The 144,179-nt window shown below is 34.9% G+C and overlaps 1 protein-coding gene and 1 pseudogene across 1 annotated transcript; both read left to right on the top strand.

The window, feature by feature from the left end:
- Window positions 1–48,514: 48,514 nt before the first annotated feature.
- LOC149578241 (RAP release 2, galactose-binding-like domain protein, putative (DUF1997)) lies at window positions 48,515–127,076 on the top strand. The gene is made up of 6 exons (XM_089827923.1): window positions 48,515–48,954; window positions 51,445–51,635; window positions 51,838–51,883; window positions 125,752–125,834; window positions 126,029–126,145; window positions 126,634–127,076. Exons 1-6 carry the CDS (start codon window positions 48,555–48,557, stop codon window positions 126,703–126,705), a joined length of 909 nt encoding a protein of 302 aa, XP_089684049.1. The 5' UTR covers window positions 48,515–48,554; the 3' UTR covers window positions 126,706–127,076.
- Window positions 110,127–125,462, top strand: LOC149578242 (ACT domain-containing protein ACR4-like; annotated as a pseudogene).
- Window positions 127,077–144,179: the final 17,103 nt, after the last annotated feature.

The raw sequence follows: 144,179 nt of genomic DNA, 5'->3' as shown, positions 1-144,179 counted from the left end.
CAAATTAAATCAGTTAACTCCCTTTAATTTGGGAATCTTCCTTTATGACTGAACTTCACATTTAATCTTGACTGTTGATTGAAATCGATCTCAACCGTTGATGGATTCCAGGAAAGTCTATTTAAGAGACCCTCATCTCTTCATTTTGGGGGAGGTTGAATGAGAATTTGTATCGAATTGCTACTGGATTGTGCATTCATTTAAGCTCCCTACTTTCATATTCATTTTCTAGTTTAATTCTCATATAGATTTAATATGCATACATTTAGCATAATTTCTTTTACATGTTCTTAGATTAAACGTGCATACTCCATTCTAGATTAATATGCATTCTCATATAGATTAGTCACATTTTCTTTCAAATCCTTCATTCTTACAGGGTTTGGTTGCTTAAACACCTTGAATTTGAGAATATCTAACAAGCAATTCCCTTCAGATAGAAGGCAACAAGTCACTTTGTCGGCTGATTTTTGGATGAACAATCCAATGTTCATTCCAGGATGAATCCGCATACAATGACTGTGTTGAAGTGTGTGTGTAGTAGAGGCCACATATTCACGCATACATTTCTGGCACCCACCGTGGGGCTCAAAAATCAATTTTTCTGGCCTCTTTCTGTATTTTTTTAATCATTTTTTTGTTCTCTATCCGTACTGTTACGTACATATTCAGGAATCTTCACGCGAGACTGTTCATTTTCGCATGCGGATCTAGAATCTTCATGAGAAGATTCTTTTCATATCACGCAAGAAAGTTCTTGGGTGCGCAAAACTTCATGCAAAACCTGTTTCTTCGCGCGAGCAGAATATAATTTCACGCGAGTCATAAAAATTCTTCGCGCGGACTGTCAGGAATTTCGTACGAGACTCTACTGACAGAGGCAATTTTTTGCATTGATTTTCGTGTTTTCTAATTTTTCTGATAACTGTTTATGGTTTCTAGTTTTTCTATGTTTTCTAATTTTTTGGAACAGCATAACATCGATTTGCAGGACAATTGGAAAAGCGTGATAAAGTTGCTAAAAATAGGTAAAATATCTACTAAGCATATTGCAAGGATCACCAGGTAATCTTCCTCAGCTGATAACAATTCATTTGGTGCTAAAACAAACATCTCTTGTGTCAAGCTTGTGTGTATTTCCTTCCATGTTCTCATTTTACAACACATGCATAATTTGATACTAGGTTGTGATCTCTATTAGTTTCATCTAGCAGGCTTAGTTACTAGTGATAGATTTAGATAGCTATTTTGGGTTATTGGACTCGCTAAATCTGTTGGCCCCTCATTTCACCCTATGGTTGCAAGATCAGCACCACATTAAAGGGGAGGGGTCTACAGGAAAGAAGCGTTAAATGCTCCACAAGGCAACCCTTTTGTGCTTTCTAGAACTCACTAGTTTCTGAGTTGTCGACTCGTTTTGGCTTATGTGAGAGGTTAAATGTTTCACATCTTTGGACTCACCTCGCATTAGTTAAAGTGTTAAGTGTACCACCTTGTGCTCTTTGACTACTTTTGGATAGATTTTCTTTCGGGAATTAACATCTGTACACACATAGTAATTAAGCCTCCATGAACACTATTCATGGATCTTGAGGGAGTGGGTTCCTAGTGAAACTCCTCTCTAAGACAGATTCTTTGTAGGTGGGGAGGATACTTTGAGCATCTCACAAATAGATGAATCTTCAACTTGTTGATTAAGGCATCCTTTCTCCAGAGAGGTTGATAGATCACTGGGAGTTGATATCATAGATCTTTAAGAGATACTCTTAGTTTAGCATGTCGGATTAATCTGTTTGTTTTGATTGGGCTAAAAGTGAAAAGGTGTCAAAACCTTGAATCTGGAAGCTAAGTCCCCTTGTGGTACACTATTGTGAGTCGGTCACCTTTAGAGAGGGTTAACCATAGTAGACAATCCCTCTTCAGGGAAAACTGTGTTGACGGAACCTCGAGCGATAATAGCAATTTTTGATGTGGTAGTGACAACTGGTATATAAATGTCCTTGTGGAAGAAATCTCCACAGGTTTGGTTCATTGAAGGTTGTCAGATCTCCCTAGCAGCTCTTGAAGATTATGTTCTCGGACTATGTCAAAACCTTGGTGCACCAAGATTGGAGGTCACCCCTGTGAGTCATAAAAGTTGCAAAGTCAAACCATTACTAAAAACCTTAGAGAGGCCAACTTTTATTTTCTATAAATATATGTGTGAATATGTGGCCTCTACTAACACACACACTTCAACACGGTCATTGTATGTGGATTCATCCTGGAATGAACATTGGATTGTTCATCCAAAAATCAGCCAGCAAAGTGACCTGTTGCCTTCTATCTAAAGGGAATTGCTTGTCAGATATTCTCAGATTCAAGGTGTTTAAGCAACCAGACCCTATAAGAATGAAGGATTTGAAATAAAATGCGACTAATCTATATGAGAATGCAAATTAATCTAGAATGAAGTATGCACATTTAATCTAAGAACATGTAAAAGAAATTATGCTAAATGTATGCATATTAAATCTATATGAGGATTAAACTAGAAAATGAATATGAAAGTAGGGAGCTTAAATGAATGCACAATCCAACAGCAATTTGATGCAAATTCTCATTCAACCTCCCCCAAAATGAAGAGATGAGGGTCTCTTAAATAGACTTTTCTAGAATTCATCAATGGTTGAGATCGATTTCAATCAACGGTCAAGATTAAAGGTGAAGTTCAGTCATAAAGGAAGATTCCCAAATTAAAGGGAGTTAACTGATTTAATTTGAGTAGAAAAAGGAGTTAACTGATTTAATTTGAGTAGAAAAAGGAGTTAACTAATTTAATTCTTTTTTTATCAATAGTGAACTGGAAATTTCCCTTTTTGAACTGAAGAAGGATTTTGGAGAGATATTCAATTTAATAAAATGAGATATGCTCTCATAATCACCTTTTCTAATTAATCAAATAATCCTTTAATTAATTAAAGACACTTTTCTTATTTAATTAAATAACTTCATTTAATTAATTAGGAATGGCTTCTCATTTAATTAAATAATTTTGTTTAATTAATTAGAAGTAAGTTCTCTATTTAATTAAATAATTTTGTTTAATTAATTAAAATAGGCACATTTATTAAATTAAATAAATTTAATTCTGTAGTACATTAGCCTTAAGATATAATTTAATTTAATTAAAGTATAAATACTTAGTAATTAAATTAAATATTTGTCAATAGGTTTAATGTGACTAATATGAGTAAATACTATAGGAATTGAATAATAAGCATGATGAATGCAGATTAGGGTTTTCTGCATCTAACAATTAAGTCAAGTAGCAGAATGAGAATTGCCTATTACAATAGGTCTTAGGATTGATCAAGAATAGACCAGAATTGGTATAATGGCAATGAGCTAATTTTGGGGTATTACATTTTTCCCCTCTTTGAATGAATGTGCGAGTAGTACGTTCAATTCAATGAAACATCAGAAAGCATGATGCGAAGATGAGATTGGTTCCGAAGTTGATGATACGAAGACCAATTGATAAGCTTTTAAGGACCATCTCTAGAACAGAGCTTAATCCTAAGGGATTCAAGTAGAGCACTTAGATACCTAAGATTGATAGCATTTAGAAGATTATCTCCAAAATGGAGCTTAACTTTCAAGGATCTAGATAGAACACCTAGATACCTGAGATTGATAGCATTTAGAAGATTATCTCCAGAATGAAGCTTAACCTTCAAGGATCCAGATAGAACACCTAGATACCTGAGATTGATAGCATTTAGAAGATTATCTTCAGAATGAAGCATAATCTTCAAGGATCTAGATAGAACACCTAGATACTTGAAACTAAAAGCATTTAGAAGATTATCTCCAGAACGAAGCTTAACCTTCAAGGATCCAGATAGAACACCTAGATACCTAAGATTGATAAAAGATAACAAGGTCCAATCATGAGTCATAGAATCATCCCCAGAATGAGGCTTGATCCTCAAGAGTCAGGGTTTAGACTGTCCCAATACCTATCCATCGAACTCTAAGAAGAGTTGTTATAAGGTTGATCAATTGATGAAAAGATAAGATAGATGGCAAAGATTCCAGATAGAAGGGAACAAGATGCCCTGAGTGATGAGATGCCCCAAGTGATAAGGACATAAGATGGGAACTAGATTCCCTGAGCAATAAGTATTTAATGATGTAATCATCCTACCCCCTCGGGAGCAAAATCGAAAGATGACACACCTAAGAGCCTCAAAAATGCATTTTAAATTTTTGGAGGAAAGTCTATTTAAGAGACCCTCATCTCTTTATTTTGGAGGAGGTTGAATGAGAATTTGCATCGAATTGCTACTGGATTTTGCATTCATTTAAGCTCCCTACTTTCATATTCATTTTCTAGTTTAATTCTCATATAGATTTAATATGCATACATTTAGCATAATTTCTTTTACATGTTCTTAGATTAAACGTGCATACTCCATTCTAGATTAATCTGCATTCTCATATAGATTAGTCGCATCATTAAATACTTATTTCTTGGGGCATCTACTTCCCATCTTATGTCCTTATCACTTGGGGCATCTCATCACTCAGGGCATCTTTTTCCCTTCTATCTGGCATCTTTACCATCTATCTTATTTTTTCATCAATTGATCAACCTTATAACAACTCTTCTCAGAGTTTGATGGACAGGTATTGGGACAGTCTAAACCTCGACTCCTGAGGATCAAGCCTCATTCTGGGGATCATTCTATGACTCGTGATTGGACTTTGTTATCTTTTATCAATCTTAGGTATCTAGGTGTTCTATCTAGATCCTTGAAGGTTAAGCTTCGTTCTAGAGATAATCTTCTAGATGCTTTCAGTTTCAGGTATCTAGGCGTTATATCTGGATCCTTGAAGATTATGCTTCGTTCTAGAGATAATCTTCTAAATGCTATCAATCTCAGGTATCTAGGTGTTCTATTTGGATTCTTGAAGGTTAAGCTCCATTCTGGAGATAATCTTCTAAATGCTATCAATCTCAGGTATCTAGGTGTTCTATCTGGATCCTTGAAGGTTAAGCTCCATTCTAGAGATAATCTTCTAAATGCTATCAATCTTAGGTATCTAAGTGCTCTACTTGGATCCCTTAGGATTAAGCTCTGTTCTAGAGATGGTCCTTAAAATCTTATCAATTGGTCTTCGTATCATCAACTTCAGAATCAATCTCATCTTCGCATCATGCTTTCTAATGTTTCTTTGAATTGAACGTACTACTCGCACATTCATTCAAAGAGGGGCAAAATGTAATACCCCAAAATTGGCTCATTGCCATTATACCAATTCTGGTCTATTCCTGATCAATCCTAAGACCTATTGTAATAGGCAATTTTCATTCTGCTACTTGACTTAATTGTCAGATGCAGAAAACCCTAATCTGCATTCATCATGCTTATTATTTAATTACTATAGTATTTACTCCTATTAGTCACATTAAACCTATTGATTAATATTTAATTTAATTACTAAGTATTTATACTTTAATTAAATTAAATTATATCTTAAGGCTAATGTACTACGGAATTAAATTTATTTAATTTAATAAATGTGCCTATTTTAATTAATTAAACAAAATTATTTAATTAAATGGGAAGCCATTCCTAATTAATTAAATGAAGTTATTTAATTAAATAAGAAAAGCATCTCTAATTAATTAAAGGATAATTTGATTAATTGGAGAAGGTAATTATCAGAGCATATCTCATTTTATTAAATTAAATATCTCTCCAAAATCCTTTTTCAGTTCCAAAAGGGAAATTTCCAATTCACTATTGATCAAAAAAGAATTAAATCAGTTAACTCCTTTTTCTACTCAAATTAAATCAGTTAACTCCTTTTTCTACTCAAATTAAATCAGTTAACTCCCTTTAATTTGGGAATCTTCCTTTATGACTGAACTTCACCTTTAATCCTGACCGTTGATGGAAATCGATCTCAACCGTTGATGGATTCCAGGAAAGTCTATTTAAGAGACCCTCATCTCTTCATTTTGGGGGAGGTTGAATGAGAATTTGCATCGAATTGCTGCTGGATTGTGCATTCATTTAAGCTCCCTACTTTCATATTCATTTTCTAGTTTAATTCTCATATAGATTTAATGTGCATACATTTAGCATAATTTCTTTTACATGTTCTTAGATTAAACGTGCATACTCCATTCTAGATTAATCTGCATTCTCATATAGATTAGTCACATTATATTTCAAATCCTTCATTCTTACAAGGTCTGGTTGCTTAAACACCTTGAATCTGAGGATATCTGACAAGCAATTCCCTTTAGATAGAAGGCAACAGGTTGCTTTGCCGACTGATTTTCGGATGAACAATCCAATGTTCATTCTGGGATGAATCTGTATACAATGACCGTGTTGAAGTGTGTGTGTTAGTAGAGGCCACATATTCACGCATACAGTATCTTTCTCAACTCTAACCTTATACCATTTGAACATATCAAAAGCATGTGATTTCACCTTCATGAACATGACAACCATCATTCTAGTGTAATCATCAACAAATAATATGAAGTATCTCTCACCATAAAAACTTTCCACTCTCATTGGTCCACACAAATTAGTATACACTAGTTCCAAAATATCATTAGAAGTATGCGAGTTGCTTGAAAAACTTGACTTTTTTCATTTTACCAAGCTGACATTCTTTGCACATAATATTATCATGTTTATGCAGATTTGGTAAGCCTCTAACTCTTTTATTTCTATTAACCTTCACCATATTCTCAAAATTTACATAACACAACCTCTTATTCCACAACCATACATCCTCAACCTTAGCAATCAAACATGTATCAATAGTAGGATCAAGATAAAATAGATTACCTTTTGTTTGCACTCCAGTTCCAATCATATTTCCTTTATCATCATAGATCTTGACTTTTTTGTTCTAAAACTCCAGCTTGTGACCTATACTATTCAACTGAGAAACACTCAAAAGATTATACTTTAGTCCTTGTACCTAGTATGAATCATCATATCTGATTTTATCAGTCAACATTAATGATTGTCTACCTTTCACTAGACATGCAACACCATTACCTAGCTTAATAGTTCCACCTTCATCAATTGCTTCAAGTTTTTCAAACTTATGTCAATAGTAATGTGATGTGAGCATCGACTATCTATGATCCATGTATCATTCTTGCTAACATGTGAAATAAGGGATTTTTTCCTCATACCTTTCTTAATTGGGATCTTCCTTAACAACAACATAAACCATCTTAACTACTTCTTTCACACCATCAGTACTAAACTCGATATGCTCCTCTTCAACAATGTAGCATAATTTTTTTAATTTTGTATTTTTAGTCCTTGTTCTTCCTATAATTGTGATCTTTCTTGTCATTTTTGTAACTCTTACTTCTATTAGGACACTTAGCTACAAAATTACCAACTTCATTGCACTTAAAATAGATTATGCGTAGTTTACATTTGAATTTACCTTTACCCTCTATATAATATCCTTACAAGCAATGTTTCAATATCATCCATATCATCTTTAGATTCTAATTCAATTTCTTCTTTACTATTCTTCTCTTTCTTTTAACTACCAATGGTCAGTGAAGACTTAAAAACATTTCCAAGTGTAACCAAAGTGTTATCATAATTGCTCAACTCAAATGTACTCAACCAATTAACCAAACCATCAAGTGTAAGATCAATACCTGCTATAGCTCTAATTTCTTGAATTTCAAAAAACTTTTACATCATATATAGTTAGAAGAGTTCTTAAAACTTTACTCACAAAATCAAAGTCGCCAATAACTCCTCTAGCATCTCTAATTATACTCACTACTTCCATGATTTGGTTCACATACTATGCAACATTTCCACCTTCTATCATTCTCATGTCATCATACTTGCCTCTTAGATTTTTTGCCTTAGCTCTCAACACATTTGGATCTCCACCATGTACAAGTTCCAACTTGTGCCATGTATCTTTAGCATTAGCATAGTTCTTGACATCATCAAACTTGAGGTCATTTAGGATAGATGCAATTTCAATCATCGGAGTATTATGATCTTTCTTCTTATCCATTTTTTCCAAGGTCATAAGAAGGGGAGGTGTGGTGTATTCATTATCCATCTAGTATGTATCATTGCCACCAATTCTAGATAGATACATCCTTATTCTATTGTCCCATGAGGATAAATTCTCCTTGTTCAACTTTTGTACCTCTCATGCATATTTGGATCTTTAGCTCAAGTTCCTTTAAACTTCTTCCTCTAAACACTATGTTCTAATAACAATTATTAGATAACTAGGGGGGGCAAATTAGTTATGTCCAGTTACCCTACATGCCTTTCAAACACTCTAGTACCAATTCAATATTCATAAACTTAATTAACAATAAATAGGTGATCTCATTCAACTTCAAAACTTGTACTTGCAATTAATTTACTTCAAATTGTTATCTCATTGTTCATAGCTAACCCAAGTATTAGAGATATAAATAATCTTTTATCGAGTTCTAGTATTAAGTAAACTTACCACACAAAAGAAATCACACATATGAAACCATAATTTGATGTGGAAACCTTGCAAAGGAAAAAACCACCTAGGACCAATAATTGAAACAATTTCACTCTTCTAAAGTGAGCTTCCCTAGGATCCAACCTTGTTAAAGGTTATGTGTGCATTTTTAGTGTAATCTGGTTAGAGGGTTTTAACATAAATATCATCTATTTCTTATCATTACTTGATCCTATCTAAAGAGTGGACTACTCTAAATGACTTACAAACATCAATAACTGATGTTACCATATAAATTTCACATACTTGTTAGGTCCACTTGGTTAAGATATTTTTCTACTACAATGGTAAGAAAGTAACAGTCAAATGATCTATTAGGTTTTAGCACTACCTTGCTTGTTCAAACCCTAGTTATTCTTAATCTTCTTCTTACTAATGTCCTTATGGTTGGTTCACTTCTTCACACTTTCATTTTTCTCTATCTCTGCTTGATCTTTCCAACTATACTCTACTTGATTCACCTTGCTCTTTTTGAATCTTCTTCTCTATCAATATTTTGTATCTATTCAACATTCAACAAAAACTAATCAACAAGCAATTAGTAACCAAAAACTTGATTGAACATATCCTTAACTAGTAAACTCTCTACTTCCAAATTCATCTAGATTTTTTTCATTAATCACTATCGCAGATCTCAAATTTGATGTATTTAGTCACTCAGAAAATAGAACTTTCATTAAACCTTGTGCTCATCCTTATCTTTCTTAATTCTCCTTCATCAAATCTTCATTGTATTTTTTCAGTCATAGATCTTGTTTTAGATTACGGTAAAAGCAAGTTTTGAAGGGACCTTGAAACCCTTTAACAAAAAGCAAAAAGATAAAGCATTACAGCCCAACAGGAAAAAGAAACCTGCAACAAACTATATAATAGTTTAAAAATCAGGTTTTACAGGGACCTAAAACCACCAAAAAAGTCCAACAACAAACTAAACCAGGTTTTATAGGGACCTGGAACCACTAACAGTCTAAACGAGAAAAACTAAAAACCAGGACCAAAGAGCCCAACCAGTAACCAGCACTGGACAGGAACAAAACTAGAGAACTCAACCCAGAGCCACTATTGCAGCTCTAAGATCATTTAAGCAGCTTCCTTACCAATTTTTGTAGTCTCTTGAATGGTATCAGTAGTCGAAGCAGCAGCAACTTTCATTGCACTCTTCCTCGAGCTCTGCCTTGTTCTTTTGCTCGGACCCTTAGCCGAAGTGATTTCTTCATTAGCCCTTTTGCCCAGGCTTGCAGTGGCCTCACATATACTCAAGGTGACCTACTCATCTTAGTTCCACTCTCCTTGATTAACATTCTGAGGTTCTGCTCATAGTTGTTAAGTTTGTTGGGGAAGTCTCCCATCTGCCCTTCCAGTTGGCTAAGTTTGGCATTGATAGTGTCTTGGTTTTATTGTAGAATTTCCACCTTTTTCTTCAAACCCATCATTTCATTATAGATCCAGGAATCTACTTTGAGCATGGTGTCAGCTTTAACCTTTGTGGAATGCAAGAAGGTGAGCATGGTATCCCTCTGCATTGAATCGCTATCATCTTCAGCAGTCTCGTATGGGGGGGAGCAGACATTGTCATTTTTATCCTCCATTTTTGTTTGATCCTCCTTTCGAGCCCCGGCAGAGTCCTCTATGTGAGCAGAGTCCTTCCTTTTTTCTTCCTCTATCCCCTTGAAAGGAGAAGTAGTCTTAGTTGTATGGTCCTCCTTACTCTTCTCAACAGGGTTCCCGACAGTGTTATCTTCCACTTTATCACCCCCACTAGATATAGCCTAGTTACCCTCATTAACAAATTTACTCTGTTCAGAATTACCTTCACTATTGGCTTCCTCTTTCCCTTTTCCATTATTACCTTCAATCTCTGGGTACCCGTCCAAATTAGAGCTTAAATCCCCAGCATCAGTATGATCCTCATCCTCAGGGTTAATATTCTCACGGCTTTTCGATTTCTCGGTCTCAGACTCCTCATCCTCATGTTTTTGAGAAGTTGAGGGTTTCAAATTCAGGGCTTTATCTTTACCTCTAACAGAGTCACCCTTCTTACTCTTAATGGAGTCCTTCTTCTTGTCCTTAGAGGGAGTAGAGGCAATGTGTTTATTTTTACAATACCCCTCAATAAGAAGAATCAGCCCTTCATGTAAAATGGGTCTGGACTCCTTCTTCTTATGGGCTTCTAAACTATGAAGTAAACAAAACCATAAATAAAAGGGGAAAGATATTCTATCTTTGTGTCTAAAGTGATTTAAAAAAACAAAGTGGCATTTATGAACTCTTTTACTTCTTCCATCAAGTATGAAATACTCACAAATACAGCAAAGAACATCCCTCCAGATCTCCTTTATATGATGCACATCGAAGAAATCACCACTCTTTTCCAGTTGCTTCTACTCATCTTCCATTTTTAGAAACTTTTTGTAGGCTGCATTTGAAATACTGGTTTGCTTGGTGAATTTTATGCCCATTGTGGGGAGCCCCATGATCTCTACAATAAAATCCTCCGTAAGTTTCACAATAACACCATGGAGAGTGACTTTGTCATTGGACCAATTCTTAAAGAAAGTCGTAGTGATGTGTGGCTTAAAACCTTTGAGTCACTCCAGATAACAAGTCACATTTCCTTTCTGCAAAATTTTCCATACATCCTCACAGGCCTTATAGGCATCACAATTTTTTGGTTCCTACTTGTGCGGTTCACCCCCCATCTGCAGAGAATAGAGAACGCACTCAAACTAGAGTAACCAAACGCAGAGAATGAAAGCGTTAAAATGAAAACTATTTTTCATCCCATCAAAAGAGACTCCCTTTTTCGGAGATACGTGCAAAAACCACATCACATTCATTTGAGTGTACTTCCTTGGGGAAGAAAATCTAGCAATAATATGATCACTCTACGAAATCATTAACTTTCTAATCTTTACAAATCTTTCCCACTTGCACATGGATGGCTTCATAATGAATAATTACTTTGAGATCAACTTGGTTAGTTAATTCATCAGTCCACCTCACCATTTTCCCTGTTAAGACAACATAGTTGGCTATCCAATCAGCAACACCATTGGCCTCCTGAAAGGTATGGGATATGACAAATTTTTCAAATTTTTGAATAAGGTATTTGATCTCCTTGATTGTGGCCTCTATTGACCATGAGATAGAAATTTTATTATTTAGGATATTAACAATATTTAAAGAGTCACCTTCTAACCATAAATTCGGACATCCCAAATTCATGACAATTTTCATAGTATAAAGGGCAGTCGTTGCTTCAACAATGTGACTATTAGTCCAGCCTATAGGGATTGCTATAGCATCTTTACCATTTCCCATATGATCTCTCAACACACCTCCACAACCCGCACTTCCCGGGTTGCCCTTAGCAGCACCATCAAAGTTTCCTTTAATCCAACCATTAGGGGGGGAACTCCAAGAGATGGTCAATCTTGGGTTATCAGTTTGAAGTTTAGGATTTTTAGAAAGCATTGGATTATCAATAGGAAAGGTTTGATCAGGGTTCTTCAAAGATCTGAAATTCTCCTTAAAAGCTCTAATAATATTCTGACCAAGCACCCATCCTAGAACCTCTCTATTTCTAAAAATTCTATTATTTCTTTCTTTCCAAATACCCCACCAGAGATGAGGAAGAGTAATTTTCTATAGGAATTGAACATCAGAATTCTTAGAAGGACATTTCTAGCTATTAAAAGAAGATTCCACATTGTTTTGATGAACCCAGGTCAAGTTCCAATACATTAGGATCTTAGTCCAGACTTGTTGGGTATAAGAGAAATTTAGAAATAGGTGGTCTCTATCTTCAAATCCATTCTTGCATAAAATACATCTATTCACCAAATTTATACCTCTTTTCTGCAAGTTATCAAGGGTCAAAATTTTATTTTGAAGCAGGACCCAAAAGAAGATGTTAATTTTAGGAATGAGACCCTTAGTCCAAGCCTGAGACCAAAAGGGAAGATTTTCCTTCTCCTTAGAAACAAAGAAAGAAGAAACTTTGAATTGCCCACTAGGATCAGCATACCAAATAATCTCATCCTCAAAAGAAGGGTGGAGAGAAACAGCATTGTGAGATAATTGGATGTGATTGAAGCTTTGATCAATGTCCTTCAAGTTCACCCAAGAGTCGTTCTGCCAGTAATGACTAACAAGAGTGCCATATCTCTACTTGCATAAGTCAACTTATGTCATATCTTGAACATCTTCAATCAGGGGGTGATCCTTAAGCCAAAAATCTTCCCAAAATCTCACCCTAATCCCATTACCAATTTTCCAAGAGCACCCTTCTCCAAGAATTTTCTTTGTTCCCTGCACAGCTCCCCGTATGGAGGAAGGATGAATAACATCAGATGAAGAGAAGAAATTAGAAAGAGAAACAAAATTAAGAAGGTACTTGTGTTTCCAAATGGTACTCCACTCTTTGTTTTCATGGAAAACACGCCATCTTTGTTTAGCCAGAAGAGCTTTATTCATGCTTCTAATTTTTTGGATGCCTAGTCCACCTTCCCTGACCGATTTACAAACTTGGTCCCAAGCAATTAAAGGCATTCTCTTTTTTTTCCTCTAAACCAGTCCATAAAAAATTCCTTTGAATTTTGTCAATAGCCTCAACAAATTTAGTGAGGATTTTAAAAAGACTTAAAGCATAAGTTGGTATACTATGGAGAGAAGCTTTAAGAAGAATTAATTTACCAGCCTGGCTTTAAAAGTTCCCTTTCCAACCAGCCAACTTCTTGCTGAATTTGTTAATAAGGTCTTCCTAGAAGGAATCTGAAGCCTTCAAGCCTAAAGGAAGACCCAGATAGGAAGAAGGGAAAGAACCTATAGAACATCCAAGGATTTTGGTAATTTTATGTTGTCTAAGAATAGGGGTATTGAGAAAAAACACAGCATTTTTGTTCCAGTTAACCAGTTGGCCTAAGGCAGAAGAATAAAGATTTATTGCTTGCTTCAAATTTCTAGCTTCCATGACTTCAAATTTCCCCATAAAGATGGTATCATCAACAAATTGGCCATAAGAACATATAAGAGGACAACAGTAGAAGAAGTAGAGATCAACTGATGAATCAGTCCAACAACCTTGTCATCAAAGCCAAAGGCAATCAAAATGGTTCAGAGAAAAGACCAATCAACTCTGTCATAAGCCTTAGCAACATCCACTTTCATTACAATTCCTTGATTGTTAGAACAAGATAAGGAATGAATATTCTCATGAGCAGAAATAACAGAGTTGAGGATATGTCTACCTGGAGTGAAGCCATTTTGTTGGTCAGCAATGATCAAAGGGGTCACTAGAAGCAATCTAGAAGTAAGAACTTTGGAGATAATTTTATAGAAAGAATTACAAAGACTGATCGGCCTAAACTGATTAGGCGAATCAGCTCCAATTTTCTTAGGAATTAGGCACAGGAAGGTGGAATTGACTTCCTTCAGCATTTGTTTTGCCCCAAATAATTCCTTCACCACATCACAAACATCTTTTCCAACAAGTTTCCAAAGTTTCTGAAAGAAAAACATGGGAAAGCCATCAGGACCAGGAGCTTTATCTCCTCCTAGAGAACAAATAGCTTTAAAAATTTCATCATTCTTAGGAATTGAGCTTAACAATTTGTTCTGATCCTTTGAAACTAGAGTAGGGATCACTCTAAGGAACTTAGCTTGGTGTTCCATATTGATGTTGGGGTTAGCTATCATAAGACCAGAGAAAAAAGTCACCATTTCATCCATGATGTCCTTATCCTCCTCAATCTTCAAATCTCCCTTCATAAGATGTGAAATGTGAGATTTGGCTCTATGCTTCAGAGTGGATAGATGGAAAATTTTGGTATTTTTATCTCCTTCAGTCAGCCATATCAATCTTGATCTTTGCCTCCAGTAGATCTCTTCTTTAGTAATGATGTCATGGCATTGAGTCAGCTTTTAATTTTCTTCTAAAAGAAGGTCTGGGGTATATCCCTCCTTCTGAATTTTATCCTATATTTTTTGGATATCCTCTTTCAATATAGATTTATCCTCAAAAATGTTCCCAAAGTAGTTTTTGTTCCAAATTTTGACTTTCTTTTTGACATTTTTAAGTTTAGAAGTCACTCTGAAGAGAGCAGTACCATCAATTTTGATGTTCCACCATTCTTCCATTTTTCTTTCAAACTGGGGGTGCTGCATCCACATCTTCTCAAATCTAAAAGGAAAATTCATCTTAGGACTAAGCTTATTAGCTGTGAAAATAATAGGAAATGATCATAACCAATTTTCTGGTGGGCTTCCAACTTGCAAATGAAATCTTTTGTCCAATCAGGAGAGATAAGAGCACGGTCAAGCCTTTCCTGGATACAATCATTGCCAACTCTCTTATTACTCCAAGTGAACTGAATGTCATGAAGATCCATATCCATTAAGCCCTCTTTGTTTATAAACTCGCTTAGGTCCATTCTTCCTTCAAGCTGGGTAGCATTACCTCCCATTTTTTCATGGTCATAAAGAGGGACATTGAAGTCTCCCATGATTATCCACTGTCCAGAGTAATCCATACTTTTAAAATTGGACATAGAGTCCCAAACCTTCTTCCTTTGGCTTTTCATGTTGGGCGCATATATATTCACAATGTACCAATCCTCTTTTTTATCAGCACTAGTAGTTTTAGCAATCATAAAGTATTTACTAGCACTCAAAATAGTCCCAACAAAGCAAATTTTTTCCATAGCATCAGGGTTCCCCTTGAAGCACCTTCTGAACTACTAGCATTTATAGAGTAATTTTTAAAAGCTTTTATCTACTCTGCTTTCTCTTTGTTCATCTTAGTTTCCTGTAGTAGAAGAAAATCAGGTTTCTGTTCTCTAACAAAATTCCTAACAACATCTAGTTTATGGTAGCTGTTCAACCCCCTGATATTCCAGGTAATAATTTTCATTTCCATATTTTAGGGGTATAATCTAGAATAGTTTCTTGACAACCATCAGCAATATTCTACAAGCTTTCTAACTCCCTGGTTTTCTTAGAAGATTTCCTTCCACATCCATCCTGAGACCTAACATCTGGTTTCACCTTGGACTGCTGGTCTATTTTTTTTCTAGGTTTTACCGGGGTTGAAGCTTTGGGATTCACTTTAGTATGCAAATCTAATTTACTGCTTCGAGTCTCGACCCCCTTTATGTTATTCTTTTTTTCAGCCCTTTTCCTTGAATTTGGTTTAAGCTTTGAGATTACTCCATCTTCTTTGACAACTTCTAGGACAGGAGGGTCCTTAATAAGGGCATCCTAGGAAAATAAAGGGTCAAAAACCTGCATCTCCCTAGGCTGAGTTTCATCTTCCTCACTATGAGCTCCAGATTCAGCCAAGAATTCTCCTTCCTCAAGCTCAATCATCTCATCAAGATCACCCCATTTATCCTCCATCTTTTGATAAAGAACAATTTGCTTTGATAAATCTAGCAGGTCATCTATACCTTGTTCAAGCAATATGGGATCTAGTTGTAAGCCATTCACTTCTTTTTCAGAGTTCATATTCTCTATCTCAAACACAAGCCTAGCCCCATCCTTGAGAAGAAGCTCAGAGACATTATCCACAACTTTTGGTGGGGCTTTTGAGTTCTCATTCTCTTTCTTCTCTTTGAGATGAACGTCTTTAGGTTTCCAAACCTTCTTTTGCTGAACCTTAGTCTTTTTCACTTCCTTCTCACTAGTCAAGTGGTTTTTACTATTGGAGGGGTAGTTTTTAACCAAATGACCCTGTTTCTTACAAGCATAACAAGCATTAGGAAGATCTTCAAAAATGATTTCTTGGGTTTTCTTACCAAGCTTAGAAATTAAATCCACCTTTTTTGGGAGATGATTCAGATCCGCCACCTTCACATACAGTCTAGCACTATGGAGTTTGGATCCGATCGTAGTAGCATTATCCAGAGCCACCAGTTCACCAACAGAACTAGCGATACCCTTAAAAATTTCCTCATGCCAGAATTCAAGAGGGAGTTCAGGAAGTCTAGTCCAAATCGGGGTAGTTAGGAAAAAAGAATCTAATAAAACCATATTAGGCTCCCATTTTTTGATTGTAAGAGAACTTTTTCCAAAAGACTAGAGACCTCCACAGAGAACCAAATTCATAACTTCCTTACAATTAAAAATAAACAGAAAGAAACCATTCATCATGGGAGCTATGTCCACCTCCCCGCGTATAGCCCATTTCCTCTTAACCATTTTTCTTAGAGAATCTAGATCTGGTCTTGCCCCTAGAAATTTTCCCACCAGCATGAAATCCATGGAGGAAATAGAGAAATCCACTAAGGGGTCAGGGATAAAAACTTGGAACTCACCTTTCTCCCAACTAGTCTTAGAAGTCACCAGCAGGAAAGAAGATTTGCCAGTTGGTTTCCTGCCAAAAAGTGATGACCAGGTCTTTTGTTCTAAGGACCCTACCTTCTCTCCAACAGAGGAATTAACTTTATTAGATTCCACATTATCTTTCTTTTCCTCCTTGTCCTGACCCGACACACGAGAAGCAAAGGCAAAATCCAAGGGCGGGTCACGGACCCCACAAAATGTGTTTGAAACATGTCCAGACTTACCATCATCCCCAACAGCCACGAAACTCAACCCAGCAATCTTTCCAAGTCCCCCCATAGTTCCTCCAGGGTTTGTACCTCCTGCCAGGTTCTCCCCAACTAGTTTCCCACCTAAATGCGAGCCCGCTAATTCAAAAACTGTTAGAGCGCCCATCATATTGTTCCAGTCATAAATCTTGTTATTTAGCCTTTTAACTTCTTGACCATTCTTTATTTTCATTGGCTTCCCAATTAGATCAATAACTTCATTTACAAAAAAAACTCATGGATCAAACATCCAAAATGAGCAGTTATCTTTCTAATAGAGAAGGTTCATTTAAATTGTGATATTGCTATCAGGATTTAATTGTGTGATTTTTAAGTCAAACTCATTGACCCATGTTTCATGAGTAGTGATTCAACATGAATCCATCTCTCATGAGAATGAATGGAACACTTAAAACTCATTGGATCTAGGTGATGCTCAAAGGGGTGAAGCATCGAGACTTCCTAGGAGGTCACCCATCCTAGTTATGCTCCAACCTGAGCATACTTAACTACAAAGTTTCCTCCATGGTTAAACCCAAAGCTTGCAACCCCATTTGAAAAACCTTCACCAATTTTTTTGCCTTATGAACCATTCATTAGAAATCCCCTTAAGCTCATCAATTGATAAGTAGGAGATTCTATAGTCAAGTGTGCTCACGCTAGAGTAGTATTGGGATGGATGACCTCTCGGGAAGTCCCAGTGCTTCACCCCTGTGAGTGTCACCTAGTTCCAATGAGTGCTAAGTGTTTCATTTATTCTCATGAGAGATGCATTCATGTTGAATCACTACTCATGAAACATGGGTCAATGAGTTTGACTCAAAAATCACACAGTTAAATCTTGATAGCAATATCACAATTTGACTAACTGTGGAAATTATCTCCTACTTATTCATTTAAATTGTCATCCCGAGGATGTATACTTGAAACAAGTTTGAAAAGTATATGCACTATAACAATCTTTGAGTTATTCTATCATTGCAAAATGACAATGCTGAAAATAAATCTAAATACACAATAATGGTTGCAGAAAACTACAAGAAAATTGCACAGTAATGGCTACAAGAACTGTATATTGTCTAATCTGTCTATATCTCTATGTATGTCTACATATCAAATGCTTGATTAAAATTTCAAATATATAAAATTATTTACTCCCTAACAATCATCTAACAAGTGTCCCATCATTCATTTAAACAAGGAAGAGATTTATTACAAAACTAATGACTAAGTGTGTTGATTTTCAGTTTCACATTTTAAGCATCCACTCAAGCGCATGGTTCTCCTTTATTATTTTGAATTATATCAAACCCTTTTACTTTATTTTTCTCCTAATTTTTCTCTTTCTATATCATTTTAAAAATTTGAATTTCATTAAGAAATGTGGAAGTTATGATCATTTTACTGAAACTTATTTTTTTGCTGCCTAAAAATGTGCCACCTTTTCCTTAGTCAACTTCTGATCTGTGGTGCTCATTAACTATTTTGAACCATCTCAAACACTCAAAATGGTTTTTTCTCCTTGTTTTCATCTTTCCAAATCCATAAGCCATTCTTAATTTCATTAATAATTGAGTAAGATATGTCTATTTTTCTAAAACTGACTTTTGACTCTTTTTTTGAATTTTTTGCAATTGCTAAATGTTGACAAAGTGTTAACTTGCTTCTCCTTCTTTCCAGCTACATGAACAACTCAGATACCTCACAAACAACATCTTAATCACCTTAAGATAATTATAATTCAACAATAACCATTTATCATAATAAATCATCACAATTCAGCATTAACTAGCCACGCATACAATGTTAATCAATAAATCATTTATCATAGTTAATGCTTCATAAATCAAGTTAATATATGGAAATGGCTTGAGAATATATTAAAATCATGGGGTAAAGTGTTATAGTAGATAAATATAAATATGAAATTTTATAGGCTCATCATTCCCCCCAGCTGAAATCTTGCTTGTCCTCAAGCAAGGGATAGGTATTAGATAGTCATGAAAGCTTTTATCGTTCCATACTTTTTCTCTCTCTCTTGTCTGCATATTTTTCACCAAGAATATAGGAGATAGCCTAAAAATATTCCTAAAAGGTCATTCTCGAATGGTCTATGATAATAACGTAAGAAATGTATGTGCTCCCCCCAACTAAAAGGTTGTTTGTCCCCAAACAATAATGTATGTATGAGGGTAGCATCAAATCAGTCATGAAGCATAAAATTACAATAATGATAATTGGAAAAAAAAATGCATTGTATAGGTAACCAATTACTAAAAATGATAAATATTGTGAATAAATGGAAATCATAAACATAGTACCATTTGTGTTGTTGTGAGAAACTTCAAACTTTGCAAATAACTGAAAGTACATGTCCTTTGAATGTTCAAATCCAGGTCCCTCCAAGAGTATTACATATTTAATATGAGTAACATCTTCATACTTTCTAAAAGTTGTTTTTTGGATCACATAGTAGTTTCTACATGATTGTCTATTGAATAAAAGAACAACGATTGCAAGACTGATTATTAAAGACAAATAGTAGTTACTGCAGGATTAACTGTCACAACATGAAACCTATAGATAATACCAACTAGACACCATCATTGAATAGAACATTCTTGACATTATGAAGACTTAACTACTTAATGAAACCTTTGGAAATGTATGCAAAGACTCTCTTCCAAAATTAGATACTTGACTCACTCACACCTTTGGAAAAATGATTGAAAACATGACCAACCATCTAGCTGTAAACTCTTCCAAAATAGTCTTTGAGACAAGAAGAATCAGGAAACAAACTAAGCTAGAAAACTACTAACTCTAAGGCATTGTGTAAGAACACTTATTGAATGAAAAACCTACCCTAACCTATCATATCCTACACTAACTATATTACATGACCCCCTCAAACAAAACCATTCACTAGTTCTTTGAAGTATCTTCCTCTTCTCAAAATCTTCCAATGCTTCACATGCTTATGCACAATGAGAAATAGTTGCAACATCAATAGAAACTTAACAAAAAATAATAGTTTTGGAAAGACATTAAAAAACTCATTAATTACTTCATGTTGAAAAAATATATTGCTATATTAAAGTACATAAGTAAGCTAAAAATGTGTCCCCTTTTTTCTATTGTTGCATATTGAGATTTATCTTCAGTTGTAACTTCTTTCTTTGTTGCAACCATAGCTTGTGATAACATCTTTTCCTCTATATGAATGAGATGTCTAATTGGACACCCTTGTGAAAGAACAAATTTTGAACCCTCCTTGTTGGCTTTGTGTAGATAAGTTGCTTCTTCATCTTCTTCTTGACTTTTAAAAACCAATTTGTGTGGCTGATTTGATGAAACTACAAAATTTTTTGCACCATCTTCATAAGGCTCATAGTTTCTCTCTACAAGAGATGCTGATTTAACATCTAATTTTAAACAAAACTCTTCTAAATCATCCAAAAATTGATCTTCTTCAATATCTTCTTTACTGTTATGCATGAGAGGACTAATTTTCACTTTATTGTAACTCTTTTTTTGAAGTAGGAGTTCTGATTTGACATCACATCCATCATTACTAGCAACCTTGTGTATGGTGATTTCATCATTTTGCAAAACAAGGTTGTCTTGATTTGATTCTTCAAAAATTAGCATTTTGTCATCAATATGCGAACAAAATTTCTCTATGATGCAAGAGAACATGTCTTCGTTGATTTCCAAACTTGTCGAAAATGATAATAGATCTTCATTCTTATTCTCCATGGATATAAAATCCATATTGTCTTGCTGCAAACTTTTCTAATCCTAAGTGCTTTGAATAGAAATTAAGATTCTAGAAAAATGACAAAGAGCTACTAAAAACTCAAAGACTCTCATAGCTTGACCTGTCCCTGGTAACAACACCAAAAATTTTGGCTTCCCAATTAGGTCAATAACTTAGTTTACAAACACAACTCATGGATTAGACATCCAAAATGAGCAATTATCTTTCTAATAGAGAAGGTTTATTTAAATTGTCAACCCGAGGATGTATACTTGAAACAAGCCTGCAAAGTATATGCACTATAAAAATCTCTAAGTTATTTTATCATTGTAAAATGAAAATTTGGGAAATAAATCTAAATATACAGTAATGGCTACAAAAAACTACAAGAAAAATGCATAGTAATGGCTGCAAGAATTGTATATTATCTAATCTATCTATATCTCTATGTATGTCTGCATATCAAATGCTTGATCATAATTTTGAATATATAAGATTATTGACTCCCTAAAAATCATCTAACAAGTGTCCCATCATTCTTTTAAACAAGGAAGAGATTTATTACAAAACTAATGACTAAGTGTGTTGATTTTCAGTTCCACATTTTAAGCATCCACTCAAGCACATGGTTCTCCTTTATTATTTTGAATTATATCAAACCCTTTTACCACATTTTTCTCCTCCTTTTTCTCTTTTTAGATCATTTTGAAAATTTTAATTTCATTAAGAAATGTGGAAGTTATGATCATTTTACTGAAAGTAGTTTTTTTGCTACCTGAAAACATGCCACCTTTCCTCGGTCAACTTCTGACCTGTGGTGCTCATTAACTATTGTGAACCAACTCAAATGCTCAAAAGGGTTTGTGAACCTTATTTTCAGCTTTCCAAATCCATAAGTAATTATTAATTTCATTAAGAACTGAGTAAGATATGCCTATTTTTTTGAAACTAACTTTTGATTTTTTTTTGCATTGACAAGTGTCAACTTGCTTCTCCTTCTTTCCAACTGCATGAATGACTCAAATACCTCACAAACAACATCTTAATCACCTCAAGATAATTATAATGCAACAATAACCATTTATCATAATAAATCGTCACAATTCAGCATTAACTAGCTACACATACAAATGTTAATCAATAAATCATTTATCATATTTAATGCTTCATAAATCAAGTTAATATATGGAAATGGCTTGGGAACATATTAAAATCATGGGGTAAAGTGTTATAGTAGATGAATATAAATATGACATTTTATAGGCTCATCAATTTTCATCATAAGTCGGCCTTAGATCTCATATTTCTTAACTTGGTCTTCTAACTCATACTCGGTGAACATTATATTTCACTCAAGAAATAAATCACTCAGTTAACACATGAATTACTTGGTCAACACTTACTTCATCTTTACTTTTCCAAATGCTCGATGATAATTGTAGTCACTCAATGAACATTGTATTCCTTCTTTCACCCTGTTACTTGGTGTATCTTGTATAGCTTAGTGAATACACAGACATCAACATTACACTTCATGATTACATGATTGTAAAAAAATCAAACCAATAGAACATTATCATAGTCCTAATCATTCAAGTTCCCATTGAATACCATACTTATCAATACTTTGACTCATCAACATACTTTCTTCAAATCCTCTTCATCAATCAAATAATATGACACTCTATTGAATTAGCATAAAGTCTAGCCAACTAAGACTTTGACATCAATGACGACATAACACCTGATATGACTCTTTCACACATATTCATAGCATTATCAATTAGGGCTAATAGTTTACACAAATGTTGAAATCTGATTGAAAAAGAGATTGTTAAGAAGGAGATTGTTGAAGCAGATTATGTGTTTCAATCATTGTTTTGTCACTAATGTCAAACTTGCTATTTGCTTGTAAGACAATTGCTTATAAGATTCAAGTACTATCACTTAGTTGATTGATGAAGATAATTTGATCAATAAGATGTAACAAAAGCACCTAGAGGAAATCTTGAGTTATTATTATGTAATGAAGTACAAGGATCAGTTAAGACAGTGATAACATGATGAGTTGATAATCTACTTAAGTTTACAAATATTGGCTACACTTAGAAAGTTTAGAAGAACAAGTTAAACAAAGTTTGTTTGCCAAGCTTGACTGAGTGGATAGTAGGTGCCAACCAAAGTTAGTACAAGCTAAACAAAAAGTCAGTTAGAGCTGAGTAAAAGAAAATTCTAGTGGATGTTGAGCAAGACAGTTGATGCCAATTAAAGTTTAGTTGATGTTGAGCACCGGTAAACTTTAGTTGATGCCAAGTGATTTTAAGTTGATGTCAAGAAACACAATATGTGCCAAGCATCAGAAGGTTGATAATGTCAAACTGTTGCATTATGTTAAAAATTGAAGATTTGCTGAATCTAAGCCAACAAGTTTGTTTTCTTGAAACTTGTAAACTAGGAGGAAGATAAGGTTGATGATCTGGTGACATAGAATTTGATGTAAACCATTTTTAGGTGAATTCAAATGGATTCTAGGAGAAATTTTTAGAAAAGATAAGATATGGGGTAGATACATTATATCCTACCTAATCCATCCAAAACCCTAATTTGGACGATGGATAATGAGTGAGAAAAAATTATAATTTCCTATTTATAGGAATGTCCAGTCATAAAGCAAATGACATTGGTGTTATGTGTGAGAACCTAACAAGGAGAAGGAATTAAGGGTTTTTCTTAATGAAGTGACCCAAGGAGAGTTTGCAATGGCATGTTAAGCAAGAAGGCTTAAGGAGATGAATGCTTAAAGGGTGAACAAGCTATCAGAGCTACAAAGTATGAAAGCCAAGTAGAATTGAGGATTGAACAAATATCTATAATCTGCAAGAGAAGTTGTAAGTTATATCAGATCAAAGCTCTACTATTACTCTCTAAAAATTGTATTAGTTTAGGATAAATTTTTTAGATTAAGGTTGACCTAACAGTCATCAGAAAATCCTTTAACAGGGTAGCATTCCAAGTGAATGGCCTAAAGTCCTCTAATAAGGCTCACTTCTACCAGGGTGATTGAAATCCCTTAACTGGGTCACATTTAATAGTGTGTGTTGTAACCTTTAACAAGATTGGCCTTTCATAGGGCATGACTTAGAAGAGTGAAAAGGAGTAACATGTTATTGGTGGTTTTTCCCAAATTGGGTTTTCACATAAATCATTGTGTCAAGTGTGTTGATAAATGTGTTGTGTTTCATGCTTTAGATGTTTGCAAATTGATTCAACAACAACCTACAAGTTTTAAGTAATTGCATATTCATATGGATGCATGCATGAATATGAATTCTTTATGGGTTCACTAAGCTAAGAAATTTTTTATTTGTACATCTAGACCATGAATAACTAATTCACCACCCCTCTCAGTTATTCTAAAGAATTCCAACAACAAACCCATCTCTCATGATAATAAATAGAACACTAAACGCATATTGGATCTAGGTTTAATGGGCTTTCTAATGAATGGTTCATAAAGAAAAATATTTGATGAATGTTTTGTAATTGAAGTTACAAGAAGATTAAGTTTAACCATGGAGGAAACTCTATAGTTAAGCATACTCAAGTTCGAGCAGTACTAGGATGGGTGACTTCCCAGGAAATCCCAATGCTTCACATTTGTGAGCATCACCTAGATCCAATTTGTGTTAAGTGTTCCATTAATTATCATGAGAGATGAGTTTGTGTAAATCACTACTTATGAAACATGGGTCAATGAGTTTGACTCAAAAACTACACAGTTGAATTTTGATAGTATTATCACTAGTATACTTTTCAAGATTCATAAATTTATTCACATCACCTATTGTTGGTGTAAATAATTATTCACTATTTACACTTACTTAAGTTTACTTAGGTTAATGCATTATTTTAATATTTATTTATTTATTTACCTAAGAGTATGTACACTCTTGTGAGTTGTCATGTTGACAACACAGGAGTTCGCAAGTCATTTATGCACATGGTGTCTACAAAGTCTCCACTTGAGATACACCTCATCATTTTTATCCTATCATCTAGAATGATGGATAAGATGTGTGCTTAGTTGTCATGCTTATCTTATCTTTTGGTTCTTTCTAGAGACATTCTAGGTGCTTCCTGAGAGGCTTTTATATAGGCACTCCTAGTGTGTACATTCATCACATCACATACAATACATAGTGATGTATTAGGACATGCTATGATATATTGCTCATACTCTTTTTGGTCTACACTTGTGCTTGTGTTCAAGTTCTTTGATCTTGGGTGAATTTTTCCTAAGACAAATTCTTACATGGTATTAGAGCTATACCAAATTTTTACATGGTATCAGAGCTCTTGGAGAATCTCTCTTCACATAGTCGTTGGAAACCATCTTCTTGCTTCAGTACCTCAATTCAAATCTAGAGTATCATAGTCATTGGGAGTGTTTACAGCCAAAGTGGACCTCGCCATTGCATCTGACATGTCGATTTGGTGAATTTTGACTATAAATTTTCTTATGTTGGGCTATAGTCAAAATTGAGGCAACATTTTTTTTGCAAACCAGCAACCTAAAGGCCTGATTTGCAAAATTGGTATGATCATTTTAAATCTATACATTTAATATTTATATCTGCATTTTTTTCATTTGCATCTCTACAAAGAAATTTGGATTTGTATTATTTTTTTCAAAAAAAAATTGGCCATCGAGCCATAGGAGAGATTTTTTGTAGGTGAAGATTGGTGGTTGCTGGTGCAAATAAGATATTTGCATCACATTTAAAAGGTCAAAAAATCTCCAAATTAGATTTTGTTTCATCCAAATTGGACATCTGAGGAAAAATCTAGAGCCATTTGATTTTTGGAGGCACAACGACAGTGATTCAAAAAAAAAAAACAGCAGTAGCGATTTTCAAACAACAATATCTCCCTCATACGGACTCCTTTTTGCGAGCAATTTTTTTTGTTTTGGGGTAGAAGTTTGTGATATACACATTGGTGTAGGTGGTTTGAGAACTCTATTCTTGAATTTTTCTACAACTCGCAAATCTCAATTTTTGCCACTTAAAATGCTTAGTACGGGCTCATCTGGACTCCAAATTAGGTTCCATTTTTTTTGAAAGTGCATTTTTTTTTGTCTACTTTCCAAATTTGTAATCATATTATAGGTTCTATATATAGAAATACTACTTTCAGAAATAGGCCCTAAATTGGCAAGTGGCTATAGAGTGCTCAAATCATACATTGGGGGTGTTTCTTTGATTCTCTCTTGCATTTTGGGGGGTGCATACATTCATTGATCTCATGGAGTTTTGTTTCACATGTCGACATGGAGTTAGACCCAGGTCGACAAAAAGAAACTATCACAAATAGAGTGATACACTTCTTGATCATCTAAGAAGAGAACATAAGGAAGTATTTCCTTATTTATGTTCTAACAAATTGATCTCTGACACTGAAGAACAACCACCTATTAACAAACTTTTGGATATCATTTATTATAGTCTCTCTTCTTCTTATTTTTATAAGGTGATTGCCAAGTTATGGTATGCATATGATCTTTGGATCTATCTTTGGGAGCTGTATGGAGACCCACACATTCCTCCATTCCCAAAAGATCTTTTACCTCTAGTTGTAGCTACATCCTCTCTAGATGAGATCACACCTCCAGATGCTCCTGTTGCTCCTACTAATCCTATTCTAGCCATAGATGCTTTGGATTTAGTGCAGCAGGACACTTCATGTCTTCCTACTTTACCTTCATCTGATGACTTCCTACTAGACATTGCACAATTGTTCATGGAGTCTCACATTGAAGATGTAGGAGACATCCTAGATGATATTCATATTCTCTTTGAGGCAAATTCTTCATCTATTGCCGCAGGGACATATTCATGTACTTCAGCATAGTAAGGTACACTTTGTCTTCCAGGTGATGACTTCTTGCCAAACATTTCAGCTCTATTCATAGAGTCCCACACAATAGATTTGGAGGATTTCTTTGATGATCTATCACTTCTCTTTGCTAAGGATGATCCTTCTACAGTTGTTGTGAGGGCCCACTCTGACCCTCATGTCTATTGTCTACATCTGATGTGATTGTGGATCCTTATGTACATCAATTGTCAGAGGTCTCTTTGTCATTTGAGGAGACTGTACATTTCTTGAGACAAGTTCTACATGCATCCTTGCTCGATATGCACTTCTTCTCAGTAGTTTTGGAAGGAGCCACCATCAGTATCAACACAAGAACAATTGAGCAAGTTTCAAAGACACCTTTCATCATCAAGATTCTTTCCACACATAGTGGTAGCATCTCACCAGTACCCTTGCCATTATTTCTTCCAAAGGGGAGGAACATCATTCAATGATCATGGATCAACTTCTATATTGGATCATTTCTCACTAATTGGCACACTACTTCTGAGGGGGGGGACTACCTTGTCTCCTTTTTTTCTCCTTTTCTCTTTTTTTTTTTTTTTTGGGGGGGGGGGGAGGGGGGACTTTTTCCTCTTAGGAGGTTTTGTCCCTCTTCCATTTCTCTCTTGTGTATACTTTATGTATGTCATAATGGGGGGGTCTTGATTACTCCATCCATCCATGCATCCCTTTTCATCTCTTTTTAGGGGAGGGTTTTTCCCATGAGGTTTTTCCTCTTTCTCCACTTTATGAGAGATTTCATTTCATTACGTACATGAGTACCTAACATGGCCTAGTAGCCAGGACCCATAATGTATTTCATCCTAGTTTTCATGAGCTTAAGGGCATTCCCCTAAGTTGCACTTAAGGGGGGGTGTTGATGTAAATAATTATTCACTATTTACACTTACTTAAATTTACTTAGGTTAATGCATTATTTTAATATTTATTTATTTATTCACCTAAGAGTATGTGCACTCTTGTGAGTTGTCATGTTGACAACACAAGAGTTTGCACCTCATTTATGCACATGGTGTCTACAACACAGGAGTTAGCACACTAATTAAGCACATGGTGTCTACAACATCTCCACTTGAGATAAACCTCATCATTCTTATCCTATCATCTAGAATGATGGATAAGATGTGTACTTAGTTGTCATGCTTATCTTATCTCCTAGTTCTTTCTAGAGACATTCTAGGTGCTTCCTAAGAGGCCTTTATATATAAGCACTCCTAGTGTGTACAATCATCACATCACATACAATACATAGTGTTGTATCAGGACATGCTATGATATATTGATCATACTCTTTTTGGTCTATAGTTGTGCTTGTGTTCGAGTTCTTCGATCTTGGGTGAATTTTCCCTAAGACAAATTCTTACATGGTATCATAGCTATATCAAATTCTCACATGGTATTAGAGCTATACCAAATTCTTACACCTATCATATGATGCAAACATCCATTGTCTATTATCCATTCATCCTTCTTCTCCATCTGGACAAAAAGATATTTTAATTCAACTATAAGAGTTCCATCTCTTATAGAAATGAATATAATATTTTCCTTACTATTTTCATAATTTTCATTAGTAGCATCTTCACTGGTAGTGTTATAACATTTCTTCTAACATCTAGGCTTAAACTTTCTTCACTTATATTTAGGAACTCTCTCTAAACATCTAGATGTAAAATGATCAATCTTATTACATGCAAATCTTTTTTAAGGTAATTTTCTTTCATATTTACCTTCACCTCTTGGTAATATCTTAGGAATAATAGATTCTAGGTCCTCTTTCTTCCCTTCTTCCTCAACTTCTTTCCATTCTTTAGCATATCTACTAAATCTAGCAAAACTAGTAGAACTTGTAGAAACATCACGATCAATCTTAGTCTTTCCCTTAAAAATTATAGTTTTGAATGCTAATTCTATCTTAGGTAAAAAATCTACTAGTTTATTCATTTCAAAAGAAGATAAATTACAAACAAATGATTCCCTTGTTATAGTCTAAATAGTTATTATCTCCTCACTAGCATAGACCTTAGTGTCATGGAAAGATGAAAAGAATCTAAGAATATTTGACACAATCTCATCTTTGGTAATGGTTCCACCAACAACTCTAATTCCACATGCAAATTTTCTAATATATATATATATATATATCCTTAATTTCTCATCTTCACTTGTCCTCATAGATTCTACATTTCCTTTCAAACTTTGTAACCTTTCTTATTGCACAAACTTGTCCCCTTCATAAAGTGTTTGAAATATTACCCAAATCTCATGAGCAATATCATGTTCCATCACATCTATTTATTAAATATCCACTAGGGTACCCAATAAGAGTTCCTTGGATACCATGTTACAATAGAATTTCTTCATCTAAACTTCATTTGCATTCTCAAGATCTTGAATTTGATAAGCATCCTTATTGATGTTGTAATGATTTGTACCAATAGAAATCAAGTGTATAATCATCCTTCCTTTGAAAAGTGCATAATTAGTTTCATCAAACTTTAGGCTATTCTTCTTAATGGCCATTACACATCTCCTCTTGTGATTAAGATTCAAAATGAGGTTCAAATAGTTCTAATACTAATTGTGAGGGATAATAATATACCACACACAACTAATATGGGGTGGGAAATCAAATATGAGTAGATTAGAACATTAACTATCCATAATATATAAGATTTAAAGTCTTTAAACTAATGCAAAGAAAATAACACCACAACACATTACACCAATATTTTGTTCTCAAGGAGAACCCGGTTAGGGAAAAATCCTAGTGGTGATCAAAGCCACAAGATGATGCACTAGCACATAAAAAACATTCTTAGAGGTATAATGTAAATGTAATGCCCACTATTTCCTTTCCAAAAATATAACTAGAACTTATTTTTTTTGCTTCTTTTCAATTAGCACTTATATTCAAATCTATAACTATCACAAGTTTAAATCCATATAGTACTTGCAACCCTTCTCTAATGAAGCATGTGTGTGTGTGTGTGTGTGTGTGTGTGTGTGTTTAGAAAGGTAAATATTTTTTTCTAAATCTAAGATTAGTATAGACAATACATTTAAATGACCTCTTGATGAAGCTTGCTTCGTTCCCTTATATCAAAATTTCACAACAAGACACTTCAAGGAAGCTTTTATTTTCTCATCCACAATACCATACTTCAACATCATAGTACAAATATACAAATTTTCACAACACATTTTGCTACCAGAACACTAAAATAACATACTGAAATGACACATCATAATACTTTACAAATTCCCAAAATAATATATTTCAAATGCACCAAAAATTACACCTTTTCACTTGACATTACATGAGTCAAAATTCATAATGCAATCCTTTCCTTTCCACAACCATGGGGTGTATAAAACACATCAAATGAACTTTTCCTTTTAAGTGTATAATGAGTTATAAATGCAACTTAACAAAATACTGTAGAGACAATTTTTTTCCTTCTCTCTCATCTTGCATTTCTAAGCCACAACTTGTAATAAAACACCACTAACCATGGAGAGGTCACCTCCCAACCTAGGGCTCAATGAGACCACCCTCGAGCTTGTGGAACCAAGGATAAACAAGATACACACACAAATGTTTTTACAAATGCATTAATAATACAATCAGAACATTTAACTCCCTTAACCATGAGCTTCACAATGGACCACCTATGGACTTATGAAGAAGGGGTGAAGAGGCATTTCAAAGAGGAGATTTACATATTATTACCAATACATAACATTAAATTTGAAGGCCTTCCCAAGGCCTCAACAAAACCTTCTTCCTTCAAAAAAAAAAATTTCCCTTATCAACCCCAAAACATAAGAATAAATAGTATGGCTACATTGAGCCCATACTCCATGAAATTCCTCTCTTTTCCATGAGAAGAGGCTCTCAAGTACATTTTCAATCCCAACTAACCCCTTCACCCAAGGATACTACTTCCCTCCCAAATGTGAGTGATGCCTTTATACCCATAAACAACATTCAATCCAAAAACCACAAAAAAGAAAACATAATGCAAGAAATCTCACATACCCATCACAATAAAGCATATAAAAAATTCTACTTACATGCATGCACTTAGATTCCTACATATTCATATTTGAATCATCACACTTAAGTTTCTAGATCAAATAATATCCTTTATGGAAATATGCACCAACCATGTTCCTATGCAAAATGGCAATAAATTTTGAGAAGAGCCCCCTTTTCCTTAGCTTGTCCAATCTCCAAAACCCTAATTATCTATAAAACTAGAGAGTGGGTGAACAATTGCTAACTCTTCCAAAGTCCTCTAAAAAGGCCTCCAAATTCACTACCAAAAACCTAGCTAAAAATGGTAGTGAAAAAAGTCTCCCTTTTCTTCCTTTATTGTCCCAATCTAAAAATGCAAGCTCAACCAAGAGTGGGTGAAAGGGAAGGTGATTATGACTTCTCTATTTTCATGACTTTTGAAAAGTGGCTTATTTGGAGGGTCATAAAAGTGTTATGGGCCTCCTAATGGTTAAAAATAAGCCCCTAACTCCTAATACCACTATATAGGTTAGTTATTTTCACTAAAATGACATCTAAGGATCATTTTTGAGCCCTTTAAAGTCTCTATGAAGTTTGAATTCAATATTTAACTTGATGCAACCTAACATGAAATCTATAAGAAGTGAGATTATCTTAGGTACCCTATTAGGTTTAGTCTTAGGTTAATTGTTTCTTGCCAAGCACTAATGGACATGTTACTTCCACATAGACATCACAAGTGTCAAGTAACACCACTAAAATACATTACACATTGTTAGAGTAAATAATTAATAATTAATAATTTATTCTATTTACTTAAGCTTACTTAGGTATATGCATTTCATTTATTAGTTGTAGTCTAGGAGTTAGTTATAAGTTGTTGACAATATGGGAGTTTGTTCTCTCCTAAGTCATACTTATCCTCTCACCTTATTCGAGGACTTTCCACCTCATGTGGATGTATGCTTAGTTGTCACATTTATCTCCTAGCGTCTTCTAGCTTGTTCTAGGAGATTCCTTGAGGCCTTTATAAGCAGTCTCTCCCTCATTGTATTTTATCAAAAAATAACATTTAGCATATTGTAAATACATATTTTCTTGTGTTTGCATATCTAGTTGTCTCTCATGTTTGTTTAGGGTTTTTCCCTTGCTCCACACTCTTCCTTCTTTGGCTTCCCTTTGACAGGTTTTTGCATGCAGGTGATCTTGGGCATCTTCGGAGTTGGATTTCATCAACTCCAACACACATTACAAGTGACATATCTAAATCATAGAATGAATTTAATCTAATAACATACATTCAAATTATGTTTACAAATAAAATACATCATAATGAGCTTTTTAATTTCTTCAATAGATTAAACCTTATCTTTCACAAATTACAAATAGGTTTACCCCTGGTTCTTTAATGAAATTCCATGTCTAATTCCTGCATAATAAATTTGAGCATAGTCCAAGGAAATAATCATATACATGAAAAAATAATTTTACATAATTTAAATTCGACATTGATATTCAAAATTTGAAATCATATAACCTCTCATTTATTAAGAAATGTTCATACTCTAACATTTATACAATACTTGCAAAATTTAAACATCATGTAATACTTCATCAAAATCAATTTAAAATTCAAAACATAATACATTTACATTTTGAATCTGCACATAGATCAATTATCACCATTAACATAAACATCTGAATATATATGATCATTAAGGCATATGAAGTAGGTCATAATCATCTTCATTACAAATACAAATCAACATTATGTAGATCATCCCAAAACATTGAATAATATGATATAACTATCTAGTTGGTCTAAAGTGTGTCAAAATATTGCCTCATGAAATACCAAAATATGAATGTACCATCAGTGCTATGATGGTTAGAGTAGGACCTCACACACTAATCCTAATCCAATTCCCATATAAGGTAATTGCAGAATTCAAAACATCACATGATAGTTCATCGATAGATATTCTCATTTTGAAACATAATCCCTCACTTTAAGGCAATATTTACAATTGAGTTCCATGTAGAGAGAGAATAATAAAAGACCAAATCATCATAAAGTATCCAACTAATATCAATTTCTCTTAAGACATGTAAACCATAAACCCATAATTCATTTCATCATCATAATTATCTGAATTTGTCCATTGCATAATGCCTAGGCAATGAATGTGCTCTTGATCCAAACTTACAATATGTACAATTTAAACACATTTCCATGCAACAAATTAACTCATCCCAATGTAGAATTATAACATTCTTATAACACAATACCCTTATAAGATTAATGCTAAATAAATCACTTTTAGCCTTTATCATTAAGTTGTCCAAAGAGCACTCCTCAATGCAATAATTTTATCTTTAAATTCTAACAATTCATATCAGGGTAAGTATCAATTCATATTACCTTAACAACCATCACTTCATTATACATAAGAGGGCATGAATTCTCATAAAGTTGTCAATGTGGTTTCTAAAACCAACAATGGTACCAATACCTTGATAGCTATAGTCTACTCCCAGAAATATGCTAACTAGCAGTATCTAATAGGGGGTCTAACATGAAGATGATTGAGATACAATGATAGCTTGGAAAGGGGTCCCACACATGTCAATTCATAACTAGAATACAACTTAAACTTGATAAAAAGACTCCTCAACCCTTATTATAAGCTATGTTAAAATTCATGACAATTGAATTATTATGAGAAGGGACATACACATGTGGACATAGTTCCTATCAAGAAACTATAATCGTTTGCTCATGCCAACACCTCATCCCACTCCTTTATCCACGTGAATCTCTCATAGGGGGAATTACTTGAGAAAATAGTATTTAAATGTGTACATGTGAGGAACAAAATGCACATACATTCATCCACTTGCTTAGATCTTTTTGCTCTAATACAACAAGGGAAATAACCCTGTTTGGACAACAATCCAATTATGATAAGGAAAACAATCTTGTTATGAGAAAAAGTAATCCATTGAATAAACTAACACAAAAAATCATTAATGTTGATATGCTTCCTTTGAAGCAAAAATAAGATTCTACTCATACCTCTTCTCTGATCTCTACTCTAATACATATCCATCAATATGCATACCAAATTATCAAATGAATTCCCTTACTTATACAAGTTTCAAACACATATTAGGCTATATCAATATGAGAATACCAAAATAAACTATGTCAGCCAATGCAATTCTATAAGTATTAGCTAGAAAACATACATAATACCTTACAATAATAATTAAAACACTAGCACTCAAATAGATAAACCAAATAATTACAAAAAGTATGTTTCTTGATTGAGTTAGCCAGGAAATAAATTATATTTTTCCATCCAACAAGAAAAATAACTTCCACGCAAATAACTCATGCAAATCTACAGAAATATAAGAACAAATGTCTCCATGAAGTATCCTAAATTGTAGATCACAATCTTGCTCCATTAAAACTTTTGGAATGAAAAAATAGATCATTATTTTGAAACAATTTGCCAGTAAATGCTGACAATAATCAATCTTTATCAAATCCTTTGTAACTTCTCCAAAAAAACTTACCACTATAAGCAATGAAAAACATAGCATGTAGACCATTGGTCATCAATTCATATCATTTGCAAGAATAGGTGAAACAAACAACATCACCACCCAACCAATCTTAGTATAAAAAGTACCGAGTAAATTATCTGATAAAAAAATATGTTGACATCAATGACAAAATCCTAATGTCAAACATAACAAAAAATAATTATACTCTCAACAATGTCCAATATTAACAATATCTCAACAATCTCTATTACTAACATGCAAATCATTTTATTTGTGAAAACTTTGTCCTCCTAATAGTCTAGCAGTAGGGCCTTTTTATAAATTACTTATACAAGGATAGATGAAAGTAGGTTGAGCAAGTCTAACTTAGTTATTGCAACCAAGTTTTTGGTTTTATAAGTTTTATGGGTCCTTCTAAATTTCGTGTATCACCCTTGTTCTAATTACTAGTGATTTTCCTCTCTCCCCTTTTCCTTAACAAAGGAGTAGGGTTAGTTTATTTAAGATGAGAACCAAGAGAAATTTGGCCTTCTCTAAAGGTTGATTTTTTTTTTCAAGGGCCATACTTTGAGAGATATTTTAATCTTCCACTAGGTGGTTACTATGATTCAACAAAGGGTGTGTGAATACAACAACCATATCAAGTGAATGACGTGGAATCTACTTAATGATGAAGCATTCATTATTCCAAAGCATGGAGAACATGAAATATTAATTAAAATAAATTGAAAAATATTAAAATTATAATATCTCTATAGATTTCTATAAGTTCCCATTAATTTAGTCTGTTTATTGAATCTCCATTGTGAAAGATAACAAGTTGGGATTAAAACTATGCAAGGGATATTCCATGTTCCTGAAAGTATTTGATTTCAATAAAAAAATTTGATGTTTGAAAAAGTGTAAACCAATAATGGGGGTAATGCAGAGGAAAAGGTTTACACAAAACTTGGAACTAATCTAATGTCAAATGGGCATACTTCCCAACAAATAGATACAAACCTAAACTTGATTTGGCTATTTAATCTACATAATATGACACCTTGAGGGATATTTTTAATTATAGATGAGACATTCCCAAACTATAGATGGTCATTAAGAACACAAATACACTTATAACAAAGTTTTACCACCTTGTAGCAACAGTGAAAGGAAACCACTTAAACATGACAAATTTTGGAAATAGATTTATTTGACCAATCAAATCACAAGATAAATTTTAACAATAAAAATGATTTTTTTTCAAAACATGATAAAATACACACAATTTTTTATTTCCTTTTTCAATCATACATATTTGTTACAAAATATTCTTTAGATTACAACTTCGAGAAACTAAAATCTAAACAATTAGTTTTCTAAAAGTGGGCATAACTTTCTCATTTCTTAATGAAAATGAGTCAAAATTAAAGAAAACTAAAGTAGATTCAAAATTATTTCCAAAAATATTACACGTATAAACCAAACCTTTAATTTTTATTAAACACTCACACATGCAAACTAAAAATCTTCACTACTTTGATTGATACATATGAAATATTAATCCTCTTTCATATCAAAACCCATTGCAAACAAAATCCTCATGCCCTGTACTTGTGGAAAAATTAAAATAATATAAAGATAGACTAGTATACAAGATTTGGGCATTTTTCCTTGAGCCAAATGAAAGTTTTCCATTTTACAAGCTCACAGGTTACCCTAAACAAGGATTTTAACCCTTGAAGACCAAAATTATGATATTTTAGTGAAAAATAAATTCAAACCAATACCAAAATAAAATAAAATTCAGACTAATATCAACTCCAATCAATTTAAATCATGGGGATGAAGAAAAAAATTCAAAATGAGCTATCTTTAGACCATTTACTCTTAGAAAAAGTAGAAAATTGGAGAAATTTCAATGCAAAACTAGAATTGGAGAAATTTCAGTGCAAAACTAACTTCAAATATTCATTATCCTCTACAAATTCCATAAATATTAAATGAAATTGATCCACATTCATGAGGTGACTTTTCCACTTCGTTTCCATGTTTTGCTCCCTCTTTTTGCAAAAATGTTGATTTTCACAACTTGCCAATTTGAGCAACTTTTGCATTTTAAAGCCTAAAGAGTTGAAACTTTAGAAAATGATTGAAAATGGTTATAATGATTTTAAATGTATAAAATGAACTTGCAAAATATTATTTAACTAAAACCAAGAAAATTCCTCAAAAATCACTTTTTGCATATATGAGACTAATTAGCATGTATAGTGCCTTGCACCAGGGGGCCACTCATATACGTAATGTTTCCCCCCTAAGTTCTTAGTCTTAAAATAATCATATCATAGAATTCCATTCATATAATAATCTAAGATATCATAACAGCAACATATTTTTGTATTTAAATCATGTGCATATTCATTAATTATCATACCTTGCATATATAGTCATGTTAGCATTATAGTCCATAAAAATACAACCATTATGTATTCATAAGCATATACTTCATGTAATAGAACCATCACATAATAATAAAAATTGCATAAATCACAAGGAACATATAGATAATTTCCAAAAAAAATCTCAGATTAAATCCTTAACATGGTCAAGGCTTCATTTAATTGCAACCTCTTGCAATTTATATTATCTCTTAAAAACACATCTTTTACTTTTAAAACTTTCTTTCTTTTTATTTCTTGTTGTTATGTTATATATAAAATCTATAATATTATAATCCATTTTTTACATTTATAAAACTAAATACTACACATTATATGCAAATCCAACAAGTTATGAGTTTGTCTCCATTTGAGAAAAAATGAAGGATAGTCCTTCGTTCACTTTATTAAGCACAATATTTTGAGTGCACACAAAGTTGAGGATTTGGTCTTTGCACATTCCAACATTAGTATCTTCTCAAATATGACACATAAAAATAACTGGGTTCCATATGATTTGTATCAAAGTGTTGAGTTCATTGAGTTAAATGTTATAACCACACAACTTGTTGAATCCTCTCTAGATGAGGGAACATTTGTACATGACACAACTAGTGGATGTAACACTCTAATTGATTGTGATTCAAATGCAATTGAGCCAAATGTTGACTTTGATATCTTTGACAAAGATCAATATAAAGAATCTTCATTAATATAAGATTTTGATTTGATAAATCATTAATTTATAAATACAAGATATTTAAATATTCTATTATACACATATATCTATATACATACATACACACATTCATAGATATATATGTGTGTGTATGCATATACATATGTATATGTATATGTAAGTGTTTATAGATATGTATATATATACATACACACATATAGATAGATAGATGGATGGATAGATATCCATATCCATTTTTATATGTTTGTGTGTATATTCCCTATCCATATCATATATATATATATATATATATATATATATATATATATATATATATATATATATATATATATATATATATATATATATATATATATATATACATATATATATATATGTATATATATGTATATATGTGTATATGTATATACACATATATACATTTATATATACATACATATATATATATACATACATATACATATATATATATACATACATATATATGTATACATACATATATATATACATATATACATATATATATATACATACATATGTATACATACATACATATATATATATATGTATACATATATATATATATATGTATATATGTATATATATGTATATATGTATACATACATATATATATATATGTATACATATATGTATATATGTATACATATATATATATATATATGTATGTATACATATATACATATATATACATATATACATATATATATTTATGTATACATATATATATGTATATATACATATGTATACATACATATATATATATATATATGTATACATATATACATATATGTATACATATATACATATATATATACATATATACATATGTATACATACATATATATATACATATATGTATGTATACATATATGTATATATACATATATGTATGTATACATATATATATATATTTATATGCATGTATACATATATATATACACATATATGTATGTATACATATATATATATGTATATGCATGTATACATATATATATACACATATATGTATGTATACATATATGTATATGCATGTATACATATATATATACACATATATGTATGTATACATATATATATATGTATGTATATATATATATATACATACATATATGTGTATATATATATGTATACATGCATATACATATATATATATGTATACATACATATATGTGTATATGTATACATATATATATATGTATATGCATGTATACATATATATATACACATATATGTATGTATATATGTATACATGCATATACATATATATATATGTATACATACATATATGTATATATATGTATACATAAATATATATATATATATATATATATATATATTTATGTATACATATGTATATATATATATATATGTATACATAAATATATATATATATATATATATATATATATATATTTATGTATACATATATATATATATATATGTATACATAAATATATATATATATATATATATATATATGTATACATACATGTATGTATACATATATATATGTATATATACATATATGTATGTATACATATATATATATATATGTATACATACATATATGTATATATACATATATATATGTATACATATATGTATGTATATATATATATATATATATATATTACTACCAACCTAAGAATACAAGGGTGTTATTTTTTACACCTTGGTGGACCCACCTCTTAATTTCCATATGGCAATGACATCCTTGTAGGATCCAAAACTCCTCTTTATGGGTGGTTTGACTAGTATGAGCACAATTATCCTAATTGAATTTGTGTGTAACTTATTGTCCTATATTCTAATGGTACCACAATATCATATAAATTATTGTATGACATACACTAAATCAATTGCATGCTTAAGGATCCTCTATGGTATCACTCATCCTGCTAATGGTTTCTTGGTCCACTCTAAGTTTTATTATTTGTTGAATCTCACTCTCATTTTAGTGTATTTTGTTCTATAGCCCATTGACTTTGGGTATAGTGAAGCATGTCCCTCTGCATAATCCTTTAAATGATCATAGCTCAATTATTGACCAAATTGTTAGAAAGTAAATTCCACCAAGATAACTGAGAGGGATGGGGGGGTGAATCATTTATCTAATCAATAGAACTTTTATCAACCTTGTTAAACCTTAAACATGTGACCAATATAAACAAAAACCATAAGAAGATACACATATACAATAAAACCATATATGTTAACTAGGGAAACCCTTGATCAGAGGAAAAACCTTGGTGGGGATGGTACCCACAAAATGATGTACTAATATAAATGTCCCTTGTATGAGGATGGACTCTATTACGAGCCAATGAAATATATTCAAAACATATCAGTCCCTATTAGGAGACTTTGAATCCCTGCAAGGATATTCTAACCCTATTAGGATTTGTGCTAACACTATTAGGAGTTGTAGAAGGCAGATGGACCCATTGTCCAAGCAGCTTCAGGGGAAAGACCACTGAACTCACTATCTAGGTGGCCTCTATATTATTCCTTTCATAATAATAGAAATGCAATTGATCTCAACAACTCAATACTTTCTTTGTCCTCTTATCGTGCCTCTACTACACCAAATACTTCTCAAATCTCAATACCAAATCTGCAAACTTGCATCACAATGATCCCTTTGATCTCTTACTCACATTTACCAATCTTCTCCACTTATCACATTCACTTGCTTCTCGCACACAATACATACTTCATCACAAGGAATATAAATTTCCTTTATACCAAGTCCTCAAAATAATTCACTGAGTTGGCCTTGAGGCTTTCCCAATTACAATTGTAATAGGAAATCATTAAGATAACACACTACAATACATCTTTTCATAATTACATAACACTTTTGGCTTACAGTACTAACAAATTTTTATATTTGTGACCTCAAACTTCGTGCACTCACCAAGGTTATAGTCTGGTTGTCTTCTTCCTCTATCTAACTACACTTAAATAGATTCTATCCTTGTTGAGAGATATAATCCAATTACTAGAAACCACTTCTCAGGTACTCTATCTACAAATTGTCTTTTGTAAATCACACATAACTACTATCAGTTTTTGATTTTCTACATGTGCACTTGAACACTAAATCAAGATACACTATAGAACATGTCCCCAACTATGCTTGACCTCATCTTCAATTCTCAATCTGTATGACGACAATCTCTCTTTGGCACTCTACCAATCTTCTTAGTATGTTGACATCAATGACAAACATAGTCATGAAAGCAACACATGATCATGCTAATTGTCTATCTACTACTCCAAAAATGCTAGAATACTCCCCCATAGGAATATCATTAGCATTCGTGCTAACACAACTATGCTTATAGTGCATTGTACCCTTATGCTTGATTCATCTCCAAGATAATCTCATTATATTTTGAAAATGACGTATCTAGTCCTATCTAAATGTACTCTATATTGTCACGACCTAGAATTTGTCCCTATTTATTCCACCAATATTAGCCTCACCCATGGGTTGATTTTCTTATTGTTAACCAATATCATTTTATATAATTGGCTAATCCTATAAATGTGCATGTATGTCTATTTGAATCAAGGAAGAACTCCTCCCTTTTACTTCATCTCCATCATCTCCCCTATTTACTCTATCTCTGCCCATATCTATTTCCTCTATTACTCCCTCAATCTTGGCCTCTTCCCCTCCATCCTCTCCTTAGTTGTCTCTCAAGAAATTGATACATATAGGTTTGTGAGAGGTATGTGATGATGAACTAAACACCAAACATCATGCCTTAGGGTTTCTATTGTATATGTTACATTTGGTAAGGCTCATAATTGAATTAGGGATAATGCATTAAACTATACTATACAAACTTGAGGACTAACCATAAGTCCTCATGCAACAGAATTTTGATGATATCAACCAAACTAGATTACCTTGATAGGTATTTCATGTTTCTCATAGAATTGCCTTTCTTGAAAAATTAATACAAGGACACTCATAGGTTTTTAGATAAGGTTTGGAATCAATAGGAAAGGAATATATGTATGGATATCCTATAAAATTGGATAGGATGACAAATACACCATAACCAAGGAAAATACTAGTATCACCTACAACTTATTTTTTTTAGATTTTTCAGCATTATTTGACATCTAGGAGAAAGAATTGGGATATCTAAAATTCATTATCAACATTGGTTGGATAGGATCAAATGCATAGGTCTTAATGTGGAATAAAGTATATATGAAACAAATAAAAATGGGGTTCCAATTCTAGTAAATCCATATTATGTTTGAGAAGTTAAAACTTTGGGTTAATTTACATGTTTAAAAAATAATAGTCTCTCTTGTGTGAAATTTGATAAATTTCACTATATGTGCTTGGGTGATATAATTTTAGGAGTAGTTCTATATGTGAAGGATTTTTTGACATTAATGTTTAAGGGCAAATTAGATTGGTTTAACTTTATGTTTAGCAAGTGGATCTCTATACGATAGTAGTGATATTTAGATAAAAATATTTTGATTTTATGAGATGTTATTTTTGGCTTGTAATGATGAATAAATATATGAAGAAGATTATATAAGCATGTATGGAGTACACTTCATGGAGACTCTCTGATGATGAACTACTAAGATTTGTAAGTATTTTTTTATTTCAATTTGATAATATATTTCATGTAGTTATGAGATTTGTGAAATCTTAAAGCTAACATGAAGTGTTTAATAAGATAGAGAAGATTATAATATGTGATGCCAAATTATTTATAAGTGAAGGAAGCATTAAATACATAAGACAACTAAGAGGGGGGTGGGTGGGTGGGTGGTGAATCATTTGTCTATAAAACTCATAAATCATCTCTTGAATCATATCCATTCAAACTTATTTCAATCCTTACTCACAAAATAATGTGAAAATCAAGAATCACCATACATAAGGAAGTAACCCATGTGCATGGAAAAACCATAGAGAAGGTTAAGTATGAATTATATAAACACTTGTTGATATGATATTGATTAAGGTGAAGAATGACCACTATAGAAAAGTCTCACTACTAGAGGGATCACTCCCTAGAAAAAGGTTCACTACTAAAGGCATTGTTGCCTAAAAAAAGACTCAATTCCTAGATAAAGAAGAATAAAATAGAAAATATCCATCATTGGTAGACCAATACAAGTTGACTAAAAGATTTGTAAATCCCTTTTACCCATTGTTGCTAGTAGCTAAGACATGAAAGTCCACACTCCATGTTGATGGAAATATGGTAGTACACAACTTGGGGTGGGGGTTAGGGAACTTGTTGCATCCAAAACTCCAAAAATTAGCCTCAACACATCATGAACACTTGGCACCAAGAATTCTTGCATGGAAAATCCTATGAGGGGGAAAACCATGGTGGGTTTGAACCCACAAAATATTCTCTATTAAAAATCACCATACCCTATTAGGAGTATTACAATAGGAATGCACATACATTTAGATACATTGTTTAGAGCTTGTTGCTCAAAAGAAAATATACACTTATTGCCTTGGGAAGTCTCACTAGTTTACAACAAATATGGATTGCAATTCACAAGTCATGAACTATACATCAGCATCTTCAACATGCTTGGATCAATTTCATTAAAGTACATAATATAAGTTTCTTTTCCACACCATATCTCTTCCTTATTCACACATATTTTCTTTATCCATCCTCTTATATAATTCACACAATCGATCACTCACATACATGATTTCACAATCATTACATTTATGTGAATCCATCAACCTTGAAGAAATAAACAAGGTCAGGTGTCTCCTAATCACCTAATTACAAAAGTACAACTATACATGATACAATATTCAATGCAAACCAATAAATTTTGGCTAAGACATAACCTGATCCCAAAACACAAACCCCAAACATGAAATGAAGAATCATGTCTCGATCATTTACAATATGGCACACCACCAAGTCAATCAATTAGAATATGAAGAACACAAAATTATCGGTTGGAAATTACCAAATACAAGCACCACAATCAATAGAAAGAAACATCATAACAAGAGTATGATCTAGAAATCTCCACAAGCATCATAAACTATCACAAGAACATCCACATCGACTCAAATCTCTAAAATCATCATCAACATTAATCAAACCTCAAGAACACCATCAATAACTTTTGCCAATTAAGAAAATAGCTTGTAAATGTTCAAATCATGAACCAATTGAACTAAGGACACACATCAATGTCCCAAACACATTACAAAGAACCACATACCAAAATATTGCAATGTGAAAGACTACTAAAACAAATATTGCCATACTATCACCCCTGAACAACTAAAAGATATATGTCTCAACATTGATACTCATAACCCACTTAAATCACCATGCAAACCTCTTTAGATTGAATTGATTCATCTATTGACATCCCTCTAATCAAATCACACATACACATATTTAGATCCTCAATATACTGACCACAATGGACTAATAAACTTATTGAGCATCATAAGAATACTATGATAGACTCATAGACAAAGAAATATGCTATCAATGGAAATACTTCTCTCAAATATGTGACAACACATTTTTGAAACACATATTTGCATCTTATTAGATAACACATGTCACAACACTTCACACTTACTTAGAATGCATATAGGGAGATATATTCTCTTTCATAAGTCCTCATCACATATACTCCTTCACCAAATTCTGATGCAGGGCAAGGTAGGAGAATCCCCAAAGGAGATGTCCTAGCCCCCAACAAATAACCACATAGTGGAAACACAATAACAATGAAATATCTAATATCAAATCACAACTCTTTATTCATAAAATAACAGTTACATGCAATGTGCCATGCTATAAGGCCTTCCCGATTACAACCAAATACAATAGCAATTACAATAACAGTTCTGTAAGATCCCTCAAGATCCAACCCATACACTAGCTAGTTTAGATCAACACTCTGGTAGAAACCTCCAAGATCTCAACTTGTGCTCGCAAGCCACCAAGAAACCTCCTTGTTTCTAAACCACAACCACTAGCTCTTCTCACAAACTTTATCCAAGATCTAAGTGTAAACTGCCTCACATTTGATGCTTTGTCCACACACTCACAACTCCACCACAATCATGCTATAAACTGCTTCACATTCAGCACTCTGTCCACAGACTCAGGAAAACTTGCCCTTTGCTTCCTCCCTCTCTCCAAGCTTCTACTAAGAAGAGATCACGCATTGAAGCTTCCACACCTTGAAGCTTTCACACCTTAAAGCTTGATTAGAAATGCTCACATGCCTTGCTTAAATAGGCACTCACCACCCAAGATGTTACCAACATAACCAATGTGGGATAAAAGGTAAATGCAACTACCCTTCAACAAATATTTAATTCCCACCCAACTACAACTAAGCACCCAACAAATATTAAATGCATGATTTTTCCCACCCAAATTCAACTAAGCACCACCACATGACCCAACAAACATTAAATACATGATTTAATAGAAAAATATCCACAACCTTCTAGAATTCCACCTACACACCTCGATAAATGGAATGACAACCATTTTAATTTATTTTTCTATTTATGCCACCTTTGCACCTCGAAAATAGAAATTCCTCTTTTCTTTTCTCCTTTTTCCCCTTTTTTAATTTTTTATATTTTTTTCCTCTAATTTTCATCACTTTCTCTCTCCCATTTTTTAATTTTAATTTTTAAAATTTCCCATGCAAGATGCTCTTGCATCAAACTCCCCTGGTAGATAGAAAGGTGTGATGCCAAAAGAAAGATCTAAACCATCTTCATCTTCACCAAAGGTTTCCACCTCAACAAGGACAAGAAAATCAACATGCAAATCTTCCACATTTGCATCACTCTGTCAAACACCAGAATCTCAACCATCCAATCGTCATGCTCACTCCTAGGAGAAAACTGAACATAATGCTTCATCAACAAACCTTCATCCACATCAGCAACTAGTGAATCCACACCAGCAACAACAAACTCCATATCAATGATAATATGCAACTCCTTAGCAACATATGCTAAACTCACAACACTAGCAGTCTCATAGCTCACAACAAGATGCTCTGCAACATACAAATCATCACCAACAACAACTAGATCATCCACAACAGAGTGCTCCACAATCTCCATGTTAGACTCAACCAACTGATCATGAAAACCAATCTCCATCCCAATATCAACAAAGTTAGGAATATCTTTAGCAACAATCTCTAGTTGCTTTGTAGGTTCTGTATCAGGCTACACAAACTGATCAACAAAACCAAACCCTTCCACTTTGACCTTGCTATGCCATCTTCTCTCTCGAACAAGTCTTTTAATAGGCTAGACAACTCTCTTTCGAATCGGTAGACTCCAACTCTACAAATAGCTATGGAATTCTTTTCTCACCCCATCCTTAACTCAATCAACCAAGCTAGCTTCAAACTGAGCAAACATCTTAGAAAAATTCCTCTCCACTACATCAAGGAGACTCACAATCATCCCAGGGTCCAATCCTCTCAGAGCCATCTCCCAAGATCTTCATAAAACCTCTGCAACAAATCCTTCCCATGCTCCTTGTGACAACCTCAAATTGTTTGCAAGTCATATCAAAACCTGCCACTTCACACGAACAATCAAGAACCACACCACAAGTCTAGGACCACGAATTTGCAATCCACAAACTCTCTATGATCAATGCCTCAACAAGTTCAGTCTTCCATCTCCACATCCATCGATCAATCTACATGTCCTCCCAAGGTCCTAGTGCAAACTGCCACAACTTCGACGATCTGTCTACATGCTCAGGAACAACTTGGCTCTGATAAACTTCACCCAACCAAGGTCTTAGTACAAGCTGCCTCACACTTTGGTGATCTACTTGTACACTTAGGAACAATCAAGCTCTGATACCATTTGACGCATGTCAAGGCAAGAGAATCCCCAAAGTAGATGTCCTAGCCCCCAACAAATAACCACACAACAAAAACTCAATAATAATGAAAGATTTGATATCAAATCACAACTCTTTATTCATAAAATAACGGTTACATACAATGTGTCATGCTGTAAGGCCTTCCTGGTTATGGCCAAATACAATAGCAATTACAGTAACAGTTCTGCATGATCCCTCAAGATCCAATCCAAACCCTAGCTAGTATGGATCTACACTCTAGTAGAAACCTCCAAGATCTCAACTTGTCCTGCATCAAATTCATTCTTTACTTATACCACCTTTACAATTATAATATCTTCTGCACCTTAATTAAATATAATTCAAATCAGTTTGACACTCAAGAATTCATGTGGTGGGAAGTAATGGAAAGTGGACCACATCATGCATCTTGACTAGGACCAAAAGATACAAGTATACATTACTCTTTAATTTACATTCATTAGAGTTTTTTATGCAAAAGTGTAAACACTCAAGGTCGATCAAACCTAGCTTAAAAACCATTGGACACATGCCTTTCAATTACAAAATCTTGTACCTACCTTGACTAAACAAAGACAATCATATTATATAAGAGAAATTCAAGATACATAACAGCTAAAACAAAAAATGTGGAGAAATGCAAATCATGCATTTTTCATAGGAAACTATGCCAAGCATTATCACACACTAATGAGCACTAAGTTCTTTCAATTGTGATCCAAATCACAAAAAAAAAAACCAAACTAAATACCTGTAGATATTGGTTAACAACATATTCAATTCACATGAATGGATTTGCAAAATAGAAGAAATGTAGATCATAACTTAGCAGCGTTGCACAAAAACACAAGTACACAAATAATAACCAATCATTAATGACAACAAATGGACATGGACGTTAATTACAACATCAACAAAGCTCATTCAACTTCTCATTCTACTCAAATCTACAACATGATGATGATTAGGAAGGATTGAAAAATGTAACAAGTAGAATAAGGAGAAAGGATTAAAAGGCCAAGTCAAGAAACAAAGAATGCAATGCAAAGTGTAACAATGTTGCTTAATCATGTGAGAATCATATGATGATATTTGTGATCCTGCATAACAAGTTTAAAAGTTGCATTTCCATGTAAGAAGCTATTATGAAATATTTAATCGTATTTGTGAGAATGATATAGGTTACAAGATGAGAGGAGAATTTTCATTATGAAACATTGTAAAGTTGGACAAGATAACAAAACAAGCTAAAATGTCATGGATTAATATGATATAATTAAATTAAAAATAAATTAAAAATAAATTAAATGAGAAGTCAAGATGTTAAAAGGTGAGAATCAATATTAGAAAATCTTAAATTCAAAATTAGTGTAAATAGATTTCCTCAATCTATCAAAATTAGAGGTTTTTAGTCTTCTAGATTTGATTGTGCATATAATTTTTACATCATCGTTTCAAATCACACTCTATAAAACTATAAAACTCGTATTTCAAAATTGATAACTTTATCTTCAATGAATGCACAATAGTTATACTAGCTCACCAATCTTATTTATTTAATAAGATATAATTTCCACTATCATATCATTAAAAAATAATACAAACTATTATTTTCATTTTGACCAAAACATATTACCGGAGAATCTTTCAATAGTATGCTACTACGTAGCCATTTTCAAAAATAAAATAAAAAATATGTTGCTTGCCAGTACCTGTATTAATATAATCAACAATTCCTGGTCATGTGACCTTCCCAAGTCTCCTTCACGTTGTGAAAACTTTTGATTATTCGCAGTATTGACTCTCGGTAAACTTTGATTTACACCTTTTATTTAGTTGCAGGGTGTTTGCAATATCATTAAAAGTGTCTATTTTTCTCAAGGTGGAAACGGGCTAGATTTATAATTTCACAACACCCATTTGATTTTTGTGGCTTGCGTTCAGTCTGTTAATGTATGTCGCCGTCTTAAGAAGTAATTCATCTGTTTTGATGGAAAATGTTTTAAGTTAGAGATATTGATTCAGGCACCAAAATAAAAATGGCTGCGAGTGCCCTTCTCATGCCCACAAACTACCAATCTAGATCTTGTATTGCTCATTGCCTGGCTCCCCTGCATTCTTTTTCTTCATCCTCCTCATCGCCATCCTCTTGTTATATGCCTTATAGAGTCTTTCGTGTCCCTTTGAAACAGTGCTTGTTATGGAAAGAGTCACTCAGGCAAAGTAAGACCGGCCATTCTACTTTCTTACCCACTAAAGATTCCGGAAATTTGAACAAATTGAGTTGTCCAATTCAGAGTGCTTACAACCCACCGAGAGCTTTGTCAGGATCCAGTGATAAAGCATCAGACATTCAGAAATCTACTTTTGAAAGAAGAGCCCGGTTCATGGCCCAGAGTAGAGAGAGCCTTGTGATTGAAGAGCTGGAGCGCCCTCTGGGTGAGTGCATTATAATCACTTAAATCACAAGGCAAACGAATGAAATATGTTTTCAATGCTAGATTATTGGGCAAACCTTCTGATTCACTTAAATGACAAATATATGGCTTCTGTTTGATTGTAATACAAATACATAAACTTGAATTTATTAGTTGAACATTTTGACGAGGTAGTTTAGTTCACTGTTTTCTTAAAATGAATCTCATTGGACTTTTCCCTGAGAAAATATGTTTTATATCAATTCAAAATTGAAGTCCGCTACATTCTGACAGTGGGAGTGACACAGACACTTTTCTCTTTTCCATGTCCATCTTCAATTACAATAAGTGGACAAGTGCTGAATAATATTGCAGGATCCTTTAATAATTAAGGCTGCCGATTACCTGGCCTTTAGTTTCCAAAAGCCTGAATACAACCTTCTGTGTTGCAACCTGTTTGACTAATCGTCTCATTGCTCACATATATTGTTCTATGCTTTTAACTGAACCCCTATACTGGAAGTATTTGAGAATTTTTTCTCAAACATTGAATGTGTCTATGGAAGCTCGTATGATCTCTCTTTGTTGTCCTAAAAGTCTATGTGCTGGTCTCTTACTTCATTTCATGTTTTGCAAATTTTGGCTTTGTTTTAGTGAGGGTCTCCACGTTTTCCATGCTCTAAGCTAGTACAGGCAAAAGGTCCCCCCGGCAAGCCATTGATTTCATTCATGTAATGGCCCACAGAAGGTATTATCATTTTGTTCTTTTGGTAACAAGAGCTCTTGTCAACTGTTCACCCCTGTGAGCATCACCTAGATCCAATGAGTGCTAAGTGTTCCATTTATTCTCATGAGAGATGGATTCATGTTGAATCACTACTCATGAAACATGGGTCATCGAGTTTGACTCAAAATCACACAGTTAAATCCTGATATTCACATCACAAAGTGAAGCATTGTCAGTGCTGGCTTCCGTTATTACCCAATTTCACTCAGTCATGGAATTCTCTTCAGTAAGTTGTATTGGTCTGTGAGCTGCATATTCACAAGGTATCAATTGATAGCGTGCATAAGTATTGGCTCATGGAAGTGGTGGTAAGTAAAGCTTGATTTAATTGAATGCTCTGCTACCCTTTGGATCTTCAAATCAATGTCTCGCAAAATTGTATAAGTGTATGTAAGCCATTCATATTAGATTTGATCAGCAGCTCATGATCTTTTGAAGCCGAAGCCTAGTTGTTATATAGAAGGAATGGTGGTGACCATCATTTACTTGGTCTAGTGACCTGCAAATCTTTGAGAGGGTACATCAAGTAGAATTGAATGCAGATTGAAGCCAAGAAAACATTTTGAAGATTGAATGATTGATGATTCATACAAAGCATCACCTATTTTCTTGTTGTTTCAAAGCATGCTCCTTCAATTATAGTCATATATTCTTATGGCTGCATGCGCCCAATGGGTAATACTTTTCAGATCCAAATCTGCCACAATTTGCTGGGGAGGCTCCTCTGTGACTGACAGCATACTGGTTGCCATTGTTTTGTTTCTTCTTTGTCTCTTTCTTTTTGTATCAGTAAGAGCTTCCTGCTTATTGAAAAGGAGAATGATTGTTTTAGGTTTGTGCTTAGTAGCAAGCCTTGAATGAAAATCATTTGTTGACATTATCTTCTATTTCTTAGACCATGTTTCATGTATCTGGAGCTTCAAGCCTTTTCTAGTTTTTAGATGTGTATATTGCAGAATGCTAATATATGAAGTTATGATTATCTTATCTTTTCCCTGCTTCTGTGTTGTTCATGAATGAGAGATTAGCTTATGTAATACTGGCATAATGTTAATCAGCTGTCTGTAGACTTTTGAGTCATATGTTTCATTTTACCAGTGATAGATAGCGTACATCTTAATAGTTGAATATCAGCTCTGTTAGATTAGGATTTCATTTGAAGCATTTCTTTATCTTCACTTTTCTCTGCAACTTATTAGTGAGAGCTCATTGAAAATCATACAAGGAGCCCGCTTTTCAAATTCTGGAGGTTGTTCTGTCAATCAAGTCCCACATCTACAGAACTTCTTTTTGTTGCACTATTTGCGTGGCACAGGTATAGGGCACATTTGCCATAGGAACAAATGGCTACCATAGCTGAGTGGTACAGTCTGATCGAGTTTTTAATAGACCACTTTTGGATATCATCTTTGGCACAATGATTCCTTAGTATATTTATCCTTTAACATGTCTTGGTGATTTCTGATGGATAAGTATATCTTTTAAAGTTATGTTAACATTCCGATGGTTGCAGAACTTGACTTTATGTGTACTGTAGAAGTTAGTTCTTTATTGGGAAACACAGCCACAACAAGATTTCCAAACATTTAAAACTTGTTTGTATAGTGCATAACTTACTAGAAGTCAATAGCTCAGCTAGGCCTCAAGGCTGGTAATGCACAAGCAAGCAAAGACAAAGACGTTTGGATGCTTTTCTCATTGACATATGTCTTTCTATAATTGCAGCTGAATATATGAGTTTACCTGCAAGTCAGTATTCTGTATTGGATGCTGAACGCATAGAACGAGTTGATGAAAACACTTTTAGATGCTATGTCTATCGCTTGAAATTTTTTGCATTTGAAGTATGCCCTGTGCTATTAGTTCGGGTTGTGGAAAAGCCAGATGGTTGTTGCATAAGGCTTTTGTCATGTAAAGTAAGTTAACAAACTTTACATCTTAACTTTTTCTTTCATCAGGTCCATGAAGTGTCTAATTTTTGTCTTATGTTTTGTATCTTTTATTTTGTTGTGGCAATTTAGAAGAAAACATTTAGTTAGTTCAATCTCACCTGATTTTTGTGAGCTTTAGTGAGACATATTGACACCTTTCTGCTGCGTGTGTCTGACAAATCATCAGCTGGAAGGTTCTCCTGCTGTAGTTGCTCAAAACGAAAAATTTTCAGGTACTATTTTCCTTTCTGAACATATTTGCTTGAATTATTTTTGAAGCTTTTAGCAAAACTTTGTCTTCCAATATTGCAAACTACAAAGGGTTGTTAAGTTAATCCCTGATTGAAATTTGTTGGGATTGCCATGATGTTAGGCATCAGTCACTGGTTCTCCTTTCTGAGATCAACAAGTTCTTTGTTTCTTGATCTACTGGTTTTAGATTGTAGCTAATATGTACAAAAAAAATCACTAATCAGAAAAAATAGATTCACAATCGTAAACAGTCGTCTAAAAAAGTGTTAGGCTATGGATTCCAGCAAAGACTTTCAAGATCTACAAATTGAACTTAAAAGATCATTTAGAGACGGCCATTGAATTTTGATTGGGCAAATCAGTCCCTTAATTGACGTTGGTATATTTGTTAATGTTTACATAATTTTTTATAGGTTTGTGGTTTATTATAATATATTAGTTGTCTGTTTGTCGAATTGTTAAAAACAACTTATATTTAGACGATCTGTTTTCTCTAAAAGAGGACTTGTGAATCCAATAAACTTGTAAGTCATTTGACTGAATAATATCACATTTTTTTTTTGTGCTCTCAAAATTAATATAGTATTAGGGCTGCCAAGTGGATTATGTCTGACTAATCTCGAGTGAAGGGGATATCCCCTGGACAAATTTTTCTTCCAATTTATGAGTCCATTGCTCAAGAGATTATTAGTAGGCACACACGACTGCCATTTGAATACATGATCCATTTTTCTTAGGGCTTGATAAAGTATGTTGAGCGAGTCTCTCTCAATTCTATGTGAGGAGTGACACATTGTTAGTTCAAGCCAAGTTGAGGGAGAGGAGAAGAATCAAAGTTAGTTTTAAACCACAACTCAATGTTACATGGAGTGACACATTGTTAGGTCAAGCCAAGTTGAGGGAGAGGAGAAGAATCAAAGTTAGTATTAAGCCACAACTCAGTGTTACAAGACAATTGTGTAAACTGTGTTTGGTGCCATTGCTCGAGAGGTCTATTCATAGTGAATTTCTAAGTTGTCACTAGATCAATTGGGTAAAGAAACTTCTATTAAATATTTGTTTGGTTTATGAAAGTGTTAATAATGTCATGTTTGCATTGAAAGTTGAATTTCGTTTTGTTTGGTATAATATTTTGATGTACTTGAAGGAGCTAGATGCACCTGCAGTGCAAGCAAACGGCCCACAATTATTGCTACATCAAATAGTAAACCAAGCCCGATTTGTGCTTCAAGAGAGAGATTCAAGTTGTAGCAAAGACGTATGAGATTTGCCCAATTCAGGTGAACTTGTAGGTGGTATTTTTGAGAAGCTTCAACAAGCCCTGGCGCACATCTATTGCTTGCCATGATAGTTTCAATGGAGGACGAGATTCTCCACACAAATTTTGGCACAAGAAGATGCCAAATAGTATGTTGTTATACTTAGAGGTGTTATAATTCCCATTATGCTCAAGGTGATCAAGTGTGATAAGCAAGTGCACATGCTTTAGGTTCTGTTTTCTATTATTTTGGCAAGTTTTTGCATTGTTTATGTCGAAAGATATTTCCAAATCCCCGTTGGAATTTTGTTTAGTATATTTTGCAATATTCTTTGATACGAATGCTCATAAAATATGTACATAGTTATAGTAGATAGCCCAACATAGATTTGAAGTTGTCAATGGCGGGGAACATCTATCCTATGTTGCTACCAAAGTCACAAAAATTGACTTGGACAAACTATAGTGTTTGGAGTCATAAGATCTTGATGTTTTGTGGATAGAGTGTTAATGTGAGTTTTGTTCTACTACAATGTACAAAATCAAACACTTGATATTCTAAGATGAAATACCAAATTTCCTACTGTCTCTTGAATGAGGATGCTCATATGCTAAACAATGTAGATGAATTGTGTGATCAAACAAGACAACCACAAGGTTCCTTCTTATTGTGGACTTCACTTAGTTTTATGATGTGATATGTTGGTTATCCCAAAGGGACTCATGCTGTTTGTTCAATAGATATCAACTACTTTAATAACTTAAATCACTTCCTGCAAAGAGATAATGGTTTATAAATTCTATCCAACTCTAAGGGTGCAAGATAGTGTTGATGACGGGGTGAGCCTCTAACCAATCATTACTTCACTGTATCAACTAGGCATAGGAGGGTGCTATCTTCTATGAATGTGGAAATGATTTCACATTGTCAATATTCATCCAAAATCCCCTATGAAGGCGTAAACTAAATGAACATCCCCAATAAAAGTTAAATACCTGTAATTTAGGCCTAGACTAACTTTGCATTGTTACTTACAATCAACATGTACCAAAAGGTATGGACACTAGCTCCACCACCAATCACCATTTAACAATATCTTCTATCCACCTAATTTTGCTTCTACTCTAACATGAAATGAAATCCCAAATGAGGAATTAAAGAAACCATGCAATACTCCAAAGTAGAACAAGTAATCCACTATGAAAACTAACAATGAATAAACAATTAGTTTGATAACATTGTGACAACAATTTCAACATGTCCCCTCCTACTCTACTCTAATCTTAATATTCTTTGTAATGAATCTAAAAACTAACTTATTAGAAATGAGAAGGCCTTGGCCTTTTATAGGTGTTCAATTAGAATGAAGGGCCTAGATCGATTTAGGATCAAGGACTAAAATTGATCCATTACAAACCCTATTTAGTGTTTCCACACTATCATCCAATTACACAAAGGCACCACTCTATGGGCCAATAAGAAAATTACAATGCTTTTGAGAGCCAATGAGAAAATATGTATACTTGGCATGATCTAAGTGAATGTACTTGGACATGTGTAACTAGAATTTTCTGTTTGGTTGTTGAAGATAGGTGGGCGCCACCTCAACATCCTTATCCTGTCAACTTGATCAATTCCTCAGTGATGAGAAAATGTCTCTTGATACTAAACATTATCAAGCCTTCAATTGTGATGGCATATTCCCAAATTGCTTCATCCTCTCAAATTTTCTCCATCATTGTTCTTGGAAATTTTGATGTAACTGGAATTTTTTGATTGGTTTAAGATAGTTGGGTGCCACCTCAGCATCCTTATCTTGTAGACTTGATCAATTCCTTGGCGACGAGAAAATTCCTCTTCATACTCAAACACTATCAAGCCTTTGATGGTGATGACATATTCCCAAATTGCTTCAACTTCTCAATATTTCTCCATCTTCGTTCTTGGAGATTTTCTCATTGCCATGATTTGAACTTGGTTGTCTTTGCAAACTTGAAACTTGAACTTCTTGAAGTGATGAAGTCTTCATGCATTTGGATCCTTCGAAATGAACTTGGATTTCCAGAGGAGATTCATATTGATGATTTTTTTTTTTCACACTTGTTTCCTTTCTTTCTTGAGCTCCATCTTAACCTTGCCTTGAATTTGCATTTTCAACTTTGAGTTTCATCGTTCTTGTCCTCGAGGTATCTTCTTACTTGAAGTTTTGAAATTGATCTTGTAGCATCCATTCATTTGTATACTTGCTCCATATTTACCTTGCAAAAGCAAAGGAGAAATTGCATTAAGCTCATGAAATGATGAGTATAAATGAAATGAAGGAAATCAGAAAGCATGCATGAAATGAAATTGCATCAACCTCTTCTTCTACATCAAAATCAGGAGGCAAAATGCATTGTGATCATGGATTTTGTTTAGTTCAAGACCAAATATGTCCTTTTTAATTCTGATTTTCTCAAAGTTTTGGGTTTAATTGAGCCTTATGTTTACACATGTGCCAGATTTAGCTTTTCTCAAGTACTTCACACTTCTGATTTTGAAGAAAATCAGTGAGGTTTTCTCTCCAACTCTCCAAACTTTTTTTCCTGTAAGTCATGAAATCTCTGCTAAAGATTAATTCGCTGCCACTTTTGGAAGAAAGAATTCTGTCCTTTTAAGTCAATTTGTAGCCTTTAGGAGGGAGAGATTTTGTCTGCAATTGATGAGAAGATGAATCTCCCCCATCTCCCTTTATATAGGTGATTTCAAATAGTGAAGGGGTATGCCTGTTTTGGCCGACTTGTTCCCTCTTTGGCCAATTAAAATCATGAAAGTCTAGTCATGTGTTCTCCCATAGAATGCCGACTTGGATTGGGATGAAAATGCATTTTTTTTTGTCTTGAACTCATGTATGAGGTGCCTTCCTTTAATCCCTCCCACCGATCTGGAATAATTCTGGGTGGAGATTAAGGGGTCTTAGGATTGCAAATCCCAATTAGGGTCAAATCATCATTACCCTCTTTGCATCCACTCTTAGCTTATTGGTTGGAATCCACAGATTTAAGGTGTTTTAGGGTCAAGTTAATCTGATTTTTGCTCTTGTCTGATCCACGATCTCTCTCTCATTCTTCAAAATTCTCATTGCCACTTGGCCTTGTGATTTTTTATTCTCCTATTTCAAGTGATTGGGATTCAAGGGTGAATCTCAAATATCAAGTCCATGATGGAAATCATATGTGGGTTGGGATTTAGCCTCTATTAATTCTGGGTGGAGATTAAGGGGTCTTAGGATTGCAAATCCCAATTAGGGTCAAATTGTCATTACCTTCTACACATCCATTCTTAGCTTATTGTTTGGAATCCACAGATCTAGGGCGTTTTAAGGTCAAATTAATCTGATTTTTGCTCATCTGATCCACGATCTCTCTCTCTCATTCTTCAAAATTCTCATTGCCACTTGCCCTTGTATTTTTTTATTCTCCTATTTCAAGTGATTGGGAGTCAAGGGTGAATCTCAAATATCATTTAGTCCATGGTGGAAATCATATGTGGGTTGGGATTTAGCCTCTATTTTGGGGCAGAATTCTGCCCCCTCTTGAGATTAAGGATCACAGGAGTTGGTTGGATTCCGACCCCCTCATAGGATGTTTTCTTTCACACTTTCATATTTATCATTCCTCATGGTTTTCTTTGACACCTCAACTCTCACCCTTTGCTCAGTCTTGGTTTAATTTTGTGATGTGTTGAAGTTGAAAGAATTCTTTGTTTTGGCCTTAGGTTCATTCTGAATTCATGAAACCTATTTGTACCCCTCCCCCTTTCTCATGAAACTTGGCTTGGCATAGGGACAAAAATTTGGTGTTTGTTGGGATTAAGAATCCCAAATGCAAGGCTGATTCTTCCCTTCCCTTGAGACTGCTCTTTTGTAATTCTAAATCTCCATTTTGCGGGCTTGATCAGACCTTCAATTCCATTACTTGATTTGAATCTGATCTTTTGTGGGTTTTAAACCATTATTCTTGCCTTGGAGCCTCAACTCTCCAAGTGTCTTGGTTATATCTCTTTTGGTTTCTTAATTAGAGGGCAAAATCAAAAGCAAGTTGGGATTAGTAATCCCATGGAGAGGACAGATTCTGCCCCTTGGGATTTTTCCTTTTCTCTTTTGGTTCATGATTCAGTTATGCCCGATTTAACTTCAAACTTATCACTTCATTCTTGATTTCAATCTACCTATGCTTTGAATTGTCCCTCTTGATTCCTTGATTATAGGGCGGAGATTTCATGTTATTGGGATTAAGAATCCCAAGAGGAGGGTGGATTCTGCCCCTCCCTTTGGATTGCTCCAATTTCACAAATTCTCCTCCAAAGATCATTATTTTGCATTTTTCCTCGGATTTTCTCATCATTTTGCACTTGAAACTTGCTTAAACTAGGGGCCAAATTTTGACATGTGTTGGGATTGGGAATCCCGAGACATGGTCTGATTCTAACCTCCTCTTAAGGTTTGAATTTTGCAAGTTAATTTCCAATTCTTCAAGGTAATTATTCACCTTAGAGGGCAAAGTGATCTATATAAAGTAAAACATTTAAGTATAAGTTTAAGTTATATTTTATATAAATACTGTCAGGATGTTTGACATATGTTTCAGTTTTATAGGAGTTATAATAAATATTTTAGATTTTGGGAATGTCTAAAAAATTCTAGAGAGCCAAATTTCAGGATTCAACACACCTCCAACATTGTTATCTCCCACAACTTTTCCTGACTTTCTAAGATGAATTTGAAACTAGAAAAAGGATTCTCAAAAGATTCTAACTCATTTCATCACAAATACCTTGATTTCATCTCCATATCCTTGACTAGCTTAACACTACTCTTGCTCTCACCCTTGACAGACTTGACTAAAGTTGCTCAAACTCACATCTTGGACTCAAAGACTTGAAAATTTCCACCACCTAAGACCACCTAAGATCTCTACTTCTACTGCTAAAGCAAAAGTAGGGTTCCCCATTTGCAATGGGCCGATGGTGTGAAAACCTCACAACACACAGTAACCTTAGAAAGGTTCTACGTAGAAGGAGGACTAATTGGTACAAGTGTGGTTTCTATTGCACCAAAAGATCAACCTATTAATGCCCAATACAACTACTAGACTTGTAGAATCCACAAGATGTGGTTAGTTTCTTATCACAAATTTCGAGGGGAGTGCTAACCATTTTGCCAACAATCTCCCTCTCAACGTTACTTGAGGGGATTCAAACCTGTGACCAAGCTTTGATACCACTTGCTACAAGTGTGGTTTCTGTTGTACAAAAAGATTGAACTATCAATGCTCGATACAAACACTAGACTCATATAATCTACAAAAGGTGGCTAGTCCCTTGTCACAAATCTCGAGGGGAGTGCTGACCATTTTGCTAACACTAACCAAAGACCAATGTTGAGTATGACATACACCATAATGATGAAGCCTTGTTGATATTGAAGTCATTTGTTAGAGATGACTTGATTCCTGAAGTTTGCAATGAAGAATCTATTGTAGATTTGTGGTCCAAGTTGCGTGATAAGTACTAGTCTTCAAAAATAAGTAGATCAATGTTTTTGAAGAATCAAATTTACTCCTCTTAGTTATAGGAATGAGGTTTAGTTTCAGACTATATCATGCATATCAAGGATGCACATGATCAATTAGTGTCTATCGAGAAAAAAATAGCTAATGAAGATATAGTTAGCATAGTACTCAGAGAGTTGCCAACATGATTTGAAGTTTTTGTTGAATCAAGCTAATGAAGATATAGTTAGCATAGTACTCAGAGAGTTGGCAACATGATTTGAAGTTTTTGTTGAATCACTGTTCTTGAATGTAGAAAGACATTTGAATTTGACACAGTGTCATCTTTACTTTTGCAGAAGGAAAGGGAAAAAATATAAATTGAAGGTTCCAATTCACAAGACACAATGTTTAAGATCAATCTAAGAGACACCACTTCAACTAAAAGTCATCAACTAAAGTCAACACATCAATAGTAAAGTAGAATCCGAATCCAACGATCATTGTACATGTTACTATTGTAACGAAAAGGATGATATGAAAATCAACTATTTTAAAGGGCTAAGGACTTGTTGAATGAGAAGCTCAAGTTAGAAATATTGCTTGCATCTGAAAACATTGAAGTGTGACATTGGTGAAGGTGGTGATGATGTTCATACATATGAGGAATTTGCACTTAAAGATATTATTGTTGAGTGAGTGTAGTTTTTCTTCAAACCGCATTTGTCAAAGTCTTTTGTTACATCATCCACTAATCTATGGACAATATTCAGTCTAGACATCATGTTGTGGAATAAGCCACTAGTAGGTACAATGGTGATATGTGTACTTGAATTCTAGTTTGATGTTGATATAACACATGTACTATGATCGATAATGAGTTGTCTTGATTTGACATGAAGGTTGAGGGAGCCTTGATAAGCTTGTTAGATTTCAGTATGGATCTATTATAAAGATATTTGACACATGATGCAACTTGTAGATTTCAGGGTAAGTCCATAAGAGGAGGTTGCTTGGTAAGCTATTTGTAGATTTTAAGGTGGATCTGTAGAGACAAACTATCTATGGGTTTTAGGATGGATTCATAGAAGTGAACTATTGGTTTGTCCAATTTCATCAAAGAATTGACTGTGTGTTCAAATTGTTGTAACAACAAAGCATGATAGATTTGTCATCGAGGGAGGGTGTAGGTATATTTGTTAATGTTCACGTGGTTTGTTATAGGTTTGTGGACTATATCATATATTGGTTGTGCATCCATTGAGTTGTTAAAAATAACTCATACATTTAGAGGATTTGTGAATCCTATAAATATGTAAGTCATTCAAGACTGAATAAATTATTATATATTGTTTTTGTGTTCTTTCAAAATTAATTATTGATATATCATTTTTCTTGGAGGTCATCAATGAATCATAGATTTTAAAGATGGAAGATATTTTGCCACTATGATATAAGCTCTCTTAGAACTTTTGTTAACGTTGAAGACAATAATCATTCCCATTCTTGCATGTTGATAATAATCATATGAGTTGAAGAACTCACCAAGTTATGGATGGAAATTGCACCTAGTTGTATTGAGGTAAGAGTAGTTTTTCGGTATGAATAGTTAATGATAGTGCCATTTCAAGTAGTCAACTTGGGGCAAGCCCCAATTTTCAAAAAATCCTCCAAGAAAACCTATCAAAGATCATAGAGAAAACTTGCCTTTTTTTTGACAATTCTATTAATTGGCACTAGGAATACCAAATGTGTATGAATGAAGTACGTATGTTGTATTCACAATACAAGATTTGTTATAAAAGTTTCTAAATACTATTGTGTAGTAGTATTCTTTCCCCTAGGCTCACAACTACATGTTCCATAGATTTAATGTTTGATACAACCAAGCCCATCTTGAATAAGCTTGGCTTTGAGTTTTGAAACAATAGAAAACAAAATATTTCATGTAGTTATTAATTTTGTTTTTGCTAAGGGTATTGAGCCTTCATGGGTTCCATTTCTATCCTAGGTCGGCTTGCCTTTCCTTGATGGGGATTGATGGGTGAGCTAGCAAAGGATCAAACCTAAACCTTCAATTCAATTTCAACCTCTTATTCATTAGTAAGTTTAGATTTATTGGATATAAATTGAATTTGAGTGTTTTGTTGAAATCTATTTGGCATAGTACATAGAGATGAATTTCTAATCATGGAAAGCAACACATGGAAGTATAATAATGGCACAAATTATTTATAGGGATTTTGTATATCAAAAAGACGAGCTAGCATGCATGTTGTCCTTTATTTTGTCATCACAAAATGGAAGCAACACTATGAAACGTTGTCGTTAACACCTTCGTAACACTCAAACCACGATTTTCATAATTGGGTAGCTCCATGCCCTTATTTGTCCCGCATGAGAAGATTGTTGTCTCCTGCATTGACTCAACACTATGACAACTTCCATAAAAATCAGAATTGTTAGTGCTCATATCCTCCATGTAGTCATCAAAAACAACACCCTCATCAAGAGAGTCTAAACTAACAGTGGTAACAATTGCATCTTTTGCACTTGCACTATCTGCAACATATCAACATAAAGGGACTACTATCTTGAAAATCAAACCCTATATTACTCATATCCTCACTACTACCAACTAATGTAAGCATGCCATCAAGGGTAGTTAACATGTCATTTTCCGAAGCACTAACCTTGGAATCCTCAAATTGTTTGAACTCAATGCTATTGTCCTCTGATGGAACAGACACATGCACACATCCCTATGTAGAATCTCCAACATCATAACTACAGATAGGACTAGTGGCTGACCCACTAAGCAAAAGATCATCTTTACCATGATCACCAGTTGCTGAAAACTCATGATGAAGACTTCTGGATGTCTCACTTGTGAAAAACTCTTGTTTATCTTTCTGCATTCTCAATGAAGACCTTTTAAAAATAGAAATCATATACCTAGCTGCCTTGTCAATTGTCAATGGATTTGAAAGTCTTTCTTCCATCCTTTTATGATATTGCCTAAGCTTTTCTATACTTTCCATTAGAGCATTTGTTTGCTTCTTGTTATTCAATTGGTTCAATATTTATTAGATTTCTTGTATTTGTCCATAACTGAAATAACTGTAAGAGAGTTGACCACTCAAATATCAACAGTAGGATCAAATTAATTATTTTTTTCCCTACCGCACAGGATGTCAGGAAACCACTCTAATACCACTGTAAAGAACCCAACCGGTTCTAACTTCAATTCTAGAATATCCCTTGTAAATCTGATCACAATCTGTAGTTATGAAGCTCAAGGAATATTACCAAACATTTAGCCAACAATGTTCCAAACTGCTGTTATGAATTTTCTGTTTGTCTTCTTTAAGTTTGTAGGCTGCAAATAAAGTTACTGAACGCTTCTAGCAATGCAAGGTTGTTATAGAAATAATATACTAGCTGTTTCAGACCTTTGACAAACATACATGACTGAAATTAACTATTACAGCTAATAGACATAAAGACAAACACTTGCCACGCATCCCAATGTGCACCTACAACCACTAGGCATTTCTACAAACACTTGGTATGCATACTAGTTGATTCAATATAACTGAAACACATATCTACAACTTGGCATTTCATCAAATAGTTGTTGTGCAACCTTGCAACACCTTATTTTATTTCCAGCTATTTTCAATGAACAATTGATAAAGCTTGCAACTTGGAAATTCAATTGCAATATATTTACGATGACTAAGAACCAATTGCAACTGCAAAAATTTATTAAAGAACCTGATAAGGAGTATTGACATTGGAATAAAATGAAGGCTCTTATCATCCAAACACCAGCTCTTAGGAAAATTCTATTCAAACCCCAATTGGTAGCCACTGCCAATGCACTAGGAATGTATGCAACTCCAGCCTTCAAACACAGCTCAACAGTGGAACGCTGCTGCAGCAACTATCTGCAGCCCTAGAAAAAGGTATGTCTGCAACAAACTTTAATGTCACCCTTCAAGAATTGACGGCCCAAGCGAAACTGAGTACTAAGATAATAAATGCCCAATTTGCAGCTATCTTCAGTCACCTTCAAGCCACAGTTGCAACAGTAATGAAGGGCAGAAAATATGGTGTTCAAACTCGGTGAAACCTCTTGATATTGTTGCAGCAATAATTCATTAAACCGGTATACCTCAGCACCAATTTACCAAACCAATAAAGCAAAGATAATTTTCCAGAATATCAGACACAATTCACCATGTATTTCAATGGCTCAAAGTGCAACAACAATTAGAGGAATCTGTCCTCACAGCAGTCTCATGAAGAAACCCTCAACAATTTCATAAAATGAATAAAAAGCAAATGTCATGGAATAAATTGCTCATCTCCAAAAAGGCCTCTTAATGATTACAAAATGAATTCGGCTTCTTCCTCACACTTTTCATTAAAGAGCCTTCATCAATACACTTTTCAGTTAGAAGCTTTCATTTAATAATTTTGAATAATTAACTCCCAAGCTAAAAGCTACATGAAGTCACTTTTCACTTAAAAGATTTCTTCAACACACCAAATTATAACAAGATAACGATAAAGTTATTCATTAAGATAACCTTAATAAATAACTTATAATATGAGGCTCCATTAAACGATCCAATCAATCACCGAAGATGCCAATATTGCTAAAAATAGCAACCCCCCAAAATTGACTTCCTATAAATAGCAAGTCACTCAACAGAGACCCTCAAAACACAATGTCACCTCACGAGAGTCGCAATGGTGAACTGACTTCGCCAAATTACAGGAACCTACTAAAATGGGGACACTACAAAACATCACCCCCACTCCAACCACTTCCATATCCCCTCTTCCAGCCTTATTAAAAGTCATTTCAAGAGAGTCACTAGAAGGTAGAGTTCAGAAGGAGATTATCTTCTTAGAGGTATCACTGTTATCTCCATTAATGTTGGTGTTAGGATCCAAGTCCCATAACTGCAAAATCTTAAATATTTTGCTGAGAAAGCTTAGTCTTTTCCATAAATAAAGATGAATATGCATAGGAATATATGGATGCAAATATTTTGTTGTGGCAATTTAACCAAAAATAATTTTATCTCTGGAAAACTTTAGTTTCATTCCAGCCGGGTTTCCCATAAGTTGTAGCAAAGGGGAATCCTGCACAATTTTTTAAAAGTTTGTTCTATCTTTTTTGTCAAGTTGCAAAAATGTATTTCCGCACTAGCTAGCAAGGCTCAAACCATTTTAAGATGATCCAAAACCAAGAACTAAATCTTTTAAGAGAAGGGATGTTGAACAGTTGCTCCATCATTTTGGTGAATTTGACCATGGAAACCCATTTTCTGCAAGTCGTCAAAGGTCAGGATCTTGTTTGATCCATCTAGACAAACAAACATAGTGCACTTTAAGGGGTAAACGAATCCATATGAGATAAACTGGCCAGTCACAGAAAGGAGGGAAATCTCTTTTTTGCCATAATGAGATCGACATCTTTATATCTGCCTGACAAATTACTATTCCAAAACAAAAAGTAATCATTGCAGATTAGGAACTCTGATCTGCTGAAGCTGTTCCTGGAGCAAAACTTTTTGATGTACTGGAAATAGAGATTATCAAACTTTTTCCATTCATGCAAAAGAATCGTGTTGCTCTCTCCTTCCATCCAACTATGTTTTGCATATGATTTCCATTAAGAGTTTAAATAGTTATAGGCATCCTCTAGTGCTAAAGAGTTCTTTAGAGGAGGGAGACCTAACTAAGCGTCCTCCCAAAATAGAGCTTTGCATATATTCCTAATCTTTGACAAAAAGTGATCTCCAATCAAATTTTTAAAACCTTTGGAGAAGAGAGAGGATCTGAAAAGTGAGGAAGACTACTTGGATGATAGATATTGCTCTTTAATAACTTCTACCAAGGCTCTTTATGGTCAATAAGCACCCATCATACTAGTTTGCACACTGACTTCTGAAGTTTAAGAGATTTGATGCCTTTGGCACCTTGGGCATGCAGACTGCTAAGTTTATCTCATTTAAGAAAAGGATTCTGTTTTGAGTTGTCTTGCCACATGAAAGTTCTTAAAATATAGTTTTCTTGTTCAAAATAGCATTTGGAATAAAAAGGACTTAAAACATGTATATAGGAATGGCTTGAATGACTGATTTAATCAAAGTAATGTGCCCAGCAATGTAGAGATGACAATGTTTTAAAACGTGCTAACTTTTGTTGAATTTTCATTGTCAAGTTTTGCTATAGATGAGCTCTTGCCATGCTTGAGAATAAAGGAAATCCAAGATAAATATTAGTAAAGGTGTTCGCGTGAAAGCCCAAAATGTTAAGACCAAAAAGTTTATCTCCTAATTAATCATTTAATTAACTAGTTCTTTTTTTAATACTAGCATACTTAAGACTACAAGAGTCATGTACTTCTTTGTCTCAAGTCATAGAATGAGGTTATATGTGATGATCTAATTTTGTCCTCACCTAGGGTAGTTTTTTTATTTTAAACTTATTATAAGGATTTATTATTGCGTAACTGTATAATACACATCCATTATGATTCAAGTTTTTCTTAATCGAGAATCTCTTTGGCTTACGCAGCTATTCTCTTGTTTTTTCTCTTTTACTTATAGATGTTTGATCGTAGGTGATCTTTGTGATTGTAATGTCCCTGGTACTAGATCCAAAGGATAAGTGCGAGACCCTACAATAGAACATTAGTACACAATAGGAAGTATATATATATCCAAGTCCTAAAACAAATTATAGAAGATGATAAGCTAATTATTACAAGATCTAGAAGCTATTCTTCACTACCCTTACTAATCCTTAGGAAATTACTTCTCTCAGATCACCTAAACCTCTAGTGAGAATTAATTCTCGATTAGGAAATCGTCATACGAGGAGTGCTTCCCTAAGGCCTCTGGGATCTCTTAGACATTACTTGGTAAAGATCCCACCTCTAACCGAGTCTCTTCTCTGACATATGCATATGATTAACCACTACAATATATATGTATATTGTCTCTAGAGATTCCCAATAAATCTCTCTTGGATTCCCCTTGGAAATCCCAACATTTGTTTCTGAATGTTCTCTAATCCACGAGTTCTAAAGGAACTCGACATCCGCAAATGAATGTCCTCTACCAAGATTAGCTTGGTCTCTATTATTAGTTTTAATTCACTAAGTGGTATTCTCATAAGTTACACATACTTGTTCCCTGTATTTATTCCTCCATATCACTATCTCGACTCTGTTAATTGTCAGGACTTTTTCCTGCTATCTCCTTATTAGAGTATGCCTGAATATCGGTTATGATAAACTACTCTCCTTTCTTTAATCGATGCCTCGTCACTATTTAAGGAAGTTATTAGCACCTAATGTGAATATCACTGTCCATGTTATCGCCTTTATATGCTGTGTGGTATCTTAATGATTTATTCTTAATTATTTTTGCTTTACTTTCCTTGTTGTGTTCCTACCCGTCACTGCTAGTCTGGTAATGTTGTGCTCTTTATGTCTTTGTTTTGCGATTTGATATGTAATTGCTGACTATATTAAACTTAAGGTTGAATGACTTTATCCCTCTATGCACTGATGTCCATCCACTTTAATGTTTATCACGGTCTATTATCTTAAGGCTCATAATGCTCAATTGGCTGACTCCTATTCAGTAGTAGAGAATTCGATGATTTTGTATTTTTTCTTGTCCTGTGTGATGTCTTGTTCACTGTATAGTTACGCCGGAAGTAATTGTTTTTTTAATCTGTTTGTATTTTTCTTATTGTCTTACCTTTTCTTGCTATCTGCCAAATCGATGGTTTTTTATTCCTTCAATGATCAATTTCTATCTATTTATTATACAGGGTCTGCGTATGAATACCTGTAGATGTCTTTGGTTAGTCATGTCTCATGGCATATGCGACTATTGGTTTATACAGGAATTTAATTTGCCTATTTTATAATATTTGATAATTATATATAATGTAATGAGATTTAATTATTTGTGTTGAGGATGGGTTTAATTTATTATTTAATTGTTTATTATAATTGTATTATTATTATTACTTTTAATCATTGATGAAAATCTCTATTAGGAATTTACATATTGTATACATATCATAAATATATGCAAATTTCTTATCTAGGAAATTATATGCATTATTAGGAGCTTATCTTGGGGTTATCACAGTCCCTCTGTCTCAATTTTGCTTGTCCTCAAGCAATTTGAGTCTTTCTTCTTTTTCCCAAGTGGCATCTTCATTTGGCAATCCCTTCCATTTGATTAAGAATTCTCTCACAATTAACTAAAAGAGCAAATAAAATAAGCCAAATTATGGGCACAAGTGGTCAATGAACCATCCATGGAACAAAAGGAAGTCATTCAAAAACAAGTCAAGAGACAAATCAGAGAGGTGAAGGAAATACAAGAAAAGACTGTAAATATCATTATCAAGGGCTTAAAAGACTATGGGGAATGTGAGATAACAGAGATTTTGACACATGACTTTCTTAGGGACAAACTAAAATGGACGGGTAAAATATGGCAATCAAATAGAATTGGGAGAAGTATGGGAATGGGGAAAAATAGACATGTGAGAGTTACTTTCAACAAAATAAAAGATAAGAGCGCAATCTTGAAGAACAGGGGGCTACTCAAAGACACCCAAATATATCTAGACGAGGATTTAACCATTAACCAACAAGAGGAAAGGAGGAAGGAGTGGGAGAAAGTAAAATCAGCAAGGGCTGCCAGCAAATGGGCTTGGATGAAAATGGTAAAGCACAGTTTACCGACAAATTGGCGAATCAAAAATAGGAACTTAGGGCCCCACGAGAGTATCTAAGCACAGTGAGTTGGAATTGTAGAGGATATCCATGGAGAAGAGGATCGGGGTTGGGGTCCATAGCCAAGGGGCAAGACATTATTTGTCTCATAGAAACACATGAACATGAGGGGTGTAGGATTCCAAATTTTGGAGGGTACAATAAAGTCTCTGTGTGGAATGAAGAAACAAAGACAGGTAAAGGTCATGGAGGGATTACTATTTTGTTAAAAGATATGTGGAACAAAAACATAAAATTGGAGAAAGAGGACCCAAATAAACAATATATATGGCTGAAGATTGAGGATGATGAAGAGATCACATGGCTAGCAGCATGCTATTTCGCACCAAAAAAGTCTAAATTCTACAAAAAGAGGCATCTAGACAATGAAGATCCATTTGCAGCTCTAAAGAAAGATGTGCTTTCCTTTAATCAAACTGGTACCACAATCCTTCTAGGAGATTTTAATGCTAGGACAGCGAGTAACCAGGCTATTCAGCTGGGCAACAATCTAACAGAGGACAATAATCCCTTGTGGCTAAAAGAAGATGATGACAATATCAGCAAATGGACTTCTTAGGATAAAAAAGGTGGTGTGTCTCACTTTGGGGCTGAACTCTTAGGGCTATGCAACCTCCACAGGTTAGTTGTGTGTAATGGTATGAGGATGTGGCCTAAATCAAACAAATTTACTTGTAAAACGTATAATGGACAAAGTGTGGTAGACTATATGATATGTTCGCAATCAATCATCACCAAAGTAGTTGATTTCAGAATTAAACATTGTCCTATACAACTAAATTCAGACCATATGCCTCTTTGTATTAAATACAATATGAAGGTCAAAAGATTAAAAAGTGATTAGGTCCTAGATGAAAGCACGAAAGGACATAAAGAGGGCAAGATTCTTATAAACAATGAAAATAAAAAAGATATTTTGCACCGCTCTTGAACAGCAGATCCAAATGCATCATGACATCGCGAATACCAAAGAAAATAGTGATAAGAAAAGTCATATCTGTTGAGATAATGGGTGTTGCACACATTGCATAATATTGTTATATTTTATTATTTTATTTTATTATGTAATGTTGTGCCTAGATGGATGTGCAACATGTAAAGATTCCCATGGAATATTCTTGATGAGTTGTATTGTAACATTGTGATAATATTTCATGTAATTTTTTAATATTGGAGAAAATAATTAAATGCCCAATATTAAATGTGGGGTCAGTGGGTTAGGTGGCACATGGTTTTAGCACATGGTTTATGTAATACCACTTAGTGGTTTTGTGGGACTTGCTACTATATAAGCAGCCACAAGGGTAGTTGTTGTAGAATAAGAGTGAGAAAGGTAAGAGTCGAGTGGGACAAGGCTTGACAGGTTAGCCAAGGGAGCATTTGTGAAGGTTGAAAGCATGGCATGGGATGTGTGGATTCATGCTTGTTCACATAGTTTGCTCGGAAGGCTTCCATGGTTGTATTGCAATGGTAATTTTGTTGAATAATACATGGTGATGGATGCTTTTGGAGGCTGGGTTTTTCCCTCAATGAGGGTTTCCCAGGGTATATCTTGTGTCACAATTTTGTGGGTATGTTGTCTATTCTCTTGCATGTGGATTTTAATTCTGTGTTTATTTCAAATCTATTATGGGTTATGTGGAAACGGTTATATTCTTTGTTGCAAGTTTCCTTACAATATCAGTAGTAGCTTGCTAATCCCATTAATTCAGGAAGCACTAAAGGGTTGTAAGAGAACAAAGACAAAGAAGAGCATCTCAAACGCCTTTCTGGCTAACCCATGGTATGACAAAGAATGCAAGGCAGCAAAAAGAAAATTCAAAGGGAGAAAGGAAAACAAAACAATCATAAGAGAATACAAACAACCAATCAAATCCAAAAAAGAAGAATATGTGATTAATCGGAGGAAGGAGTTAATCAGGTTAGGAAAGCACAATCCTAAAGATTTTTGGAGGAAGTTACAACAAGCTAGGAAACAGGTTGAAAATAAAATCATGGATTCTTAATGGTTAGAGTATGCAAAGTCTCTTTATGAGAGACCGGAGGACGAAGCTTCACTCTCCACTTAACCAACAATTCAGATGAACTATTTTCTGATGAAGACATTATTCTAGGCATAAGGAGATTAGTGAGTGGAAAAGTTTAGGATATTGATGGGTTGTAGGCTGAATTTATAAAGTGGGGGACAGATTTATTGACTCCACAGATCAAGAACATTTAATATGGTCACGCAAGACTGCTTTCCCATGGAATGGACCACCAATGTAGTCATTCCTCTCCATAAGAGCGGGGATGTCAACAACCCTTCCAACTACCACACCATCATGGTGAACCCCCTATTAAGAAAACTCTACGGGAGTATGATAGAGCTGAGAAAACTTAATGGTTAGAGTATGCAAAGTCTCTTTATGAGAGACCGGAGGACGAAGCTTCACTCTCCACTTAACCAACAATTCAGATGAACTATTTTCTGATGAAGACATTATTCTAGGCATAAGGAGATTAGTGAGTGGAAAAGTTCAGGATATTGATGGGTTGTAGGCTGAATTTATAAAGTGGGGGACAGATTTATTGACTCCACAGATCAAGAACATTTAATATGGTCACGCAAGACTGCTTTCCCATGGAATGTACCACCAATGTAGTCATTCCTCTCCATAAGAGCGGGGATGTCAACAACCCTTCCAACTACCACACCATCATGGTGAACCCCCTATTAAGAAAACTCTACGGGAGTATGATAGAGCTGAGAATCAGCGGATGGGCAGAAAAAGACAGGAAAAGAGCTATGGGATAGGTGAGTTCTAGACCAAAACATTCCACCATTGATCATTGCATTACCCTAAGGTTCCTCATCGAAAAAGCATGGGATAAACAAGGGGAAGAGGCTTTTAGCTGCTTTGTTGACTTTAAGAAAGCTTTTGACACCGTCCCTAGGGATAAGTTATGGAATCAGGTAGAAGAATTGGAGGTCCCAACATAGTATAGAGCTGCTGTTTATAAACTTTACGAATAGGTTAAAGTGAAAATCAAAACAAAAGTGGGCATGTCAGAATGTTTTAGCAGTGACATAGGAGTCAAACAAGGGTGCTTGTTATCTCCTACCTTGTTTTTCCTCTATATGACAAGTTAGAGGAATGGCTAAACAAAGCCAATGGAGAGGCAATTGAGTTGGCTGAATATGTGATCAGATTGCTTTTGTATGCTGATGACCTCATTCTCATTGCTAAAACAGCACAGGGGTTGAGGGAACATTTGAATAGCTTTGAAACCTTTTGCACGGAAGTAGGGATGGAGGTCAACACTTCTAAGACCAAGGTCATGGTCTTTTTCTTGAGGAAGAGAAAATAACAATATACTTTCATATTTAATGACAAAGCGCTAGAAATTGTAGAAGAATACAAGTATCTAGGGATAGATTTCCATTACCGGCTCATTTGGGAAACATGCAAATCAAAAAGGATACAAGGCGGATGGAAGGCTTCTTATCTTCTTCAAAACAGGTGTAGGATAGCAGAGTTGGGATTGAAAGACTAAGAAAACCCTCTTTGGGTTGCTGGTGATACTAGTTATTTTATACAGCAGCGAGGTATGGAGGAGCAGCGTATCAAACCATAAATGTTGACAAATTGAAAGAACTTAGAAGCACTTCATCACAACTAATCTCAAAATCAAATTCACAGTTCTATACGAGATTAGTTTAGTAGAGGCGGGCATGTTCTCGGTGGAGGCCTCGGCAATTGTTAGATTGTTGAGCTATCTAAAAAAAGTGAGTAAAATGGATGCACAATGTTGGCCTAGTAGGGTGGTTGATGGAGAACTGGCTTGTCGGAAGAAGACATGGAAGAAACAAAACGGTAAATGGTTCAACAAGTGGAACATTGACTACCAAGAGTGCTCGGAAAACAATTCTGAAATTAACAATTGGGTGGCATGAAAAATCAGATCTATCATGTGGGCAAACCAGTTAGGTAGAAAAAAAGCCTATTATGTCAAAGAATTTAATCCCACATGTGAACATGATGACAAATAATATTTAGGAGCCGACATCAAAGGAAAGGCAAAAATCCTAATCGCTCAATTGAGATCTGGTTCCCACCATTTGAGATGTGAAACTGGTAGATGGAAGGTCCCTAAGGAAGAGTGGGAGTACAAAATTTGTAGATTTTGCAACGAGGGTGTGGTGGAAACAAAGTGGCACTGTTTGAAGGATTGTACAGCATACGAAGACATTCGCAACCAACACAAAGAAATGCTAAAAATGAACAACATTAAAGACCTTTTCGAAGGACCAAGACTCCTCAAGGGGGCCATTTTACTTATGTAGATTCACAACAAAAGAGACAAGTTGGAGAAATCGCATTAGACTGACTAGGAGTTTTTGTGGGTCCCTTAGCCTTATGGTTCATGGACGTCATTAAAAATCTTTCATTCATTCAATTCTATTCCTTGGCGCTTTTTCTCTAGTAACAAGAATTACTTTAGGTTCCAAGATGAGTTGTCCCTCATCATGAAGTGGGGTAGTTCTGTACATGGTGCTATCTGTTGGCCCAAAATGTTTTTGAGTCTATATACATGGAATACATTTGTGAATTTGACTATTGCTTGGTAATTCCAACTCATAGGCTACTTCACCAACCCTTTGATTACTTTATATAGTCCATAGAATCGAGGTTTGAGTTTCTCTATCCCATTCTTCTTAATGGATGACTGTAATCGCAAGTACACTAGATCTCCTCCCTCAAATGATCGTTCCACTCTATTCTTATCTGCATAGAGTGTTTGCTGATTTTGTGCAGTGTGCAGGTTCTCTTTCAAATCTCTCCTTATATCCATGTTTATTTTAATGAATTCTTGTGCACTAGGTACACTGCTTTCTGGTATGATTATACCTCTGAATGTGTGGCTTCATACCGATACAATGCCTCGAAGGGACTTATCCCTATGGACATGTGATGTGTTGTATTATAACAATACTCCCCTAAGTGCAACCACTTGATCCATGTAGTTTGATGTCCTGCGAAGTATTTTCTTAGATATCACTCTATCCACTTATTTACGATCTCAACTTGTCCATCAATTTGTGGGTGATAACTAGCGCTAGGGGTGAGTGAAGTTCTTGCTAGTCTGAATAGTTCTTGCCAAAACTTGTTGAGGATTTTGCTATCTCTATCACTTACAATGTTCTGGGGTAACCCATGGAGACGAAATATTTCCGCTATTTGGGGTGCCTTATACTCTATAGAGAATGGGAAGAAGTGTGCAAATTTAGTGAGTCTATCTACAACAAAGATGTTGTCTTTCCCTTGAATTTTTGGAAACCCTATTGTAAGATCGATAGATATACTTTCCCACTTTTGGTTTGGGATAGGTAACTGTCAGAGTAGTCCTAGAAAATGTGATTGCTTGACTTTATTTTGCTAACAAATTTTACATTCTTGTTCATACTTTTGTATGTCTCTTTTTAATCCTTTCTATGAGTATTCTCCCTTATGTACTTATATGTTTTGTATTACCCAGGGTGACCTGCTAAAGGGTTGTCATGATATTCCTTCATAACTATCTCTTTCATTTTGGATTTTGGGGTCTAGTAGATCCTCCCTTCATAGAAGATGATGTCATTTAAGACTTTAAACTCTCCATTAGGTACTTTTCCTTCCAATACTTAAGTTGCGAATTGATCTTTACCATAATCCTCTATTATCTCATCTTTCCAATTCCCGACGATGCAAGAAATAGTGTTGATGTGGGGCCTCCTTGATAAGGCAAATGTTGCTCCATTATTTACGCCTTTTACATATTCTATGTCGAGATCATGGGCTTGAATTTTACTTACCCATTTATGTTGTTTGTCATTTAGGTCTTTTTGATTTAGGAAGAAATGTAGACTATTATGATTTGTTTTGACTATGAAGTTTCCACAAACTAAATATTTGACGAAATTTTGCCAAAGCATGCATTATTGTCAACATCTCTTTGTCATAAATCGAATAATGTTTTATAGCTCTTGAGAGTTTGCGACTTTCGAAAGCTATAGGATGTTTTCGTTGCATTAGTACAGCCCCCATGCCTTCTCCTAAGGCATCACAATGTAATTTGAACGGTATAGAGAAATCTGGTATGGCTAATACTGGGCAGGAGCTCATAACTTCCTTTAGTTGCTTGAAGGCTTGTTGTGTTCTTTCATCCCAAGCGAAAGCTCCTTTCTTGGTTAAGTCTATAAGAGGGGCTGCAATTTTTGAGAATCCTTTAACGAACCTACAGTAATAACTACATAATCCCACAAATCCTCTGAGTTGTGTAAGGGTTTTGGGCTTCGGCCATTCTTTAATAGCTTTGATCTTTTCTTCGTCAACACTAACCCCTTCTCTATTGATTTTGTGTCCAAGGTAAAGTATTCCCTTAAGCTCAAATTCACATTTTGAAATTTTGGCTTATAGAGATTCTCTCTCTAAGATACTTAGAACTTCCTCGATGTGTCTTAGGGGCTCCACCCATGTCTTGCTATAAATAAGAATGTTGTCAAAGAATATGAGGAGGAATTTCCGTAACTGTTGTCTAAAGATGTGGTTCATGCAGGATTGGAAAGTTGACGATGCATTTGTGAGCCCAGAGGGTAGTACAAGGAATTCAAAGTGTCTATAATGGCATCTAAATGCTATTTTTGGTACATCCTCTTTCTTCATCTGGATTTGATGATATCCTGATCTTAAATCAATTTTGGAGAAATAGCATGCTCCGTGTAATTTATCCATGAACTCATCAATTCTAGGGACAAGGTATCTATTTTTTATATTTCCTTGTTTAATGCTCGATAATCGATGCACATCCTCATAGTCCCATCTTTCTTCTTGACCAGTACTAATGATGATGCGAATGGGCTTCTACTAGGTTGTATTTGCCTCATTTCTAAGAGTTCTTTGATAGTTTTCTCTATTTCTTCTTTATATTTGTGTGGATGTCTATAAGGTGTAGTGATTATAGGTTTTGCTCCTTTCAATTCTATGTTGTGTTCGAATCCTCTTTTGGAGGGAAGTCTCAGAGGAATGTTTTCAAACACCTTTTTATATATCTTAAGGATGGGTTGAATCTCTACATGGGATGTTCGCTCTTTAGTGGGGTTTTTATCTAGGATCATACATTGGGCTATCATTTCTGCTTGGTCATGTTTTAATATTTTCTCCATTTTATTACATGATACTATTTTTGCTGATCCATTAGGCATTCCCCTTAGAGTTATCTCTTTCCCTTCATGTTTGAAATATATTTCAAGATCTGGTCCATCCATGATGAAATGTCCTAGGCAGTTTATCCATGACATCCCTAAGATGATATCATTCTGTATGTTTGCCACATAGAAGTTTCTTTTAATTATATATCTGTTGGTGGCGATTTCCACTTGTGTGACCATCTTTGTATAATGATCAATGGTTCCATTTGCCAACTTGACCCTAAAACCTTCAAAATCTTGAGTTTTTAGCCTCCTTTTTGTTACCAAGTGTTTGTTGATAAAGTCATGAGAAGCTCCTGTATCCACTAGTGTAATTACCTTTTGAAGCTCAAGTATGCCTTTAATCCGGAAGGGCCTATTCTCATCTTGGGATATGACTGCCAGTGTTACATGTTCTGATTCCTCCACTCTTGCCTTCTTATTTGTTTCTTCAATTTGATTCACTTACCTTATTTTACATCGGTGACGTTGTCCCCAGGGATCCTTACATTTAAAGTTTAGATTTTTTTGGATTAACTCTTCCCTTTGTTAGCATTTGTGTCCAGTGCTCCATGGTTTATTACACAAGTAACATGGTTTATCTTGGTTATCTCTTCTGGCTCCTTCACTCCAGTGGAATGTTTTGGAAGTGAAGTTTCAAGCTCTTTCCTTATTATTAGATTCAACCATTTTCACCTTCCTTATAGCTTCTTCTAGATTTTGTGTCTCATCGGGTTTCACCATAGTTTTTGTGGATTCTTTAAGACCTTCTATGAACATACGCATGAGTCTCTTTTGGGAGAGATCGGGAATCATGACTGAAAATTCTTGGAATTTTTTAATATATTTGTGCAATGTTCCTATTTGCTTAAGGTGTGTTAACTCTTGGAAGTACCACTTAGTACCTTTCTCATCAAATCGGTTCATGAGTTTTTGGGAGAACTCTTCATAAAATTTCACATTTCTATGCCCCAATGAGATACACCCTTGGGTCCACCAATCATGTGCAGCTCCACCCAAAAGGATTATGGCAAATTGGAGGGCTTCTTCCTTTGTCATGGGGTTTAGTATAAAGAATGTGTTAGTTTTTCTAACCATTGATGGGCTGACATCTACCTTGAACCATTGAAAATTGGAATTAAGACCTTGCTTACTTTATGTTTGAGTTCTTCATTCATATAGCCTCTAGGTATCTCTCTTCTCTTATCTGCACAAAATTCCCTAAAGGAGACCGCTTCTCGAATGTGAGGTTTTAGAGCTGCATATGCTCTTGCAATGTCTTCAGTGCTAGTCAGGGGTTGATCTACCCCTTCCTCCTCTCTTAGGTTTACTCTTCTGGGTAGGAATGTAGGTTGGGGAGGCCTCAAACTCAAAGTTATATTGTTATTTTCAGAATGGATTGAATTAGTTTCTCTCCCTAGGTTTGATTGACTTCTTAAGTTATTGATTGAGTTTCCCTTGTGTAAGGCTAGTAGGAGGGCCTGATTTGATTTCTCCATTTGATTCAAAATAGTTTGATTAGTTTGGTTGGTTTGCTCCATATATGATCTCACTTCATTTGCTAAGTTGTTCATTGTAGTTTTTGTTCTCTCGTAAGTTTGCATAAGCCTTTACTCATAGGGTGGTAGGATTATTGCTCTAATACCACTGTAATGTCCTCGGTACTAGATCCAAGGATAAGTGCTAGAACTTGCAATAGAACGTTTGTAACAAACGAATTTTCTTAACTAAAAGATTAGGGCTAAAAATCTGATTTCAAAAAACATTAAAGTAATACTCCAACTAAACAACCACAATATAACATCCTTAATTCCATTTTATGGGATAATAATTGAATTAACATTCAACTGAATTAACTACCAACTGAAATACCTGTTTTTTATAATCTTCACTGAAGCAAATTAAAACATTACCATTCATACTATGATATTCGATATTCACAAAATAAAATAAATGCATAGCTAAGGATAGAGGAAGAGCATACAAGGGTAATTTGAAAGCCTTGAACTGGTTGTGCAAGCCTCGACTTTCAAATAAGAGGAGAAGCATTAGCTTAGGCTTAACCTCCCAACCGTGGATCATATCCATACACAATCTTTTGAAAAACCAAGATAACCAAGATAAACCATGTTGCTTAAGATAATACCAAAATTGCTACAAATGGAAAATCAAAAGGTGGACGGAAAGGAAATCTTTGGTGAGCCTTTATACATAGTTCAAGGGGTGACTCTTGAGGATGGGTTGCAAAAAGTTTTAAATATCCTTAAAGAGGAAGATAATCAAGTGGGTGAGTTGAACAAGGAATTACAAGATATCACAAGAGAGTTTAAATATGAGGAAAAATCAGATAAACCAATACAAGGCACTATCTCCACTACATTCTCTGGGGGGATGCTTGAAGATCCTATGGAAGAAATACAAAAGGAGTCATTGCCCAAAGCCTTTCAAGGTGATCAAGTTGTTGCAAGTGGCATGATTCACCATCAACTTCGACCTCTAGAAATTTTGCCACTTGAAATGGAATTTTATGGGCAACTCACAAAGATGTATGATGGTTCTCCTATCAATCTTGAAGGTGCTATGTTTGGTGAGAATCTATATAAAGAATTGGAAGATGTTCCTAAAGAGAGTTCAAATGGAAATTACATGCTAGATGATGAAGCTCCTATTGATGAGGATATGTAAGGATTATTAAGTGGAGATAAAGTCACTCCCATAGAAAGGGAAAACAAAGAACAATTTGGGTTGATGCTAGAGTTGGATATTGTGTTCGAGCAATTTGGAGAGGTGTTTGATAGTGAGAATATCAAGGAATCCTTGATTTTTGAGGATACACTTGAGGAATTCACAAGGATGCATGGTTCATGTTTCACAAGGACAAGCCCCCTATAAAAATGTTTCAAGGCCTTGACTTCACGATTGACCCTACCTCGATCACTCACGGGTTTGGTGTTGATGCTATTGGGATGGTCCACCACCAAATTCGACCTCCTAAGGCCGTGGAGAATTTGTATGTTCCATTTGAATTTGAGTCATGCCAGGGTGTTTCTTTCCTAGCTCTTAATGTTCAAAGTTGTAAACGTTGTTATTTTGATTATGAAAATTTTGGAGAGAAAACTTGTTTGTGGTTTGATTATGGTCCTAATGAATTTCCTCACTTGTTGATCTTGCATGATAATTTTCTTGAGGTTGAGTTTGAGGTGACCAAATTTTTTTCAGAGTATAAGGATGAGTTTGCAAGATTGAGAACTATCACCCAAACTTTGTTACTTTTGAACATCCTGAGAAACCATGTTAGATCTAGTGTATATATTAGATCGTTTAGTGTTGTCCCTTTAGAGTGTTGTACATAGTTAGGGTAGGTTTGTCTTGGACCATTTGGTTCAAGAGAGTAGTTTAGATTTTCTTTCAGTTAGTAGTTTAGTTTGCTTTCTATTTCTTTAGAGTAGAGTTTGTTTTGGACCATTTGGCCCAAAGGTTAGAGTAGTTTCCCTTTTAGTTGGTTAGAGTAGTTTTCTTTTAGTCGTTTAGTTTAGGTGTTGTGAGGGAGCTCGATTTGATTTGCATCAAGTCATTTGACTTGGGATCTTTTAGCTTGCCTCAGTTGGAGAGCAGTTTTGGTTTTGGGCCTTTCCAAGTGCAAAGGGGGTCCATGTAATCACTTGTGGGTGAGATGTGTAGATTTTACTTTTTTGGTGACAAAACGAAGTCTGTCTTATTCATTTCTTGAATGCATGTGACAAGGTTCAAAGATTAAAGGGTGTGCTTAGTGTAACAAATGGATTTTCATAACTAAATCAAGACGGTTTAAACTAAAAACTCCTAGCATTTATAAATAGATAACTAAATCCTTTTCACATGATATTAACTGCTTTTATCAATTAACATAAAATAATTATAATCATATTCAATTGAAATAACTAGATCAACAATCATCTATTCACAACTGTATTCATGTTCAGCTGAAATAAATAGATTAATGATTAACTAGTATAACTGTATTCATGATCAACTGTAATAACAATTAACTATTCACAACTGTATTCATGTTCAACTGAAATAACTAGATTAATGACTAACTAGCATATCTATATTCATGATCATCTGATTAACTAGACAAGTAAATGCTTAACAAGAAAAGAAGGAACATACAAGTATCATCGGAGGATCCTTAGCTGGTTGTGCAAGCCTCGGCTTTGGTGAGAGAAGCATTGACATAGGTTTAACCTCTCAACCTTGGACCATACTTATCCCCACACATTCTATTAAATTAGAATGACCCTCCCTACCTCGGCATCGGGCTTGGAATGTTCCTTAGTCCACCTGAGCATCCTGGTGTTTTGAATGTCCGCTCAGTTATGAAATGGACATGCTTACATAATTGGCGCTACTGACATCAAGTGATCATTAGATGGCAAACATGCCTGTAAACTACCTTGGCCAAGGATTTTCGATGGGTTCAATGACCCGATCACCACCGCTCGACTTGACAATAGGATTCATTACAGGGATGAGCATGAGCTATTAAGTATATTTCATTTAAGGTATTCTTGTCTAATTTCTCTTTTGTTTTTTTGCAGATTTATTTCACCTCTTCACCATACTTGGCTACATAGCTGGTGATTCCCAGGTGTATTAAAATTATGAGCACTTTGCCCTTTTACACCTCTTCACCATATCATGGCTATATTGCTGGTGATTCCCAGGTGTTTTGGAAAGGTTATGGGCAATCTGCTCTTAATATCTTTTATCATAATTTGAGACAGCATAAAACTTGTTATTGATATCAATAACTTCATAAAGGTTTTTACTACATTTTGAGTCTCCTTTTGAGAGATACTACTCGACTTCTTTGAAGATGGTTTTGGATACAATGAAATAAAAAGAAAAAGCTCAATGTATATCACAAGGAATGTTCAACAAGTTAAATAGTATGATCACGGTTATAGAGAAGGAGACTCCTAAACTTAGCCAGCTGCAATGAAATATGTATTCAAAAACATAGAACGGTAATTCATGACCTGATATGTATTCCTTGAGGAACTGGCAAACTGATCGGCTTCCTCTCATTACTTAAAACGTCACCTTCAGCGCTTATATCTCTGTATTCTAGCTGGAATACCTATTCGACTATGGTGAAATTGCACTATCCGAACAAGGTTCAAATCGATAATGCAGTGGGTGTTGGTGGAAGTAGCAAATTAAGGTATTGATATTGAATTCGGTGCTAAGGAAGCAAGGTGTTTGAAGTCGGCAGCAGAAAGATATGTAAAAATGAGGACAGAGGTGTTCGTCTCTCCTCACGGCTTCCATTTAAAAGTCTAGCAGTGACTTCTTGGCTTCCATCGGTTAAAAGACTATAAACCATTCAAATTTCCAAGTATTAAATCGATTATGAAAAGAGAGGGAAAGAAAAATAAAATAAAAAGTTGGAAAGATGATAATTTTCAATTGTTATTATAATATATACTTATATACGTTCATGTAAGTATATCAATGGGGTGACGTCATTAAATTACGTTATTATAATTTATTGTTGCCATTTCATTTTTATATTTATAAGTACGTATGTAAATATTTATTATAATAATATGATGAAGATCAATTAAAAAAATCTCTTGATGTATGTTTTATATTTTAAATTAGATTATTTTATGTTTACTTAGATTATTTTCTTAATAGCTCATGCGGGTCCCAAAAAAGTATCTTGTGATTAGGTTGTTGCGTCCTTTCCAAAGAAATTTAAGGTCATACTTGTTGATCTTGATGACTGAACTATGCGAACATCCATTCCGATGATCCTGTTTAGCAATGCTTCCCCCCTCTTCATCTTCTCCTGCAATCACCCATGAAAACACTTCTACCATAATAATAATTCATAAAAATAAATATAATAATTGTTATTTTAAATGAAGCAACTGCTAATCATCTAATAATAGTTACTGGTTAACGACCATCTTCATTAACAGTTAATACAACGTATATAAATAACTTCTTATTTCACATGATCATGAAAGAATAATTCATTAAATCCAACAATTATGAACAAGTTTAAAATTAGGTCAAAATTTTGGGATGTAACATACCCTCCCCCTTGGATTTTTCATCATCCCCAATGAATATCACAACAAAACTTTAAACAATACTTAATCAATTTAACTTGAGAAAAGAAAGGAAAAGTTCAGTTTCCAGCCCCAAAGAAAAGATGAGGGTATTTTTGGAGAATTTCATGATAATCCTCCCCAGTGGCGTTATCTTTTGCATACTGATCCCACTGGACCTTGCATTGTGTCACCTCTCGATTTCGTAAGCGTAGCTTACGCACCTCGAATATTCTAAGTGATTCTATTTCTACCACCCCTGGTTCTCGCACCTATAACAGTTTCCAATCAATTATATGATCATGATGGGTAATGTATTTCTTAAGGTATAACACATGAAAGACGTCATGCACCTTGGCAAGAGCTGGTGGTAAAGCAATTTTGTAAGCTACTAGGTTCACAACTTCCAATATTTCAAAGGGTCCCACATACCTTGGGGCTAACTTGACATTCTTACCAAACTTGATAGTACTCTTTTGAGGTTTTACCCTTAATAGTACTTTTTCTCCCACTGAGAATTCTCTAGGTGTCCTTTTTTGCATCTGCATAACTTTTTTGCCTATCATTAGCTTCCTTCAACCTTTGACGAATCTGGATTATTTGTTCTTCCATTTCCTTAAGCATTTCAGGTCCAACAATTGTTTTAACTTCTAAGCGATTCCAACTCACAGGAGTTCTACATTTGCGGCCATTTAAAGCCTCAAAGGGAGCCATTTTAATGGTGGATTGATAGGAGTTGTTATACGCAAATTCCACCAAGGGTAAGTATGTTTCACACTTGTATTGCCGATCCATACAGTATACTCTCAAAAGATCTAATATTTAGTTTACTCTTTCTGTTTAACCATCTGGCTGAAGATGATAAGCTGAGTTGATGTTTAGTTTAGTACTCAATGCTGAAAATAATGTTTGCCAAAATCTAGAAGTTATCCTAGCATCTCTGTTTGAAATAATTTTCTCTGGAATTCCATGCAATCTAAAAATTTCATTTATGAATTTATGAGCAATTTTTGATGCTCCATTAGTTAGATTCCCTAGTATAAAATGAGCAACTTTTGCCAATATATCAACTACTACCAGAATGGTATTGTGTCGATTTCATGTCATAGGTAATCCTTGTACAATGTCCATAGAAATTATTTGCCATTTCCACTCTGGTACCTCATTAGGGTGAAAAAGGCCTATTGGGTATCGATGTTCTGCCTTTACTTTCTGGCATTCTAAACAACCTGCGACAAATTTTGTTATCTCCCCTTTTCATTCCTTTCCAAAAAAATATAGAGGTTTTATATCAAACAACATTTTAGTTACCCCAGGGTGTCCTGAATATGGAGTTGAATGAGATTCTTCTAGAATCATTCTTCGGAGTTCAAGATTGTTGGGTACATAAATCCTGTTATGATATCTTAACAATCCATCCTCTTCTAAACTAAATTATGAATACTTAGAATCCTGTGAGTCCCTATTAAGAGCTAGGCTGATTGCTGCATAAAATTTATCATGTTCTAGATGTTGTAAAATATGGTCTTTTAATTTGAAGTTTATAGGAGCCATTTCAGAAATGTGTCTTCTTCTACTTAGAGCATTTGCTACTTTGTTTTCCTTGCCTTTAGTATAACTTATGTTGAATTCATAGTCTGCTAAAAATTCCAACCATCTTCTTTGTCTAGCATTTAGATTTGGTTTAGTAAAGATATATTTTAGACCGTGATGATCAAATCGAAGTTCAATAGGTTTTCCAATCAAATAATGTCTCCACAACTGAAGAGCATGTATAATAGCTGCTAATTCCAGATCATGAGGTGTGTAATTTTGCTCATAATTCTTCAATTTCCTAGTTTCATATGCAATTACCTATTCATCTTGCATTAGCACACCTCCTAAACCTTCTCCTGATGCATCTGTTATAACTACAAATTGCTTTTGTGGGTCAGGTGCTTTTAGTATGGGTGTTGTAGTTAGTTTTTCTTTCAAATATTCAAAGACTGATTGACATTTTTCTGTCAAAACAAATTTCTTTCCTTTTCTTTGAAGTGATGTAATCGGGTAAGCTATCTTGGAGAAGTTCTTGACAAATTTTCTATAAAATCCTGCTAATTTCATAAAACTTCTAACTTCTAACACATTTTTAGGTACAGGCCATTCCTTAATTGCTTTAATTTTGATGGATCTACAACTATGCCTTGAGTTGATATAATGTGCCTTAAATACTGAATTTCTTTTTGATAGAAAGCGTATTTAGACAATTTTTCATATAATTTATGTTCTCTTAACCTTTGCAAAACTGTTTCCAAATGTTTTTGATGTTCTTCCTCATTCTTTGAATAGATTAGAATATCATCTATAAAGACCAGCACAAATTTATCTAGGCAATCTTGAAATATGCTATTCATTAAGTTCATAAAAGCTATTGGGGCATTGGTTAACCTGAATGGCAACACTATAAATTCATAATGTCCATACCTAGTTCTGAATGCAGTTTTGTGAATATGTTCGTCCTTGATACGAAGCTGGTGATATCCTGACCTCAAATCAATTTTCGAAAACACTGTCACACCCTTCATTTGATCAAAAAGATCATCTAGTCTAGGAAGTGGATACCTGTTCTTGATAGTAACCTTATTGAGCATTTTGTAATCTATGCATAATCTCATGGTTCCATCATTCTTCCTAACAAACAACATTGGGGCTCTCCATGGTGAAACACTAGGTTGGATCAGTTTCTTGTCTAACATTTCTTGTAGTTGTATTTGCAACTCCATTAATTCTATGGTAGTCATTCAATATGGTGCCCAAAAAATGGGTTCTACTCCTGGTATCAAATCTATGGTGAAATCAAAGGCTCAAGAAGGTGGTAGACCGGGGAGTTCTTCAAGAAACACATCTTGATAATTCTTTAGGTAGGGATATTTTTTAGCCATCACCCATGAAAACACTTCTGCCATAATAATAATTCTATAATAATTTATTAAAAAAAAAAATTTGTTATTTTAAACCAAACAATTGCTAATCATCTAATAACAGTTAATGGTTAACGACCATCTTCATTAACAGTTAATACGTGTATAAATAACTACCTATTTCACATGATCATGAAAGAATAATTCGTTAAATCCAACGGTTATGAACAAGTTTAAAATTAGGTCAAAATTTTGGGATGTAACACTTAGTCGTTAGTCTATGGTAGGACTTGTACTAAATTTGGGTCAAACTCGATAGAGGTTCTTAAGTTATCTTTGACATGGTTACAATATTCTACTCACACTTAATTACTCTAAGTTCTTGATATTTTGAAGTGAAGTTGGATTTAGTAAAAATCATGCACCTACTTCAGCGCCACTGTGGTCTTCCAAACCCTTCGCAGGCTTCATTGCCTGCAAGCCAAACAAAAGATTGAAAAGAATGAGAAAAAGAGAATATCATGAAAAAAGAGAAAAGGCAGTATCAAAGTGAAAATAAAGATGAAATTTGGTTCACGGGTGTGCAATCATCTCTACCGGTGCTATAATTTTTTTTTACTAAAGGTAGAACGGTGATTGTGGTGCCACAGCGATAACTCCGTCAGGGCTATAGACGCTTGATTGGCAACGAGGCTCTATCTAGGTTGCTTTGAAGTAAGGATATTATAATAGCTAAGTTTAATGGATCTGAGAGATTATCAAGTTCTTGTTGAGTGGGGAATGAATCATTTGCACACACGTGAGTAACTTATGGGCAGGGTACTTAGGTTCAACTTGAGAGTTCTTTCCCTAGTTGAGTGCTTGTCCTTAAGTAGATTTTCGGATAGGCCATCTTGAGATTCTTTGTTCTAAGTTACTTATTTCTTGAAATGTTCAGGAACATTTCTTTGGGTTGATGCTAGATGTTGTGAGGTTCTCACACCATCGCCCCAAAAATTTTGGGGACCCCCTTTTTTTAGTTGCCTTAGCAAATTTTTTGGAGTTGTCCAGAGGTTTTCGATTTGAAAATTTTATACCTTAGACGCCTTTAGGCCAAGAGGGATTTGATTTGGTTTATTTTTCACTTGATGCGAAACTTGATTTTTTGAAACATGTAATTTTATCCTTAAGGCAAACAAAATTCAATAAAAACATTTTTTTTCAATGGTTAGAACAATATCTGGCAGGATAAAATTGCAAATTTTTGGACTTGGACGGAATTTGAAAATTTCGTATAATTATATAAGCTTGAGCATTTTCAAAATGAATTTGTTATATTTAGTCATTTTGAAAAATCTTGAATTTTTTCGGTGAAAAGAAATTTTGATAGTGAAATTTGAAATTGGAAGTTTGAATTTTGACTACCAGGAAAAGGATTAATTTTGCTATAAAAAAAAATAAAAAAATTGAAATTGTGTTTGCAAAATTAAAATTGTATTTGCAAAATTAAAATTGAATTATATTGCAAAATCGCATTAAATTGATTGAAATTTTGCTTAGGGGATTTTAGAAATGTTAAAGGAAATTGGTAAATTGGAATTGAAAATTGATTTTAGCTTGCTAGATTTGATTTTAATGATATTTCAATTGCCAAAACATTATTAAATGAAAATTTTGACATCTCTTAGGCTTACCTTGTTTCTATTTTGCAATTTTTGATCAAAACTGGCAATTAAATGGGCCAATTTCACTATGAGCTAAGTAAATTTAATGTAGCATTTAAATCTAAGCCATTAGTTAAGGGACTAATTTAATTTTGTTCTCCCTCCAAGCAGGTTGGCCCACTTGGAGAGGCAAAAAGTGTGGTATAAGAGGGGCTTCCCCTCTTATTTTCTCATTCCTTTTTCCTCCTTGGATGTGCGATTTTCTTCTAAGGGAAGCAAATTTCAGACTTGGGCTATTTTTGGGGCAGATTCTCCATGTTTGGACGACATTTTTCTCCTTGTTTGGAAGAATTTCTGCCCTAGGGTGATTTTGGAGCAGATCTGATTATTTCCAACTTGAGCGATTTTTTTTTTGAAGTCTGATTTCTCCGTCTTTGGCAGCAATTTCTCCTTCTAGAATTGGGCGATTTTATTTGATGAAGACGCTATATGATTTAAGGTCTGAGTTTTGGCAAGTGTGGACGATTTCAAGAAAGTCAAAATTCTAATTTTTGCTAGGGCATCATTATTTACAAGGAGGATTGAAATTTCCAAGATTTGATCCGAACTTGAAGAGGGCCCAATTATTGGTAAAAGCAGATTTAAGGTAAAATTCTATTCATTTTTATAGGTCAAGATTGGTTTTAAAGGTAGATTCTATTCCTTGTTCTTGCTTGGTTCATTTCCCTTATATTCTTCTTGCACTCATCATCCACCACTTCATCATTCCATTGATAGGTTGAAGTTGGGAGATATAAAGGACACTTGGAGAGGCAAAAATAAGCTAGATTCCATTGATAAAAAGAAGGTTGGAGATTGATAAGTGTAGTCCATATCATTTAGAACAAAGGGGCAGAAATAAGTGTTTAAGATGGTAGATGTTAGTGCAAACAAGAAACCAAAGGGAATGAATACCAATAAAGACAAGGAAGACATGATGCCTAAGACCACCTTCTTCTCAAAAGTGAGGAGAATAAGTGATACCAATATCAATACAGTGAACATGATACAGTTGAAGGACAGATTGAAGGAAGAAAAATCCTCCATGAAAAAAAAGATCTACAAGAGAGGAATCATACAAGCGGCAGCTTTCCCTCCTACCTTGCCTTGTCCGAAATTGGTAATGGAATGTGCATCTCGGTTTGATGTTGTTACCAAGTCCATCATTTTTCATGAAGGGAAGAGAGTGTTAGCCAACATTGGCGGATAAGTGGTCGAAGAAGTATTTAATATTCCCCAGTATAAAAGCATGACAATGGTAATGATGGATCAGGTGGCCAAGTAATTTCAGGATAACTAAGAGGCTTACTTCATTCATCTAAAGTAGAATTGGTTACACGAAGGCAAGAAGGGAGTTACCAGGTCATCAAAGCTCACTAGGTCAGATTTCAAATCAGAGTATGGCGATCTAATTGTGCTTCTCGATCGAATCATGGGCATGGCTCAAGTTATGCAATTCGAGAACTGGATGTACTACTTTATTGATGAAATTGAAAATGGAAAGAAAAAATTTGATTGGGCTAGAATCATAAGTGAAAATCTAGAGTTGTAACTTAGGACAGTGCAAAATCAAAAGCAATTCTACATGGGGTCCTATCTTTTCTATCTAATTGCAAGACTATATGAAAATCTTGGACTTAAGGGCTTAGGAGTGATTGGCAATGGGCTGGGGCAATGTTTGGTGCATGAGTGATATCCATAGCTTCATTTGCACAACACCAAAGATTATAAGATGTTTTATGATGCCTTTTCCATGAAAACAGTAAGGATATTGCAAGGGACACCTGCTAGAAGGCTCTCAATGGAAGCGGAAGCAAAAGTTAAGAAGTATGGGAGTTGGTTCATCCAATTTCCGCAATTCACATATATTAGAATGGTGAGAAGTACAATTTGTCCTAAGAGACTTCCAAGGTACCTACCTGACAAGATAGTTTTGATGGAGTTGGCTAGGCAACTTGAGCATAATGACAAGATGATGAAACTTCAAGGTGAGACAGGGATTACCTTCTCATTTGGAATAGGCAATGGTACTTGCCCCAATCTTGTCGCCTTTGCAGTTGCAGAGAAAGAGTTAGAAGGGTATCATCTAGGATGGTATAGAGCGAGACAAGGATTCAATCTTAATGGTCTTATCAAGGTATATCATGAAAACACATTCAAACATATTCCTACTATAGAAGATTTTTGGGCCAATGCACAAGATGACTTTCATGTGAGAAAGCTAGCTTTCTCAAGGTTGTTAGTGGGCATGATGAGGGTAATTAGATGGAGAGGCCTTGATATTCTCGATCAACTAGAAGATGATGAAAATGTGCTAAGAGGAGATTATGATACAGTGGATGGAACGGAGTTGAGTCCAGTGGATTGGGATGATCATCAGGATCCTTCCTTAGAGGCAGTTGCAAGGACAATTGATCTACACACTGAGTTGTGGTACAATGGGAAGTTAAAGCAATTACAAAATCAGAAGGTGCGCCTTACTTATGAGAAGATAAAACCAGAGGAAGGTCCAACAGAGTCAGTCAGACAGGAAGGTGAAGGCAGTAGCTAGCAAAAAAGAGTAGTTAAGAGCAAGAAAAGAGGTTTTGAGGTTGAGAAAAGTAAAGAACATCAGGAACCTCCAGCAAAGAGACGAAATGCAACACCGTTAAGGGAGAGCATAATTGAGGCTAGAGGCGAAGAGGATTATGCAAGTGGACAAGGGGTCGCGGTAGAGGTGAGCTCTAATTTAGAATCAAGTGGTTACAGTAACAGTACCGAGTACTCTCCTCTCTCGAAGAACCAACATAGAGATGATGTGATAGTCACTAGTGAAGAAGAGGATGGGCCAATTGATATTGAGGAAATAAGCCAGGCACTTGAGGCCATTGGTGATGCTTTGCTAGTTGAACTAAATCCAGATTTGGGGAGATGCACTGCACCACTATGGTTTAGGCAAATGCTTATGCCAAGAGGCGACGTGGTGACTATCCAGATAGTTGAAGATATTCAAGGGTTAGTGGAAAAGGAAGATAGTGAGAAATAAAAACAAATTGCAAAAACGGTGGCAAGGGTAATCAGGAGCAATGATTATGGTCACCGAAAAGTTCAAAATGCTATACCAAAGGTTAGGAAGGTAGTGGATGAGATTGTAGCTCAGGAGTATGAGATAGTAGAGCATAACTTGGGAAGAGTCATGGATGACATGGAATGCGAGGAGATCTAGGAAGGCAAATGAGAAGATTGTGAAGTTGGAGACCGAAAACAAGTATTGGAGAGATTGCTAGCCTATCCAACAATTGCATCAGGCAACCCTTCCTCAACACAGTGGGAGCAACATAGAAGAGATATCGGTTCAGCTGCATGAAGTCAAGGATTGGATCAATGATACAATTCAAGATGGACAAAATTTCTTGCCTTCCTTTATCTTGACACTCAAGTCATTTGGTGGCTATTAGAGACAAATTCAGAACATTTGAAGGGGAGTGGAAGGATTTCCTTCCAGTCAAGGACTTAGCCATTCCTAGGCTACAGGCATTTATTGAGCTACCAGAGAGATATTTGGAAAGGGCCAAGTTGGTAGATGAAGGAGGAATGAGTACGGTGGAGTCTTGGTTTGTTGCCTTGACCATTAGACTAAGGATACTTGAAGAGATATGGAACGAGATTGCACAGCACAGCCGAGGCATTGATACTTCCATTTCAACCATGATGAGCGATGTTGGGTCTGCACTTGATTTTGAAGATATCAAAAAGGAGAACGTCATTGAGATAGAAGTTGGATCAAGATTGGATGAGTTGGGGAAGGTTGCCATCAAGAAGAAACATTTGGGCACCCTTGCCTCCCTTAATGCCTTTATTGGATATGTGAAAGAGTATGAGAAGGATCATGAGAAGACACTGCAAGTAGCAAACAATATGATGAATTCGACTGAGCTCAAGATGAGGCATACGCTTTGCCCTCCCATGAAGGAAGTCAATGACAGGCTAGCCAAGATCATCGCTTTGGCTAAGAAGATGGAAAAGGGTAGAATTATATTAGGAGATCATTTGATGTAAGCCCAAGTGGCAAATTCTCTTTCTTGGGTAGGATAGGTGTTTGATTTTGATTGGCTACCATTTTGGTGGCCACTTTTCCTTTTTTTCCATTGGTCCATTGATGAGGTGGTGTCTTCTCATTCGCCGATGGGGTGGCAACTCTAATTAGGGTTTTTAGGATCTAATCTGGATTGTTGATTTTGCCTCTTAATCTCTACAGTTGGTTGTAATTTTGGCCCCTATATAAGGCCATTTGCTATCATTTGTAAAGGGTTGAAGAAAATTGTTGCTTAAGATAATACCAAAATTGCCTCTCTTTATCATTGTTGTGACTTGCATGGTGATTAAGAACATTCAGTGTGATTGCATGGTTTCTACTTCCAATAGTTAAAGTTAGATTTCATTGAAGTTGTTAAAGTATATTTTATTTCAAGAAAGTTGTAAAGAGTAAGAGTAGATGGATAGTTGGATGGTGATATTAGTGGATGTTTGATAGGGATCTATAAACTAGGCCACTAGCATCCTAGTGGCTTGTTAGGAAGCTTTGCATGGTAATCTAGTCTTTTTCTCTCGAATCATTGCATCTATGGAGGTAGAGCCGCTAGTAAGCTTTCATCAGATTTGATCCCCATCCATTTGCTAATCTTTCCATTCATAGGAGTAGGAGTAGAGTAGCAAGTAGTTTAGTAATTGGATTTCATTCTTAGAAAGTTAGAAAAGGAGAAACACCATTGGCAGACACACCCTCATCACCATCAACATCATTTGGTGCTCATATATTCTACAAAGCTAGATTCATCACCATCACACCAAAAGTCCAAGTTATCCTTGAATGAACAACGTAACGCCGCCTACGTGATTAACCAGCAAATCACATTAATATAACTGAGTTAGTATCCACAGGTGTAAGGAACATTGGAGTTATTCTCCTGTCTTCATGAGTATTTACTTTTGAAGAGAGGTATTGAGTGTCTGATATTCCATATCAGGTATTCAATCACTATATGTTATGTAGTGGTACAAAACTAACATCAACACATTTCTGCACTCTCCCTAGTTTTCTATTTTCATTATTTGTCCTTTTATAAGCTTTATAGTTTTCTTGAGGATGTAAAGACTCTACATTGGAAACAAAGACTCGATGTTTCTCACATTGAAGTAGACATGAATTTTGATTAGAAGCATTATAAGCTAGGAGTATAATGGTTTGGAAAAATGAGGATGATTCACAATGCAACAGACATTTTAAAGCAAATACCGTATGATGGGAATCAGAGCAGAATGTTGTTGCTTTCATTACTTGTACATTGCTTTATTATGTATGCTATGAAAGAAAGAGGAATGTCACTGGATTTACAAGATAAGAGCAATTTTGCATATGGTCATATTGTAGACCACCCCTCAAAATGATAGAGTATGAATCCACTTGGAAATTGTAGCTTTGTATATCAATTGATGTATACATCTTTGGATATCTCAAATCATTGTGGTGCTCACTTGTTCAATTTCTTCTAATTCAACATTCAAACATCACAGGCTCATGTGATTTGTATGTTGCTAAGCAACCTCTTCAAAACATATATGTGGTATCGATATTGAAGAATGGGTTTGATAATAATATGGCAATCAAATTGATCGTATAATAAGGAGGGCACATGCTATTAAGATACCACAAAAGGCTATGATAAGAAAAATCTACATCATACATGAAGAGCTTGCAAGGATGTTGAAAATATCTGCACCAAACTTAGACTTAGCAGAAGGAACGAAAGGCAATGTGAAAGTCCTTGTGGAAGGTTTTCAAAACTTTTCGCATGCTCCTCCTTTGCCGTCAACGTTAAATTTGGATGTGATCTGAGCTAAGAAGAGATGAACAAATAATTCATGTGGGGCCAACATTATCAAAAGTAAATGTAGTGCAGAAGATTGACTAGGCATTGAATGTATTGATAAAAGAAATTGGATTAACAAATCATCAAAATGTCTTTTTCTACCAACTTTTGGTTCGATGACAAACAAAATATATGTTGAATGTGGACAATAGGATGCTTGGCTTATATAATAGTATTATAAATAGAAGTTTTATGGCAATATTCAAATGCGGCAAGGAAAGTTCTTAGATACATGCGGCAACAATAACATATACTTAGCAAGAGCAAGCATATGCATTCAGATCCGAGGAATAGAGCCTGCATACGATGAAGCAATAATATTGAAAACCAAAAGTATTATTAAAATTTTATCTTCTACAAAATCGATCAAATTAAAAGGAGGAATTACCCCAATACAATTTGGTTGGATTAAGAACACGAGGTGTAATTTATTTTCAAAGAGACATAACCTTTCCTTTGAAAAGTCATGTCCTCTCATGAGTGGGATATAAAAGAAGAATAAATCATTTGTAATAAGACATATTTGGAGAAGCATTTGTAAAGGTATTTTTTAGTGACTAATATTCGCTAATTGGCTAATTTTAGAAAATTTTGGCTAGTAATTTGGCCAATAATTTAAGAATTAATGCAACCTAAATTGCCACTTTTTTATAAAATTTATTTCTAAAATATTTAAAATCGCTCAATAATTTATTTTATTAAAAAGTTTAAACTCAAAGATTCGCCACAGTATTCAATACATGATTAGATTTGATTCACCTAAATATTATATATTATTGGATAAATTAAAATTAATTCACCAATAATTATCATAATTATTAGTTACTTTAGGGATATATCACCAATATTTAGTTTTCACTATTGATTTAATTATAATGTAATGATCCTCATAATATTCCATGAGGTAAAAAAATGTTCAATATTGATTTGTACTATTCTATGGTGATTAAAGAACTTTCTATTATTATTGAGATTTACCAGTAGTTTCCACACAAAAATTATGATTCCAAAATAATTGCCAATATAAATAATATTTAGAACAAAAGAATTGGGAGATTCGCTAATAGAAATAATTTTATTTTTCAAAATAATGGAATATTTGCCAATATTTTATATCTTTTTCTGGAGGGAAGTTTCTTAAAGTTTACCTGGGGCCAGAAAGATTACAATTACAGTTAAGGTTTGTCTTTTATGATCAATAAAGAGATTATTGAATTATTCTGATAAAACTTATGCATTGGATTTTTCCCGCATTCTTTGTTCAAAAATTAGGGATATTACAAAATAAGTTTGTGTTTCCTCGTCTCTGTCTAATTGGACTTCCGCCAAAGAAGTTAAATTCCTCTTGGAATAATGTTGAATTGCATACAAGAATTATCTTATGCATCTGGAGTATAATGATAATTGATGATATTTTAAATAAATATTGTCTCATAAAGTTGTACATAATCTTCATTGTGGTTGATTCTATTGTCCGAATAAGCAAAGGTACTGGTCTTTTGAAATATTGAAGTACAATCATTGGATTTATAATTGAAGTTAGTAATCTATATATTTCCTTCTTTTAAGCATCAACCCAATTGTTAAGTTCTATATAAAACATTCAATCATTTCAAGCAATCATATAACAACATATTGATCGAGATTTAAATTCGCTATAGAAAAGCTTTGAATCAGGTGATTAGGTTTGAAGTGAGAGTTTACGCGCCTAGGTGTAGCAAAGCCTAAAGTGCAAGGGAATTGAAGTCATTCCCGTTAGTTGGCCAGAACTAATTGGGTAATCTTATCTGAGAATCGGTAGAGCCCGTTGATTTTCAATTTGTGGTTTTGGGAACCGACAAATTGGCGACTCCCCTGGGGAGAGTTGCTCACAATATATGTTGTGGAGTTACCCAAAATTTCAGACTTTGCAGACTAGAATCAAAAAGCAGTTGTATCAACTTGTTTAGAAGCCTATTGTGCTGGAAGTGAGAACCCGGACAATCAACACAATTAACATATTCCTCGAAAGAGGTGGTGACTCTATTCAATAAAGATTTTAGTTGGTAGCTCTACTAAGGGAGAAGACTTAGAAGGAAATGGTAGATATTTTTTCAAATGTATCGATCATTTCAAAGAAAGCCATTTATTCCAGATGGCATCAGGCCGTTGGATTTCAGCAATTTTGATTATGAACCTAGCAAGTTATCCCCAAAACTTTCACAACTTGTACCAAAGTTCCATGGAGAATGGAATGAATCAACACTTCAACATTTGGATGCATTTTATACATTTATAGAAGATTATGAGAGTTGTGCAGAAGATCAGGTTATGAAGTTGTTTGTCAAGACGTTAAAAGACAATGCCGGACAAGCATATGAATCATTATCTACACAATGTATTTCATCATGGAGGGATTTGGAGCAATGGTTCCTTCTTGTATTCCTTGATGCAGATGAAAGGAAGATAACATGTGTTAGGAACCGTATAAAGACCAAAGCTGCAGCATGGAAGAAAATCTTAACATATCTTTGCTTAATGACTTTCAGTTTGGAGAGATTTGAAGGGGAGTCTTCTGCACACCTATTCGTGAGGATGGTATTAACGAAAAGAATTCATAAGAAAGGTCAAAAAATTGAGAATCTCGCTAGATGACCTTGATTTGAAGCTTCTTGTTCAGATATTAGAAGAAGATGACGAAGACAAGGAAAAATATACCGAAGTAAATGATGTTTCAGATTTCAATGGAGAAGAAGTTTTTGGACAGTCTAAAGAGGGATCCGACACCCATATGACAGCAAATATCAGTCAATACAGAAATGAAGATGATTCCTTAAGCATGGAAGAAATTTCAGACTTGCTAGATATGGAGTATAAGAAACATGTTGAAAGAAATGTGCAATTTTTTTCTCAATTAACCATGGTGAGCAAGTTGATGGATCAACACATATTCAGGGGATAGATGAAGGAGATGATAATTCCCAAGAATTCGATTGTGGAGATGAAATAGAACTGCATATGGTATATGAGCAGGAGGAAGTTTCAGGAGATAATGTCAATGAAGATATTAGTCTTGTTGATTAAACATCTGATTATATGAAGATATGCCTGAATTCTCTATGTTCATAAATCCATTGTTTGAAGAGGAAGCAGATGAAGATATACCCGAGTTCTCTATGTTCTTAAATCCATTATTTGAGAAGGATTTTCCATGCAATCAAGTCCATCAGCATCATAACAAGGATAGAGGGCCTAATGATAATGTTGAAGTTGATAAAACTCATGATATGCATTCAGAAGGTGAGACATCTTTCGGTTCATCCTATGAGCAGGAATTATATGAAAAATGTGAAGATGAGATGTAATCAACCAAGCACGATGATGAGAATATGTCGAAGATTAGTTCTGAAAATTATCCAATTTTCCGATTTGATCAAATCCTTGGTAAGAGGAAAGTAATATCTTATGAATGTGAGTTATCTTTGTTGAATGTGTAGCATCGGTCGGATATTTAATGTCTGATTATTGCACAGGAAGTTGAACTTGTACTTGCATGTATACATGTATATCCATATACATAACACACACACATATGTTTGCATATCAGTATATACTGATTATTCAGGTGGTTCGATCTGATCTTGATAGTGATCAGTCAAAGCTATGATTGCAAATGATCAAATTGTGTAAACACCACATACGATCTGCACATACTGTAATCATGACTGAGGATTGTGTATGACTTTACAGTCACACACGATCTGCAAATATTATTATGAATATATCAGAGTCATCGCCGATGGAAATCAGGCTCCTTCAATATGCCATCCACGATCATGATTATAGTTAATGGTTTGTTAGTTAAGGTTTGTAAAGGGCGCCTCACGTAGAGGCATGACCCTACGTGCCCTGACCCTACGGGCCCAAAGGACACATAGAGTCATGTCTCTACATGAGACTTGTCCATTCAAACCCATATAAATATTGAATTATGTGGATCGCTAGAAACATATCAATACACTCATATTATTACTAGTGATCTGCATATACTTACACCTGCAATAAACAAGGACAATATCAGTATCATTCATTGTATAGTTTGAAGTTTGAACACAAAAATAATATATCAGAGTAATCCTGACGCATCATATACATCTGGTACTGTACTATTGCAGAATAGAAGATGTAAGCATCCACATTCACAGTAATCATGTAGAGTCATGTCTCTACATGATTCTTGTCTATTCAAACCCATATAGATATTGAATTATGTGGATTGCTAGAAACATATCAATACACTCGTATTATTACTAGTGATCTGCATATACATACACCTGCAATAAACAAGGACAATATCAGCATCATTCATTGTATAGTTGGAAGTTTGAACACAAGAATAATATATCAGAGTAATCCTGATGCATCATATACATCTGCTACCGTACTATTGCAGAATAGAAGATTTTGTAAGCATCCACATTCACAGTAATCAGACAATAGAATCAAAGGTTAAACTCTACCACAAATCTTATTCCTTAACAATCTTCAAAACCTTCTTGTGATGAGAAACATTGTCTACAGTATGAAGATAGAGCAGATTGTGTGCAAAAGGAAAATCAAACAAAGGAGGCTCATTCCACTGGAGGTATGACTGATCAAAGGCATATGGGTTCTCCATTCAGCTGGGACCACAGTGCACTTGATAACTACTCAAAGTCTAAACATGATACATATACCAAAATTTGCATTAATCAAAAGGAATCAATAAATATTCTCCATGAGGATGGTGCACATAATATAGGTTTGAAATATGGGCATCAGACCGAAATGACGAAGGAAAAGTATACCATGATCGAAAGGAAGAAGATGTTGCATGGTCAAAATCGGTATTTGATAGAGGAAAGAACCAGTGTTCACTTTGGGGGCCCGGGGGCCGCTCAATTTCACATTGCAGATTGAATATGGTCTGTTTCACCCAGACATAGCTGGAGTCTCATTATGCATGTCCCGAACAAGAGCCACTGATGGAGCCTGATTTCTTTTTGCCAAAAATAGGATCTCCATTTCTGCACTCTCCCTAGTTTTCTGTTTTCATTATTTGTACTTTTATAAGCTTTATAGTTTTCTTGAGGATGTAAAGACTACATTGGACACAAAGACTCAATGTTTCTCACATTGAAGTAAACAAGAAGTTTGAATAGAAGCATTATAAGCCAGGAGTATAATGATTTGGAAAAATAAGGATGATTCAGAATGCAACAAACATTTTAAAGAAGATACCATATGATGGGAATTAGAGCTGAATGTTGTTGCTTTCATTACATGTATATTGCTTCATTATTTATGCTATAAAAGAAAGAGGAATGTCACTGGATTCACAAGATCAGAGCAATTCTGCATATGGTCATATCACAGACCACCCTAAAAAATGCAAGAGTATGAATCCACTTGGCAACTGTAGCTTTGCATATCAACTAATGGATGCATCTCTGGATATCTCAAATCATTGTGGTGCTCACTTGTCCAGTTTCTTCTAATTCAGCATTCAAACATCACAGGCTCGTGTCATTTGTACGTTGCTGAGCAACCTCTTCAACACATATATGTGGTATCGATATTGAAGAATGGATTTGATAATAATATGGCAATCAAGTTGATCATATAATAAGAAGGGCACATGCTGTTAAGATACCACAAAAGGCTACGATAAGAAAAGTCTACATTATACATGAAAAGCTTGCAAGGACGTTGACAATATCTGCAGCAAACTTAGACTTAGCAGAAGGAAGGAAATGCAATATCCCCACTTCTTAGGGTTGGTTTGAAATACTGATACCTGCAAAATAAGTGTGAGGTTCAAATACTAACAATTATAGATATACTATTCTTGCCATAGTTCTGGCCATTATTTCATTCTCATCTAGCCATTTATACAGGGTTACTCATCTCTCACACTGGCACGATAGCCATTTATATGAGGATCTCCCTTCCTGCATTGGCACTATAAGATTCATTACTCATTTAGCCATTTATATGGGTATAGTCACTTCTCGCACTGGCACCATAACCCATTTATACGAGAGGGCATATCTCTTGTACCGACACTATGAGATTTTGTGAATTCCAACTGAGCAATTTATATTGAAACGATCCCCCAAAATCTATACTGGCATGGAGCCACTTATATAGAAATTATCCATTACTTAAATTCATAAGAAACTACAACAATATCTTGAAATATACTAACTAAACATGATATCAAATTATTAAATATTACTTTAAATAAATATTTATTTCAAATGCAATAATATTATTATTTATATTCTAGTTAATAATATGAAGTGAAAAACAAATTAATAAAACTCAAGAGGAGTAGTTATTCTCTAATTAACAAGACTTATTATTTTAAAAGTACATACCTCATATTATTGAGCCCATATAATTTCGAGATTGAGCCCCTCTTTATTTGGTGGTTTTAGAAGATCTTTAATTCTCTTTTACTTTCCCCTCTTTTCAAGGCCATGTCATCTTTGCATTGGTGGGTCTATACCCTATTTGAAATATGCATTTTATAAAGTATTTTTGGTTCCTTTTTAACTTGTTTAAACTACCATATAGCTTCTCCTTATATGATGCACTCCCATATATGTTTCTTGCCTTTTTTCATATCCTTATAAAGTTATATTCAGCTCGCCTGTGGAGCCCGATTTGAAGGACACAAAATGGAGTGACGTGACATCCTATGTGGGACCCGCCCGATCCAAAGGGATGGGGATTAGTTTATTTTGAAATCAGTTTATAAGATTATGTGATCGTAATTTATATTGAAATTATATATTTACATAATTGAATCTTATATGTTATAGTTCTTGTTTATAATTAGATTATAATTAGAATTTAATATGGATTAAATATATTGAAATAGATAAAAATGTATATATTTATGTAATTTTTATTTTGTATAATTGTGGGATTCCATTTAGAAGGGGTCATGACAAGAAAGGCAATGTGAAAGTCCCTATGGAAGGTTTTCAAAACTTTTCTTATGCTCCTCCTTTTCCGTTAACATTAAATTTGGATGTGATCTGAACTAAACAGAGATGAACAAATAATTCAAGTGGGGCCAACATTATCAAAAGTAAATGTAGCATCGAAGATTGACTATGCATTGAATGTATAGTTAAAAGAAATTGGATTTACAAATCATCAAAATGTATTTTTCTACAAACTTTTGTTTAAATGACAAACAAGATATATGTTGAATGCAGACAGTAGGATGGTTGGCTTATACAATGTAATTATAAATTGAAGTTTTATGGCAATATTCAAATGTGGCAAGGAAAGTTCTCAAATACATGTGGCAACAATAACATATACTTAGCTAGAGCAAGCATATGCATTCAGACCCAAGGAATAGAGCCTGCATACCGTTAAGAAATAATATTGAAAGAAGGCAAAAGTATTAATAAAATATTATCTTCTACAAAATCGATCAAATTATAAGGAGGAATTACCTTATCTCAATTTGGTTTGATTAAGAACAAGAGGTGTAATTTATTTTCAAAGAGACATAACCTTTCATTTGAAAAGTCATGTCCTCTCATGAGTGGGATCTAACAGAAGAAAAATCATTTGTAACAAGATATATTCGGAGAAGCATTTGTAAAGTGATATGTATTTATAAGGAGAAATATGAGTTATGTTATAAATTCAAATATTATATTTTAATAATAAATAAAAAGTCTCTTTTGTTTATATTTATTTAGGGCAAAAAGATTACAATTATAGTTAAGATTCGTCTTTTATGATCAATAAAGAGATTATTGAATTATTCCAACAAAATGTATGCATTGGATTTTTTCCGCATTCTTTGTTTGACAATCAGGGATATTACAAAATAAGTTTGTGTTTCCTCATCTCTGTCTAATTGGAGTTCTGCCAAAGAAGTTAAATTCCTCTTGGACTAATGTTGAATTGCATACAAGAATTATCTTATGCATTTGGAGTATAAGGATAATTGATGATATTTTAAATAAATAGTCTCATAAAGTTGTATATAATAATCTTCATTGTTGTTGACTTTGTTGCCTAGATAAGCAAAAGCACTGGTCTTTTGAATCATTGAAGTACAATTATTGGATTTATAATTGAAGTCGGTAATCTATACTTTTCCTTCTTGCAAGCTGTTGGGACTCGAAATCGAAGCCCTGATTTTGAGTACCATTGAAAAATTATGCCCTACAAGCGCTTTTTGATGCATATGTACCCGGCTGTACTTGTGAGGCCTAAGAGGTGTTCAATGTTTCTAACACCTTGTATTCAATGCGTCTATGTGTTCCATGAAGATAAATTGTCGTTCCGAATCATTTCGTGAAGTTTTGTTTTGAGCAATTGTCAAATCTGCATTTTTGCCTAGTGTCAAATAGCGAAAGGAGGCTGTGTTTGCAATTGAATATCTCACACCTAGTTACGTTTCATGACTCGCCGCTTTGGGAATGTCTAGTGTCCATACCAGAGAGCCTATGTTTCAGATTTCGAGTTGTTTCGAGTCTGTTTGACTAGGTTTCAAATCCCTCAAAATTAGTCTTTTAATGTTGTCATGCTGATGCAATTAGTTCTGAGTTCTGGGAGGCCTTGTTTGACTTGTAATTTTGACCTAGTTGACCGAAATGAGAAAATTCCTTTTGCGTTGTATTTTAGAGGTTAGGGACTTTCTATGTTTCAATTTTGAGCTCTTGATGAATCCGTTTGATTGTTTTCGAACGCAATTCCAAATGCAATTTGTAAAGTGTTACTAGTGTCAAATAAGTGCAGATTTGTCGAAACCCTTGTTCGTGATGCCGTATCTTGAAATCCATGATAGGTGAGATCGAATGGTTTGTACCACTGTGTTGTACTCTGAAAATACTTAAAGTGTGAGAGCCTATGTTTCAGATTTCGAGTTGTTTCGAGTCCGGTTGACTAAGTTTCAAATCCCTCAAAGTTGGTCTTTTAATGTTGTCAGGCTGATGCAATTAGTTTTGAATTCAGGGAGGCCCTGTTTGACTTGTTGTAATTTTGACCTAGTTGACCGAAATGAGAAAATTCCTTTTGCGTTGCATTTTAGAGGTCAGAGACTTTCTATGTTTCAATTTTGAGCTCTTGATGAATCTGTTTGATTAGTTTTCGAATGCGATTCCAAATGCAATTTGTAAAGTGTTACTGGCGTCAATAAGTGCAAATTTTTCGGAACCCCTGTTCGTGATGCCATATCTCGAAATCTGTGATTGGTGAGATCGAATGGTTTGTACCACTATGTTGTACTCTGAAAATACTTCAAGTGTGCCAATTTTTAAGTCTTGACAAATCCGTTTGCACACTTTTCTAGGTCAATTCCATTTGCAAAAATCACCTTTTTGTTAATGTTTCTAGTCTGCAAATTCTGAGTAGCCCACTTTAACCGCTTGCCAAATGCGTCTTGTTATTCGTCATTATCCCAAATCCTAGATTTATACTCTCCTTGTGACAGTGAACCAACGTCCCAGTTTTTGTGCCCCCTAGTGTCAGTTTGCCCTATTTTTAAAGCCAAATCCAAACATGATTTATTGTTTGCTAACATGTTTTCTTGCAGGCAATTCTGAGAGGGCAATTTTGACAGTCAATATCTTTTGACTGAGAATTCGTCATGAGACGAGATTTGACAGGTTAAAAGTATGCGGAATAGAGAATCAATATTACTGATTTTAGAGCCCGGTTAGGTGTTCTTGTCAATTTTTAAGGCTAGTCAACAGATCCCTTGGCACTAAATTGATAGTTGGTAAAAAGGGGTAAAGTGATTTTCAAAAGTTGAATCAATGATGTAGATTGATTCCAATCAGTATCAAATGATTAATGGATCAGTTTGGAATATCAGTTGTCCGAAATCGAAAATGTTTTTAGCCGGAGCCTCTTTAGGGCCTGATTGATTCCATCAAATCAATTTAACACCACAGATATCAAGGTTATATTACTGGTCCTAATGTTTGCAATTATTAAATATCTTAGTGTGCTTATATCTTTATTTGAGATCAAAAGGGCATATGGAGTATACACAGAGTGAATAATTGTGTCTCTATGTAAGACTGTGAGCAAGACATCACTGGTTCATCTTAGTCTTGTTGATGATAGTGTTGAAGATGGATGTGACTCCAAGGAAGATAAGGATGCCTTTTTAGTGGATGATTGTGTAATAATAAAGGCTAATAAGCACATACCAGAGTGCTCTGTTTGCCAACCAGCAGTCATAATTGCTAAAGCCTCAGATGGATGGTATGCAGTGAAGACACTAGATATTGGAGAAAGTATCTAACCCCTGGAAGAAAAGTCACTCTCCCAATCGACTTCTACCAAATATTGGGAGCTGAGACCCACTATTTGGGTGATGGGATTTAGTGGTCTTCCTCCTATTCAAAAGCCACACATGGCACAATCACCTGGTTTAGCTCCTCCCTCTTCATCAAAACAGAGGACAGAGGAAGATGACTTGAAGGATATTGAAGCATTGCTTAAGAAGAAGTCATTCAGGGAGATGCAAAAATAAAAATTTGGTGAAGAACTTTATGATCTTATTCATCGTCCAAGTGCAAGAGAAACTGCCCTTGTTGTGAAGTTCAAATCAAAAGGAAAGGAGTCAACTGCAACAACCAAGAAATATTCAGAGCATAATATCATCCACACCAGAGGGAATAGTAGAGCCCACGCAAAGGAAGAAAGTTGAGGCGCCTTGCAGGGGAACACCAGCGGCATGAACAAAGAAGAGCTGCCTTTGAATCAGCCCACGCAAATAGAGGCAGGAAGATGGCATAGACAGGACACCCATGCATAAAAAAGCAAACCCACGCATAAACAAAAAGGGGCATGTTCACGCCATAAAGGACAAGCCGTTGCATACATGAGGGAGCCGCAAGTTCCAAATGAAAGAGAACAGGGGAGGAGCCCCATGTAGAAGTATTAACAAAGACAGCCACCAAATAAGATGTGGAAGTCGTGAAAAAGCCGCAACACATATGAAGATTATCTTTGAAACTACAAAAGCATTGGCATATTTGCATGAGGCATTGGGGCCAAAGGCTGTCCACAGGGACATAAAATCTAGCAACATCTTAATAGATCACGAGTTAAATGCCAAGCTATGATCGGCATGGAAATGGTAAAGACAGTTTCATGGTGGTCCACAGTCTATCTAATACGGGTTACCTAGAGCTCGCAGGGTGTTTTAGAAAGGGGAGAATGCAGCGTATGAAGAGCAACAACAACATGCGTCTACTCCTTCAGAAGCGTTTAGAACATGCTGCTCCCATTTCATATTCCACGTTCCACGTTTTTGCAGGAGGCCTCACGTTGGATAAGGAAGGACACAGACACCTATGTGTAGAGGGAGACGACATGAAAGAGGCAAGTAGGGTTGTAAAACAATAGTCCCACATTCACAAAGTGGAGGCGTTTTATTGTTTTTAAATACACTTCCACTCCACAAAAACAATGCCTTAAAAGATGTCGCTTTTGAAAAGGCAGTTGCTTGCATAATGGGGCCCACCCAATTGGAGGCAATAAATGTTAATTTTGAACAAATATGCCCATGTGATGATGTGGTGAGCTCAACAACCAAACACGCAAGATCGTGCCACATGGCAAATCGAACGGCTAGTGCTTCTCCGCTTCACAAAAGTGCTCGAAGGTTAGATAATGTAGGGAAGCGCTTGGGTGCCACGTGGCAGTGGGCCCGGGGCGGAGCTGATGTTGCAGTTCGTCATCCTGTTGAGGTGGCAGTGACGTGGAGATCAGCGGAACCAATCACGAAGCGACACGTGGATATCAATAGAGGCCAAGTTGGAGTCGTCAGATTTCGCTATGTGGCGATATCCAACGACTGGCGCTTGCGTGCGATATGGAGTTGCAAGGAGGTCAAGAAATGCGGGCAAGCGCCAAGCTGCCACGTAGCAGCGGACCCACCCAGAGATGACGTGGCACCAGGTGCAGACGTCGGCCAATTAGATGCTGCCTCGTGGCAACCCGGTCAAACCAAGTTTGACCCGAGATCCAAGGGTGAAGGAAAAATGAATTTTTAAAATATCAAAATTTTAATCATTTTTTCCAAAATTGAAGGTCATGTGCATGTTTTAAATTGCAACAATGGTTTATTATAAAGTTTGAACTTTAGAAGTTTTTAAATTTTTGAAGTTTTTAAAGTTCAGTCATAGAGCCATAGCAGGGGTAGATTTTTCAAAGTGAGATTTAGGAGGTTTTCAAGAGGCAAATATAGCAATATTATATATCGCTGAAATCAGGAGAAGACGAACATTCCAATTATGAGGTTGGTTTTTGCACAAGTGCTCACTGGTTCGAGTTATAGCCAGAAATGTAAAATTTGGGGCCTTCTTAGTGAAATGGGTGAAAATTGAAAATGCAGTTACAGGCTTGATAAAACATGGTAAGAATGCAGTTGGGGTTGATTTTGATCACATTTATTCAGTTTAAACCTAAATTTTTACCAGCATTTCATTAGGTTTTCAGAATTTTGGCAAACAGAATGGTTTTCATCATTGAATAGGAGATTTTTTAAATTAGTTATAGAAGATTAATGAAAACCAAATCAGATCAAAGGGGAGAGAGATTAGAGAGATTCTTTTCACTGCAAAGGAGGGAATTTCAAGTGGACACATGTTGTCTTCAGTTTAGATCCGGGAATTCACTTCTTGTCTATATCTTTCTTCCTCTCATCCATTGTAAGGGGTTGGTTCCAGTTTTTGGAGAAAAATGACTCATTGCTGTGATAACACGTGTGTTCCAATCTAGAGTTTACACAGATTTGTGAAACTAGGGTTCTAGTCTTGATGTGTTCCCATTACTGTGACACCACATTCTTTAGCATGATTCTCTTGTATGAACAGCAGTAGCGAAGATAACATAGAAAGTTCAGATCTATTAGGTGTTTTTTATGTTTTGATTTCATGCATTTGAATGTATTGTTTCAAAGAAATGAATATGAATGAGCCAGAATTTCTTCAGTTTCATTCTAATTCTCATCTCCTATCTCAGTAATCTATAGTCTTATGTGGTCTAGGAACAAAGAGCTGAGATCCATTTGCATCCCTTTAAGGTTGTATGTCAAATATGTTTTGCTGTTGGAACAAAGGGCCAAGTAAATGCTTGATGTGTTTGACAGGGTTGCTGGTTATTTGAGAAGGATATTTTATGGGAATGAGGTTTTGATGAACACTGATGTTTGATTCACAAAGTGATATGATAGATTTGATGTCTGGGTGTATGCAATATGTCCTCGATATCACAAATGTATGTATTGAATTCATGAAATTGCCCAATAGATAAGGCACTAATCAGCTACAGGATCACTTGTTCATACTGCTGCATAGTTGGGGTTATGCTGATAATCAACATTATTAATCAAATGCTTTTCCCTTTCATGTTGAAGCGCTAGAATAGAATGCCCTCACTCAGCTTATGAATTGCATTATCTTGCATTTAGCTACTGCAGATCTATGTTATTACATGAGTTATTAGGAGATATAAGGGTTTTTATCTGTTTGGTTAGATTCGGGAATATGTTTAGCACTGGTACCATATTAATTGAATCTGAGGTCCACCCGCTTAGGTTTTGCAGAGCTTGAAGTAGAAGAAGGGTCAAGCCTTATAGTTGGCCCGATGTCTAAAATGATATGTTAAAGATGGGAGTTAGCTGCGCCTAGATGTACCATTTTCTCATCGGCGTAATTTGAAACCTGTAGCTTTTCAAAACACCAACACAAGCATCAACCCAATTGTTAAGTTCTATGTAAAACATTCAATCATTTCGAGTAATCATATAATGACATATTGATCGAGTTCAAGGACCTTGCTAGCCTAAAAATTCACAAAGATTTAAATTCACTATAGAAAAGCTTTGAATGAGGTGACCAGGTTTGAAGTGAGGGTTTACACCGCCTAGGTGTAGCAAAGCCTAAAGTGCAGACAAATTGAAGTCATTCGTGTATGTTGGCCAGATCTGATTGTGATGTAGTGCAAGGCAGGAGAATCCCCAAAGGAGATGTCCTAGCCCCCAACAAATAACCAAAATGGAAATACAATAAAGAAACAACAACGCAAGATCTGATACCAAATCACAACTCTTTATCATAAAATAACTTATTACATGCAATATGCTTGACTGTAAGGCCTTCCAAGTTAGGGCCAAATACAAACAACAATTACAACATCAATTCTGCAAGATCCAACAAGATCCAACTTACAATCTCAATCCCAGCTAGTCCAGATCCACAACTGGATAAGAACAACAAGAAGAATCCACACTTGTACCCTTAGGCCCACCAAGCAATCCTCTAGTTCCCAAGCCACAACTACTAGCACTTCAAAATTTGCATCTACCCTTCATCCTCTTCTCCAAGCTGGATGATAACTACTCTGCCTAAAGGCTCCACAAAACCCCCTACTTATACCCAACTAAGCCACAAGTTGGCCTAGTTCATTACAAACTAAATTAAATCCCTTGCACTAAATATATGTTCAGCCACAAGTCGGCTACAACATAAATTAAATATCCATACATAAATTAAATGCCAAAAGTTGGTTCACAGACAACTCGGCACCAACAAAAACGAAGACCAAGCCGAGTGTCAACAAAACTAAGCTGAGCACCAGTAAATCCCCAAGCATCGCCGAGCTCTCAAACCATGCCGAGTTCCATAGACATTGCCGAGCTCCAGTACCACACAGAGCTCCATATTGTATGCCAAGCTCCTAGAGTATGTCGAGCTCCTAGGTATAAACTATGTCCAATAGCAACCGATCACCACTTCTTTGGTGACCGAGTCCACAACTATAAACCAAAATCCCTCCAACATGCAGGATTGCAAGAAAGCCTAGGATGCTCTTGCACCAAATTAGGTAATCCTATAGGAGAATTGGTAGAGCTCATGGATTTCCAATCTGTGGTTTTGGGAACCAACAAATTGGTGACTCTGCTAGGGAGAGTTGCTCACAATATATGTTGTAGAATTACCCAAAATTTTAGAATTTGTAGACCAGAATCAAAAAGTAGTTGTATCAGTTTGTTTGGAAGTATAGTGTGCTGGAAGTAAGAACTCGAATGATCAACACAATCAATACATTTTTCGAAAGAGGTGGCGGCTCTATTCAATAAAGATTTCAGTTGGTAGCTCTACCTAGGGAGAAGACTCAAAAGGAAATGGTGGTGAATAGTTTTTCAAATGTACTGATCATTTCAAAGAAAACCTTTTTTTCTAGATGGCATCAGGCCATTGGATTTCAACAATTTTAATTATGAACCTAGCAAGTTATTGTTACATCCCAATTTTTGATCCAATTTAAAATGTTCATATAAGTTGAGGTTTCACGTGAAGTCAGTTGACAGTTAAAATTTGTTACAATTATGTGAAATTGGAAGATGGTTAATCGTTACAATTTCACATGAAGATGAAATGCTAGTTAATTGTTAGGATGATATTTTAAAGCTATTTTCGAAAGTTGATTATTTATCATGAATTCATAGGAATTGAAAAGGTGGTTAGCCGTTATGATCGTTTATGATGAATAATTTGTTATGGTAATATGATTTACTTGTGGATAATTTCCTTGTAGGGAGCACGTCAAAGGGGTGGAAGCATTGTCAGAAAAGAATTGGGCATAGTGACACCACCATCATTGGGCAAATAAGTGTGAATCTTGAATCACCATGGCTAAGGGTAAATGACTAGGCAAACAAGAGTGTACGTTGGACAATACCATGAGCTACTTGGATAACATATAAACATTTAAATAACATATAAAACATTTAAATATTTAAACATAATCAAAATTCATACCTTTAAATGGTTTATGTTGGTATTCTCATCATTTCATTATATATATATATATATATATATATATATATATATATATATATATATATATGCACGAGTATAAAGGTATGGTGCCACCATGGTATTAAATTATTCAAGCCCATCTCTATTAACATACGTATACATATATATATGCATATACATTGAGAGGATATGAAGATAAAATATTTTCCCAATTATGCACATATATAGATATGCGTATTCGAATAGGTATAACCTTGGACACAATAATAATATGATTACACCATTCGAAAATAATATATATGTGCAAATATATATATAATTAAAAACTATTCTTTTAATAAGGAGTCCTTCGAATTCTTTCTTTTAAAATTATAAGTCTCTATGAGAGACGGTGAGTACACTTGGTAATTTTCCTTCTTTTGAATCGGTGAACCAAGAAGCCGATAATCTTTCTTGTAACTGCCATCAAGAGCTGTAGCTTCAATTGAAGCCTTCTATATTGTTTTACATTTAAAACTCGATAGTGTGTCTTGCAACGATTGTTGGCACTATTTTCCTTGACCATTCCTTCTTTTCATTCCTTTCTCTTTTTCATATGGCCAATATTGGAGTGAAACCAAGCTGCTTGTTTCTGCTATCAAAGGGACTCAACATTCTGAAATCCGTGTTGGCAATCCAGATCTCATCGATCAGGTTATGTGAATAGATTCTATTCTTTATTTTGGTATATTTACTACACCCGAAAATCTAGATGCAAGGTAGTTTCAAGAATTTCTATTGTTCAATGCTTGACTGTTAAGTAAAATAAGACTATCGAATAGTTCATTTGATCAAGCATACCAAGTTATCTAACCATGTTAAGTCTGAAACCAAATACATATGTCATGTTATGATTCCATTTTTGAATCAGCTTGTTTTTTAAATCTGAATTATAATCCTCTAAATTTTCTTAAGAGAAGTCCCTGAGTCTTAAGGATGGCTTCATGCCAGTACTAAAATATAATTTTCCATCAGCTGAGTTTCAGCAAATGAATTGATATCCTCTATGAACAGACACCCAGGATTCACCTCGACTAGATGGCCAAGAGAGAGGGTGAAGAGATGGAAAGGAAATTTTGCAAAAACAAAGAACAAGAATCAAAATTTGATATGATAACTTTTAAAAAAAAACTATTCAATAAGCACTTTTAAAAAAAAACTATTCAATAAGCTCATATTTGTTCAATATGTACCCTGTTGCCAAGTTGAGTGGTGGAATTAAGAACCAGAATGCTCAGTGGCTGGACAAGGTGTTCCATGTCTATTCCAGGTAAGGAGGGTCTTTCTCGAATGAGATTTGTGGGGATATTTTGAGGGTCCACGGTTGGGATGTTAAGCCCTTGACAATGTCTCCCCTCTCCACAAGATGCCAAGACATGCACCAGACAACGATGAGTTATGCATTCAAACATTTGTTGGTAACATGTATTTTACTTTGATGATGTTTATACAAGTAGAAGATATGATGGATTGATTAATATCAGCGATTCAGTTATTTCCTTGAATTAAAGTAACTTTTCTCGTCAATGTAATTAGTAACCAGTTAGATCGATTGATCTTCCAATTGGACATGGAATATATCTATATGCAAGAGATAGGTTTATCTGATGGATTGTTATTTTGGTCTTCCATTTATGTGAATATTGAATATGAGCGTATTTTCTAACCAAGTGTTATTGCCATAGTTAGCATTGGAAGGAGAAGGGATGATATCATGATACAGTGGTATTTGATGCCCTAAATGTTACAATGGTATTTAACGCCCTAAATGATAGAGAGGTATTTGATGCCCTAATTGATACATTGGTATTTGATGCCCAAAATGATACAGTGGTATTTGATGTCTTAAATGATATTGTGGTATTTGATGCCCTAATTGATACAGTGGTATTTGATGCCCTAAATGATATAATGGTATTTGATGGTAATGGTGTTTCGATAAAGTGGTATAGCTAGTTGTTCCTAAGCGGCATATATATATTAACCTGGGTTTTGCAAAAGCATCCCTAGATGGATTTCAGTTTTGAATTCTATGGTATGTAGATTTTTCCCTTGATAAAATTATTGATGGTGTTTTCAAATTGTTAGTTATGAAATTTTCCGTTTAACCGTTTTGTAACCATTAATCTCATTCACATGAACATAACTATTATAACTATCTTCCTATGAATATGAAGTATTAACTGTATTTCTTTGATATGCCATGATGTTAGTTAAGACTCGGGAAAAGTAGATGTTATAGTTATCACCAAAAGTTTCACAGCTTGTACCAAAGTTCCATGGAGAATTGGATGAATTAGCACTTCAACATTTGGATGCATTTTATACATTTATAGAAGATTATGAGGTTTGTGGAGAAGATCAGGTTATGAAGTTGTTTGTTGGTACGTGAAAAGACAATGCAGGACAGGCATATGATTCATTACATACACAGTGTATTTTATTATGGAGGGATTTGGAGCAATGGTTCCGTGTTGTATTCCATTATGTAGATCAAGAGGAAGATAACATGTGTTAGGAACTGTATAAAGACAAAAGCTGCAACATGGAAGAAGATCCTAACATGTCTTTGCTCAATGACTTTCAATTTGGAGAGATTTGAAGGGGAGACTTCTGCACACCTATTTGTAAGGACGGTAAATATATATCAGAGAATACCTGCAAATATTATGCCTTCACGAAAAGAATTCATAAGAAAGGTCAAAAATTTGAGAATCTCGCTAGATGACCATGATTTGAAGCTTCTTGTTCAGCGATTAGAAGAAGACGATGAAGACAAGTAAAAATATACTGATGTAAATGATGCTTCAGATTTGAATGGAGAAGAAGTTTTTGGATAGTCTGAAGAGGGATCCGACACTCATATGACAACAAATATCAGTCAATATAGAAATGAAGAGGATTCCCTAAGCATGGAAGAAATTTCAAATTTGCTAGATATGGAGTATAAGAAACATGTTGAAAGAAATGGTTCAATTTTTTCTCAGTTAACCATGGTGAGCAAGTTTGATGCATGATGCTTCCATTTCTTGAACTTCTTGAACTTGATTACAAATGATAATAGGCCTTTCTTAAATAGGCACTTCTAACCCAAGACATTACAAACACAACCAATGTGGGATAAAAGGTAAATACAACTATCTTTAAATAAATATTAAATTCCCACCCAAATACAACTAAGCACCCAACAAATATTAAATGCATGATTTAAGGAACTTTTCACAAACTTCTAAGATGCCACCTAAACACCTCGATTAATGGAATGACAACTATTTTTATTATTTTCTATTTATGCCACCCATGCACCTTGAAAATAGAGATTCCTCTTTTTTCCATTTGCCCTTATTTTATTTTTTAATTATTTTTCCTTCTATTTTCGTCACTTTCTCTCTCCTCCACAAATTTTTTTTTCCCTCTTTTTTTTTTTTTTTTTTTCTAATAATTTAATTTTCCCATGTAAGATGCTCCTGCATCAAAGTTAATGGATTAACACATATTTAGGGGATCGATGAAGTAAGAGTTCCGAGAATCGCCATGAAATCGCTTGAAGATTCGATTCAACCTGGGTGATTTTTCATGAATCGTGAATCAGATAAGGTGACTTTTTCCATGAATCACATGAATTGAATCGCCATGAAATCGCCTGAATCGCCAGTTTGGCGATTCAATTCAACTTGGGCAATTTTTCATGAATCATGAATTAGATAAGCCGATTTTTTCTCATGAATCGCCTGAATTGCCAATTCATGCGATTCATGGAAAAAATCGCCTGAATCAGCTCCATGAATCGGCAAGGCAAGGCATAAAGTAATTAAAGAAACATACGAAGGATTAAAGAATTGTCATTCATGGTATGTTTGAGCAGACTTGTAGGAGATTCATGAAAACATAGACGGAGCAAAAATAACATCCACGACATTGTGTATATTACAGTTTACTATATATACTTCACTTACCAAATCTATCTAGAACAAAAACTTCATTGCTAGAGATTCATAACTAATAAATGTAGTGTTGAAGGTATATGTGTTGCATTCTTTTTGTAAGCATACGGGTGATGGAATATTGCCCAGAATTAATGAAGCATTGAAGGATATAATGTACACAATAAAGATATTGTAGCAAGACAAATATTCCAGTCAGCATATCATGAAGTATTAGTGGAAAAACATATTACTAGATACACATCATCCCATGTACAACAACCAGTTTTGCACTATTAATATGGAATAAAATAAGAGGCTGAAATTAGTACGATACTCAACAATTAGTATGAACATTCAATATACAAGCAGAGAAATACACATGGAACCTGATAAATCTAAGGACATGGCAATAAAAGTTAAGAAGTAATCAGCGAAAAGAATAAAATCTCCCAAGTTTGATCAACAACAATAAAAAGATTCGAGCTGTTGTGTGTATATGCCTATGTAGCGATAAAGTCAAACCTGCTGCGTCAACAAAGTAATAAGAATGTTGAGTAATTTATTGTGTATCTAATATTTCAAAAGTGCCATCTATGGAACCATTTAGAGCAAGGTTTTTTGTGTGTTTCAACTTTGAATCATTATGATCATATGATTTCTATTTACTTCAGCTACAACCTACAATTTACATTTTACGTGAACATAGTTACGTATGTGATGGGTTTATCATTTATGTTTCATGTTTATGTACGCTAATTTCTATTTGATGATGTTATAGTGTGTTTAATTTATATTCAATAAAGGGTGCATGAAATAAGTTTTAAATTGTTAAAATCCCTAAATTTAAAGGCTTTTTTTTTAATTTGCCGATTCATAGCCGATTCATGGGCAATTCATGGCCGATTTTGATACGATTCTAATTCTCATTACTTTGGATGAAGTAGTTGATAATTCCAAGAATCGAATTGTGGAGACGAAATAGAGCTGCATATGGTGTATGAGCAGAAGGAAGTTTCAGGGGATAATGTTAGTGAAGATATTAATCTTGTTGATAAAACATCTGGGCTACAGCCTACAATTTACATTTTACATGTAACATAGTTACATATGTGATGGATTTATCATTTATGTTTCATGTTTATGTATGTTAATTTCTATTTGATGATGTTATAGTGTGTTTAATTTATATTCAATAAAGGGTGCATGAAATAAGTTTTAAATTGTTAAAATCCCTAAATTTAAAGGGTTTTTTTTTTAATTTGCCGATTCATAGCCGATTAATGGGCAATTCATGGCCGATTCTGATCCGATTCTAATTTTCGTTACTTTGGATGAAGTAGATGATAATTCCAAGAATCGAATTGTGGAGACGAAATAGAGCTGCATATGGTGTATGAGTAGAAGGAAGTTTTAGGGGATAATGTCAGTGAAGATATTAATCTTGTTGATAAAACCTCTGATGATCTAGATGAAAACTCTCATGAAGGCATGCCTGAATTCTATATGTTCATAAATCCATTGTTTGAAGAGGAAGTAGATGAAGATATGCTTGAGTTTATGTTCTTAAATCCATTATTGAGGAGGATTTTGCATGCCATCAAGTCCATCAACATCTTAGCAAGGATAGCGGGCCTAATGATAAATTTTGAAGTTGATAAAACTCATGATATGCATTCAGAAGGTGAGACATCTTTTGGTTCATCCTATGAGTAGGAATTATATAAAAGATGTAAAGATGAGATGGAATCAGCCAAGCATGATGATGAGAATATGTCAAAGATTAGTTTTGAAAATTATCCAAGTGTCCCATCTGATTAAATCCTTGGTAAATGAAATGTGAGTTATCTTCAAAACCTAATTGTGAAGAGAAACAATCTCTAGAGTATGAAGATGGGGCAGCTTGTGTACAAAAGGAAAATCAAACAAAGGAGACTCATTCTGCTGTAGGTATGACTGATCAAATGCATATGGATTCTCCATTCATCTGGGAGCACAATGCACTTGGTAACTACTCAAAGGCTAAACATGAGATAGATACCAAGATTTTCATTAATCAAATGGAATCAATAATTATTCTGCATGAGGATGGTGCACCTAGTATAGGTTTGAAATATGGGCATTAGACCAAAATAATGAAGGAAAAGTATACCATGATCAAAAAGGAAGAAGATGTTGCATGATCAAAATCAGGTATATGATAGAGGAAAGAACTAGTGTTCACTTTCGGGGGATGGGGGCCGCCCAATTTCACTTTGCAAATTGAATATGGTCTGTTTCACCAAGAGATAGTTGGAGTCTCATTATGCCCACAAGTGGCAGATGTCCCCAACAAGAGCCACTGATGGAGCCCTATTTCTTTTTGCAAAAAATAGTATCTCCATTTGTGCACTCTCCCTAGTTCGCTATTTTTATTATTTGTCCTTTTATAAGCTTTATAGTTTTTTTTAGGATGTAACTACATTGGAAACAAAGACTCAATGTTTCTCACATTGAAGTAAACATGAAGTTTGAATAGAAGCATTATAAACCAGGAGTATAATGGTTTGGAAAAATGAGGATGATTCGGAATGCAACAAACATCTTAAAGCAGATACCATATGATGGTAATTATAGCATAATGTTGTTGCTTTCGTTACATGTATATTGCTTCATTATGTATGCTATAAAAGAATCAGGAATGTCGTTGGATTCACAATGTCAGAGCAATTTTGCATATGGTCATACCATAGACCATCCCTAAAAATGCCATAGTATGAATTCACTTTCCAAATGTAGCTTTGTATATCAACTGATGGATGTGTCTTTGGATATCTCAAATCATTATGGTGCTCACTTGTTCAATTTCTTGTAATTCAACATTCAAACATCACAGGCTTGTGTCATTTGTATGTTGTTGAGCAACCTCTTCAAAGCATATATGTGGTATCGATAGTGAAGAATGGATTTGATAATAATATGGCAATCAAATTGGTTGTATAATAAGGAGGGCACATGTTGTTGAGATACCACTTAAGGGTATGATAAGAAAAGTCTACATCTTATTTGAAGAGCTTGCAAGGACATTGACAATATCTGCACCAAACTTAGACTTAGCAGCGTAAGGAAGAAAAGACAATATCAAAGTTCTGTGGAATCTTTTCAAAACTTTTCTTATGCTCCTTTGCCGTCAACGTTAAATTTAAATGTGGTTTGAGCTAAGCAGAGATGAACAAATAATTTAAGTAGTGCCAACATTATCAAAAGTAAATGTTGCGCAAAAGATTGACCAGGTGTTAAATGTATGATTAAAAAAAATGGATTTATGCATCATCTCAATGCCTTATTCAACCAATGTTTGGTTCAATGACAAATAAGATATATGTTGAATGCAGACAATAGGATGGTTGGCTTATAAAATGTAATTATAAATTGAAGTTTTATGGCAATATTCAAACGTGGCAAGGAAAGTTCTCAGATACATGCGGCAACAATAACATATACTTAGTGAGAGCAAGCATATGCATTCAGACCCAAGGAATAGAGCTTGCATACCGTTAAGAAATAATATTGAAAGCCAAAAGTATTATTAAAATATTATCTTCTACAAAATTGATCAAATTAAAAGGAGGAATTACCTTATCTCAATTTGGTTCGCTAATGAACAAGAGGTGTAATTTGTTTTCAAAGAGACGTAACCTTTACTTTGAAAAGTCATGTCCTCTCATGAGCGGGATATAAAAGAAGAATAAATCATTTGCAACAAGACATATTCAGAGAAGCATTTGTAAAGTGATATTTATTTATAAGAGATATATTATTTATAAAGTATGACTTATATTATAAATTCAAATATTATATTTTAATAATAAATAAAAAGTCTCTTTTTTTAATATTTATTTAGGGCAGGAAGATTACAATTATAGTTAAGATTCGTCTTTTATGATCAATAAAGAGATTACTGAATTATTTCGACAAAACTTATGCATTGGATTTTTCCTGCATTCTTTGTTTGACAATCAGGGATATTATAAAATAAGTGTGTTTTCCTCATCTTTGACTAATTGGACTTTTGCCAAAGAAGTTAAATTCCTCTTGGAGTAATGTTGAATTTCATATAAGAATTTTCTTAGTTACCGGATTCGTGCCCTAGAGGTTGGATCCGGATCCGGCTCCGTGGTTGGATTCGACCAAATTTTTTTTTTTTGAATTTTTTTTGAGATTTTTTCTTCTTTTGATTATTTTCTTATAATCTTTATGAATTTGATCCATAGATTCATACTATGAAATGATTTAGAATCATAGATTCATACTTTAAAAGTTTAAAATGATTTAGTTTTAGAATTATGTATATTTCTCTCATTTTTGTGTGTGTGTATATATATACACAAGAATCCTCCACAAATCATAATTAGGAAAAAAAATCACGAATCCATTGATCCGATTCACGTGCCCGAATCGGATTCGTTTCATGAATTGGTAACTAAGAGAATTATCTTATGAATTTGGAGTATAAGGATAATTGATGATATTTTAAATAACTTTGTCTCATAAAGTTGTACCTAATAATCTTCATTGTGGTTGATTTTGTTGCCCGAATAAGCAAAGGAACTGGTCTTTTGAATCATTGAAGTACAATTATTTGATTTATAATTGAAGTTAGTAATCTATATATTTCCTTCTTGCAAGCATCAACCCAATTGTTAAGTTCTATATAAAACATTCAATCATTTTAAGCAATCATATAACAACATATTGATCAAGTTCGAGGACCATGCAAGCCTAAGAATTCACAATGATTTAAGTTTTCTATAGAAAAGCTTTGAACGAGGTGATCAGGTTTGAAGTGAGGGTTTACCCACATACGTGTAGCGAAGCCTAAATTGCAGGGGATTGAATAAATTCCCATTTGTTGGCCAAAACTGATTGGCCAATCCTATTAGAGAATTGGCAAAGCTCTTGGATTTCCAATTTGTAGTTTTGGGAGCCAACAAAAAAATCAGGATCTTGACTTGAGAAAAAATATTGGAGATTCATTAATGTCAAAAGCTTGATCAAGGGATATGTATAATAATACTATAGTAACATTTAGCAACTCAGCATACAAGAATCCTATATTTCAATTCGATCTAGATGTGAGAAACGTGAGAAGTCTTAAACCTTCAGTCGTTTAAAGTAAGGTAGGTCTCAGTAATTCTGTTCCTCCTACAAATAGAGACAATGAAGACAGCAGGATCCTACCACAAGAGGCTTTGCCATTCAAACTAAAAGCAAATACGATATCTGGTTTGTTGAGGCATGAAAATCATCCTCTGTCAACCCATATGATTGCACTGAATATGTTATTGCAGATGAGGAGGCTTCCTTCAATTGTTTGTAACTCTGATTCCACGTTCAGCAGTACCTTTTAGTAGAAATTGTTTGAGCTGTGGTGGTTGCAATTCTGAATGAGTGCAATGTATCACTGCCAAATTAATGAGTGGCAGTGCAACTCTTCCTATTATTCCTCCACCAAGATAAGACTCTACAAAGTTGTGTATGACCAACCTCCACCATCCCTCAAGTCCTTTTTGCAGTTAGTTCCAAAGTGCATGTTGTTCACTTCACCCTCAATCACTGGTTTCAATTGATAACAAGGCTTGTGAGAATGCAACACGAAGGTTGATAGTGCCAATAAACATGGCATTCTATTGGAAGTTGTACAAATGATAACTGATTTAGATCTTACTATTTCTAAGGCATACATCTAATCTTATGGTAGATGGTTTATGAATGTAGTTCATGAAACAAACAATGATGACAATAAAATTACTAGTGAGAAGGTTATTGACTATATTCACTAGTTCCTTGGGACAAATGCGTGTTTATTACCTTCACTTAGAAGAACGGCTGGAGTAAAGGCCACTTTTGAACTTACAACAATTGAATTGACAAGCATTGATAGGTCCGGTTTTCTCTTTGAAGTATTTTCTGTTCTTACAGACCATAAGTGGAATGTTGTTGGAGCCGAGACCCATGACATAAGGGTTGCTTTTGAGGTGTATGTTAGGATGATAGTAAAGGGGTTCTAATTGATGACCCTGAGAGACTTTCTATGATTAAAGCACAACTCTGCAATGTTCTGAAGGTTGGCAATGAAAAGTGAGTTGCCAAAACTGTTGTTTCTATGGATGTTACTCATACTGAAAGACGTCTACATCAAATGATGTTTGCAGACCGTGACTATAAAAAAGGTCAGCTTTGGTGCAGGTCTCAGCATCTATTGTTCCTCTGCTTGCATGTGACTTAGCACACAAGGCATCCGACTTTCCGTATAACGAGCATGAGACCTGCACCAAACTTGACCTTTTGCATAGTCACGGTCTGCAAACATCATTTGATGTAGATGTCTTTTAGTATGAGTAACATCCAAAGAAACAAGTTATATGAGTTATACAAGCATATAATGAGGATTATGTATACTCGTTATAGAAGTAGAAATCATTATAATTTTTTATGAAAATGATTACTTGTTCTAGTGACCATGGTTCTATAATTAGGAATATGTTATTACCATGGCAATTCTCTTTTGCAGGAGCGAGAGGAAGGCGGGGAAGCATTGCCATAGAGGGAATTGGGTGAGGGACACCAATCTGCCTATGGGTTGATAGGTACAAATTCTAACCACCAAGGCTAAAGGGTAAATGACTAGGCAAGCAAGAGTCTATTATGGATTACCATGAGCTAACCGGTCAATAAAAATGTATTATTAAAGAAAAGACCTCTAAGTATTAAATTAAAAAAAACTAAGAACTAATGTGTTATTTTATAAATTGGATGATCTCAGAGCTTCCTATGATATTTTTTATGTCTTATATAACAATACCATAGTATCTACTACATATGCTCACATTATGTATATGCACATTTATGTATGTGTAAATTCAAATGAGATGTACTACGCCCACTTAATAAATGACATATACTTTAGATACATTGTTATCACGCATATATATATATGTGTGTGTGTGTGTGTGTGTGTGTGTGTGTGTGTGTGTGTGTGTGTGTATGTATGTATGTATATATACACACACACACACTAGTATCGGTAGGTGTAGTATGGTATTTTATATTGAGGTATTAGTATGAGTTATTATTACTCCTTGGCAATAATTCTTTTGGTCGTAACTCTTTGCCACCTTCATACTTTCTTGTTCGTAACTGGGCATGCAACCAAGCAAGAAAAGATCTATTTTGTGTGATGGTTCATATTGATCAACATTCATATCATTGGCAGAGTTTTTACAACTTCATACTACCTGCGTTTCTTTTTACACATTGCTTCACATATTTTCATCATGCCTGCAAATTCCTTTAATATTTCTTGTAGTCACATACACAGTTGTTATTTCCATATTTCTTTTGGATAGTTCCTTCGCCTTGATTCAAGCATCACCATGGTGTAACTATACCACAAGGTATTCTCTTGTTCATATTTGCCATATGGTGCCGAGACTTCCTATTGGAAGATACGGGCACGGAGGTGCCATGAACGACATTAGAAACTATTTGCAATACTTTTTTTCTTTGCAACTAGCAATCTTGGTCCTATTTCACCAACATTGCTTAAAGACCAACTGAGCATTTCGAGAAACAACATTCTGTCAAGTCATGCAAATATTTCTGCTTAATTATGCTCTTTAAATTTGATATAATGAGGCTCGTAGTTTAGCCTGGAATTAAGAAGGCAATGCTAACATTGATAGTCTTGATCTGAAATTATTTAATGGTTTTTCATTTGTATAAATTTGTAAATATGCTCTAGATTAAGCAAACTGTGGCACTTTGCCTATATACATTTGTCTTTTCAGAATTATTATTTAACTTGGAGTAATATCTGACAATGCGAGCTTATATAGAGGTATCTGTTATATACTCTAATATAAGAGACAAAACCCTTATGGAAGTCAAGAATAAATTTCAAGTATTATGACTCTTTGTAAAGCCATAGGCCTAGGTTAGGCATAATGCTCTAGCTATAATTAATTAATGATTAGACAATCGCCTAGGAATTCATCAAGGAAGACCAGCACGGTCAAGATCAGGGGTGTGTATTAATAACCATAGAACCACGGGTTCATGATAAGAGAAAGAAAAGTCAGTAACAAATAAGCAAGTAGTAAACTATTATAAAACCGAGTCAGCTCATGGTAGTTCATTGTATAGGTCTTGTTGTCAAGTCAAGTGGTGGGTGATTTGGTCCATAGTGCCCACACAAATCCTTGGCCAAGGTCAGTTAGTGGCATGCTTGTTGCTGTGATGACTAGAGGCCAGGGTTGCTAGCAGTTGGCAAACAGGTGCATGAAAGGTCTCCAAAGCCTAGTTGGATGTCTAGTTGACACTCTAACACCAGAATGCTCAATGGGTGAATAGTGTTGTCCCAAGCCTAAGCCCAAGGTCAGGAGGGCCTTTCTCAATAGAGATTGTGAGGGGATACTTAAGTGTCCTTGGTTGGGAGGTTAAGCTCTTGGCAGTGCTTCTCTCTTCTGGATGCCAAGGCTTGTACAACTTGTAATGCCCCGTTTTTGGCAAGTCTATGCAGTTGATGGAGTTAGCTCATCATAGCGACCCTCGTGAGCTGATAGAATGTTTTGGGGGTTCCAGTGGTGAACTTACTATTTTAAGTAAGTCTATTTTTGACAGTGCAGTGGGTGACTCTGGCAGTTGGTCATCACTTGCAATTGATTGGGTTAATAATTGCTTGAGCTCTTATTTAGTTATTTTTCATTAAGTTGCGTTATTATGATAATGTTTATATTATTATAATAATGACTTCAAGTGATATTTTATTAAAAAGCAAGTTGGAAAGTTTCTAGTGTTGAGTTCTTTGGGAAACTTCCACGATTTCTGAAATGAAGTTTATGGAAACTTCTGCCAATGAGAGCTTATAAATAAGAGCTCATTTCGTTGGGAAAGACACGCTTGAAAATATATTTGCTTCTTGTGCCTTTGTGGCTTTTCCTGTTTTTTGTCCTGGGAGCCCTTGCTGAGGTATAAGGGTTTACTTCTGAGTGCATCTTGCAATTTGCTGCTGAGGTAAAGAAAATTGAGGTTGCTTCTCTACTGTGTCGACTGTCATTGAGAAGTTGGTTTGTGGAAGAGTTGGCTCGCAGGGTCTTCATAAGCTGTGATAACTGTGGTTGAAAGACTAGCTGATCGTTCAATCTGATGATGTTTGTAATTGCAACTGAGGGCCATTTATATTAGTTGCGATTGTACCTGCTGGGCCATTGAATTAATTCTCTACAGCGTTGGGTTTGCCTGTACATGGTTGCCATTTTGCTGTTTGTAACACTGGCATACTGGAAATCTGGGCGTCAATACCAGTTTGGATGCCTTAGTAATCTCATGTGGCGATTAGTATATCAGACACGTGATTACTCTCCCAAGGTCTGTAATCGATTGTTACACATATGCCATTCTTGTAGAGGCCTGCAATCATCATATTTAAGCTTGGAATCACCAAATAAGGGGCTGCGATCACCAAATCAAGGTCTGTGTTTGTCATTTTGAGGTCACGTTGCCGAAGGAGGGACTGGCGTTAATATTATGGGAGCTGCGATTTGTTCTAAGGGAAGCTAAGTTCCCACTGTTCCCACATTTATTATTACTTTTTGTAAGATAAAGATAGCAGCCTTAGTTTGAAATAATTAAAGATATTGCAATGTTATTCAGTATTGATTATTGGTGAAACTTGCCAAATTCAACATTTCAGCAATAATGAAAACTGATATGATATTGATCATCCAAAATTTCATTTTCAGTAAGTTGTGAATTCTGGTTTCCGTAAGAAATCTGAATGCCTTATCATTAGTTGGATTACTTGGTTTAAGGAGATTCTAGCTAAATTCAAATATCCAGGGTATGCTATTGAGATTCGCCTGCAAGTGTTTGACAAAATGTCAGACTTCCTGTTTAGTATGGAAAAATGATGTGCTAAGGTTTAATTGTTGGACTATAACCGGCTAGGGGTTTTTACACAACTCAAGGATAAGATCTGCATCCAAGATAACTGCATTTCAGGTATTTTATTTTTATATTTTCCAGATTCTCATTTATGTATTGTAGATGATTATTATAGTTAGTTTCTCTTTCATTGGATTAAGAATCAATTAAATCTGTTATTCCTTTTACCTGAATATATAAAATGAAATGAAACTGTATTTCATGTGTAAATGATTCTATGGTTGTTATAACTGTCCTTCTTATGAATCTGAAAGACTGAAAGGTAGTGTTATTTTGTTATTTTAATCCATTAAAATAGGATCTGAGAATTTAGCATGTTACAACTTCTTGTGCATTCTTTGTTATTTGCAATCACAACCTTTTCTATCCTCATATTTGTCTACCTTGTTTTGCACTCTTTTTGAGTCGCATGTACTATCTTGTGCACATTCTGATGAGTTTCTTGTCATTCTGGTAATACGTTGTGACAGAGTTCCACTAGACTTTTCATACCTCTTCTTTTTCATATGTTGGGATCACATATTGTTAGTGCTAATATTTTCTTGGTGTTGATGTGGAGTGAGCTGCCTATCTAAATTTTGTTCCTATGTAATAGGTCGGGTAGATGGAACACATCATGTATAGACACTTTTACATTACTATTTGTGGAGGCAACCTTCCACCTATAGTTGATTAGTTGTTTCAAACTATCACCTATATTTTTGAATTGTAGTATACTCTACATTGTTTGAATAGTGTCATTGGGGTCAGATGTGTCATTTGTGTTTTTGATAATTTGATTGTTCCCTTTGTTTTTCATCTCATCATTGTTTTAGTGTTGTTGGGATCACTACTGCAAATTTTCTTCTTCTTGATATAGACTGTATCTTGATTTAAGCGAAAGATTTAGTTTCAGCACTATAGCAGTCATCTTTTGACAACTATTTGTTTGCTTCTTTGTGCTTCAATGGTGGTCTTCATGTTCCTACCCTTTCAGGACACTGTTTGATAAGAGAATTCCCATTCATTTTTGCACTAGGAGTGTTTTGGGGATGCAGGGATGGTTGGGAAACATCTCCTGGGCTGTACTCTATTGTTCTTTCAACAAAGTGCAAATAAAGAAAAAGAGAAGTAATCTGCAATGATGTTTTTGTTAGATAGATCATAGAATAGATTTTTTTGCTAAGAATAAAGCATATTCCATCCCAATTGAATTAACAACCCAAGATATTATTAAAGATAAATATTTGAATTTCATTATGTAATACTGTGGAAGTTAAGAATTATCATGTTAGGGATCCATTAGTAGTGGAAGGATGTTCATATCTCTCTAACTTAATATTTAGTTAAATATAAACTACATGTAATGGGTGCACACACATACAATTGACTTGATAAAGGAACAATTCCAAAAGGAAATTTGGGGGAATTTCTACCTTTCCCCACACTGGCAATGTTCTGGGGCTTGGGGACAGGTAGAAAATGTACCTGGGGCTGCCGACTGCACACTTTATTTTGAAAACATCCTATATATGCTGTAGAAACAACAGGGTATGGTATACGATACCTAGACATTCCTTTTCTATCCTGGAGTGGTTAGCTGTCATCTATGTTAGGATTAACCACAGACAGAAATAACAGTTACATGCAAATATAACTAATATCAGAAAATAATAAATCACATAGAAGAGAACACAAGACAGAAGGGTTTAACGTGGTTCACCCAATCCCTGGGCTACGTCCACCAACAACAAGTCCAATATTATTATTATCCAATTATTACAATCCGCTATCCCTTACAGCTCAACACCGTCACAAGAAGATACAATATCATCATACATTAATGAAATCCCTAACATTCTACAGCTCAGCCTGCAAAAAGTATGAATTAAAGGACACAAACTAAATTGTAGAAGTCAATATAGATTCCATGTGAAGGGAATTTACAACCCAAATTATTAATATAAATTCACTTTTTATATTTATTGATGTGATATTCTGGGAGTTCAAAATTATCATGTCACATATCCTTATATGGCAGAAACGTGTTCAGATTTCTATACTTCCTTAGTTGAAACAATCCACATGTGATGGGTTTAAAAGGCTACTGTATGGTCTTTAACAATATTGTGACTTTCACTGGCTGAGTGCGTGCTTTCTCAAATCAAGAGAAAGTTGGGTGTAGGGTTTTCCCATTTACAGGCATCTGCATTTTCATGCTTCCAGAAATAGTAAGAGTAGCGGAGCCACTATGCAGACCAACTTCCTTGTCTGATGACAATTAACCAAGACCACACAAGCTTTTCAAGGTATGTATAGCAGCACTCATATTTTTTGAATCATCGCCTACAATTAATATATTCCAGTGTTTCCCAGAGATGTGTTCCTAGGGGCTTTAAGATGTTCCCTTAACATGGGGGACATTTTGGGGATGGGTGGAAGGGGACAGAACATCCCAACCCTACTTCATATTTTTTGGAAAATTTGGGGATGTTTCCTCACTATGGGTGACATCTCCTAAAGGGGACACCAGAAGGGATGCCAAAGTGTACCAGGAACACCGTGATGTTCCCTGTAAAAAATATTCTTTTTTTTTAACATGAATTACACAAATTTGTTCTTACTGTTATAGGTGCTTAGATCTGTGATTCTGTCATTTTAAATTTATGTTACGGTTCCCCAAATGCCTTTCTGTTTTTTGAATGTTACTTTTTCTGTGTAAGATACCTATTAATGTGTTTGGGAGACTGAAAACAGTGCTCTCATTCTGCTATTTTTGCTGTAACTACCTTTATTCTGCTGGTACCTGCTGTTAACATGAAACACATATCATTGATTTTACCTTGCATATATATCATTTTTGCTCATAATATGATTGGGTTGGCTCTCTAATTTTTTCCTTTTTATCCAATTGAAGATCCAGCAGTGTGATAATTTGCTAGGGTAGAACTCATTTTTGATCTATATGATGTATAGTGAATTCTAATTTTGATCTATATATGAAAGAAATCAATAATATATTCCTTACATATAGTAATATGTAAGATGCATGTTTTCAAAAAAATATTTTTATATATCTATATACTGCCCTCCCCAAAATTTGCCGTGCCTGGAAACCTGTGCTCTTGTCGCCACGCCTCCTCATCCAGCAGGCTTGGAGAAACACTGATAATTATTGCTTACGTTGTAGAAAATGCAAGTATTCTCTGTTAGAATTCTTCCTTTGAAATAGATTTTCCCCCTTAGAATGAGACCAAACAATCATATATTGTCTAAATATTTTATGCTGTTTTTTATTCATTAGCATGAGGCTGAGAAGCAGGATACTCTAACCTAACTGAACTATAAATCAGTCTAGCTCCTTGTATCAGTCCATGACTCTATAAGGATATACATGCTTTGTAAGATCTATGTGCATGAGATGAATATTAGATGTTACTTAAGCATAGTCACGTTTATATTTTAAATTAAAGAAAATGAATTTAATATCGTGAAGAGATGGTATGCGCAGATTCTTAATGAAAGCTCAAATGATTAGAGATTAAAATGTTGTTAATTTGTATGTCGACATATGTGAATTCTCAATTCAACTCTAATGTTTCATAATATGGTTATATAATGAATATGGTGAATGTTTTGTCATTTATAATTTCCTATATATTTTCTTTTTCTCTATTTGTGTGTGCTTCTGTAAATTCTCAATCCTGCTTCAATATTACGTAATATGGTTTTATAATATATGTGATGAATGTTTTTCTAATAGAACAATTGAAGCTTTCTATATTCATATTGTTACAAGTTTCCCTGTTTTCCCTTGCTAGTGTTCTATATATTGGTCTTCTGCCCCACCCTTCCCAGAAACATGTCTCCCTGTTCGCTGTCATCTCTGCCCTAGAAACTCGATGAAAGATGGACAATTTTCATCTGAAAGTTCTCTCTCCATCTTACACACCATTCTACTAAACAGTTTCACCAGGGGATTTCGCATGAGATAAAAACTGATTAATCTTAGTATATTGTATCATTTATGTCATATTTGTAAGTTAACTTGAAAATCTGAACTGATCAAATGAATGTTTAGGAGCTAAATACAACTCAATATACTCAAAATTTTGAAGGCAAACTTTTGGAAGGCAGAGGTTACATTCTTTGCTTAAATATTTTCATAAAAGACCATTAATTAGCAATAAGCAAATGCATGGCTATCAAATGCCTTCAATGATAACAGACATCCATGTACAGCCAGAAATGGCTAAGCTGTAATCCAGGGCTCTAGTCTTAATTTTTTCGGTATTCCTGCAGATTGAAATGCAGGGGCAGCCTTTAACCAGGAATGAAAATAGAGGTTTACTGTTTAGCTAGTTGTTGGTTGCTGCAATCATAGTCAGAATAAAAACCTGATAGTAAACCGATCATTTCCATTTGGCATTTTGTCATTAACAGGTAGTAATAGCTTATAGTTCAGAATCAACATATATAAACGCCTCACTGTTTTTGGCAGCCCTGTTCAATTTCACATACATGAAATTAAATCTCATTTAAGAATGAAGTGCATATTCTGAAAATAATCTCTTCTTAATTATGGTATGGAATGAAAATGGATGCTTCTTTTATGTAGTCAATTAAGTCTTTGTGGATCTTGGACATGCAGCCTCTATGGTGAACGAAGTATCTTACAGGTCCGTCAATGAATCATTATCTGCTCGAGAACTGGTTTCAGATACAACTATAGAGGTACCTCTCTATCTTTCTCATAATAGAATTGGATGATCAATGCAAGTGATTTATTTAGGTTGTAATACTTTGTGGGCTGACTGAAAATTAATAACACGAAGCTGAATTTTACAAGTTTCCATTCATATGCATTTTGGTTTTCCAGAAATACATGTGACTGTTGTGGTTATTGGTACTAACCCAAGGTTTATCAGGTCCTCATTGATATACCATTTGCATTTCAAGTTATACCTGTTGAAGTTATAGAGTCTACTGGAAACCAAGTTTTGCAACAAGTGCTTCGAGTGATGCTGCCAAGATTCCTAAGCCAGGTTGGTTAGGTTTTTGGTCTTTTGACAGAATACAGCATTATGCCAAAATCTTATTGTGTCTGGTTATAGTGCCTCCACATTTGCTCCATATGATCTATATCCAAGTTTTGGGGTCTGATTTTTAATTATACAACTGCAATAGTTAAAATACAAGCAACAAACATGGCCCCTTTTAAGGATATAGAGGTCTGTATGGTTAGGAAATAACAGAACAGGAAAATCCCATCTCTCTGTAAAAAAGTCTTATGGAGTAGCTTATATCTTAATTTGTGGAAGTTATACAAGTATTTGTTTTTTTGCCTGATGCAAAGATATTACATGCACTTCTGTTGGCCATCTATTTTGCTGAATATTTCTCTTGTAGATGTTTCAGATGCATGTGTACTCTCATTGTTGTCTTCTAGTGAATTTGGCCTACCACAGTCTGTATTTTCTTTTTCATCAGGATTTCTAGTTCAAATGCTTAACATTTTGCCTCTTTTTTTCAGCTTGCCAAGGACTACAGAGCATGGGCTTCTGGTGATACATCTCGACGACCCCTTGGAACAGGGGAGATCTGATAATTTTCTAGGAATAGCAAAAAAAAAAGGAAAAAATTCCCATTATTTTAGGATGTTATTTGTACTAGTAAATTTCATTTGTGCTAGTTTGTGTTTAAGAATTTTTTACTTTTATAGTTGGTTCCTTTTTCAAACTGTTGGCCATTTCAACATGTAAATAACCAAGTATTTTTTCAAAAAAGAAAAAAGAAAAACACACATTCATGCCACTTGCATATCATCTGCTAGGATGGGCACCTCTAGAGTTGTACAATAAATTCATGCTTTATTAGTGAAGCAAGGTGGTGTTTCTTTCTAACCCCACTATTTGTATTGTATTATAGACAAATTGTAAAGAGTGAATGGATATAGGTTAAATTTATTTAGTGTAATTTGAGCATTAGATTGTACTGGAAATGACTGACTGATTTGTTGAAATTTCACCTTAGTCTGTAGGTAACATCAATCAGTGTGAACAACAAACAGCCTATTGTGATATGTGAACAACAATCAGCTCATTGTGATTTGTCAAAATGAGAGAACTTATAGAATCATGAGAGACCATTAGAGGGAGTAGAGCTGGGGTCATGTGAGGGATCAATGATAGGCTTGGGCTGTGTAGGTCATCAGTTACAACTAGATTAGAAGAGAAATGAAGAGAACTTTTGCTTGTGGTCTCCACGATGTAGCCAAGCCTGCATTGGCTTGATCTAGGATTGACTGACATGGGAAGACATTTGATAGTTGGGCACCATATGTTTACGGTTACATAAGTATGTTTTTAATTAAAGTCAGCAGCTCAACAAGTGCTCTGACCATTACACAACTATAACCCAGAGGTGTCGCAAGAGATCAACAACACGCTAACAAAAGGTGCTAACAGTTACAAAATATAAACAACACTCTAACAGGAAGGCAAGTACCCACCTTAAGAGTGGCTAGACAACTCACCTGTAGCATGGAGAGTAGTTTGATGATTTTTCCCATTCCATTGGGCCATTTTCTAGGCGATGCTATCATTAGGACTTCTACAAGGAGCAGCAGCTTGTGACATTCTATTTGGAATACTGTTGGCACAAGGGGTGGCATGCTGAAAAAGTTGTACATTGTTAGCCAAAGCTTGGAGAAGAGCGGAAGCAACAGGTTGAGTAGGGTTTACATGGCTAGAAGAGACACCACCACCAGGAGTACATTAGTTTACTGATTTGTCATTGATGCCAAAGACAGGAAGGAATTCTAATCATTAGTTTACTGGTTTATCATTAATCCCAAAAACAAGAAGGAATTCTTACATAAGTAACATTGCAAGTGTTTGATGATCAAATACTTGGAATCGAGTGACATGTAGAATGCATTCTCTGAAAGTGCAGATTGTAGTCAGCAACGTCAGCATGTATCCTGAGTTCTGGCACAGTTATTTGTCATTACTGGTAAAGTTTATGTGAACGAGCATATAACCATCAGGTTTGTGTGAAGATTATCATAGGCGGCTCTGTATTGGGTTTGTATGGAGATGATCATGAAAATAGAAGACAGAAATATTAATGTTCTTCTATCAGCATGAAGACCTGAGTAGTAAAAGAACAAAATAATTATCATGAAAATAGAACACACAAATATTAGCCTTTCTTCTATCACTGTATAAACACGAAGATCTGAGCAGTACAAAAACTAAATAATTATCACGTTAATAAAGTGCCATGTCCGAAACTTTTGAGGTCTTATCTTCAAATTTTAATTTATTAGAATTTCAAAGCAGCAGAAACTAGAAGATAGAACAAAGAAATAATATGCTATATTATATTGATCAAATGATCTTTATTTATACAATTACGAGGAGAAATAACTTTCCTATAAATCAGCTAAACTTACTGTCAACATTATACAGAGGAATGACAGCTAACTATGAGAAGGAGGACACATCTACAGCTAGTTATTTTTTCAAACTGAAACTCTATGACTCATACAACTGAACTGAACTTATGTTGGCAGTCAATCAAAGAAGGTTTTGCCACATGTGCAACAATCAGTTATATTATATTTACTACTATTGGAACATTATCTCCAACACCCCCCCTAATGTGACAATAAAAGAACAAAAACATTATGTAGAATTATTCTTTGAAAGATAGTTCATAGACCAGTAAGACTTCCTCAAGTTGCTCCTAAATGCTGTTATAGTTATGCAACTATCATCCAAGCTTCAAAACACCCTTGGGCACCATTTGCACATGAATTGCCTCATAACCGTTATAAAGGTATGATGCCAAACTTCCATATTTTCAGATCTCATTGAGCTATTGGACACCAGTTCACGCATCTGTCTCATAACCCCGATGAGGTATAATTTCTCAAATCTATTAGCACCTCAAACTATTGAGCATCTATATAGCCTCTACTACACCCTTTCCTATCTTCAAAGCATTGGCTTCTTCAAAATAGAATAATTATTTCATCTTCAATAAAATCATAATCACCATCAAGATCTGGTTCTTCTTCACCATGCCTCTTTTCCTTGATAGCTTCTTCTCTAACACAATTTAACAGGAAGATGGCTCTGATACCATATTAGAAATTTAAAACAACATAAACAAAGAAGATACAACAAAGAAATAATATGCTATATTATATTAATCAAATGATCTTTATTTATACAATCATGAAGAGAAATAACTTTCCTATAAATCAGTTAAACTTACTAACAACAAACTACAGAGGAACGACATCTTACTACGAGAAAGAGAACACATCTACAACTAGTTATTGTTTCAAACTGAATATCTATGACTCATACGCCTGAACTGAACTTATGTTGCCAGCAACTCAAACATGGTTTGCCACATGTGCAACAATTAGTTATGTTTTATTTACTACTGTTAGAACATTAACTCCAACAACTTTAGAAAGCCTTCAGCGGTGAAAGAAAAAGTGTTTAGAAACCTTGAAGGCAGTAATATTTAATGCCAACAGGGGAATATTATGCAAACGGTAAACACTATAATCGCTGTGTAATATTCTGAAGATTATGCTGAAGTATAGGTAGGAAAAATGCTTTTTAGAGTATTGAAATTTGTTTAGACACGATATATATACACAGATGACAATTGTTTTGCATTACATTATCAGGCTAAGGTATTATAATGGTGGCATATTTGATTTGGCACCTGTACAGATTGACAACAAGATTTTGTTACATTTTTTGAACATTAAAGCGATTCAACAGACTTTGTATTAGGAGAAAGGACCTACTTGAACACGTGCTAATGGATGTGATAGGAGTTGTTCATTTGATACTCACACTTATGGTTTTAAGATTCATACTTATTGTCTTAGTGTCCAATTTTTTTTTGACAGTATTGCACTAATAATTGTGACTTTAAACTTGTTAGTACAATGATGATCACCCAAATTGAATGAAATGTACCCTTAATTGTAAAAAGAAACCAATGATGTGAAGCCACACCAACTCTGCAAGTATGGGTACCCTCTTTGCACAACCATTGACCTCACTTTCTATTTGGGCTGTTTTAAACAACTTAGCAAAAAACACGCAGTTGTGGCATCATAATTGATGATTTGGACTTGAAACCTTAGTAATAAGAAGATGACTTGCCAAGTAAGCTGCTGTAAAAAATTGAGAGTGATTTGAAAATTTCACATAGAACTTTGATAAACACCAAATTATGCCGCTCAACTATTGGTTCCTCTCCCCTTGAAGAAGAATTTTCTTTTAACATCCATGAGACTAATCATAGCCTATGAGACAGCCTGTCGACTTCACTAAATCATCTCTTTTCCTATGCAAATTAATGATGAGGTCCCCCAACTTCTCAATATTTTCCTCATTGAATAAGTTATGCCAAGAGCCAGCAATTAAAATATTCATGAATTTGTCCATGTTTTCCTTGTAAGCAACATAATCAACTATAAAATAGTGTTCACTTTCCACATTCTCATAATTGCCAAAAAGACAAACTTACTCTTCTCACATCTGTTTTTCGTATTTTCCAACCTCTAGGTTGCAATGCCCCAGTGTCAAAGGACAAGCTGTTAGTCTATTATTGTGTCCCCCTTAGGCTAATTATTTTGTGGGTGGAGGGACTTCTGAGGCATAGCCTCAATTATGGGAGGGTCTTCTCTTCTCCACAATTCAATATGTTTTTGTTTGGTCTTTATTTGACTCAGATTGGACTTCGTTTGGATTTAGTTTCATGTACTTACTATTTATGACAAGTTTGATGATGATTGAGAGCAACCCTTTCTATTTTTGAAAAGTGCATTTGGTTATGTGGGGAAATAATAGATGTGACTTCTGTTTCTAACGATATATATAAATGATAAGTATTTTGGGAGTTATTATTTTTAGAAGCCGAATTATTATTAAAACATCAAATGGATTATTACAAAGTTATAATTTCACTTAAGTTGAGGTTTTAGTAATCACTGGAAGGGGCTATTTATTCCATTAATTCATGGAAGCTTAAGCCAAAATATTAATTAGAGTGTTGGAGTAAATGAATTATTAGAGGCAAAAAATATATCTATTTATACCACATTGGTTGGAAAAGTGCAAGATCTTCCACAAAAATTATAAAAGATTTGCTAGTTCTTTTTGATTTGTTGCTTATGCTATTGAAATTTGCTTTTGATAATTTGTGTGGAGAAGAAATTGAAACAAGGGTTTCCAAATATCAGCTTGAGAAATTGTAAATTCTTTACCGTTATAGCACATTGAATTGGTTGCAACATACCAGTGATGGCTTGAGCTAGAGGCCATGAAATAGTTCATTAGTGATCAAAGGAATGTGGTGGATTCATTGTTTAATCCCAAGAAATTAATAGTAGGGGTATGTTTGTGTTCATGCAGATCACAAACATTAGTATGGTCAGCGTTTGGTGTTTGCAAAGCCAACACTCTTCCACAGGTAGCAGGTACTAATTGGAGGCTGCAGTTTAATTATTGGAGCAATGTTTGACATATATTTGGGAACATTTGGAGTAAGGGCGCCTCTCTTATTAACTCTAAGCTTCAACGTCAGTTAGGGACAATTTCAAAGGCAATGATATCAACTTAAGGTGTCAATTTATGCATACTGCTAGTACAGGTTCATTCCAATGGTTTTAAAATATATTTCATATGCTTTGAATTTGATCATTGTAAATGTTTTTTTTCTTAGAATCAGTCCAATAGATACCAGTTTAAATAAGAAAGATTGAAACTAAGCTTTCATGCCAAGTGTTTTTGAAAATGTCTATTGGCTGTAGATGCACATTTTACATGTAGAAATTATATGTATGCATTTGAAAGGGTTAGAAATAATTGCATTGTAACTTAGCTCTTTGCCTAGACTTCTTGGTAATCTTTTCCAAACATTCTAACTTCATTTGAGACCATTCCAAGCAATTAAATGCAATCTGAAAATAAAATACAATGAGATAGAGCTTGTATCCAAAGTGTTTGATGATATGCCAAACATTTGAAAAGTAAGACAAATTTGTGTTTGTCAGAGTTTGAATTGACATGGGTTCTTACATTAGCTCACTACAAAGCTAATGTGAGTTATTCTTAAGTTGAGCAATAAGAATTTTTCATTCAAAGCAATTTTGGCCCCTCTGTAAGGTTTTTGAAGTTGACCATGAGTAGGATTAAACTTGTTGATAAACAATGCACAAGTTTTGAATTTGAGTTGATAGATATTACAAAGATATATATGCACGCTTTTACTTAAGGAGTGGTTACAATTTACAAAAGAATTTTAGTTATTTTGGTTCAAATTGAAATTGATTTACAAATGTTGTACTTGGACTATATTTTCTTGAGTTCTGCCTACAAAAAGGTTATTGGCATTGTAGATTGAATTTATTTTACAGTAAACTAATCATAACTATATAAACATATGAGAATTTTGGTTCATTCATATTTCAAATGGAAAATTTCAAAAAATATACTTTTGATCATTGTATATTTCGAGTTAATTCATAGTTTGATGAATTATGTTTGTAAGAGTTGGTGCTTGAGAAGAAATGAGTAGGTGCTCACATTTATAGGCGTTTGTACTCTAAGATGAGGGTTTGGTGATTTCTCAATGTTAATACCCTTAAATATTGCAACTAATTTTGATTTGTGAGGTTGGATTATGATAGTAACTTCTAGTTGTATATTGTGAAATCCTAGCATGTAAAGAACATTAAAGTTAATCTAACATTCACAACTAAAGAAATACAACAATATGTATGAGAGGATGAAGGAGACACATAAAGAGGAAGCAAACCAAGTATGGTGAGCTCCCCAACTATGACCTTGATACTTCGATGTGTCCAATAATGGGGATGTATGCTCAAACATGCTTCAAGCTTCAAGTGATGGGTTATAATTGATCATGAGGGTGAGGGAAGGGTTTTAACAATGGGAACATAGAGGAATTTTGCCATTATAGATGATATTTTGGTAGTTTTTAGGCTCTCAAAATATCATTATAACATTAGCATAAAGGTGTGTTAGATTGTGAGAGGGTAAGGGTCCAATTTATAGGCTAAGGGGTGGTGAGATGGATGGCTAGGATGCAAGGATGGAAAAAGGATGAGGGAGGGCTATGATGCAAGGAAGGGGAAGTACATGGATTGTGCTTCTTCAAATCCATAGCCTTGTGACACTTGGGGATTGGATGGGGGAAGAGGGTCAAAATGAAAGGTCAAAGGGAGTTATGAGGGAGGAGTGTTGAAGAGGGATGTAAGAGGCATTAAAGAGCCATTTAGGCATGTAAGAGCTTTAAAGTCATTTGGATAGGAATGTAAGAAGGATTAGACAGGACTTTGACTTTGGCTTGGGTTAGGAAGTCTTAACCCTTATTTAAAGTTGTGCACATGTTTAAAGGGGGATTAGGTTTGGCTTAGGATGCAAGTGATTTGGTACTAATGAGATATGTTAATTAGCTGGCTAGTGAGGTTAGCATAGGTGAATGTGTTGGATTTGGATAATTATAGGGTTTAGGAATGGTTAGGGGTTTGAGAATTGATTTATCAAATGATTTATTTAATAAAAGGGGATGTGAGATTAAATAAAATAGGTATGGTGCAATTATTTAATTTAATGGAAGAATAGGGATTTAAATGACAATCTGACTTTAGGTTGTCATTTGATTTTATCGATTGGACTATAGTTAATTAATTAAATATTAAATATTTAATAAATAATGTCCTAGAAGATGACTAAATAAGATTACTTAGTGATGTGATCAGATTTAAGTGTCTACATTTTGCCCCTCTATGATATAGTGTTGGGATAACATTATTTCAAAGAAGATTTTTAAATGCCCTAGTTTCGAGTAGAAAGAGGAGAGACTAGACTCTGTGATGCCTCCTCAACAAGGCAGTAGGGAGAGAAGACGAGGCTTGGTGAATTCTTGAAAAGATACAACAAACCGAGGTAAGAAGGAGGACACAAAGGGACTAAAAGAGTGTTAAAAATGCAAAAAACAACATGGCTGGAGGAAGTGGCGGGGGGGGGGGGGGGGGGGGGGGGGGGGCGGGGGGGGTGCTAGATGGGTCAAAAAGGGAAGTAGGGCACCACGAAGGGCCTATAAGAGGGTCTAAGAGGGCCAAAAATGAGTAACTACTCTTATATTTACAACGATATATTATCGTTTGTGAGCTTTGCATTAAACGATGTGATGAATGTGTAGAGACAACTAGAGCATCGGGTAGATGTGGTACGGTGAGTGCGGACACGATGGATACTAGACTATTTGATAGGCACTATAAATTTTCTTTGTTATTTTTATTTGTTTTCTTTTATAGTGTTCCCAAAAAGCAAAACTGCATTCCTGTAGGCACGAGTGCAATCCCGCAAAAGGGCCAAGGGTAAAGGATAAAATGGAGGGTTGTAAGTTGTTTTTGCAAGAAAGAGAATCTGGCTTAAAGTTTATGTGGGATAGTGATTTTGGATGTGAGGAAGTGTTCTTGTTAGCAGGAATGCATTCCCAATGGTTAAAGGGTGGGATAGGTTCTTGAGTCAATGTGGGAATGGGGGAAAGTTTGACCTGGGGGGGGGGTGTAGAAATGGTAGATGTGGTCCCACTGTAATCTATAGCTCCAAAAATGTAGGGATAGGGAGGGGTTGTAGGAATGCGGTTCAAGGTTTTTCTTGGAGGGGTAAAGGCCAGAGGTTTATGAAATATAGGCAGAAGGGGTTAGTGGAAAACAAAACTGACATGGGTTTGGTTTCCTGGATCCAACGGTCATTGGATAAATTAGTGTTGCCAGAGTGATGTGTCACAGTTTTGCACGCTAGAGAGCAGTTCACACCAACGGATTAGGCTAGGATTGATGCTATTGGGTTGGGGTATCTCGCTAGATTGCCACATACTCATACATATATGGCAATGGTGACATCGTTGTGCGAGTGTTGACACATCAAGACAGGGATAATACATCTACTGATAGGGGAGATGATCATCACCTTGGAGGACGTGTACACAATCTTTTGACTACCAATGTGGGGCACGTCAGTGATGGCCACGAGAGGAGTCACAAGGGAGAGGGCGGTGCGATGACTAGTGGGACTTGGGGTCTAGTTTCGGATCCAGAGGGGTTAGTTTTCATTAGATGAACACTTGGATCAGGTGGCTGCAAATCAATAGATATATTTCTACATGTACGAGCTAGTGTCAAGGTACATTTCCCCAAATACTAGCAAGACATGAGTTACACTAGCATTGATTCCTACGATCATCTGGATGGTAGATGAGGGAATCCCAAATGTGTGGGGCTCACTGATGCTCACAGAGTTATACAAGGATTTACACTAGATAGTATATTAGGGTGCATGACACCACCATGGGAGGAGCATGGGCTTTTCGACCCTACTATATGTATGGGCCTAGGAGCACATTACAACATTTAGACCGATTGGGCAAAGGGACAAGCAACCTGAGGAGCAAGTGGTATACAGTTGGGGAGATCCACTAACATACCACCATATAGAGGAGGTGGACTACTAACGATTCTAGATCGACAAGATCATGACTGTGACATGGAGGCCATATATAGGTCTTGGGCCATGGGCAGAGGAGAGGCAACAACTTTTCTACACTATATTGCCATGTTTAGTATTTGGGTGATGAGACTATATTGCTAAGAAATATTGCCCAGACAAGGTGTTTTAGCAGTTCGGATGGCCGCAGGATGTACCAGGTGATCCAATTTGGTATTTGAGAGTTACCAAATAGTCAATGATGCTATTTGGGCCACCTCAATAGAGAGAGGGATTATTTCAGGCATAACGAGATATGGTGCCCTAGGATTGGGACTGGTTTGGCAGGATGATAGATGTTGGGTCCACATAGGGCTATAGGGATCAGTTTCAACATTTGAGGCTAGTGGAGAGAGCACAGGTGACTAGAGCAATGATGGTGGTAGGAGAGATCACTTGAGCAATGAGGAGAGGGGGATATGAGGTGAAGGGATTGAGACAATAGGCGAAGGTTGTGGTGTATGGGGAAGCACCATAGAGGAGGAGATAGAGGGAGGGAGAGGAGGAGAGGGGGTAAGAGGAGAGGAGGCAAGAGGAGGTGAGGCTAGAGGAGGAGGTGAGACCACAGGAGGAGGGAGGACAGGGGGCTTAGGGGTTGGTTGGGGGAGGAGGATGAGGTTCGTCATCAGGAGGAGGGGATGGTGGATTGGTAGGGAGATATGCGTCCTTGCAGTAGGCACATGATGCCATGAGCCAGTTGCTGTTAGATACACAATGCGAGAGGGAACAACTCAAAGATGAGTGAGATCAGTTCTGGAGGGAGCGAGATGCTACTAAGGGATAACTTGATAGAGCAAAGATTTAGCTGGGGGGACTGCGGTTGGAGTCGAGGTGTTTGGAGGGGAGGTTGGAGGTAACGGAGTCAGAGAGAGATAGACTTTAGGGGAGGGTGGATAATTTATAGGAGGAGAGAGACATGATGGTGTTGGAGGTGGTGACTCTCAGGGCATAGATGATGGTGGTGGGAGGGTTGGAGAAGTTGAGGCAACTAAGGGCGAAGGTGAAAGATTTGTGAGAGAGAGCAGGTTTCTAAAGGGGGAGATACCATGTAGTCATGCCAATGGATCAGATTAAGCATTATGGAGGGTGGTGGGGAGAGTGGGTTGAGTACCAGATGGTCTCATCAGACAGGGAAGAGCCACAGATCAAGGTAGAGCTAGAGACGGGAGAGGGGGATAACTGGGAGGAGGGATGAGGCAAAGAGTTTAGGGGCTAGAGGAGAGAGGATGAGGCCACCACCAGTGGCGCAAGGTGTAGATAGGGATCCCTATGATTCTCACAGAGAGGAGGCGGTGAATGAGGATCTAGATGAGAAGTGATATGCTACAATTTTGTATTTTTAGGATATTTGTGGGATAAAGATGTATTTTTGTGGGTACATACCTGGATGTACTTTTATGGATATTTGTACTATATGGACACTAGATTGGACTATGATGGACATTTTGTATTCTTTTAGGGTTGGGTGATGTATTCATTATTCTTTGGAGGATGTGATGTATATATATGATGAACATTCTTTGGGGTGGGATATGTGTGTAATGAGTATTGTGCCTATGATTTCATTGTATTGTACATTTTTATGAGATGCATGTGGATATAGGTATGATGTGGACTAACATGTGTTATCCAAGATGGGATGTTGTGGATGATATACATGATGCTACTGATGTATTGTGATGCAGGATGTGATTTTGTTTATAGGATATATGAGGTGCATGATGTTACTAACATTTTTGGGATGCAAGATGTGATGTTGTTTATGGGATATATGAGATGCATGATGTTATTGACATTTTTGTGATACAGAATGTGATGTGTGTGTGAGATAAAAAAATGCAAAGAATGATAATGTAAAAATAAATCTAAAAAAGACTATGATGATGTAAAATGATAAAAATGAACCTAAAAACTATGATGATGCAAAAGGATATCGAAAGTGAATCCTAAAAACTATGATGATACAAATAGATAACTAAAATGAACCTAAAAACTATGATGAGGCAAATAGATAATGAAAATGAACCAAAGAATTATGATGAGGCAAATGATAAATAAAGGAACCTACAAACTATGATGATGCAAATGAATAACTAAAATGAACCTAAAAATCATGATGATGCAAAAAGATAACTAAAATGAACCTAAAAAGTATGATGATGCAAAAGGATAAATAAAATGAACCTAAAAATCTATGATGAGGCAAATGATAACAGAAAGGAACCTACAAACTATGATGATGCAAATAGATAACTAAAATGAACCTAAAAACTATGATGACGCAAATAAATAACGAAAATGAACCAAAAATCTATGACAAGGATAATGATAACAAAAAGGAACCTACAAACTATGATGATCAAAAGAATAACTAAAATGAACCTAAACGACTATGATGAGGCAAATGATAACAGAAAGGAACCTACAAACTATGATGATGCAAAAGGATAACTAAAGTGAATCTTAAAAATTATGATGATGAAAAATGATAACTAAAATGAACCTAAAAAACTATGATTGGGCAAATGATAATAGAAAGGAACCTACAAACTATGACAATGCAAATCAATAACTAAAATGAACTTAAAAATCATGATGATACAAAAGGATAACTAAAATGAACCTAAAAATTTATGATGATGCAAAAGGATAACGGAAATGAACCTTAAAAACTATGATGAGGAAAATGATAATAGAAAGGAACCTATAAACTATGATGATGCAAATGAATAACTAAAATGAACTTAAAAATCATGATGATGCAAAATTGCAAAGGGATAACTAAAATGAACCTAAGAAATTATGATGATGCTAATGGTAATTAAAATGAACCTAAAAATTATGATGATGCAAATGGTAACTAAAATAAACCTAAAAATTATGATGATGCAAATGATAATGGAAATGAATCTAAAAAGACTATAATGATGCAAATAATAAATGAACTTAAAAAGCCCATGAAAATGAGGTAAAAGATGAATGAATGTGACATGAATGCAAGTATAATGGTAGGGAAGCGATTGTGGGAGTAGGGGGGTGGGTAGGATGAACCTATATCATATCACTGATCGACTGTAGCCTTGGTTTGGGAGGGGGGGTGGGAAATATTGTGCACAACTTTGAACATAGTTATTGTGAGGTAGGAGATCCAGGGAGATTTGATCGGCTAGGGGATTGGGAAGAAAGGAAAAGGTGATAGTTGTTATATTGGACCTGTGTGATAGGGTGAAATAGGGATAGGAAAATAGGAGAACTAGGGATGCTTTGGGAATAGAAACTATAAGATAGGTAGGATGGATGTGTATGGTAGGATAGGAACATGTAGGATTGGTAGTATTGATGTGGTAAAGGGAGATGTGAGAGATTTTGGTTCATGGAAATAAAGGTAGTGGGTAGGTGCAATTTTTCTTGAAGCTTGAGGGTGGGGTACTTCGTAAAGAAGGACCACCATGTAGTTTGAGCACTTAGTTTGATATAGGAATATTGAGGATATGCCAAAGTTACCAAGAACATCAAGGTATGTTCACCAATATTACATAGGAATGACTTGAAACAAGCACACAAGGATTGCCTCAACATCACACATGAATCCTAGAGGAATCAGAGTGGAAACGATACTAGGTAATCCACAAGAAAACAATATTTTCAAATTGCACCATGTGATTAGAAATGATCATATGTTTAGAACATGCAAGGGTCACATCTGACTAACTCACAAGTAGAAAAAACCTGATCAAAACCTCGCATTCTAATTGCCCCATTCACAACGTACCATGATATAAAATATCATGGCGACCTTGAGGAAGGAACAACCAAATTTCTTAGAAAATATTTTTAAGAACTGAAAAGTGAAATCCAATATTGAAAGAAAGACTAAATCCATAAAAGTAACATTTTGCCAAAGAGATCAGTAGGACTGGATACTGATGGACCAAGATTAAACATGAGGAAGGATGTATCCTACAAGGATCTATTGGTAGTATTTGGGACTATGAAAAATTTCACAACTATAACTTTCTTATAACAACTCTTTGATGATAATGTATCTTGCTGGAGGGATCAAAAAATGACTTTTTAGGAGAAAATGTGGTCTATGACCAGATACAAATTGACCTGAAAGAGAAAATGAGGTATGTACAAAGGAACTAGACTATGAAAGATGAAAGATGGGATGTAAAACAAACCATCCAAGATATGTTCAAGGATTACTATACAAAATTTTAGAGTGGTGGGATTGTTAGGATGACAAGATAGTGATTTTATTTACAATGGGGAAAGCTCTGGATGAGTAGATAACATGAAACAAGGTATGGTACAATGTTGTTGTAAATACAAGGGGTATGATATACAGATATGACACATGAGAGAGGATATAACTAATATGATACATGTGACATGAAACATATGGTAGGATACATGGATATGATTTACGTGGGAAGTGCCATGATATAATACACTACTCTGATACAAATTCCATGCTTAGGAATAGGGATAGTGATAATGATAGTACGATATAGGATCTTTGGAACACCTTGGGAAAATGGGTAGATGAATGACGAGATGTGGGGAGACAGTGGATGGATGTAGATCAGTGATAGATAATGGGAAGGCCAAATATATATGGCACCTATTTGGTAGGTTCTCACCAAGGTACCTATCCAAGGCACTTGAATTGCCAAGTTTCCACTATTGGACACTTTTTTTTTTTTTGGATATTTTGATTTTTTTGGTCTTTTCATAGGATTAGCAAGATACACTGAGGAGCTAAGGCATATAATTTCTTAAGGTGAATGATGTTGGTGGGATCATTTAGTGCTTCACCTTCAAGTGTTGATAGCTGGTATGCTCTTGAGCTGAAAGATGTTGTTACAACATATGGACCAAGCCACGTGGGCTCAAACTTGCCCTTCTTTTCTCGGTCTACTTGGACTTTCACATTTTCTTTGAGGACTATGTTACCTACTTGAAATTTCCATGAGTGAACCTTTTTGTTGAAGTTGCACTCGAGGCGATTCTAATAGATCATGCGATGGTCATAGGCCTATTGCTTTTTTTCATCGAGTAGATCTAGTCGTGTGAGTCGGGTTACTCTATAGTCTTCATCTGATATTTGTCCTCATAAAGAGATGCACAAGGATGGGAATTTGACCACTATAGGTAGGATTTCTTTGGCACCATAGACTAGGAAGTATGGGGTTGTGCCTATGGATGTATGAAGTGAAGTGTAGTAAGCCCATAAGGTTGGGTTGATTTGTAAATGCCAATCAGGGCCAGAATCATTGACAAATTCCTTGAAGATTTTGAGTAGGCTTTTGTTAGTTGCCTCATCCTAATCATTACCTTGTGGGAAGTAGGGGCTAGAAAAATGGTGGTGAATGTGGAGGGAGGTCTTGAGGTTTTCAAAGTTACCCCCATGGTCTATGAAAATGATAGCAAGGATATTGAAGTGACATATAATGTGGTAGATGATGAATTTTGATACTTGGACTCCTTTGGCAGTGACAAGTGAGACTGCCTCAACCCCCTTAGTGAAGTAATATATAGCAGTGATGATCCATTTGTGGCCTTCTGAAGATAAAGGTGCAATAACATCAACAAGGTCAAACCCCCAACATGCAAATGGCCATGGTAGTGCAATGGGTTGAAGATCTTGAGTTGGGGCCCAGACCAAATTTGCATGCTGCTGACAAGGTAGACACCTTTTGACAAAGTCACAAGCATCATGTTTTATAGCAGGCCAATAATATCTAGCTCTGAGTATTTGTCTAGATAGGATTATACCGCTCGTGTGAGCACCACAAAGTTTGGCATGTACCTATTTGAGAGCCATCACAACCTCATTTTGGTCTAGACACTGAGAGAGAGTATTATAATAACCTTGATGATATAAGGTGTTAGCTATGGTAGTATAGTGGGATGTTTTGTCAATGAGGTTTTGACATTGGGTCCTTGTGAGATGAAGAGATATGATACCATTTTTTAGATAAGTATGAATTTTGTGGTACCATAAGGATTGGGGACCAACCAAGTTGCGTACCCATGTTGATTCATTGTTCTCATATATGGGCTTGTGTAGCTGCTAGATTAAGAATTCACATTGTGTAGCTTCTTGAGGGATCTCCAAGAGTGAACTTGATGCAGGAGCATCTTGCATGGGAAAATTGAAAAAAAAAAAAAAAAAATTGTGGAGGAGAGAGAAAGTGACGAAAATTAAACGAGAAATAAAAAAAATAAAAATAAAAAAAAGAAAAAGGAGAAAAGAAAGAAAAAGAGGATTTCTATTTTCGAGGTGCATAGGTGGCATAATAGGAAAATAAAAAATAAATGGTTGTCATTCCATTTATCGAAGTGTGTAAGTAGAATTCTAGAAAGTTATGAATATTGTAGAAAGTTGTGGATATTGTAGAAGGTTATGGAAGTTGTAGAAGATTGTGGAGGAATTCTAGAAGGTTGTGGATAAGTCATGCATGGGGTGGTAAGTGCCTATTTAAGCAAGGCATATGAGCATTTCTAAATCAAGCTCAAGGAGTAGCTTGAGAAGTGGAAGCTCAAGGAGAAGCTCGAGGAGTAGAAGCTCTAGAAGTGGAAGCTCGAGAAGTGGAAACTTGGAAAGTGTGAAAGAGAAGGAGGAAGTGAAGAGTGAGTTTTCTCAAGTCTGTGGACAGAGCGCCGAATGTGAGGCAGTTTACAGCAAGATTGTGATGGACTTGTGAGTGTAGACAGAGCGCCGAATGTGAGGCAGTTTACGCTTGGATCTTGGATAAAGTTGGAGAAGAGCTAGTGACTGCAATTTAGAAACAAGGAGGTTGCTTGGTGGCTTGCGAGCACAAGTTGAGATCTCAGAGGTTTCTACCAGAGTGTGGAGCTGGACTAGCTTGGGTTTGGATTGGATCTTGAGAGATCTTGTAGAAATGTTATTGTAATTGCTAAGGATTTTCAAGTATAATAAAATTGCTTGGGAAGTATTTGTCATTTCTTGTCTCCATTTTGTGGCATTTTTGGTTATGAGTTGGTAAGGGTAGTGCGTACCTTCATTAGTGGTATCAAAGTAGGCCCTTCGTCAGTGGTATCAGAGCGTACCTTCATCAAGTGGTATCAGAGCGGTACTTCATCAGTGGTATCAGAGCCGTACTTCATCAGTCGTATTAGAGCCATACTTCATCAGAACTGATAGTGGCCATGGCATCTGCAACCTTGACACCTGTGTTAATTGGATTTGAATGAAATTTTTCTTTAACTAATCAACCAATTCTTTGTAGGGTTGTAGTTTATCATCCTTTGTCTAGTATTCATCAAGGACTTTCTTGATAATCAGCTATGAGTCTCCAAACACCTGTAGCTCTGTTATGTTCAATTCAACTGCTATTTTGAGCCCTGTAATAAGAGCTTCATACTTTGATATGTTGTTGGTGCACTAAAATTGAAGTTTGAAAGACTTAGGAATATAGTTTCCTTGAGGGGTGACTGACAATATGCTTTCTTTGGAGCCATTAAATGTATAAGATCCATCAAAGTATGACTTCCATGATGGTTGTTCGCATATCATGTAGAGATGTTCATACGGAGACTCCATAATGAGAGGGTGATCAACAACTAAGGGTGCATCATCCAAATGATTTGCTATATCTTGTCCTGTGATTTCCTTTTGATTGACATATTGAATGTCAAATTGACTAAGAAGCATGACCCATTATGCTAGGCAGACTATGAGTGTTGTGCATGTTAACATGTATTCCAAAGGATCAATTTTGGAGATAAGTTGCACAATATGACTCAACATGTAATGGCACAACTTTTGAGTGAAAAAAAAATAGCTAAACAAGATTTTCCCATAGGTGTGTAATTCAGTTCATAACCAACTAGAGTGTGAGTGATGTAGCAAATATCCCTTTCTTTCCCTTTGTCATTAAGTTGTGCTATAAGTTCACCTAATGCTATGGGGGTAGATGTTATGTATAATATCAATGGTCTCCCAACAACTAACAGAACCAACATGGGTGGGTTAGCCAAGTATTGCTTGATTTGTTCAAAGCTATTCTGGCTAATATGATCCCATCTAAAATTCTGATCCTTTTTGAGAAAATGTGTGAATGACTGACATTTATCTGCGAGCTGTGAGATGAATCTTCTATTTGATTGCAACTTTCCTTGGAGAGAGCAAAGTCATCATAGTGTTTTAGGAGGAGACATATCCATGATGAATTTTGTTAGCATGAATGCCGATGATACTACATTAGGGGAGTATCCTAAACATTAGAGTGTATTGATATGTTGCATTTATGACTGTATTTGTCATTGATGTCAACATAACAGTAATTTTGTTAAAGACTAGAAAAATGGTAGTTAGTAATCTTATGATGTGAAAAAGATGAGGAAGTTTTAGATGATGCTTAATGGAGGACATGTTCCTAAGGTTGTCCTAATGACATGGTTAAGAGGACTAAGTTTGAGTCAATGGTGTATG

Source organism: Cupressus sempervirens, chromosome 1 (genome assembly GCF_028749045.1).
Source record: "Cupressus sempervirens isolate cs-2001-9-10 chromosome 1, ASM2874904v1, whole genome shotgun sequence".
NCBI classification, from domain to species: domain Eukaryota; kingdom Viridiplantae; phylum Streptophyta; class Pinopsida; order Cupressales; family Cupressaceae; genus Cupressus; species Cupressus sempervirens.
Note: the sequence above shows the minus strand (reverse complement) of the source record. Positions and strands in the feature narration are given on the sequence as shown.

Bases quoted from the DNA above. Each gene is read 5' to 3' on its own strand.
- LOC149578241 (XM_089827923.1), top strand. From the start codon at position 48,555: ATGGCTGCGAGTGCCCTTCTCATGCCCACAAACTACCAATCTAGATCT. The intron at 48,955-51,444 runs GTGAGTGCATTA...CTATAATTGCAG, and splicing joins AGAGCTGGAGCGCCCTCTGG to CTGAATATATGAGTTTACCT. The intron at 126,146-126,633 runs GTTGGTTAGGTT...TCTTTTTTTCAG, and splicing joins TGCCAAGATTCCTAAGCCAG to CTTGCCAAGGACTACAGAGC.